Source organism: Drosophila ananassae, assembly GCF_017639315.1.
Source record: "Drosophila ananassae strain 14024-0371.13 chromosome 4 unlocalized genomic scaffold, ASM1763931v2 tig00000066, whole genome shotgun sequence".
Taxonomy (NCBI): domain Eukaryota; kingdom Metazoa; phylum Arthropoda; class Insecta; order Diptera; family Drosophilidae; genus Drosophila; species Drosophila ananassae.
The window spans coordinates 533,277-677,455 of record NW_025319039.1 but is presented as its reverse complement, the minus strand read 5'-3'; the positions used below and the strand labels follow the sequence as shown (position 1 = coordinate 677,455).

Here is a 144,179-nt window from a genome sequence, read left to right as displayed (position 1 = left end):
TTTGTCATCCCAGTGCTCTGACTACTTGGATCCAGCTGAGTTGGTGAGTATAAAAGTATAGCTAACGCAAGCTCTACGTCATGCCGCCGCGAACCGTCATACCGCGATTCATTCGCGGTATCTCTAGATCCCGCTAACAAGCAGCGGGATGACGGTTGTCAGGCTAGCTGTCATCTCAGTAGTCTCCTTCTCCTGTCATCCGAGTAGCTGACACTGGTTCCTTTATGACGGCAGTAGCCCCTTCGGTGTCATTCCAGTGCTTGACACTGGAATGACACCAATAATTGACATTTCACTAGATATTCATTATAAATAATGGAATGCTACAAAGTATAAAAACCATATTAATAGAAGACGATAACGTTAGGCTGGATAGGTACATCAGAAGAATCTTTCCTGATCTAAAGCAATCTGTAATTGAAAAATCTTTAAGGAAAGGATTAATCAAAGTTGATGATTGCAAAGCAAAGTCCAGTGATAGAGTAAATTCTGGGCAAACTATAACGCTGAAGCACTTGAATTATATTGAAAACGCTAATTCTGATCGCAAATATAATGAAAAGTTAGTGAATCTACTAAGAGAGAACATATTATATGAAGACGAATATATACTAGCTATAAACAAACCCGCAGGGGTCATCGTTCAAGGTGGCGTAAAAGTAAAGATTAGCATGAGTGATTTGCTTGACCAAATAAGAGAGGGAGAAACATTTAAAATTGTCCATAGGCTAGATAGAGATACGAGTGGAGTGATAATATTCGCACGCAACGCTAATGTTGCCAGATACCTTATGGAAGAATTTAAAGGACGAAGAGTAAAAAAAACTTATTTAGCATTAACTTCTGGCATACCGAGCAAGGATAGTGGAACAATAGACTATCCATTGGTGAAAAAATATGTTTCAGGTCAAGAAAAAGTGGTCGTTGATGAAAATTCACCTCAGAATGCCACTACGCATTTTTCAATTATAGCAAAATCCAAACACAATGTTGCTTATTTAAAATTACAACCAATTACCGGCAGAACCCATCAGTTACGTGCACATTTAGCTCATATAAATTGCCCTATTCTTGGTGACGGTAAATATGGTGGTAAAAAAGCTTTTATTGATGGGATAGCAAATAAAATTCACCTTCATTCGCATTCTTTATCTCTAAAACTGCCAAACAATAAAGAAATCACTATCACCGCTCCTATCACTAAACACATCGAAAAATCCATTGAAGCGCTATTTTTCGACTGAAACGATTTCACCAATCAACTTTTCTGTCTTTGGCTTTAATTTGAAGCACAGATATTAGGCTAATTAATGCGCAGGCAGTAAGATAAATGCCTGCTGCAAGTTTTGTTTCGGTTTTTTCTATAAGCCACATGCATATGTATGGAGAAAGGCCACCAAAAATTCCTGCAGATATATTATTTGCTAAGCTTACGCCAGTGCATCTTACTTTTGTTGGAAACAGTTCACAAATAACAGAACCATATATTCCAAAAGATGCACCTACTGGTATAGTAATCAATAAGTAAGTTATTATTACGACATAGTGGTTAACGGAAGATAATAATGGTAATACACATGTACCAATCAGAGATAGCATAATCAGTACAGGAATCATTACGCGTTTTCTTCCAACTTTATCAGATAAAATTGCAAAAAGTACCGCAGATGCTGCAAATACAACCTGTATTACTATCCTCATTAAATCTTTAACACTAATGGATAAAATAACTAGCTCTTTTATTGATATATTATAAAACATTATTGCTGCGTAGACAATTGCATTCTGAGCAATTCCCAGATTGATTGAAATAATAAGCGGTCTTTTATAGTTTCTTACTAGTTCTAACAATGGTGAATGTGCTAAATTATTAGCGTACTTATTAGTTTTATATGCTAAGCTTTCTTTTAATATGTACCTAGTTAAAAAACCTATTGTCCCCAAAAAAAAGCAAAAATAAAAAAGCAACTTCCATCCCCATATTTCATAGTTCTCACCTGTAACTCTTTTGCAGATAAATATCATTGTTATGCATAAGAGCGTTCCAAGGGCTCCGCTAAAGGGCTTCATACTTCCTAAGAAACCTAGATTTTTTTTATCTTTTGAATGCTCTATCGTAAATGCTGTATTAATGCTTGTTTCACCTCCTGCAGTTATTCCTTGCACTATTCTACAAAACACAAGCAATACAGGTGAAAGCAACCCTATTTCTTTATACCCAGGTATAATTCCCATAATTGTGGATGATATTGAAATTAATATTACTGAAGTAAGTAAAGTCTTTCTTCTGCCATACTTATCTCCCATATAACCAAAAATTACTGCACCAATTGGTCTAAACGCAAAACCAATTGCAAAAACACCAAGGAATTTGAGTGTACTCAAATAATGATCTTCTGATGGGAAAAAAACGTTGATGATTGTATCTGTTAATACTCCAAAAAGAGTGAGTTCATACCACACAATCATGTTACAGATCATGCCCGATAGTATTGCTTTTTGGATATTATTCATGGTCTTTCAATTTAACATAACCTAATATATCATTAACCGGTGCTCCTTGCTATAAAATTTTTCATTCAATAACCTTCAAGGATAATTCACGTAAATGCTTATCCTCCACCTTGGAAGGAGCACCCATTAGAACATCTTCACCTTGCTGGTTCATAGGAAAACAGATTACTTCACGAATATTTGGCTCATCAGCAAGCAGCATAACTATTCTATCAACTCCTGGTGCTATTCCACCATGAGGAGGAACACCAAATCTGAATGCACGTACAAGTGCACCGAATCTTGTATCAACTTCTCCCCGGCTATAACCTGCAATGGCAAAAGCTTTATACATGATATCCAGTTTGTTATTACGAATCGCCCCACTTGACAGTTCTATTCCATTGCAAACAAGATCATATTGGTAAGCAAGGATATCCAGTGGATTTTTGTCCTCTAAATCTTTCAGACCACCGTGTGGCATGGAGAATGGGTTATGAAAGAAATCGATTTTTTTACTTTTATCGTCATATACAAAATATGGAAAATCAATGATCCAACAAAACTTGAAGATATTATCATCTATAAGACTGAGTTCTGACCCTAAAAGAGTGCGTACTTTTCCTGCAATGTTTGCCGCCTCATTCTCTTTGTCAGAAGCAAAAAATACACTATCTCCTGGCTCTATGTTTGTTGCTTCTCTTATGTGGTTTAGCCTATTTTCATCAAGAAATTTAGCAATTGGGCCTTTCGCAGTTCCATCTTTATCAAACGTTATATATCCGAGACCCTTAGCACCGAATTCTTTTTGCGCATGTTCTATCTTTTTATCAAAGAAGCTGCGTGGTTCCTCTGCTGTTTTAGGTGCAGGGATGGCTCTCACTACCATACCACGCTCAATATTGCTTTTGAAAATATTGAACCCTGAATCACGAAAAATTTCTGTAACATCGCTGATTAATAGTGGATTGCGCAGATCTGGCTTATCAGAACCATATTTAAGCATTGCTTCTTTATATGTAATACGTGGAAAATCTTTATCAACAGACTTACGAGAAAATTTAGCAAACACTCTATATAAGGTAGACTCAATAATCTGAAAGATGTCTTCTTGAGTTACAAAAGACATTTCAAGATCTAGCTGATAAAACTCTCCCGGAGAACGGTCAGCCCTTGCGTCTTCATCACGAAAACACGGTGCAATTTGGAAATATTTATCAAACCCTGAAACCATGAGCAACTGTTTGAAAATCTGCGGAGCTTGTGGCAATGCATAGAACTTGCCAGGATTTAGCCTGCTTGGCACTAGGTAGTCGCGTGCTCCTTCAGGAGAGGAAGCAGTGAGTATTGGAGTTTGAATCTCTAAAAATCCTCGCTCTATCATGAGCTTGCGGAGCTCTGCAATAATTTGTGAGCGCAAAATAATATTGTTGCGGACTTTTTCACGTCTTAAGTCAAGAAATCGATATTTAAATCTCATGTTTTCTGGGTATTCTTGCTCGCCGGTAATGCTTGCCAATATACTTCTTTCTTCTTTTGCTATTTCTTCATCAAAGTGGAACTCAACTTCCGACTCAACGCGCAAATTGTTGACTATCACCTCGATTTCTCCGGTAGAAATAGAGCTGTTTACCGTATCTTCAGTTCTAGCTTCAACTATTCCTGTAACAGTAATTACACTCTCCAATTTTAAATTTGATATCTCATCAAAAAAGTCTTTGTCATTATTAAATACTAGTTGAGTGATTCCATAGAAGTCTCTTAGATCAACAAAGATTAGGTTGCCGTGATCACGCTTACGGTATAACCATCCAGAAAGGGTAACTTCCTTTTCTACGTCGTTCTTCCTCAGTTCATTGCACGTATGAGTTTTATAGCAGTTCATATTTGTTTTACTTCTAAATTCTTTAAGAAGTATAGAAATAAACCTTATTACATACAAGCCCGTTCGTCAGATATTTGCGCAATTTTCGAAATAGAGCAGTACTGCTTTTATATTGTCTTTACCCGCAAAAAAATTGCACAATTTCTATAATTATGGTATAATAGCAAGGGTATTTTTAATGAATTAGATACAGGAAATGCCACTTACACAGATCATATTATATAGCGTAACATTACTTGCTGTAGCTGCAGTATTTCTCTTTTTGAGAAAAATATACAAAAATCGCATTAGAAAAATCATACTTCCTAGAAAAGTTTTTAAAGAAGAGTGGGAAGAAGACAGAAAATTCAATGAATTATATCAAAAAAATAAGCAAAAAGAGTTGATGAAACAACAAGAAACGCTACGCGAGAAACAAAAAGATGTGCAAGTTTATAAAGAAGATCCAGAAATAGTTGACATAGCAAAACCGGTAGGTAAATGGACAAAGATGGTTATGATGGGTAATGGTTTAATGCAGCGTTTTGCACAATTGATACATAGAGAAGGCGGACAGAAAGGATTTTGGGAGCTGTTTGTAAAAGCTCAGGCTTCAACTCAAGGTAAACATAAGGGAAAGGGCAGATAATCCATGCTTGAATGTGAAAATTTATCCTGCACTCGTAATAATAAGGTACTATTTAAGAATCTCAGTTTTAAAGCTGAGCTAAAATCAAAGATTCTAATCACTGGTCCAAATGGTAGTGGTAAAACCAGCTTAATTAGAAGTTTATCTGGACTTTTACCACCGGTATCAGGCAATATAAGGCACTGTGGAAAAGATATATATGATGATCCAAAATCCTATATATCTTCTATGGTCTATATAGGCCATAAGAATGCCTGTAAAGATAGCTTAACTGTTGCTCAAAACGTAGAATTCTGGGCAGGAATACGAAATACTAGAGAATTGATTGTGGCAGCTATTTGTTGCTTGCAGTTGCAACCTGTACTTAATATTAGATATGGCGAACTTTCTGCAGGCTGGAAAAGGAGAGTTGCGCTTGCTCGCCTCTTGATTTCTAATGCAAACGTTTGGCTGATAGATGAACCATTTTGTAATCTTGATAGTGCAACGTGTGAATTAGTGCTGAACTTAATCTCAATACGCTCTGAGCAAAATGGTATAGTAATTATTACAGGGCATAGCTCTACAGAGCAATTGTGTGATTTTACAACGATTGATATACGTAATTTCAATAGACTTCTTGTATAGTTTTTGGCAACAACCGCTAGAAATAAAAAACTTACTTGACAAACTCCGCCAGCCTCCTTATCATGAAACTGAAGCTATTTATTTATCTTCTCTGTACAGATTAAATGACAAAAAAACTCACGTATCTGGCGTCTCATGTTTAATTTTTTGCACTATGTGCACTCTATGTCTTTATCAAATTTCTAGGTTTTTACCTATACAAGCTGAAATACGCTTATAAAGCATTTAAAACATCAAAAAACGCCAACTTAAAAAATGGATAGTGAATAATTAGCTACCCTAGGGTTTCTTTTGCCTTTTTTTCTGTTTAGTAAATTTCTTAAACATTTATGACTAAAGGTTAGTTGCATTAAAAAGCAGCTAAATCGCGGTTATTAAGCGTTTAGAATAAAAAAACGCCATACTTGAAAGTATAATGTAAGTAATTAGCCAACCACGGGGCTTCTTTTGCCTTTTTTTTCATTTGGTAAATTCCTTAATGTTTATGGCTAAACGACAACCGTCATCCCGCTGCTTGTTAGCGGCTAAGGGATACCGCGAAGGGATACTGCGAATGAATCGCGGTATGACGTTAATTATTCTGCGGCGGTATGACGTAGAGCTCGCGTTAGCTATACTTTTATACTCACCAACTCAGCTGGATCCAAGTAGTCAGCTACTTGGATGACACCCTGTTGAGGCTGCGCTTACACATTCCACTTTCTATGCTCACCAAACAAATTTGCTTATTCGCAGCAAAATTTTCTGGATCCAAGTATTCAGCTACTCGGATGATATCTTTGTGTTTGAAGCAAAACCAGCTATAACATTTCTTCGCAAACAAATGTTCGTACAGTTGTGCGCGTGATGCTGGAATCTAGACAACAATTAGATCCTATTGTCAAGCAATAAGCTACATGTGCTATTTATTTAGTAGATTAAATATGAAGTTTAAAACTCTGCTATTGACTTCCTGTAGAACTAGTGAAAACCAAACTTGCTTAAAACCACTTAATTAGTTATAGTTATAAGTTTAGGTACAGTAAAATGACAGCTTTTGTCCCCTTGATTATTTTTTTAATCTTGTATCTTGGAAGTGGTGCTTATTTTTCTTTTATCGGAACTGATAATCCACTTCATCAGGTTTCACCAGTAATCTGCTTATTACCAGCACTATTTTTTGCTGTCTCACGTGGTACAAATAAAATTCAGCATAACATCGATACTGTTATCAAGGGCATGGGTGACAAAAACACCCTTACTATGTGTTTAATTTTTTTATTTTCTGGAGCATTTTCTGCGGTGACTCAATCAATCGGTAGCGCAGACACTGTTGCTAATTTAATTCTTAATTTCCTTCCAGCAAGATTACTGCTGCCTGGAGTATTTTTGGCTTCTGCTTTTATTTCAACTGCAATTGGCACATCTATGGGAGTTGTTGCGCTGATGGTACCTATAGCTGTTAATCTGGCAAAAAGTGGAGCTTTTGGTCTCGAAATAGGAACTGCAACTGTAGTAGGTGGTGCCGTGTTTGGCGATAACCTTTCGATGATATCTGATACCACCATTGCATCTGTTTCTTCACAGGAAGCTTCAGCAAAAGATAAACTTAAAATGAACTCTAAAGTTGCACTTATTGCCAGCATTATAACACTCATCTACCTAGCAGTTGCCTCAAATAGTACAAAAATTATTTCTATATCAAATTTAGATTATTATTCTATAATAAAAATTATTCCTTACATTTCTTTAATAATCATGGGGCTGCTTGAAGTCGCCACTTTAGTAACAATAACTATAAACATAATTATTGCTGGTGTGCTAGGAATAACTTTTTTTGACTATGCTATCATTCAATTTCCTCATGACGTGTATGACGGTTTCAAAAAAGTAAACGAAATAGTGATATTTGCTCTATTTATCGGTGGATTGAGCCATATAATGTACAAGCAAGGTCAAAAAGCGTTGCATAAACTCATCGATGAAAGCAATATCACAAAAACTAAAGCTGAATTTGTGATAGCAGGAATTGCGTCTATGTTTACTACCTTAGTTGCCAATAATACCATTGCTATTTTACTAAGTGGTGGCATTGCAAAAAGGCTTGCACAAAAACACAGTATTGCGCCACATCGCAGCGCATACTTATTAGATGTTTTTGCTTGTGCTACAAAAGGTATCTTACCTTATGGTTCCCAACTATTGCTAGCAGGTAGCATCGCCTCTGTATCACCTATTTCTTTATTAACACAGGTATATTATTGCTTTATTCTAGCGGCAGTTACAATAGGCGAAATAATCATCAACAGCAGAAAAGAGAAACATTGTGCGGCTGCAACTTAGAGTTTCTCTTTTTTTACCCATAAGGAACGGAATTACTTGACACCCTTCGCCAACCCCCTTATTATGATGTGTAGTACAATGATACAAATTAAGAATTCCCCCATCCTGTGCTGGTTCTTCGATCTGAAATCCTACTTCTACCTGATCACAACCAATGTTAATTTGTCCTATTAATGCTTTAATAATGCCGCGCTTAGTTTGCCAATCTAGCTGTTCCAGGTTCGATTTTACACTAGAATAAAAATTCTTTATGCTATTTATAATAAGACTTATTCCTTTTTCTACTGCCTTCTGATCAACTACCTTTTTTTTCTCTTCTTCTATCCCTTGTAAGCGTTCTTTCATTTTTCTCATTGTCTGTTTAAATTCTTCCTCGCTTATATATCCTTTCTCTCCTGCATTTTCTTGACTATAATAATCTTCCATTAATTTTTCGATACCTTCTTTTATTTAATTTTCTCTTCTTGCAAACTTTTTCTCTGATGATTCATCATTTTTATTTTCTAATACTCTACGTTGGTATTCCTTTTTTATCATCTCTGGGTTTTTTAGTACATCTTTCACCTTTTCCCATACTGACCTTACCCAGAAAAAGTGGAGAGAAAGAAAGGAGTTTTTTCGGGTAAAATAAAATTTTGGAGGATTAGAAATGGTAAGAGCATATACGGCAGAATTCAAATTGGAAGCTGTTAAGCTGGCAAATGAACAAAGAAAGGTAGGTCAACCAGTTGCAAAAGTAGCAAGAGATCTAGGAATAAGGGATAGTGTATTAGGAAAATGGATGAAGAAATATAACGAAAAAAAGTCAGCGGCAAATGCATTTCCAGATGTAGCACCTTATGACAAAGAGAGATTTGATTTACAAAGCAAGAGTAACAAGGGAAAGAGACATTTTAAAAAAAGCCCTGGCCAGTCAAAAAGAGTAAAATATTTTTTCATAAAAGAGCATAGTAAACACTATAAAGTGCAGGAATTATGTAGGGTTTTCTGCTAGTGGCTACTATAAGTGGACTACAAGGAAAATAAGCAGTAGAGAATCAGCAAATAAAGAGTTATTAGCAGATATTCAAAAAATATATCAAGCTTCTAAATGTAGATATGGAGCTCCTAAAATTCATGCTGAATTAAAGGCTTTGGGTAAAAGTTGCAACTTAAAAACAGTGCAAAGTATTATGCAGAAAAATGGTATTCAGGCTATATTGAGAAGAAAATTTAAAATTAAGAAACAACAAACGGACAGTAGCTCCCAATATATTAGACCAAAACTTTATTGTCGATCAACCAAATAAAGTATGGGATTACTTATATAAAAACCAAAGAAGGATGGCTATATTTGGCAACAATAATCGATCTATATTCACGCATGGTAGTTAATGAGCAGTTCAATAAATAAACAATTGGTTATGGACTCTTTATTAATGGACGTTAACAAGCGTAAACCTGCCAAAAATCTACTATTACATAGTGATCAAGGTTCACAATATACTTCGCAAGGTTATCAATATCTCTTATCCATAAAAAACATAGATGAGTTATAAAGGTTGTTGTTACGACAATTCTGTTGTGGAAAGCTTCTTCAGTTCTCTAAAAAGGGAGTTACCAATAGACACCTCTCGGCACTCTAAACAGCATATCAAAACTGCTATATTTGAATATATAGAAATTTTTTATAACAAACAACGTCACTATTAACTATTGCATTCCTGAGCATTTTGATTCATCATTCTCTTTGTGAAAAACATTCCAAACTTTCTCTCCACTTTTTCTGGGTAAGGTCACATGTCAATGGCTCCATAAGTTCACATTCTATTCCCAAACTTTTTTTAACTAACTTTAAAATCATAGAAAATACTGTCGAAAAAGGAAGTTTTCTTGTTCGTGTAAAACTCAACACAATGGATTTTCTGAAAAGTTTTCGAGTATATTGCATTTTTAATTTGTAAGATAAGATCTTTTCCTTTTTGCATGCCTCACCTAAAAAAGACACATTTTAAACTTTTTTGTTGCAATAAAATAGAAACAAAAGTGCTGTCCCTTGCACTCTTTGGATAATTTAATGATAAAAAATTTGGAGAGAAATTTTATACACTATCGCTGATATTTTTCCTTAAGTTGACGCCATTGCCTGAACGGATACATGACAAATCTATCGTTTATCAAATCGTCGTGTAAGCCTAAAGCTATAGGCATTAAGCACGATAGAGAAAATCATTTATAATCGCTATAGCAACTAGTGTAGACACTTGACGTTCCTTGTAATTTGATAAATAGAGGTTTTTATATGATTTTACAACAAGGGCTTCTGGATAACATTGAAAGTAAATATTACCGTGCTTATCTTCAATAGCCTCTATTACCCCCTCACTGGAAAATGCTGCAACTTTATATCCAAGTGACTCCAATTTTCTTCTATTTTCTGGTGTATTACTTACTGCTCCTGAATGAGCATCTGGAAAATATGTTGAAAACCAGCCATTTTCATTAGGTATTAGGAATTTGGCTATTACTTCTGCTAAACGACTATTTGGAACGATCTTTATCTGCTGGAGAGGTACATCCTCTTTCTGTGGATTAGGTGCTGATTTTAAATGAGATCTTTGCTTCTCTTCATCACTCACAACACTCACTACTTCAATTCCCTTTGCATTCATTATGCCTTCACATATGCCAAGCAAATGAATTGCAGGGTTATCATCAACTATTTTTACAATTGCTTCAGTAACAAGCTGGCGATAAGGAGTGGGTGCTGAATGTAAATTATCCGGAATAAATATCCTATTTATTTTGTGCTCTTTAATGAATTGTGCAACTTCAACTTTTATTCGGTCTAATGTTAGCTTTTTTGCCAATGTTTTATCTTGTTTTGCGAGATTAAGTGACTCTGTCTGAATTTTTTTAAGGCTAATTATCTTATTATAATCAATCAGTACAGTCTTAACCACAAAGTTATTAAACATCTCATAGATATTTTGAGATAGCCCAAGTTCATGTGCTTCTTCCGTTTTCAACAAACCAACAACTACGTCATTATTTACTGTATTTTCTGCCGTCAAGACAGTTGACGCTGGTTCTTCTTTTCTGGTTACATGTTGAGATGCCGGTTTTTCGCTAACGTCAGCATAAGTAATATTGCTTAATAATAGAACTATAATTAATAAGATATTAAATAGTTTATTATAATATTTATATACTATGACTTGCCTCCCTAATATTTATATTACGATATAGAGTATTTTATAACAAAAAGGCAAGTTTGCCAAGAAAGAGAAGGTGGCCTGAGCAGGAATCGAACCAGCGACACAAGGATTTTCAGTCCTTTGCTCTACCAACTGAGCTATCAGGCCAACTGTATACTTTTATTTTTAGATAAAAAATGTTATTATGTCTATCAAAAGTTTTTAAAGTAGTTTATAAAAATAAAGGATGAACATTAATGACAAAATAGGAATCTTCCCTGGCACATTTGACCCTATAACTTTTGGGCATCTTGACATAATCAAAAGAGCGTGTAAACTAGTCGATAAATTAATAATAGGAGTTGCAGAAAACGTTAATAAGCATACTGCCTTTGACACAAAGCTACGCACAAGCATGGCTGAAAATGAAATCAAAGGACTAGGAATTGATGCAGATGTTATATCTTTTAATGGGTTGCTAGTGAAGTTTGCCAAAGAGCAGAATGCTTCTGTTATTATTAGAGGATTAAGAGCAGTGTCGGATTTTGATTACGAGTTTCAAATGAGCTGGGTAAATTATAAACTTCTTCCTGAAATCGAAACCATATTTCTTCCTGCTTCTGAAGATACTCAATTTATCTCATCAGGTTTTGTAAAGGAAATAGCAAGATTAGGAGAAGATGTTAGCAAATTTGTATCAAAAGGCGTTCAAAACGAATTGATTAACCTGAATAGGATAAAAAATGGAGAATAGTGCTTGTTGTTTTTTATTTCTGAATGGGTATATTCAATATATAAAATGTTATAAGCTAAAGGAGCAGCATGTCAAAAGTGAGGGTTAATAATAGAAAAGTTTGTTGTCATGGTGATGAGAATGATGAGGGTTCTGGCCATCCATTAATATATTTAGATATGGGAGAAGAAGAGGAAATAGCCTGCCCTTATTGTGAAAAGACGTTTGTCCATGACTGTACTGTAGAAGCGGTTGGGGAGCTGACTAGGGATGAGCTCTAATGGCACTTCTGCAGACTTAGCTTATGTAAATAGCAATAAGAGGGGCAGTAAAAATGAAACTGTCCATACGGTCGAGCACTCCCCCATGGCCAGGTATCATATTTCCACTATCTTTAACACCGTAAGCTCTTTTAACAAGCGACTCAGTAAAATCGCCAAGTTGCGCTAGAATAGCAATTGCAAGGCCAATGATTGGAGAATAAAAAATTGAAAATAGACCAAAAAATATTGATCCAAAAATTGTGCACACTACTCCAGCTAAAATCGCACCAAGAAGTCCTGTCCAAGTTTTTCCAGGGCTAAGAATTGGGCAAATTTTAGCCCCACCAAAATTCTTACCAAATAGGTAGGCAGTAATGTCAATTCCCCAAATGGTTAAGACGAACCATACTAATGCGTATTTTCCCTGTGGTAGGTTATATAAATATATTAATGAGGCGCTTGGTAGTGCAATCAATAATAATGCAAAAACGTATAAAATTTTGTTTCCTTGGGTTAGATTATACCATTCAAAAGAAGATAAAACTGCTATCGAAAAAATCAATAGGTAAAACGATAAATCACTGAAATATGTAGCAAAAGAAAATATGAATAATATTACTATTGAGGACAACATTCTAACTATAAAATTATTATCTACCATATTTCTTCTCTCTTTTTGTATAATCTTCTAATGCTTTGCTCAAATCTTGACAAGAAAAATCAGGCCACAAAGTATCACAAAAATACAATTCAGCATAAGCTGCTTGCCATAATAAAAAGTTGCTTAACCTTTTTTCGCCGCCAGTGCGAATTAATAAATCCAATTTTGGCAAATCTTTAGTATACAGAAATTTTTCAAATTCCTCTTCTGATACATAAGCAATATTTTCTTTTATAATATTGCTTATAGCTTGTGTAATTTCTTGCTTTGCTCCGTAACTGACTGCCACAGTGAGTAATAAACCATCGTTCTTATGTGTCATTTCTTCTGCTTTTTTAATTTGATCCAATATTTTACTGGGTAACAGACTTAAATTGCCAATAAAATTCAACTTAATGTTACAGTTGCAAATGAAATTGACTTTATCTTCATTAGTTAAAACGGAGTAAAATAAATCAAATAGACAGTCAGTTTCGTTTTTAGGTCTAAGCCAATTCTCCATAGAGAATGCATACAAAGTTAAGTAGGGTATGGTTAAGTCCGTACAATACTTGGCAATATCGTATGCAACTTCACTGCCCTTTTTATAACCATCAATTTTTACTCTTCCTTGATTGTTTGCCCATCTACCATTACCATCCATAATAATTGCTAAATGTTTCGGTAAAGATTCTTGATTCAACATTTAAATTTAACCTAATTTTGACTTGAGTGAAATTTTTTGGATTTCAATGGACACCTGGAAGGTGTCAGCTACTTGCATGACAGGAAGAGAGTTACTGTAGTGACACCAATAGTTGATACTTGAATGCAAAATTGGTGTCATCCCAGTGCTCCGACACTGGGATCCAGGAAATTTGATTTCAAACAAGTGCATCAGATAGTTGTATAGTAAAGACTGGATTCCAGTGTCAAGCACTGGAATGACATCATTTGCTATGTAAGCTTTCTCCATATCATTTAGTGATTCAGTATATCCTTTTCTTTGATGGACAATTCACCATCAATTTTTTTTATATTATTATCAGTAATATTTTGTATTTCCTTTTTAGCACCATGAAAATCATCTTCTGAGATTTCTTTATTTTCCTTCATTTTTTCTGTTTCTTCCATAATATCTCTACGTATATTTCTAATGGCAATCCGTGCATTTTCAGCAAACTGATGCAATAATTTCACTAATTTTTCACGGGTTTCTTGTGTTAAGTCCGGAAGAGCTATACGTATGGTATTGCCCTCAACAACAGGATTTAAATTCAAGTTGGCATTTAATATAGCATTTTTCACTTCACCGACAACATTAATATCCCAAATTTTAATTGATAGAGTTTTGTTATCTATAACCGAAACACCTGCAACCTGATTTAACTTTTGATGTCCACCATAGATATTTACAACTATACCATCAAGCAACGATGCGCTAGCTCTACCAGTGCGTACGCCTTTAATATCATCATGAAAGGACTGAATAGTTTTTAGCATTCTTTCTTTTGTTTTAGCTTTTATTTCATTTAACATAAATTACCTAATGTTTACAATCTGAAACTATAGTATAAGTACCTTGACCCTTAATAATATTGACTATTTTTTCTCCCTTCAAAGAAAAAACTATAATTGGAATAGAATTCTCACGAGCAAGTGAAATTGCTGATGCATCCATAACTTTTAAATCACGAGTCAATAAATCCGTGTAAGAAAGCCTATCATACATTACAGCATCCTCATTTTTTTTCGGATCAGCGGAGTATACACCATTTACTTGCGTACCCTTTAGAATAACATCACAATTCATTTCAACAGCACGTAAGGCTGCAGCTGTATCTGTAGTAAAAAATGGGTTGCCTGTGCCTGCTGCAAAAATTACCACTCTACCTTTTTCTAAATGACGAATAGCTTTCCTTCTTATGTAAGGTTCACATACAGTGGCCATGGGTATTGCAGATAATACCCTAGAAGCTATTAAATTTTTTTCTAAAAAGTTTTGTAAAATTAAAGCATTGATTATAGTTGCAAGCATTCCAATATAATCACTACTTGCTCTTTCACAGCCACTTAAAGACGCAGATGTGCCACGAAAGATATTACCACCACCAACAACAATACATACCTGAACTCCAAGCCTGTTAATATCAGCTATATCTTTGCACAATTGGCTTATTATTCCCATATCATAGCCAAAAGACTGTGACCCCATTAAAGCTTCACCAGAAATTTTAAATAACACTCTGGAATATTTTATTTCGCTTTTTTCATTTATTGAGGGAAACATTTTTTACCATTTAGTTTGCACCACCCAAAACAAGTAACTTGTAATTAGAGAGTTTAACAGCACTCACCTCGCTTGATTTTATAAAATCAGAAACCTTCATTTTATCATCTTTTATGAACTTTTGTTCCAGTAAAACAACTTCTTCATAGTACTTAGCCATTCGTCCATCTACTATTTTTTTTGCTACTTCTTCAGGTTTATTTAAGCTCCTTACTTGTTCTTCAATTATAGAACGTTCATTTTTCAACTTCATTTGATCTAAATCATCTATAGACAAAGCTTCAGGCTTCATAGCAACTATGTGCATCGCTATTTGTTTTCCAATTTCCTGTAACTTTGCCTTATCACCGGGTGATTGCAATGCAATTAAAGCACCAATCTTACCTAAGCCACACACATCACCATGTACGTAGCCAGCAATAACTCCATCCTTAGCTTCTAAGTAACAAAGCTTGCTTAACTCTAGCTTCTCACCAAGAACTGACGTACCATTCATAATAGCTTCCTGCACTGTGCCAATGCTTTCATACTTGGCATTTTTTAACTCATCAACGCTAGTACAGCGTTCTTGATGAGCAATTGATGCTAAATTTAAAACTAACTCTATAAATTTCTCATTCCTTGCGACAAAATCGGTTTCGCAATTGAGTTCAATCAATACACCACAATTTTCAGTCAAACACATAGCAACGAGCCCATCTGAAGCTACTCTATCAGATTTTTTGTCAGCTTTAGCAAGACCTATTGTACGTAACTTATCAACGGCTTTCTTAATGTCACCATCACATTCTTCTAATGCTTTTTTACAGTCACTTAAGCCAAGCCCTGTTCTATCACGTAATTCTCTTATATCATCTGGATTCATCTTCATTTGTTACTACCTCCCTTTCTTCTTCTTTGTAAACTTTACTACGTCTCCTTTTAGTTTGCACAATACCATCTTCTTTTTCTTGAATAAACTCATCACCCCTTATATCATCAATCTTAACTCCAGATTTTGCTAGACTAGACTCTATTCCAGCTAATATAGAGTCGGTAGCTAATTTACAATAGAGCTCTATTGATTTTCTTGAGTCATCATTTCCAGGTATTAGATAAGTAATACCATCTGGATCAGAATTAGTATCAAGTATTGCAACTATTGGAATTCCTAACTTCTTAGCCTCCTTAACCGCTATATGCTCTTTATTAGTATCAATGATGAATAAGATATCAGGAATTGCTCCCATTTCTCTAATACCGCCAAGCGCCTTATCAAGCTTTTGCTTTTTCTTTTCAATGTTTCCCAATTCTTTCTTTGTTAAAATGCTATCCTCGTCATTTAATATTTTCTCATATTGCATCAAGGTTTTTATCGAAGAAGAAACAGTGCCCCAATTAGTAAGCATACCACCAAGCCAACGATGATTCACATAATATTGACCACAACGAATCGCTTCACTTGCAATAATATCAAAAGCTTGAAACTTTGTACCAACAAATAGAATGCGACCACCTTGAAATGCAACGTCATATAAAACCTTCATGGCCACCTGTAGCAATGGTAGTGTTTTTCGCAAATCAATTATATGTATACGATTTTCTTGATGCACTCCATATATGTATGGAGCAATTTTTGCGTTCCAGCGACTAATTTTGTGACCAAAATGTACACCAGATTCAGCTAAATCACGCACAGTGACTTTAGGCAAATTTGTCATATATCATTCCTCCAAATAGTTTATCTTCCATGGCATAACCCTAATGGGACTACTTGTACAAGCCATGTGTGAAATTAAATTATTTACATAGTAATAGAAAAGACAGCAAAGCGCAAACAAAAAATATTGACAAAGGGCAACATGTTTATTAGCTTTAAAGTTGAAGCCCGAAAATGCTAAAAAGAAATTAGGGGGGTGTAGCTCAGTTGGTTAGAGCGCATGCCTGTCACGCATGAGGTCGTGAGTTCAAGTCTCATCACTCCCGTCATATTAGTTTTAGCATAACTTAGAATTCGCAGTATTATTGCCGGTATTGAGAAACGCCTTCACCAAACTTGACATGGCATGGTATTGTAATTAATACTTAAATAGGTTTGTTTTTATCATTAACAATTAGGATTAAATATGCTCATTTCTGAAGTTTTTGCAGCAGATGCAACTAGCAATACATCAAGTATCGGCGCATCTTTTGCTAGTTTTACTCCATTGATTTTAATATTTGTGGTATTTTATTTTCTCATTATTCGCCCACAACAAAAAAAACTAAAAGAACATAGAAGGATGATAGATCAAATAAAACGTGGTGATACAGTCATTACTTCTGGTGGAATAATAGGTGAAGTTAATAAAGTTGATGAGGCAAATGCACAATTTATAATAGAAATAGCACCAAAAGTTGAGATAAAAGTTCTAAAGTCCGCTATATCTGAGGTTTTAAGCAAAGAAACTCAAAAAGTAGCAGCTAAACCAATTAAAAAGGTAAAATCGAAAGAATGATAAAAAGAATATAAATCAACCAGTAATAAAGGCAAAAATGCTTAACATGTTTAGAAAAAAGTTTGTTTGGTGATCCATTTGTGTGTGGAATATTTGGTGTAGTAAGTAGCGGTGATTCAGTAATACCAACTTTACTAACTGGGTTGCAAAAATTGGAATATAGGGGATATGACTCTTCAGGTATAGCAATCATAAACAACGAAGGTAAGATAGAAGTCAAAAAATCAGAAGGTAAAGTCGAAAGGTTATGTGAAGTTGTTGATGACAGCAAGATGTCTCACAGTACAGTTGGTATAGCACATACTCGCTGGGCTACACATGGAGTTCCAGGCCTTAAAAATGCTCACCCCATTCGTACAAATAACGTTGTTGTTGCTCATAACGGCATAATTGAGAATTACAATCTGCTAAAAAAGGGTCTAGAAGAAAGGGGAATGCCATTCCATACTGACACTGACACAGAGATCATACCAAACATGCTAACCTTATATCTTGATGAAGGATTGTCGCCAATTGATTCTCTATTTAAGTGTTTAAACAACTTACATGGCTCATTTGCCTTGGTCTTATTATTTGCAGAATATCCAGACGCCTTATTTGTTGCGAAGAGAAATTTGCCTTTAGCAATAGGCTATAACTGTAACACAGTGTTTGCTGCATCTGACTCTAATGCTTTAAGTGCATTTGTGGAAAGAATATCGCATTTGGAAGATGATGACATTGCAGTGATAAAATCTAGTGGAGTTAGTATATACAACAATGGTACACAAGTTAAACGCAGTATAGAAAATAGTAGTCCAAGTGATTTTCTAATTAGCAAAAATGGTTACCCTAGCTTCATGTTAAAAGAGATTTTTGAGCAACCTTGTGCATTAAACAAAACAATAAACCAATTTTACAAGCAATATAAAGAGGTCAACAAAAAATTATTCTCTGAACTGAATCACATTACTATAGTTGGATGCGGATCATCTTATTTTGCTGGGCTAATAGCGAAGTATTGGCTGGAAAGTGTCGCTCAAGTTCGAGTATATCTAGAAATCTCGTCAGAATTTAGGTATAGCAACGTCAAGCTAGAAGAAGGCAGCATTGGGTTATTCATCTCTCAATCTGGCGAAACTGCAGATACCATAGAAGCGCTGCGTTATGCGAAATCACAGAAGCAAACAATCATTAGTATAACTAATACATTTAGCAGCAGCATTGAAAAGATCTCAGATATTGTGTTACATACTCTTGCTGGGCCAGAAATTGGTGTTGCTTCAACAAAAACCTTCTCTGCACAACTTGCAACTTTAGCATGCTTTGTCGTGGAGCTTGGAAAAATAAAAGGTGTACTGGGTGGAGAGAGAATAAAACAGCTAAGCAACGCTATCAACTCTATTCCCAAGCATGTTGAGCATGTTTTAAATGTGATGAAAATACAACATATATCAGGCAGTATATTAGAACACAATAACGTTATTTTAATTGGCAGAGGAAGCTCATATGGAGTTGCAATGGAAGGTGCATTGAAGATAAAAGAGCTTTCATACATCAATACCATTGGTATTGCAGCGGGAGAAATGAAGCACGGTTCTATTGCTTTAATAGACTCTACTGTGCTTGTTATAGCAATTATCCCTTATGATAGTTTATTCTTTAAAACGCTATCTAATATACAAGAGATTATTGCAAGAAAAGGCAAAGTAATTGCCTTCAGTGATAAGCAAGGAGCGCCATTCCTAAGGGAAGTTTGCGCAGATGTGGTGCAACTTCCAGACGCTGATAATTTTATCTCTCCAATCATCTACAGTGTTGCTATGCAATTCCTTGCTTACTTTACTGCAGCAAAAAAAGGGTTAGACGTGGATTGTCCGAGAAATTTAGCCAAGTCTGTTACGGTTGAGTAGTCCATTTAAAGTTAAAGCTAAACTTCTAATAAGGTAACCAGACTGCATTCTGTGATTTTTAGCAAAACACGATACACAATCGTCATTCCGCTACTAATTAGCGGAATCTATGCCGAGATACCGCGGCGGTATGACGGTTCGCGGTGGTATGACGGTTAAGTAATTCGTCATCCCGCTGCTTGTTAGCGGGATCTAGAGATACCGCGGCGGTATGACGGTTCGCGGCGGCATAGCTATCTTCAAAAATATGGTTGAATAATTGTTAATAATAGTGTATAATTATTAATATTTTTAAGCACTTTGGCTATGGCTTTATCTAAGTTTCTCGACCCTAAGTTGGATTTGACCTTCAAAAAAATATTTGGCACTGAAAAAAATAAGAATATTCTCATACATTTTTTGAATGATATTTTAGGGTTTACTGAGATAAATACTATACAAGAAGTGGAATTCCTCAGTACTATAATGGATCCTGAAATTGCATCTGATAAACAAAGTATAGTTGATGTTCTTTGCAGGGATTCTAGTGGGGCCAGGTATGTGATTGAAATGGTGCGACCTGAAAGCCTTCGGTCATATTGTTTAAAAGGAGAGGAATTCATTCAGAAAGAAACTGAAAGGATTCTAAAGCTTATTGAACCAGATGTTTTGCCATCTGAGTCTACGCATCAGTGCGAATTGGGTAACCAGTTGGTGCCGAGCGACGCGGACAATGAACCTCCTCTTGATAAAGAAGATGCTCAATCGTGAGAGAAAGCATAAACTACAAGCATCATGTGGTTGGAGGGCTAGGCTTAGTGGTATGGTGAACGTAAGTGAAGCTTCATAAGTATCGTAACGATTAAAGAGCTAAAGATGCTGATAAGCTCCGACCAAAAGGTAATGTGGATGAGTTACATTTTTCATTTCTGGATGTACGCAAATAATAATTCCACCGGTATAGAGAAGCCACCTAACCCACTATTGTATGACAAAAGGAACAGGATAAGCCTGTATTTTCGCCTATATGGCAGGCAACCCGCAAGGAATGCTGATGGATGTGCAGGTAAAGGATAATGGAGAAAGCGAATGCCATTTTGTAACGAAATGGATAGAATTTGTAACATTAATTCGCGTGAAAACGAGCAGACTTCCATTTGGTCCCTCATGACAAGAAACTTTGTTAACCACTTAAGGTAGGAAAGCAGATGATTACAAGTACAACTGTAAGTGCACCTACCAATAACTCCGAAGCATGGAACCAGTTACCCTGGAAGAAATGCCAAAAAGTTGTTATGAGGCTACAGAGGCGTATTGTTAAGGCTGTCCAACAAGGCAGATGGGGTAAGGTGAAAACTTTACAACACCTTCTCACACGCTCTTTTAGCGGCAAAGCTTTGGCGGTTAAGAGAGTAACTGAAAACCAAGGAAAAAACACAGCAGGTGTAGATCGTCAAATATGGTCAACTTGCAACACAAAATTTCAAGGAATAAAGCTATTAAAACAAAGAGGATACAAACCTTCTCCGCTAAAACGGATATACATCAGTAAGTCTAATGGCAAAAGAAGACCTCTTGGAATCCCTACGATAAAAGATAGAGCCATGCAAGCATTATACTTGTTTGCTTTGGAACCGATAGCTGAAACGATCAGTGATCGTCACTCTTATGGTTTTAGACCAAAAAGATCCTGCGCAGACGCTACTGTGGCTTGTCACTTGTTACTGGCAAGCCGTAACCAACTACAATGGATACTCGAAGGTGATATTAAAGGGTGTTTTGATAACATTAACCATGAATGGCTCATGAAGCATATTCCTATGGAGAAGAAAATTCTTCATAGCTGGTTAAAAGCTGGCTTCCTAGAATCAAAAACTCTGTATTCCACAACTGCAGGTACCCCACAAGGTAGTATCATCTCTCCAATACTAGCAAATCTAGCCCTAAATGGACTTGAAAAATCATTGGAAAGTCAATTTGGTAAACTTGGCAGTAAAAGAAGAAGCAAAATCAGAAGTGGAGTAAATGTAATCAGGTACGCAGATGACTTTATCATTTCAGGAATCACACGTGAAGTACTGGAAAATGAAGTAAAACCTCTAGTATCGTCCTTTCTTCAGGAGAGAGGTCTTATCCTTTCCGAAGAGAAAACAAAAATTACATCTATTACAACAGGGTTTGACTTTCTTGGTTGTAATGTACGCAGGTATAATAAGAAGTTAATTATAAAACCTTCAAAAGAAAGTATTAAGAAACTTCTTAATAAAGCACGTACATTGATAAAGGCAAACATAGCGAACACTCAGGCCGTACTAATCAAGTTGCTCAATTCCCTATTAAGGGGATGGGGAAATTACTACAGCCATGTGTGTGCGAAAAGAGCTTTTAACAAAATAGACCATGAAATTATGTGTGCTCTATGGAAATGGGCAAAGAAAAGACATCCTCGTAAAGGATTACGTTGGATAAAGAATCGTTACTTCAAGGTAATGAAACAACGCCAATGGGTCTTTGCTGCACCCATATGCAAGAACAAACCGAAAGAGATAAGGTATTTAAGACTGCTTAGGTTGATTGATATACCTATCAGACGACATGTTAAAATCAGGGCGGATGCAAATCCACTTGACTTAAAATGGAAAAAGTATTTTGATGAAAGAGTGAAACAAACAAAAATGTTAGCAAGCTCTTTCTCAAGAGAAGGTTCTCTACTGTTGGTGTCACCATTAAGAATGATGTTTTCTGAGGAATCATGAAGGACAAGCCGGTTCGAGAAAAGAAGGACTTAGATAAGGGGCTCAAGCGTAGTGTGGGGAAACCTGCATGCTGCGTTTCTAAGGGAGGGAGTAGTAGCAATACTACTTCCTTACCTAACCAGGTCGCTAAAACTAAAGGATTTGAAAAACGTGCCCAATACTATGCTGCTAAAGCTTACTCAAGACAAGCTGATAAAGGTGACCAGTATCATAACCTTAAGGAAATTATCTTTATTGCTATAGCAGATTGTGTACTGTTTCCTAATAAATCTGAGTACAAATCAAAGCATACTATTCGAGATGAAGACACTAATGAGCATGATCTAAAAGATTTCTATTTTATATTTATTGAGTTGCCTAAATTTCCAAAGAATAAGGAAGATCAGTTGGAAAATATAGTTGAAAAATGGGTTTATTTTTTTCGATATGCAGACGAAACTAGTGAAGAAGAGCTGGAAAAAATAATAGGTAGTGATGTAATAATTAAAAAGGCCTATGAAGAGCTAAATAGATTTAACTGGTCAGAAAAAGAATTTATTGCCTATGAACAAGAGATAAAGCGTATTCTTGATGAACAGGCTGTCCTCGCTCAAAAACTTGATGATGCTACTGAAAAAGGTAGAGAAGAAGGTAAAGAAGAAGGCATCCAAATCGGACATGAAAAAGGCAGAGCCGAAGGTATTCAAATTGGCGCGGAGAAGGGTGAAAAACAAGCTAAGATAACAGTTGCAAAGAATCTACTAAAAGCAGGTGTTTCTATTGATATTATAGCTCAAACTACTGGTCTTACAGTTGATGAAGTTAAAGACTTAAGCTGATTCTATCTTTTGACACCTAGATGAACATCTTTGTACTAGATGAAAACCCAGTAATTGCAGCACAAATGTTGTGTGATAAGCATATAGTAAAAATGCCATTAGAAACTGCTCAGTTATTAAGTAATGTTTTTTCAATAGCATTAAAAGCGCCAAATCCTTTTGTCAGTACCACAGATCAGAATATAGCAGTTCCATATAAACTCACTCACAGCAATCATCCTTGTTCTTTGTGGGCTAGGCAATCGAAAGGGAACTTTTGTTGGTTGATAGAGTACGGAAAAGAATTATGTAAAGAGTACACTTGGCGATACAAAAGAAAGCATAAATCAGAAGAAGTAATAGATTGGTGTGATAGTAATAAGGATTTACTCATTTTTCGATCAACTGATATGCAAGCTTTTATACAAGCACTGCCCGATCGGTATAAATGTACTAATCCTGTAAAAGCTTATAGGGAGTATTACCTACAGGAAAAGATGAGATTCGCTAAGTGGGAAAATGGAAGAGAAGCACCAGGTTGGATAGTAGGAAATCCTGCTACACATTTTTTCCACATCTTTTCTTGATAAGGACACAAGGTTTACGATATCCAAGGGCTAGCAGCAGTAATACGCACACGTGCAAGATTATTGGGTATATAATGATAGGGAATAATTTGTATTAAATAAGACTTGACCTGACACTTTAAAAAAGTAAGTTAAAAATAATAAAAATAAAGGAGTGTTAGATATGAGTACAATACAGACAAAAATATTAAAACCAAAGCTAGAGAACTAGCAAAACAACTAGGAAATGTGTCTCAAGCATGCAAAGTGATGGGATACTCAAGAGATACATTTTATCGCTTTAAGGAGTTATATGAAAATGGAGGAGAGGAAGCATTACATGAAATAAGTAAGAAAAAACCGCTATTAGCAAACAGAGTTTCCGACGATATAGAAAGAGCAGTGATTGGTATAGCAACAGAATTTCCAGCATATGGGCAAGAAAGAGCTGCAAATGAACTGAGAAAAAGAGGTATAATAATTTCTCAGGGAGGAGTAAGGTCTGTATGGCTAAGAAATGACCTTGAAACTCTCAAAAAGAGACTTAAAGCACTAGAGACAAAAGTAGCTCAAGACGGAATCATTTTAACTGAAGAACAACTTGCAGCTTTAGAAAAAGTGAAAGAACAAAGGGAAGCTCATGGTGAAATTGAGACGCAACATCCAGGTTATTTGGGTTCTCAAGATACCTATTATGTGGGCAATATCAAAGGTATAGGGCGCATTTATCAGCAAACTTTTGTTGATACTTATTCCAGAGTTGCAATGGTTAAACTTTACACGGACAGAACAGCTATTACAGCTGCAGATCTTCTCAACGATAGAGTTATTCCATTTTTTGATGAGCAGAAAATTCCATTATTACGCATTTTAACTGATAGGGGTACGGAGTACTGTGGCAAGCCCGAAAATCACGCTTATCAGCTTTATTTGGGCATAGAAAACATCGATCATTCTAGAACTAAAGCCAACTCTCCACAGACTAATGGCATATGTGAAAGGTTTCATAGAACCATGCAAGATGAGTGTTACAATATCATCTTTAGAAAGAAAATCTACAGTTCTTTGGAAGATCTACAGATTGATGTTGATCATTGGTTGCGTTCTTATAATGAGACAAGACCTCACTCGGGTAAATATTGCTATGGCAAAACGCCTATGCAAACTTTTCTTGATAGCAAATATATTGCTTTTCAGAAAAATATTAGTAGCATTACACAAGAGCCTGATATTAGTTTTGACTACCTCAATTCTTCTGTCAGTTAATTCTTGTCTGTCAGATCAAATCTTGTCTTTTACAGATGTTTACAACGCAGGAAGTTCATACGGTTGTAAGTCAAGCGGTAGGATGACAAGATTTTGCAAGGGTATTTTTTTTATAGGAGATTAATATGGAAATTTTTCTTGATAGCGTTGATTTAAATGAAATTAAAGGACTAAAGGAGTTCATTGACGGCATAACAACTAATCCTTCTTTAATAGCAAAGTCCGGGCGTAAAGATAAATACGAGGATTTAGTGCGTGAAATATGCTCTATTATAAAAGGGCCTGTTAGTGTTGAAGTTGTTGCAGATAGCCATGAAGAGATGATCACAGAAGGTCTGAATTTAGCAAAAATTGCTGATAATGTTGTGATCAAATTACCTCTTACACATGAAGGATTAATTTCTTGTAAAAAGTTATGGACAGAGCATAAAATACCTGTTAACATCACATTATGTTTTTCTCCTGGACAAGCACTGCTTGCCGCTAAGGTCGGTGCTTGTTTTATTTCCCCCTTTGTTGGTCGCCTTGATGATATAAGCTATGATGGCTTATCGCTAATAGAAGATATATGTACTATATATTCTAATTACGGTTTTGATACTAAAGTTCTTGTTGCATCAGTGAGAAGCCCAGCGCATGTAATAGAAGCTGCAAGGCTTGGTGCTGATTCAATTACTGTGCCAGCAAAAGTACTTAGACAATTAATTAATCACCCACTTACTGACCAAGGGCTAGCAATATTTGAAAAAGACTGGGGTGTAAAATAATAGACGGTTACAAATGAACATAAAAATTGGCGTATCCGTTCAGGCAGTGGCGTCAACTTAAGAGCCTTCATTAGCAAACTCTCCTAAAGACATGATGGCGTTTGCTACCTTATTGCGGCTGCCCTGGTCGAATTTTAACTTTATAGCTAACCCAAGAAAGGTTTCCCTACATCATACCGCCGCGGCGCTAACGAGTAGCGGAATGACGAATTTGTTGTTTTTCAAATTGTAGGTAAACCTAAAGCTATAGAAAAAAAGAAGAACCAGTTTCTTAGTTCTTCATTGACATAATCCACTCCATATGCCATAATAAAATTTTATATCTTGGAGAAGGAAATGACATTAAGGTTAATACTACAAGAAGTCAACAGTAGTCCAGACCTGAGTGCAGAAAATGTAGTTGAGAAAATCAAAGATGAACTACAGCAGAAGCTTCCAGATATCTACAGTGAGTGGGAAAGTAACCAGTTTGATATAAATCACACATTTGAAGTACTTAATTGTGGTTTATTACTTATAGCAGCTAAAAATGGTTGTGGAAAAGTAGTAAAACACCTAATAAAAAGCGGGGCTAATGTTAATGTACAAGATGTATGGAAAAAAACCTCTTTACATTATTCTGCTCAGTATGGGTATACGCAAGTAGTAGAAGTTTTGCTAGAAGAGGGAGCAGACGTTAATGCACAAGATGAAGATAAAGAGATTCCTTTACATGTAGCTGCTGGCAAAAGAGATATAGAAATAGTGCAAATGTTATTGGAGAAAGTGGCAAATGTTAATCTACAGGATAAATCTGGAGGAACTGCTTTGCACTATGCTACATGTAATGCTAACATATGTACTCCTATGAAGGATGATAGTGCAGCAAAGATAGCGGGACTTTTATTACAAAGAGGAGTAGATGTTAATATAAAAGACGAGGATGGAAAAACTCCTTTGCATTATGCTATTGGTTATGAACTTATACAAACAATAGAAATGCTATTAAAAAAAGGTGCAGATGCTAATATAAAAGACAAGGATGGAAGGGCACCTTTATACTATGCTACTCTTAATTATAGTTACCGTAATATAAGGTTAGGAGGAAAACTGCTACTAGATTGTGACACAACTTTACTAGGTAATTTTTATGAACCTTACAAACCTAGTCCAAGGATGGCAAAACTCCTGCTAAATTATGGTGCAAATCCATCATGCATCCATAGACCTAAAGCTATAACAGCAGGAGTTGCTGTGGGTATATTAGCTGCCATTGTTACTCCATTAGCACTCGTTTACGCTACTGCATTACCTGCACTAGCAATAATTGGAATTACTGTAGCATCTGCACTGATAGTTGGTGGAATTTCCTATGGGGCTGCGTATAAGTCATCAGAGCACTCATTAAACAGTAAGCTAAGTGAGGTTAGATGCAGTAATGTTGATGGAAATAAACAAACTGTATAACCATAATTATTAGCTCACCACAGTAACCGCACCATGGCAGTGTTTGTATTTCTTTCCGGAGTTGCAAGGACATTTGTCGTTTCTTGAGACTTTGGGAAGTCTGCTATTTCTAGCAGAATGTAACCTATTGCCTATCTCTTGGTTGTCTGCCAACTTAAAGTGTGCTAAGCGGTGAATGGTGAGTTCCTTCCATTTTTCAAGCATTGACTCAAACATCAAGAAAGCTTCGCGTTTAAATTCATTCAGTGGATCTTTCTGCCCCATAGCACGTAAGCTTATGCTTTGTCTTAGGCTCTCTAGAACTGAAAGGTGTTCCCTCCATAAATGATCAAGTGTCATTATCATCATTTGCTTCACGATCGTATTCCACAAATCTGTAGTGTGCTGACTGTTGAAATATTTTTCTTTCTCAGTAAAAAATTCTTGTATCTTATCATTTATATAATTCAAAGCTTCTTGTTTATTCAAAAACTTTGCCAAGTCTTCTTTATCAAGCGTTATTCCATACCTTGTATGGAATTCTTTGACTATATTTTCAATATAATCCTCATAATAGCCACTTTGGATTATACCTTCTACTACGCTCTCATTTACTTCGCTATACACTTCAAATATATCATTAATTTCGTTGCCTAAGATATTGTTTCTCTGCTTAAAAATAACTTTACGTTGGTTATTGATTACGTCATCAAACTTAAGTAGAGATTTCCGCACGTCATAGTTTCTAGCTTCAACTTTCTTTTGCGCTTTCTCGAGTGCCTTATTGATCCATGGATGATGAATAGCTTCGTTATTCTTTAACCCTACTTTTTGTAAAAAGCTTCTCATTCTATCAGAGCCAAATATTCTCATTAGGTCATCTTCGAGCGATAAAAAGAACTTAGAAAGTCCAGGATCCCCCTGACGACCAGAACGGCCGCGTAATTGATCATCTATTCTCCTGCTTTCATGTCTTTCGGTTCCAACCACACATAAACCACCAGCTTTTATAGCAATTTCCTTATCTTTTTTTACTCTTTCAACTATTTCTTGGTATTTTTTTTCTCTTTCATCAGCATTTTTTATCTTCTTTAGCTCCACCTTTGCAATCATTTCAGCATTTCCACCAAGCTGAATATCAGTTCCACGTCCTGCCATGTTAGTTGCTATGGTGACACTGCCTGGCACTCCAGCTTGTGCTATTATGTACGCCTCTTGTTCATGATAACGAGCGTTTAATACGGAATGCTTAAGAGAATGGCTTTGCAAAAGCGCAGAAAGCTTCTCAGAGTTTTCGATGCTTACCGTGCCGACAAGGACCGGTTGAAGGCGTTTATGGCATTCTTCTATGAACTTTAACACAGCATTAAATTTTTCTTTTCCTGTGCCATAAATTTCATCATCAATATCAACTCTTTTTACAGATACATTGGTTGGAATTTTTACTACATTTAATCTGTATATATCACTAAACTCTTCTGCCTCTGTTGCTGCTGTTCCAGTCATTCCGGAAAGTTTATTGTACATACGAAAGTAATTCTGAAATGTGACCGATGCTAAAGTTTGGTTTTCATGCTGAATTTCAAGATTCTCCTTCGCTTCAAGTGCCTGATGAAGACCATCGGAATATCTCCTGCCCTCCATCATACGCCCAGTAAATTCATCAATAATCACTACCTTGCCATCCTTTACTATATAATCTTTATCAGCAGTAAACAGCTTATGTGCACGTAATGCTTGGTCTATATAATGAGTCATTATCATGCTGTCAGTATCATAGAGCGAGGAATTTTCAGGAATGAGATTGTATGACCTTAGTAGTTCCTCCACTCGTGAAATACCATCTTCAGTCAAGAATACCGTTCTACCTTTTTCATCTACTTCATAATCATAGTCAACTAATTTGGTTACTATTTTATTGATATGCTTATATATCTGATTGTTTTCCTCAATCTGGCCAGAAATAATAAGCGGAGTGCGAGCTTCATCAATGAGTATTGAGTCCACTTCATCAACTATTCCGTAGTGAAAGCCTCTCTGAACCATGTCTTCTTGAGAAAATTTCATATTGTCTCGCAGGTAGTCAAAGGCAAGTTCGTTATTTGTGGAATACACGATATCTGCACTGTAAGCCTCTTTTCTCTCTTCGTCTGTCAAGTTATTCGTGATAAACGCAACAGAAACCCCAAGAGAATTATATAATTTGCTCATCCACTCTGTGTCTCGTTTTGCAAGATAATCGTTAACAGTTACGACGTGCAAATTAACTAGAAGTTTAAGCCATATTTTATATGAATATTATAAACAATTATTTGGGCACTTGCCACCAAGCTCTTTTGAGTCTTTATAATATAAACATTCCCACACTCGCATCTAGCACCCTAACGGAAGACCAAGCTTGAGAAATGAAATAAACAAATTCCCCCTATTGAGCCGGCCACGGCAAAAACAACATTAGACTAAACATCCGCTAGAATCACGCCACTGCGGCTCCCCTTTTTAAGCATCCGTATTGATACCCAAATTTTCCATGCTGATCACAGCAATCCCATTCGGGAAATTCTCTTCGGAATTCAATTCGTAATATACTTCGGGAAGATCCCGAACCAAGAAGGAAAAGAATCAGCTCAAGCCTGGTCAGTCGGAATCTAGCTTAGGTTAAGATATAATGCCTTGTTAGACTTAAGATCGGAATGAAACCTAATAAAGTTTAAATATATATTTTTTTAAAAGTTAAAACCCGTCGTGATTATAATTGGCGCCCAACGTGGGGCACGCGTTAATTAAAAATATCGATTAAAAAAAGATATTCGCGAGTGCCTCAAATAAAAATCATAGACCTGAAAAATAAAGGTTTCTATGTAAAAAAACTTATATCACGTACCGGTAATAACTAGAATAACCTCAACACCCAAAGTGGAATTTTTCAAGAAAAAAGTGACACAAAAGGAGAACAAAAACAAAATATACAAACTAAATAAATTTTGAACCACCAAAAAGTGAAAAATCAAACGAACTCAAAAAAGTGAAAAAAATTAACCCTCAACGCCCTAAGTGGAATTTTTTCAAGAAAAAAGTGACACAAAAGAGAACAAAAACAAAATATACAAATGAATAAATTTTGAACCACCAAAAAAGTAAAGAATCAAACGAACAAAGTGAAAAAATTAACTAAAATAAAATTACAAAAAAAAAAAAAAAAAAAAAAAAAACACACAAACACAACAAACAACCCCGACAAACAAGAAGATAAAAAAGAAAAAGATTAAAAATAAAAAGTAAAAACTTAAACAAACTCGAAAAAAGTGAAAAAAAAATTAAATAAAATAAATTAAAAACCAAAAACCTATATTTAAAAAAAAAAAAAAAAAAAAAAAAAAAAAAAAAAAAACGGCAGAAGACCCCCCACTCAACGGAAAAAGGACTGGGAAGGAAGAAAAAAAAAAAAAAAAGCAATTTCATCAGAGGAACACCAAAAAAAAATCACAAACGTGAGATAGATTATTGTTTAGTTTTATAAAAAAAATAAATAATTAAAAATAAAAAACACATCAATGTAAATCCTATTTTACACACCGACACTATATTGAATTTATATGTAACCTTTTTTTTTTTTCCTCCTCTATTGTGTTTTTATAAATCCCCGTCTCAAAATATGTCTATATATATTTCATATAATATACCAATTATATACTAAATTAAATTCAAGAAAAAAATTGCCTGCTGTTTTGCTAAATAGTGATTAATACTGGAAGAATTAATAAACGCTTTAAGAAACTTTAAAATGACAGACTCAAACGGTCCATCTACTAGCCATAGCGCTAATTTAAGCCGACAAACACCTGAACAAACACTAACATCAGACCTAATTGTCCGATTGATAGCTAACAACCTAACACCACTACATGAGGAAATAAAAACGTTACGTTCTCTCTTGGATTCCAAATCCAATTTAGTGACCGAATTCCAAATCGAACAGATTGACGATACCATTCCATGCGACGAAACACTAGAAATAGTCAAATCCGTTCCCCAATTTTCTGGAAATTTAGACAATTACGTAGCTTGGCGAGAAGCCGCTGAAACAGCAATGGGACTCTATGTCCGCAAAAGTCGTCGGTACTTTGTAGCCCTAACCATTTTAAGAAACAAGATTGTAGGCAAAGCCAATGACGCTTTAACAAACCATGGAACCGTATTGAACTTTGACGCTATTTTGGCCAGACTCGATTTTGTCTTTAGCGACAAGAGGCCAATCCACATAATCGAACAAGAATTAAGCGTGCTGACACAAAACAGATTTTCTGTTATGGACTTTTATAATTTGGTTAACAAAAAGTTAACCCTCTTAATAAATAAAACCATAATGACGTACGGAAAAGAAAATCCAATAACTACAGAAGCAAACCTCAGACATAGACAAAATGCCTTGAGGGTATTCATAACTGGCCTAAACGGCCCAATTTCTGGCATGTTATTTTCCCTAAATCCTCCAGACTTACCAAACGCTCTAGCTAGAGTTCAAGAAATGGAGAGCAATCATATGAGGGCACAGTTCGCTTATCGTTTTAGCGCACCTCAGCGCCGTTATAACGATAACCAACGAAACCAAAACGAACCATATTATAGATCTGATGGTCAGAATCAGGGCAATCAATTGCGCCTGAACAGAACCAACGACAATTACAAAAATTATAACGGACAAAATCCCAATTATCAGCATAACAATAGAAGTTCTCCTCAGAATAATAATAATTCCCAAAATAAAAATAACCCCCAAAATAGTAATAGCTACCAAAACCATAATAGCTATCAACACAATAACACTCGGTATAATCCCTATCCAAGTTATAATACTTGGACTCAAAGGAATAATACATACCAAAACAGAAGCGAACCTATGGAAGTGGACTCCAGCATCCAAATCCAAAATAAAAATAGTAACCAAGTATTCCCAAATGGTGAACAATACCAAACTACAAATAGCCTCCAATATAATTCATTCCAACAACCAGAACAGGCAGTTAAACGCGCACAAATTGAGTCATCTGCTCAACCTAGAAACAAACAAATGCGCATAAATAATATCAAAGAGGAACATTTTTTAGGAGAAGAATAGGTCTGCCACACATATTACGATTTGACAAAAAAATTAATAAAAAACTTAATGTTATGATAGATACAGGAGCCACAGCCTGTTACATAAAAAAAGGTACCTACCAAAACGGGATAGAATTGCCCATTTACAAAAGAGTATCCACGGTTAATGGATACTCAACAATAAAAAAATGCCACTACATAACAATTTTTCAAACAAAACAAATTTTTTACGAAATAGAGGGCCTAAAGGCAGACTTATTAATAGGATACAATTTACTAAAAAAGATAGGAGCAGTCATTGACACGAACAATGACACACTAAAATGTAAGGGAAAAATCGAAAAATTGCACTATGATGAAAAAATAAATTTATTAGAACTAAACAAAGAAACAACCATACTTCCACTAAAAAAATATATATTAGACAAATATTTTAACTACGAAAATTTGTCAAGCAAGAATTCACTTAGCATAAAAAGTTTGGGATATATAAGCCCCAAACACGCCGTCGACGCTCATTCCGACATATACACTTTAGAGTACTCAGGGTCCAAAAACTCTGTCAGCGATATTTCCGAAAATTATAAATGCAACAGTTTGGGGTACATACAACCCGAACACGCCGTCGATGTTCAATCCGACACACACAATTCGAAACACTTAAGTTCTAAGAGCACCATCAGCGATACTTCTGACAATTTCAAATCTAATAGTTTGGGTTATATAAAACCCAAACACGCCGTCGATGTTCATTCCGACACAAGAAATTTGGAATACTCAGGTTCCAAATGCACCAAAAGTCAGATTTCCGACAACTACCCCTCAAGTGGTTCAGGGTACTCAGACACTGAACACGATGCCGATGTAAAATCCGATTCAAACGATATAAAGAATATAGATAACACGGCCGAAAATATTTTTGGCATAAACAATGTAAAAAACAATATAGACGAAACCGATACAGAAAACTACATTGAACTAATAATAAGCACAATAAAAAAAGTACATTCAGAAATAAATACAAATTTACCATTCCGGACGGACGTTCGCTGTGAAATAGACACAATAAACGATAAACCGATTTACTCAAGGCAATACCCATACTCACAAGCAGTAAACGAATTTGTTAATCAAGAAATACAACGAATGATTAATGATGAAATCATTAGACCCAGCAAAAGTCCTTATAACTCACCCGTAATTGTAGTATCAAAAAAAGGTACTAATGAAGATGGCACCCCTAAACATAGATTATGCATCGATTTCAGGAAACTAAACCTTAGCACGATTCCAGATAGATACCCCATGCAAGATCCGACAGTCATTTTATCAAATCTAGGAAAAGCTAAATACTTTAGTACTATAGACTTAGAATCAGGTTTCCACCAAATTTTGATGAAAGAATCAGACGTAGAAAAAACTTCATTTTCAATTAACAACGGAAAGTACGAATTCATTAGAATGCCATTCGGGTTAACAAACGCACCTCGAATCTTCCAGAGGGCAATGGATGATATACTTCGAGAACATGTTGGTAAATTCTGCCATGTCTACATGGATGACATAATTGTTTTCTCTCACTCCCTCGAACAACATTTCAAAGACCTAAATTCAATCATTAATATTTTACATAAAGCCAATATGAAAATATCATTAGAAAAATCTCAATTTTTTAAATTAGAAACTTCATTTTTAGGATATGTAGTAGCGCAAAACGTTATTAAAACCGATCCTCAAAAAATAGACACCATATCGAATTACCCAATTCCCAAAAATATCAGAGAGCTGCGTAGCTTCCTGGGTCTCACTGGGTATTATAGAAAATTTGTAAAAAACTATGCAACCATTGCCAAACCCCTGACTAGATTATTAGAAGGTTCCAATGGAAAAATATCCAAGAGGATGTCAAAAAATGTTTTAATTACTCTTGACGAGACTGCAATACAGGCATTTAATGAACTCAAAGAACACCTAATTTGCCAAATAGAACTGGTCCAACCAGACTATTCAAAACAATTTACATTAACAACTGACGCATCCGACGTAGCCATAGGAGCAGTACTTTCTCAGGACGGATACCCAATCACTTTTATATCAAAAACCCTTAACAAAACTGAAAGAAATTACGCGACTAACAAAAAAGAACTTTTAGCAATAGTATGGGCATTAAAAAACCTAAGAAACTATTTGTACGGAGTATCAGGAATTGAAATACATACAGACCATCAATCACTCTCATACGCAATTTCGGATAAAAACCCAAATGTGGAATTAAAACGATGGTTCAATTACATAGAAAGCTTCAGGCCAAAAATTTTGTATAAACCGGGTACTACCAATGTAGTAGCAGACGCACTGTCCCGAATTGAAATAAATAATATTACAGAAGATGAAGACGTAGAATCCACGGATTACGGAACCCAACACTCAGCCGAAAGTAGCTTTAGTAACATTATAGGCGAAACAAAAAAACCACTTAATCAATTTAAACAACAACTTTTAATAGCAAAGGGAAAATTCACAATTCATGAACAGATAAATGTATTTGAAAATAAACGTCATATTATTGAATATGATCAACCAGAAAACTTAGTTACAGTCCTTAAAGAATATCTACAACCCAATATTAATACAGGGATTCATTGTACTCCTGAAGTGTTGTATGAAATTCAAGTTCAATTAAAAAATAACTTCATTAATAAATTCGTATATACAAAAAGTTTTGTTGTAGACATAACAAATAATGACGATAAAGCAATAATTATAGAGGAAACACACTGTAGAGCGCACCGAGGATTAGATGAAAATTATAAACAAATAACCAGATTATACTATTGGCCGAATCTGTACAAAAAATTAAAAGAATATATAACAAATTGTGAAATTTGTAATACGAACAAATATAATAGAAACCCGACTCAAATACCTATTGGAGAAGCCCCCATTCCAAAAATAGAAGGCCAACACTTACATATTGACATTTTTTACGCGCAAAATCTAACCTTCTTAACTTGCATTGATGCCTATTCCAAATACCTCGTTGTAAAAGAAATTACTAACAAAAAAAATATCGATATAAAAGTCTATGAAATACTTCAAACATTTCCCCAAGTTAAAACGATTATGACAGATAACGAACCTAGCTTTACATCAGCACAATTTAAATCCTTCCTACAGCGTTCTGGTATTTCAATCCATTACGCAGACCCCAGACATAGCCTTTCGAATGGACAAGTTGAAAGAGCCCATTCAACCCTAACTGAGATAGCTCGTTGTATTAAAGATGAGTACCGTCTCCTAGAATATTCCGAAGTTATTATAAGAGCAGCAAAAAGCTACAATATGACAATTCATTCAGTAACAAATCAAAAACCATACGACATTTTATTCAACAAAATAGATCACAGTGACTTACCATTAAAACTACAAACAGCACAAACTAAAATGTTAGATTATCATAATAAAAATAAATTAGATAAAAATTATCATGTAGGAGAAGTAGTATACGAGAAAATACACGGAGAAAGAAACAAATTAGGTCCCAGATTTAAAAAACAAGTCGTTCAGGAAAATTTACCCAATAAAGTAATCATTAATAATAGGAAACGAGTTATTCATAAAGACAACATTAAATAAGCCATATTTTACAGAAAATGGAAATACCATTTATCATCACCATTTTGATAATCACTTGCCACTCCGAAATAATCGACTACACTAACAACGAATACCTACTACTGAAGAATGAAAACGATGTATTGACGTATGACTCATTCGAGGACCTCTTTCATATCACAAACCTAAGTTTTTACAAAGAAATAATTAGAATAGAAGATAAAAATACTAACAACAGCAACTCAGATTCAGACTGGGACATTTCCCAAAATCTAAACATTATTAAAATTCTTATGTCCCAATTAATACCATCAAGAAATAAAAGGGGCATTAACGAATTGGGCACAGCATGGAAATGGCTAGCAGGTACACCAGACCATGACGACTTAATAAGAATAGAAAACAAAATTAACGAACTGACAGAAAACAATAACAAACAATTCACAATAAATTCACGTATATTTCAAGAAGTCCAACTTATGACCAAAATTCTTAACACAATCGTTGTTAACAAAGAAACAAAAGTAAGACAACACCGACTACAATTAATTACACTTGATATCCAAAATTTAATCGATACAATCACCTTAGCAAAAATAGACATTTTTAATACGAAAATACTAAACGAACAAGATATTAAAGAAATATTTAGACACGAAAATAAACCAGTTGTACTATCAGATCTGTTAGACATCTCCACTTTTAAAATAATAAAAAACCAAGACCTACTTATAATATACATAAAATACCCAATTATAAACAATATCTGTAGCTTGTACACATCAAGGGCAATTGCCCAAAATAATGGAAAATTAATAATAGACGATAAGACAGCATACTGTAATGGAAAATTCTATAAAATAACAAACTTTAAAAAAGAAATATTCAATAACTATTGTAAACTCTCAAACGAGAGCTCGTGTTTTATAAATCTCTTAAATGGAAAAAAGGCAAACTGTTCAAAAATACGAGAAAAAAATAAACAATTTGAAAATTTAGATGAAGGCGCTATTCTCCTCACTGGAGAAAATATTGTAAACGAAACAAAACTAAATGGCGCATTTTTGATTTTATTTAATGAAAGCATAATTATCAATAATATAAAATACATCAACGAAAAACAGAAAATGTTGGATTATATATCACAGTATAAATACAATAATTATATAATAACAGATTACATATTTTCCAACGATTCCGAACTAAGTTTAGACAACATAAGCATTATAAACCCGTTTGTAAAAATAGGAAATACAAAAATATCCCTTGAACTCATATTATTAATTGTAATACTTATCCTTTGTGCCATATATAAATCACGTAAAATAATATTCAAAATGCTAAAACAAATTCAATTAAAACGAACCAATATTGAACAAGAAATAGAAATTCCAAAAAACGAAACCACTGCAGAATCCATTGCAGAAGTTGAATCTGAAAGAAATATTGAAATAACATTTGCCGAACTTAATAATAAAATCACCTCCCTCACCGCACAATTGTAATGAATCGGGACGATTCATCTTAGGAGGGGGAGAATTAACTAGAAGTTTAAGCCATATTTTATATGAATATTATAAACAATTATTTGGGCACTTGCCACCAAGCTCTTTTGAGTCTTTATAATATAAACATTCCCACACTCGCATCTAGCACCCTAACGGAAGACCAAGCTTGAGAAATGAAATAAACAAATTCCCCCTATTGAGCCGGCCACGGCAAAAACAACATTAGACTAAACATCCGCTAGAATCACGCCACTGCGGCTCCCCTTTTTAAGCATCCGTATTGATACCCAAATTTTCCATGCTGATCACAGCAATCCCATTCGGGAAATTCTCTTCGGAATTCAATTCGTAATATACTTCGGGAAGATCCCGAACCAAGAAGGAAAAGAATCAGCTCAAGCCTGGTCAGTCGGAATCTAGCTTAGGTTAAGATATAATGCCTTGTTAGACTTAAGATCGGAATGAAACCTAATAAAGTTTAAATATATATTTTTTTAAAAGTTAAAACCCGTCGTGATTATAATTTGCACGCCTTTCCCTTCTAAGGAATTTAGATATGCTGCTAAAGTTGCAACGAGTGTCTTTCCTTCTCCTGTTTTCATTTCTGATATCATGCCATTATGAAGCACCATTCCACCAATTAGCTGAACATCAAAATGCCTCATGTTAAGAAACCTTCGGGAGGCTTCGCGCACAACCGCAAATGCAGGTACGAGAAGATCATTTAACGTTTTCCCATTTTTCAATTCTCGTTTGAATTCTTCAGTTTTACCAGCAAGCTCCTCATCAGATAAGCTCTGCATTTCTGTTTCTAATGCATTTATTTGCTGAACAATTTTCCTAAAGGATTTTATTATCTTCTTATTTGTTGACCCAAATATCTTTCTTATAAAAAAGAATGACAACGTAAAAATGAAAAATATAAGAATGGCTGTCAAAATTAGCGGAGAATCTAGCATAAACTTAAGTAAAGTCTTATTTAATATGAGATTATATTACTAAATGCAGCCTACAGCAATGACATATTAGATTTGGGGAGTCTTTGGAAAGTCTTTTTTAAATCAAGAATTAAGAGTTTGCCAGGCAATTCCTACCCTCGAAGGCCTTTCTATCAACACATAAAGACTCTATTGCATTATTTTAGGTGTTTGGTAATCTTTAATTTTTTATAGAATAAAGTTGTCGGTAGTTTAGTAGAGTATGAATGTAGAAAACAAACAATCTGAAGTACTTAGTAATCTTACATTTAAGAAGAGAGATGGCACATCAACAGGTGATCATGGTCGCAAGTATGAAGTAAAATTATTAATGCTGTATCTACTCCATGGGTTAAGCGGTAAAATTGACTTTCGGTTAGCATCAAACATAAAAGGTTTTGGAACTTTTGATGATATTTTTTTTGAATATAAAGATCAGACAGATAAATCGAGAGTTGTCTTGGTTCAAGCTAAACACCGCGAGAAACCTAATTTATCAGAGAATATTACTTTTGAAGATTTGTTTATCGATGGAGAAGACAGGAAGAAACAAAAAAAGGATTTCAGGTTAAACAAATATTTTGTTGAATCTTATCCTGAGATTAAGCAAAACTCTGAGTGTAAGAACAGTGATATTACGCTTGTCATTCATACCAATGTTAATGTGAACTTAAAAAAAGGTGCGGCAAAGCAAGGTAGCATAGAGACATTAGAGAAGTATTTGGAAGAGTCAAAGTTAATAGATGATAACATTTTAAGTATTTATGAAGGTCAAAAAGGAACATGCTACAAAATAAAAAATCATACTGAACTGAAAAAATACTTCAGTTGTGGTAGTGAGAGGTTGTCCGGAAACTAGTAAATTCAAGCATATTCCCTCTTTAACATAACCCTACTCATAGCTAGGTATATGAAATTCTCAGTGGATGTTGTGAGTAAATCATACTCCTTCGATAGCCTTCTATTCCTATTAACCCAAGCAAAAGTCCTTTCTACAACCCATCTTCTTGGCTGTACTTTAAACCCTTGTTCTCTTGTTGGTAGTAGCTCAGGTGGCGTATCTTTGTGCACCCAAAATCTACATGGAGGCCTTTTAACAATTTCAATATCTATGTCATATTCTTCCTTTATGTGATTCTTTAAATTTCTTCCTTGGTATCCCATGTCAGCCCACATTTTTTTAACTTTAGTATATTTTGTTCTCATATTGTTTAATGTTATTTTAATACCATCTCTATCATTTTCGTTAGCAGCGCCTACGTAACAACCTAGTATAAAACCCTGAGTGTCTGTAATTATATGCCTTTTTCTACCCTTTACTTTTTTACTTCCATCATAGCCTTTGATCCCCCCTTTTCTGTAGTCTTTACAGATTGACTATCTACTATACAGGCACTCGGCTGCTCATTCCTTCCTATTTTTCTTCTACTATATTTTGTAATTTCATAATTCATTTTCTCAAAAATTCCCTGCTTCTTCCATTGCCTGAACTGCTCATACACAGTCTTCCATAGCGGAAAATCATTTGGTAAATACCGCCATTGACACCCTGTACGCAATACATAGAAAATTGCTTCTAATATTTCTCTTTTGCTATACTTTGGCGGCCTTCCTCCTTTCTTGTATGATACTCTGAAGTGTTTTTCTATTCTTGCCCATTCCCTTTCGCTTAGATCTGTTGGATACTTTTTTCTCATCTTTACCCCGTACTAAAATTTCAGATATTATAGCCTTTTACTTGTTTCCGGACAACCTCTGATACCAATTCTCATTACTAGTGAATCAAATAAGCGGCATTGCAGAGTTTTTTAATTGTGGAGTGAGAAAGAGAGGTAATAAATTTGCACAAAGCGCTCTCAAGCAAAGCAATTGTGTCGTAGATTTTGTTACGCAAAATGTTCTGTTTTATATATAACCAAAACCTCTCAACAGGATTGAGGTCAGGTGAGTATGGTGGTAGGTATATAATGTCGATATTTTTAGGTACTTTTAAATTTTTTGACTTATGCCAACTAGCACAATCCATGATAAGAAATGCCTCCCTTGTTCCTAAATATTGTGACATCTGCTCAAGGAATATATTCATACAATCAGTATTGACGTTTGAGCTAGAACTTTCTCCATTTCTGGGATTAACTGCACTATAGAGATAAAAATTTTGCCTACCTAGTTTTACCTTAACCTGTGTCCTAATGCCTTTTTTAAACCACCCGTGTCCAATCTTTGAATGTGTGCCAAACCGCGATTCATCGAAGAAAAATAGCTCTTTTTCAGGATACATGACAATAGTTTCATTAAGATTTTTTTTTAAATTCCTCTTGTTTACTTTTATCTTGTCCGTTATGCACTGGTCTTGGTGTGATATATGAGAATTTCATTCTTTGCATATTACGGTGTACTGTAGATTTGCTGATATTCAAACCAAACTTTTCTTGAATTCTTATTTTCATTTCTTTTATAGTAATATTGGGGTTTTCCTCTATCCACACCTCAACTTGTTCACGTTGACTTTGATTCAATATAGTTTTTCTACGGCGTTGAGGCGGAGCAAATAATTTTTCTTCTCTGCCAAATTTTAGGTCATGCAGTAAGTGCCTTTCTTGAAATGCAGCATATCTTTGCTACGGCTGTTATACTGTGCTTTTTTGCTGCAATTACAGCATTTAGTTTTTTTGCAACATATGCGTTATTTCTTACTTTCTTCAGCATTTCTTTTGCTGATTCCACCACTTTTTCATCCAATAATTTTGATCTTAATGCCATTTAAACCTCGCTACTTTACTTACTTCAGTATGGCTTTTTTTCTATTATTGTCTATCCGTTACTTGTGTAGCGGGAATTGGTATGACGATGAAATAGAAGATTTTTTACTTAGAATAAGGTTTGTAGTTAATCAACCTAATCATTCAAAATTAGATGATATTATTAAGAAAGAAATAGGGAATATATACAAAATATCAGGCAAGAAAGACATTGACATGGTTTTTGACTTTGCATGCGGGAAGGTAGAAAAATGGTGGGAACAACAGGGTAGCGAAGTTTCTTATCTAACAAGAAAAGATGATTATTTTAAGGAAGCCATAGAACATCTTTATAGTCTCAAACCTAGAGAGAATCTATTTGAACGGTGGAACATTCCACCTAAAATAGCTGGTAGAAATTTCATTGAACGAAAATACCTCAATGAAAAAATATTAGATTATCTAAAAACAGAAAATGAGCCAGTCATATTAACTGCTTTGCAGGGTTTGGGCGGAGTGGGTAAAACGCAGTCAGTGCTAGATTTTATTCAAAAACATGGGGAAAAATATAAGGGAATATGTTGGTTGAATGCAAAAGACGAGGATCAGCTAATCAGCGAGTATGTTAAGTTAGGGAGAGCATTAAATATTATTTACGGTGAAGACAAAATTCCCGCTGCACAGCAAGCTTGTTATGTGAGAAACTGGCTAGAAGATTCTAAACGTGAAGGCTGGTTGTTGATTTATGATAATGTATCAAATTATGAAGTCATTTCTAAGCTCAGACCTACAAAAGGCGGCAAAATAATAGTTACGTCTCGTAATACTGAATGGCCACAAGGGAGTATAGGTGTAGACGTTTTTACTCCCCCAGAATCAGAATTATATGTTAAGAAAATTCTAGGCCAGGTTTCAGAAAGCGATAGGCCAAATATAGGTATATTGGCAGAAAAGTTAGGTAGATTACCTTTGGCATTAGCTCAGGCTTGCGCTTACATCAAAGAAAACAAAATGACTATCTCACGTTACTTAGAAATTTATGCAGAAAGGAAGCTTTATTTATTATCTCATAAAACACTACCTAAGGATTCTAACCATGAGCCTGTGTTTATTACTTGGGATATTACAATGGACGCAATTTGTAATGAGTCTAACCTAGCAAGTAGGTTGTTAATAGCTTGTGCATATTTAGGCAATGATATTCCTAAAGATTTGTTAAGAATATTTCCTGAGATTGTAGAGAACAATTCTGAAGAAAAACCTTTTGAAGAAGTATTAGGTATATTATTGAGATATTCGATGCTAGTGTCCAATGAGCAGAGTGGTAGTGTTTCTATTCACTGTTTAGTACAAGATGTAATTAGGCTAAAGTCAGAGGAAAGTGGAGAAACTAAAGAAAACATAGAAACTGTTTTTCAACTATTACAAGAGAGTTTTCCTTATGGTAGTGATAAATTAGAAGATTATGCTAAGAAAAGACAACTATTGCTGCATTTAGAAGCATTTTTATCACATATTGATGATTGGCTAGAGAAAAATCCTTTAGAAAAACAAACAATAGAGAAGTATTATCTTATGGATTTGCTAATATGGATGGATAATGGGTATTATGACTTGGGTAACCCTAGAAGACAAAAAGAGTTGCTTGAACGGGCTTTAGCAATTAAAGAGAAACATTATGAATCTGATCATTGCGAAGTTGCTATTACACTGGTAAACCTCGGTAACGCTTATTATGCCTTAGATTATCCTCAAAAGGCAAAAGAGTTGTTTGAGCAAGCTTTAGCAATTAAAGAGAAACATTATGGACCTGATCATTTTGAAATTGCTACAGTACTAGGAAACCTAGGTACCGCTTATAGGGCACTAGGTAATCCTCAGAAAGCAAAAGAGTTGCTTGAATGGGCTTTACCTATCTTGAAGAAACATTATGGTTCTGATCATTTTGAAGTTGCTAAATTACTGACAAACCTCGGTATAGCTTATGGTGCTTTAGGTGATCCTCAGAGAGCAAGAGAGTTGCTTGAACGCGCCTTAGCAATTCAGGAAAAATACTATGGCTTTGATCATTTTGAATTTGCTATTACACTAGCAAATCTAGGTACCGTTTATGGTGCTTTAGGTGATCCTCAGAAAGCAAAAGAGTTGCTTGAACAGGCTTTAGTAATTGACAAAGAACACTATGGGCCTGATCATTGCAAAGTTGCTATTACACTAACAAACCTCGGTAACATTTATAGAGCTTTAGGTGACTGTCAGAAAGCAAGAGAGTTGCTTGAACGAGCTTTAGTAATTAAAGAGAAACATTATGAATCTGATCATTGCGAAGTTGCTATTACACTGGTAAACCTCGGTAACGCTTATTATGCCTTAGATTATCCTCAAAAGGCAAAAGAGTTGTTTGAACGAGCTTTAGCAATTAAAGAGAAACATTATGGCTTTGGTCATTTTCAAGTTGCTATAATACTAGGAAGTCTAGGTACCGCTTATTACGCTTTAGGTGATCCTCAGAAAGCAAAAGAGTTGTTTGAACAAGCTTTAGCAATTAAAGAGAAACATTATGAATCTGGTCATTTTCAAGTTGCTAAACTACTAACAAACTTAGGTGCTGCCTATAGGGCTTTAGGTAACCTTCAGAAAGCAAAAGAGTTGCTTGAACGGGCTTTAGTAATTGATAAAGAACATTATGGACCTGATCATTGTGAAGTTGCTATTACGCTTACAAACCTAGGTGCCACTTATAGGGCATTAGGTAATCCTCAGAGGGCAAAAGAGTTGCTTGAACAAGCTTTAACGATTCAAGAAAAACATTATGGACCTGATCATTGCGAAGTTGCCAAGATACTGATAAACCTCGGTATTACCTGTTATGCTTTAGGTGACCCTCAAAAAGCACAAGTATCGTTTACACGAGCTTTACCTATCTTTAAGAAACATTATGGCCCTGATCACCCTGAAGTTGCTAAACTACTGGTAAACCTAAGCGACGCCTATGGTGCTCTAGGTAATCACAAGAAACAAAAGGAGTTGTTTGCACGGGCTTCATCTATCTTTACGAAACATTACGGCCCTGATCACCCGGAAGTTGTGAAACTATTGGCAGAATTGGATGACGTTTAGGTTTTTAGCAATACTAGGCTAACAGCAACTCATTTGAGCTACACTTCCAAAACTAACCTATTTGGATCTTCTATATAATTTTTTATTTTAACGAGGAAAGTCACTGCTCCTTTGCCATCAACTATTCTGTGATCATAAGAAAGAGCAATGTACATCATAGGTCTGATCTCTACTGCATTACCAACAGCAACTGGCCTGTTTTGTATTGAATGCATTCCAAGTATTCCAGATTGCGGAGGATTTATTATCGGAGTAGAAAGGAGCGAACCATATACTCCGCCATTTGAAATGGTAAATGTTGCACCTTCCATTTCTGATACTTGTAATTTACCTTCTCGTGCTTTTTTGCCAAGAGCAACTAAAGTCAATTCAATTTCGGCAAATGACATCTGATCGGCACTCCGAATAACCGGCACAACAAGGCCTTTGTCAGTGCCAACAGCAACACCTATGTCATAGTAATGTTTATATATGATTTCATCGCCTGAGATTTCAGCGTTAATTTCAGGAATCTCTTTCAGTGCTTGCACCGCTGCCTTTATAAAAAACGACATAAAACCAAGTTTTATTCCATATTTTTTTTCAAAGGCGTCCTTATATTTCGTTCTTAGATCCATGACATTCTTCATGTCAATTTCATTGAACGTGGTCAGTATTGCAGCAGTATTTTGCGATGCTTTCAAACGAGCGGCAATTACTTGCCTTATTTTGCTCATTTTTACTCGTTCCTCTCTTTGCTCTCCATTTACTACACTTTTTGGCAATTCATATTGTTTTATTGCAGGTTGTTCAGCTTTGTTCATATGGCCTATCACATCTGCTTTTGTTATTCTGCCTCCCATGCCAGTTCCTTTGACGCTTTCTGCACTGATTGCATTTTCTTCCATAATTTTACGAGCTGATGGAGCATCTTTTTTAGCAGCACTTTCGCTTTTATCTTCTTTTTTCGCTTCCTCTTTTACTTCTCCCACGGAAAGCTTCGCTAACAATTGATCAGGACTTATCACATCATCTTCCTTTACAAGAAATTCAGTTATTTGCCCTGAAGCTTCTGCAGTTAATTCGAGTGCTGTTTTGTCAGTTTCAATTTCAAAAATCAGATCATCTACTTTTACTGCTTCTCCAATACCCTTCTTTATTTTTACTATACCTTCTGTAACTGATTCACCACCAAGAGTTTTTGGTGCTCTGATTTCTATAATTTTGCTCATAAAACAACTTCCGTATAAAACTTTCTATAGATTTATACATGAAAAGAGACATGTAATAAACTAATAAATTCATTGAGGCTCTTATCATTTAGAAGTGACAAACGGATAACATATTCCCAAATGTCATTCCAGCACGTGACGCTAGGCCATAAAAATTCCTTGACAAGCCTCGCCAGCTCCCTTATCATGAAAATGAAGCTATTTATTTATCTTCTCTGTACAGATTAAATGACAAAAAAACTCAACGTATCTGGCGTCTCATGTTTAATTTTTTGCACTATGTGCACTCTATGTCTTTATCAAATTTCTAGGTTTTTACCTACACAAGCTGAAATACGCTTATAAAGCATTTAAAACATTAAAAAACGCCAACTTAAAAGATGGATAGTGAATAACTAGCTACCCTAGGGTTTCTTTTGCCTTTTTTTCTGTTTAGTAAATTTCTTAATGTTTATAATTTAGATTAGTTGCAGCTTAAAAGCAGCTGAGTCGTGGTTATTAGACGTTTAGAATAAAAAAACGCCATACTTGAAAGTATAATGTAAGTAACTAGCCAACCACGGGGCTTCTTTTGCCTTTTTTTTCGTTTGGTAAATTTTTTAATATTTATAGCTAAACGACAACCGTCATCCCGCTGCTTGTTAGCGGGATCTAGAGATACCGCGAATGAATCGCGGTATGACGGTTAAATAATTCGTCATCCCGCTACGTGTTAGCGGGATCTAGAGATACCGTGACGGTATGACGGTTCGCGGTGGTATGACGATAAGGTTTATACCTTGTCATGCAAGTACTAGAATCCAGTAAGCTTATTTATGCATATAAAAGGTTATTATTTTGTAAAGTCAAAGTTGCTTTTGGTTTTAAGTTAAAGTACAATAAATGCAAAGGTTTATATAAACTGGATCCAAGTAGTTAGCTACTTGAATGACATCAGACAAACAATCGTACACATGCTAGTCAAAATAGGTACCAGAGGAAGCAAGCTTGCAGTTGTCCAGGCTTTGGAAGCAAAACAAAAGTTGCTGGACTCTTTTCCTAACTTATCTATTGAAATTGTTAAGATAAAAACTTCTGGAGATAAGTATGCAAACGCAAATCTTGCTGAAATAGGAGGCAAAGGATTATTCATTAAAGAAATTGAGGCTGAATTGCTCGAAAATAATATAGACATGGCAGTTCACTCGCTAAAGGATGTGCCTGCATTTTTCTCATGGGGTTTAACAATTCCTTGTGTTTTAGAAAGGCTAAGTCCATGCGATGCGTTTATTTCTCATAAACACAATAGCCTTGAGTCTTTGCCACAACAGGCTACTATTGCCACTTCTGCAATAAGAAGAAAAGTTCAGTTACTAAATTTTAGACCAGATTTAAATATAGTACCGCTACGTGGAAATGTAACAACTAGATTGCAAAATCAAAGTTTTGATGGAATAATTTTAGCTGAAGCAGGACTCATAAGATTAGAAAAACATCACTTAATTACAGAGGTATTGCCACCAAAAGTTATGTTAAGTGCAGTGGGACAGGGAGCGATTTGTATTCAATGTAGAAGGAATGATGTAAAAATTATCGATCTTTTAGAGAAAATTAATAATAATATGTCTTTTATAGGAGTGAAATCAGAGCGCAGTTTTATGAAGACAGTGAATGGTTCATGTTTTACACCACTTGCAGCTTTGGCTGAATATGTAAGCGAAAATATGCTATACCTTCGTTGTATGTTGGCAGATGGAAAAAATATATACTTCACTGAGCGCACTTCATTTATAGAAGATGCGGAGAAAATGGGTATGGATGCAGGGTTAGAGTTGAAATCAAAATGCTTATAAGCTTACCTAAAGTACGTGGAATCTATCGTTATGACATCTTAATGTCTAAAGCAACGTGGTTAAATGTCGGTGGACGAGCTGATATATTATTTAAACCACGTGATATTGAAGATTTAACATGCTTGATTAAAAACACTGAGTTGCCAGTTAGCGTTATTGGTGCAACATCCAACATAATAGTGCGAGATAGTGGCATTCGAGGAATAACAGTAAAATTAGGTAAGGAGTTTGCATATATTAAAAGTAAGGGTAACAACTCTATTGTAGCTGGGGGAGCTGTGCTGCTCAGCAACCTTGCTCACTTTGCGGGAAATCAGCAGATTAGTGGGTTGGAGTTTCTAGTTGGAATTCCAGGAACAGTTGGTGGCGGAATAGAAATGAATGCAGGTGCATATGGTAGTGATATCGCAAGTGTTGTACAATCCATAAAAGCAGTGAATCTAGAGGATGGAAACCTATATGAGTTCTCCAGCGAAGAAATGGGGTATTTTTACCGTGGACATAGCCTAAAAGGAAATTGGATTTTTGTTGAAGCTGAGTTTAAAGGAGTAAACTCAGAGTATGAGCTTATACTGCAAAGGTTAAAGGAAGTTATTGAGAGGAAAAATAAAAGCCAGCCAATAAGAGGAAAAACTGCTGGGTGCATATTCAAAAATCCAAAAAACTACCGAGCATGGGAGTTAATTGATAAATCTGGCTGCCTAGGGTTAAATATTGGTGGAGCTAGAATCTCTAAGAAACATTGTAACTTCTTGCTCAATTACGATAATGCAACTGCATCTGACTTGGAAAACCTTGGCAACAAAGTAAAAGATGCAGTAAAGGATAAATTTAATGTTGAACTTGAGTGGGAAATAAGGGTTTTGGGTAGCTATTAGATAGTTTTTATAGCTTATGTATATTCGTTCAGGAGAACGGCAAATAAGGTAAACAAGTAATCTAAAAAAATAATCATAGAGAAACCGTGAGGTAATGTGGTTAATCTTGTAGAACTTTGCAAGAATCTAGAGAGAAAAATAGCAAAGTTAGAGGTTGTCCGGAAACTAGTAAATTCAAGCATATTCCCTCTTTAACATAACCCTACTCATAGCTAGGTATATGAAATTCTCAGTGGATGTTGTGAGTAAATCATACTCCTTCGATAGCCTTCTATTCCTATTAACCCAAGCAAAAGTCCTTTCTACAACCCATCTTCTTGGCTGTACTTTAAACCCTTGTTCTCTTGTTGGTAGTAGCTCAGGTGGCGTATCTTTGTGCACCCAAAATCTACATGGAGGCCTTTTAACAATTTCAATATCTATGTCATATTCTTCCTTTATGTGATTCTTTAAATTTCTTCCTTGGTATCCCATGTCAGCCCACATTTTTTTAACTTTAGTATATTTTGTTCTCATATTGTTTAATGCTATTTTAATACCATCTCTATCATTTTCGTTAGCAGCGCCTACGTAACAACCTAGTATAAAACCCTGAGTGTCTGTAATTATATGCCTTTTTCTACCCTTTACTTTTTTACTTCCATCATAGCCTTTGATCCCCCCTTTTCTGTAGTCTTTACAGATTGACTATCTACTATACAGGCACTCGGCTGCTCATTCCTTCCTATTTTTCTTCTACTATATTTTGTAATTTCATAATTCATTTTCTCAAAAATTCCCTGCTTCTTCCATTGCCTGAACTGCTCATACACAGTCTTCCATAGCGGAAAATCATTTGGTAAATACCGCCATTGACACCCTGTACGCAATACATAGAAAATTGCTTCTAATATTTCTCTTTTGTTATACTTTGGCGGCCTTCCTCCTTTCTTGTATGATACTCTGAAGTGTTTTTCTATTCTTGCCCATTCCCTTTCGCTTAGATCTGTTGGATACTTTTTTCTCATCTTTACCCCGTACTAAAATTTCAGATATTATAGCCTTTTACTTGTTTCCGGACAACCTCTTAGCTGAACGGACACTATTGTTATACTATATCTTATATACAATTGTGCAATATGGACAATGGCAACAAATTTACTAGCGAAATTCAGTGATTTATGATTGATAATTAAAGTTCTTAATTAGTAACCGTTCACACTTAATTCTTCAATCTCACTAATAGAAAGGCCAGTAAATTTGACAATAGTGTTGACATCAACATTGTTAGCCAGCATTGCTTTTGCGACTTCGATTTTTCCTTCGATTTTTCCTTCAATTTTCCCTTCCTCTTTACCGATTTTGATGCCTCTTTCTTCGCCAATTTGGATGCCTTTTTCAGTAGCAAGGTCAAGTCTGTATTCAAGAATGGCTTCTTCTTTCCGTAGATCCATTATTCTTTCTTCATAAGCTACTAAATCTTTTTCATTCCAGCTAAACCTGTCTAATTCATCGTAGGCTAACTTTATTATTGGTGCTTTTTCTGCTATTTTCCTTAAGTCTTCTTCCGTAGTTTCATCTGCATATTTGAAGAAAAATAACCAACGATCCACTATGCTTTCTAGCTGTTCTTCCTTATTCTTAGGAAATTTAGGTAGTTCAATAAATACAAATTGAAAATCTTTTAAGTCATGCTCATTGGTTTTCTCATCTCTTATAGTGTGGCTGGATATATAATCAAGCTTATCAGGAAATAAATTACAATTAGAGATAGCAATAAAGAAAACCTTCTTTAAATCAATGTACTTACCAGATTTATCAGCTTGCCTTGAGTAAGCCTTAGCAGCATATAATTGAGCTCGTTTTTCGAAGCCTTTATCGCGAGTAAGCTGGTTAGGTAAGGAAGTAGTATTGCTACTACTCCCTCCCTTAGAAACGCAGCATGCAGGTTTCCCCACACTACGCTTGAGCCCCTTATCTAAGTCCTTCTTTTCTCGAACCGGCTTGTCCTTCATGATTCCTCAGAAAACATCATTCTTAATGGTGACACCAACAGTAGAGAACCTTCTCTTGAGAAAGAGCTTGCTAACATTTTTGTTTGTTTCACTCTTTCATCAAAATACTTTTTCCATTTTAAGTCAAGTGGATTTGCATCCGCCCTGATTTTAACATGTCGTCTGATAGGTATATCAATCAACCTAAGCAGTCTTAAATACCTTATCTCTTTCGGTTTGTTCTTGCATATGGGTGCAGCAAAGACCCATTGGCGTTGTTTCATTACCTTGAAGTAACGATTCTTTATCCAACGTAATCCTTTACGAGGATGTCTTTTCTTTGCCCATTTTCATAGAGCACACATAATTTCATGGTCTATTTTGTTAAAAGCTCTTTTCGCACACACATGGCTGTAGTAATTTCCCCATCCCCTTAATAGGGAATTGAGCAACTTGATTAGTACGGCCTGAGTGTTCGCTATGTTTGCCTTTATCAATGTACGTGCTTTATTAAGAAGTTTCTTAATACTTTCTTTTGAAGGTTTTATAATTAACTTCTTATTATACCTGCGTACATTACAACCAAGAAAGTCAAACCCTGTTGTAATAGATGTAATTTTTGTTTTCTCTTCGGAAAGGATAAGACCTCTCTCCTGAAGAAAGGACGATACTAGAGGTTTTACTTCATTTTCCAGTACTTCACGTGTGATTCCTGAAATGATAAAGTCATCTGCGTACCTGATTACATTTACTCCACTTCTGATTTTGCTTCTTCTTTTACTGCCAAGTTTACCAAATTGACTTTCCAATGATTTTTCAAGTCCATTTAGGGCTAGATTTGCTAGTATTGGAGAGATGATACTACCTTGTGGGGTACCTGCAGTTGTGGAATACAGAGTTTTTGATTCTAGGAAGCCAGCTTTTAACCAGCTATGAAGAATTTTCTTCTCCATAGGAATATGCTTCATGAGCCATTCATGGTTAATGTTATCAAAACACCCTTTAATATCACCTTCGAGTATCCATTGTAGTTGGTTACGGCTTGCCAGTAACAAGTGACAAGCCACAGTAGCGTCTGCGCAGGATCTTTTTGGTCTAAAACCATAAGAGTGACGATCACTGATCGTTTCAGCTATCGGTTCCAAAGCAAACAAGTATAATGCTTGCATGGCTCTATCTTTTATCGTAGGGATTCCAAGAGGTCTTCTTTTGCCATTAGACTTACTGATGTATATCCGTTTTAGCGGAGAAGGTTTGTATCCTCTTTGTTTTAATAGCTTTATTCCTTGAAATTTTGTGTTGCAAGTTGACCATATTTGACGATCTACACCTGCTGTGTTTTTTCCTTGGTTTTCAGTTACTCTCTTAACCGCCAAAGCTTTGCCGCTAAAAGAGCGTGTGAGAAGGTGTTGTAAAGTTTTCACCTTACCCCATCTGCCTTGTTGGACAGCCTTAACAATACGCCTCTGTAGCCTCATAACAACTTTTTGGCATTTCTTCCAGGGTAACTGGTTCCATGCTTCGGAGTTATTGGTAGGTGCACTTACAGTTGTACTTGTAATCATCTGCTTTCCTACCTTAAGTGGTTAACAAAGTTTCTTGTCATGAGGGACCAAATGGAAGTCTGCTCGTTTTCACGCGAATTAATGTTACAAATTCTATCCATTTCGTTACAAAATGGCATTCGCTTTCTCCATTATCCTTTACCTGCACATCCATCAGCATTCCTTGCGGGTTGCCTGCCATATAGGCGAAAATACAGGCTTATCCTGTTCCTTTTGTCATACAATAGTGGGTTAGGTGGCTTCTCTATACCGGTGGAATTATTATTTGCGTACATCCAGAAATGAAAAATGTAACTCATCCACATTACCTTTTGGTCGGAGCTTATCAGCATCTTTAGCTCTTTAATCGTTACGATACTTATGAAGCTTCACTTACGTTCACCATACCACTAAGCCTAGCCCTCCAACCACATGATGCTTGTAGTTTATGCTTTCTCTCACGATTGAGCATCTTCTTTATCAAGAGGAGGTTCATTGTCCGCGTCGCTCGGCACCAACTGGTTACCCAATTCGCACTGATGCGTAGACTCAGATGGCAAAACATCTGGTTCAATAAGCTTTAGAATCCTTTCAGTTTCTTTCTGAATGAATTCCTCTCCTTTTAAACAATATGACCGAAGGCTTTCAGGTCGCACCATCTCGACGATCACTTGCACCCCATTTTCATCTCTACAGAGAACGTCAACAATACTTTGCTTTTTAGCGGCAATATCAGGGTCTTGAATAGTACTTAGAAACTCTATATCCTTTATTTGGTTTTTACCAGTGAAGCCAATGATGTCATTGAGGAAGTGAATAAGTATATCCTTATTTTTTTCAGTACCAAATATTTTTTTGAACGCGACATCATTTCGTACGTCAAGGAACTTAGAAAGAGCCATAGCAAGAGTACCTAAAAAGCATTAATAATTATACACAATTCTGAAGGAATATTCAACTTCTTTATTTTTAGTTTATTTTTTAAGTTTTGAATGTGTTGATGAAAAAAATGTCTCCCATAGATGGCTTTAGAATGCTACTACGCACCTTAGACGTCCTTTTGTACATCTTTTATCAACCCTGCTGTAAAGCAGCTTATAAGCCCAGGAGATGGATGTCATGAATTTGGAGCTGTAGGAGACATCAAAGATACGCTTTTTGGTGTATAAAAATACGAATCTACAACGACATCGTTTAAAGAAATTAACAGCTATTAATATCTTCTACTTTTTCATAAAAAAATAAACAAAAAAAAATGAAAAATTGATTTGACTTCACCCGTAAGCTATGTCTTCATGCCAATACTGCTAAGAAAATAACAGTAAACATTTAAAAAAAATTTATTATTAGTGAAGAGTATATTATATGAATAATCAGAATAAAAGTAAAGAAGAAAATAAACGTAAAAAAGAAATAGAGTTCAGAATATTGGCAAGCAAAGGAAATGCTTTACTAGATCATGAAATAATTGAAACGTTTCTAAGTGCAGTGCATGATAGGGCTCAGGCTCGAGCTATTGCTAAAAATCTAGTAACCACTTGTACAGGAATAGGAAGGATTTTAGGTCGCGAAATAGATGAGCTGAAAAGTGTAGAAGGTGTCACAGACTCTACAGTTTCAATGATTTTTTGTGTTAAGGAAACTTTGACTAGAGTATTCAAGGAGGGGCTAAAAAAAGGGCCGATACTAGATAACCTAGATAAGCTTATAGAATACTTAAGGGTGAGCATCGGCTATTCAGACAAGGAGAATATTACAATAATGTATTTGAATCAAGGGTGCCATTTGATAGGGGAAGAAGTATTTGCTGGCAGGCGCCTGTCTATACAAGGGAAATAATAAAAAAAGCATTATTAAAAAATACAACATCAATCGTAATTTGTATTAAATAAGACTTGACCTGACACTTTAAAAAAGTAAGTTAAAAATAATAAAAATAAAGGAGTGTTAGATATGAGTACAATACAGACAAAAATATTAAAACCAAAGCTAGAGAACTAGCAAAACAACTAGGAAATGTGTCTCAAGCATGCAAAGTAATGGGATACTCAAGAGATACATTTTATCGCTTTAAGGAGTTATATGAAAATGGAGGAGAGGAAGCATTACATGAAATAAGTAAGAAAAAACCGCTATTAGCAAACAGAGTTTCCGACGATATAGAAAGAGCAGTGATTGGTATAGCAACAGAATTTCCAGCATATGGGCAAGAAAGAGCTGCAAATGAACTGAGAAAAAGAGGTATAATAATTTCTCAGGGAGGAGTAAGGTCTGTATGGCTAAGAAATGACCTTGAAACTCTCAAAAAGAGACTTAAAGCACTAGAGACAAAAGTAGCTCAAGACGGAATCATTTTAACTGAAGAACAACTTGCAGCTTTAGAAAAAGTGAAAGAACAAAGGGAAGCTCATGGTGAAATTGAGACGCAACATCCAGGTTATTTGGGTTCTCAAGATACCTATTATGTGGGCAATATCAAAGGTATAGGGCGCATTTATCAGCAAACTTTTGTTGATACTTATTCCAGAGTTGCAATGGTTAAACTTTACACGGACAGAACAGCTATTACAGCTGCAGATCTTCTCAACGATAGAGTTATTCCATTTTTTGATGAGCAGAAAATTCCATTATTACGCATTTTAACTGATAGGGGTACGGAGTACTGTGGCAAGCCCGAAAATCACGCTTATCAGCTTTATTTGGGCATAGAAAACATCGATCATTCTAGAACTAAAGCCAACTCTCCACAGACTAATGGCATATGTGAAAGGTTTCATAGAACCATGCAAGATGAGTGTTACAATATCATCTTTAGAAAGAAAATCTACAGTTCTTTGGAAGATCTACAGATTGATGTTGATCATTGGTTGCGTTCTTATAATGAGACAAGACCTCACTCGGGTAAATATTGCTATGGCAAAACGCCTATGCAAACTTTTCTTGATAGCAAATATATTGCTTTTCAGAAAAATATTAGTAGCATTACACAAGAGCCTGATATTAGTTTTGACTACCTCAATTCTTCTGTCAGTTAATTCTTGTCTGTCAGATCAAATCTTGTCTTTTACACTGTTTGCTAATAGCGGTTTTTTCTTACTTATTTCATGTAATGCTTCCTCTCCTCCATTTTCATATAACTCCTTAAAGCGATAAAATGTATCTCTTGAGTATCCCATCACTTTGCATGCTTGAGACACATTTCCTAGTTGTTTTGCTAGTTCTCTAGCTTTGGTTTTAATATTTTTGTCTGTATTGTACTCATATCTAACACTCCTTTATTTTTATTATTTTTAACTTACTTTTTTAAAGTGTCAGGTCAAGTCTTATTTAATACACTTTCTTGATAGCAAATATATTGCTTTTCAGAAAAATATTAGTAGCATTACACAAGAGCCTGATATTAGTTTTGACTACCTCAATTCTTCTGTCAGTTAATTCTTGTCTGTCAGATCAAATCTTGTCTTTTACAAATTTCAAAAATCTCAATTTTTTATTAATTGTGAGATGTGGTACATTCTATCTTCATACAGCTTCCTCTTCATACCTCAACTAATGAAATTAGAAGCATCAACTCCCTTCTGCAAGCAAGCAGCAATAACAGTGTTCATCATTAGAAATGCAATGGTCATTGGGCCAACGCCCCCGGGTACTGGGGTCATAGCTTTGGCTTTCCCTTTTATTCCTTCAAAGTCAACATCACCTACAAGCTTTCCTACGTTAACGCTATTTATGCCAACATCGATCACTATTGCACCTTTCTTTATCCAGTCTGCTTGAACAAAATTTGGCTTTCCGACTGCTGCAACTACTATATCCGCTTTAGAGCAATATTCAGCTAAATCCTTGCTTTGTGAATGCAAGATGGTGACAGTGCAGTTTTTTTGCAATAGCAGGTACAACATTGGCTTGCCCACGATATTTGACCTACCAATTACCACTGCGTTTTTACCGGAAAGGTTCTCTTCAATTGACTTAATTAAATGCAAAGAACCTTTAGGAGTGCAAGGTATAAGGCAGTTTTTTTCACCTTTAACTAATTTGCCAACGTTTTCATCATGAAAGCCATCTACATCTTTTTCAACACTTACTGTGTTAATTACTCTGCTTGCACTAATATGATTTGGTAAAGGCAATTGCACTAAAATGCCATGCACAGATGGATCTTCATTTAATTCATTGATTTTTTCAATTAATTCATCTTCTGAAATATTATCAGGCAAAACAATGGTCTCAGAACTTATGCCTATTGATTCTGCTTTTTTCTGTTTGTTGCGAACATAAACCTGACTTGCTGGATTGCTGCCCACGAGAATTACTTTCAGGCAAGGAAAAATGTTATACTCTCTCTTTAAAATATCAATTTTTTGTGATAGCCTCTCACATAGGTCGTTTGCTATTTTTTTACCATCAATAATAATTGTCACTTCCTTGCCACTCCTTAAAGTCGGGTAATTTGATATCAAATAAATCCAATACTTTGCCAACAGAATGATTAATAATATCATCCAACGATTTCGGTTTAATATAAAAAGCAGGCACTGGTGGAGCAATAATTGCTCCCATCTCCGTTAATTTTAACATATTTTGTAAATGCCCAAGATGCAGTGGTGACTCTCGCACCATAAGAACTAACTTTCTTCTTTCTTTTAGCGTTACATCTGCAGCCCTTGTCAATAGATTGGAAGTAACACCTGATGCGATTTCAGACATTGTCTTCATAGAGCATGGTGCTACAATCATCCCTGAGGTTTTAAATGAGCCGCTTGCTATTTTTTCTCCAATCTTTTCTTCAGAATAGTAAAAATCTGCAAGTGATGTAATATCTTCAAGTTTTTCTTTAATCTCGTGAGCTAAAGTTATTTTCCCAGCACGACTTATCACTAAATGAGTTTCATAATCGACGTCTTTCAACGCTTCTAAAATACGCACACCGTAAATAGAACCAGATGCTCCACTTATTCCAATTACAATTCTGCTATTCACTTAACTCTTCTTCGTAGCTCATTCCCAATGCACGTTTATAGGTATCAAGCAATATTTCTTGTTCCTCTCTGTCATCATCATCCATCTTCCTCAGCCTAATAATTTGTTTCATCACTTTTATATCCCAACCTTCATCTGTGGCTTTTGCATATACATCACGAATGTGATCTTGCACATCCCTCTTTTCTTGTTCAAGTTTTTCGATTCTCTCTATGTAACCCTTCAACTCTTCAGCCGTTATTTTTACTGTATCTTCCATAAAACTCCACTAATTAATTGCTGCCACTAATATTACCAGTTTTTACTTGCACTTCAACAACAGTAATAATATTTTTATCTTTTTTTAAAATCTTAAAGCGAAAACCATACATGGAAAACTCCTCGCCTTCGTCAGGAATGCGCTCTATTTCATTCACAATCATACCTGCTAGAGTTGTAGCTTCTTCATCAGGGAGATTCCAGTATAACTGCCTGTTAATGTCCCTAATAGTAGATTTTCCTTCTATGTGATACATATTATCAGATATTTTCTTTATAAAATTCTCCGTAATCAAATCATGTTCATCCGAAATTTCTCCAACTATTTCTTCCAGTATATCCTCAAGAGTTACAATTCCCTGCAGTGCTCCATACTCATCAATAACAAATGCAAGGTGTTTCCTGTTCTTACGGAAGTTGTGAAGTTGCACGCTGAGCGGTGTACTTTCTGGTATGAACCAAGGCCTTGACATAACTTGGGTAATGTCAACTTCTTCCGCTTTATTATTCTTTTCACGCAAAGCATTTATTAGAGCTTTCACGTGAATTACACCTACAATGTTATCTGGTTCCTTCTGCCATAAAGGTACTCTACTGTGACTGCTGGTTAAAATCTCTCTTATTAACTCTTCTTTATTCCGATCTATATCAAGAGAAAATAGGTTTCTTCTATGGGTCATAATTTGTGATATCTCTGTCTCAGCCAAATCAAGTATGCTGCTTAGCATATCTAAATCCTGTTGCAACATAGTTCCTTCACTGCGGTGAAGAGTAATCATATTACGCATTGCATCCGCTGCAGATATCACTTCCTTATCTTTATGCAGCCCACATAATTTTAGGATGAGGTTAACAATAAATTGAATACCTAGTGTCAATGGAGAAAAAATCTTTACAAAAAACAATACAAAATAAGCAGAAAATGATGCAAATTTTTCAGGATTTTGAATAGCATAAGTTTTTGGTAGAACTTCGCAGAACAATAAAATACAAAATGTCATTATAATTGTTGATAGGAGAATGCCCTCATTTCCAAAAAGATTGATAAATATTGCTGTAAATAAAGCAGAGCAAGTAATATTAATAATTGTATTGCCGAGCAATACCGTTCCTATTGTCAATTCTTTCCTATTTAATAAGCGATCTATTACCCTGGCTTTTTTGTTACCGTCTAGCTTTAGCTTATTAACTCGAGAACGGCTAATTGAGGTTAAGCCTATTTCTGCTCCTGAGAACAAAAACGATAAAACTAACAAAACAAAAATTGCTGATGATACTAAGACCAATAACCAATCCATTAAAGTACGATGTTATTGTGATAAAAAATAAAATTAATTTTACATGTTATGAGAGGCATTTGCAAGCCTGAATTTATATTGCCGAATTTTATATACCTTTAATCTTAAAAAACAAATCATAAAGCATATTACACGCTGCGTTCACATGCTCATCCTCAATGATAAGTGGTGGGGTTACCCTTACTACTTTGTTGTTTAAAACCCTAGTTATTATTAAACCTTTATCAAGAGATCGACTAATAATTTTATCAGCTACAAGAGTTGCTAGTTCTATTCCCATTAGTAACCCTTCTCCACGAACTTCTAAAATCATCTCAGGAAATTCTTTAGCTAAAAGCAACAGCTTTTCTTTTAAATATTTACTAATTCTTTTAACATGATCAAAAAAGCCTTCTTTTAGCATTATATCGAGCACTGCATTACCAACAGTCATGGCAAGTGGATTGCCACCATAGGTTGATCCATGAGTTCCTGGAGTAATTGCTTCTGCTATATAATCTTTCACTAAACATGCAGCTACAGGAAAACCGTTACCCATAGCCTTCGCACAGGTTAGCATATCAGGTTCAATGCCGACATTTTGATAATGAAATAAAGAACCGATGCGTCCATATCCGCACTGCACTTCATCAAAGCACAAAATTATTCCTTGAGCTTTTGTTATTTCCCTTACTTTTTGAAGATATTCTACGTCTAGTGGATATACTCCACCTTCGCTTTGTATGGGCTCTAAAAATACAGCAGCTATTTCATTGTTGATTTTTTCTTCTAATGCTTTAATGTCATTTCTTGGCACTTTATCAAAACCAGAAAGGAGCGGAGCAAAACCTTCGCGTGATTTTTCATTGCCTCCAGCAGAAATTGCAGCAATACTGCGGCCATGAAAGCCTCCTTCAATTGTAATAATACGATTACGTTTTGCTTGCCCTTTTGAATAAAAGTAACGACGAATAAACTTAATTGCAGCTTCTGTTGCTTCAAGCCCACTTGAGCAGAAAAAAACTTTATCTGCAAAAGTCAGGGTTGTTAAACGCTCGGCAAGCCTTTCTTGCTCGGGAATAGTGAAAATGTTAGAGCAGTGCCATAATGAGCTCGATTGCTCTTTCAGCTTATCTGTAATGTATGGATGACAATGCCCTAAAGAAGTTGTAGAAATACCTGCAGCAAAATCTAAATATTTTTTACCATCTTTATCAAAAAGATATGCCCCTTCTCCCCTGACTATAGGAGTGTCAAGTCTATTATACGCATTAACAACATGATCCATTTTATAAGTATTGTGGTATTATCTATACTATACCTGAAATGAATCCATTAACACAAAGCTTTTCCTTTAACCTCTTATGCTACTTCAACTAAAAATTTGGCTAATGCAAACCTTTTTTGTCATTCTATAGCTAAAGTGACTTGGTTTTACCAACACTTATTAGCCATTGTAAAAGTTTTTGTTTCTATTGAATGATAGTTGTAGCCTATGCAAGAAGTTTATTGACTTTGAGCGCACTTTAGCCTATACAATTTTAATATCTTAAACTACTGGACATGCCCGATCTAAAGACAATGATGTTAAATTTTGGACCTCAGCACCCAGCTGCACATGGAGTGTTGCGTCTTGTTTTAGAGATGGATGGTGAAGTGATCGAGAGGGCAGATCCCCATATTGGGCTTTTGCACCGCGGTACTGAAAAATTAATAGAACATAAAACGTATCTTCAAGCTTTGCCTTATTTTGATCGCCTTGATTACGTATCACCAATGTCACAAGAGCATGCATATTCACTTTGTGTGGAGAAATTGTTGCAATGTGAAGTGCCAATTAGGGCAAAGTATTTACGTGTCTTGTTTTGTGAACTGACGAGAATACTAAATCATTTACTGAACGTTTCTTCTCAAGCACTTGATGTTGGAGCAATGACCCCTCTTTTATGGCTCTTTGAAGAAAGAGAAAAAATACTGGAATTTTACGAAAGAGCTTCAGGTGCAAGGTTTCACGCAGCTTACATCAGGCCAGGTGGAATTGCAGCAGATGTTCCAGAAGATTTGATTGAGGATATTGCAAAGTTTATAGAGCAATTTCCAAAATATATAGACGATGTTGATGAACTTTTAACAGAAAATAGGATATGGAAGCAACGCACTGTAGGAATTAGTGAAATATCAATTAAACAGGCACTTGATTGGGGCTTTAGTGGCCCAATGTTGCGCGCTGCTGGGCTTGCTTGGGATTTGCGAAAAAGCCAGCCATATGAGATATATGATCAACTAGATTTTGATATACCGATCGGCCAAAATGGCGACTGTTATGACCGTTATCTAGTTAGAATGGCAGAGATTAGGCAATCTATCAGTTTGGTGAAGCAGTGCATAGAGAAAATGCCTGAAGGGCAAATAAAAACTGAAGATAGAAAAATTTCTCCACCGTCAAGAGCAGAGATGAAAAAATCTATGGAAGCTCTGATTCACCATTTTAAGCTCTATTCAGAAGGATATCACGTACCAGAAGGTGAGGCTTACGCAGTTGTTGAGGCACCAAAAGGTGAGTTTGGAGTGTATATAGTTTCAGATGGTACCAATAGACCTTATAGGTGCCGAATAAGAGCACCTGGCTTTGCGCATTTACATTTGTTTGCAAAGGCAGTATGTTAAGTGTTATAGCCGATTTTGCCTCAAACACAAAGGCAGTGCCTTGACTACTTGGATCCAGAAAAATTGATTGTGTACTATACAACATTTTCGATTAAAAGCGTAACCGTTCACTGTTAGACTGCATTCTGTGATTTTTAGCAAAACATGATCTTTCATTTGAGCTTCCTTCAATTTAAAATAAATACAGAAAATTGCTGCCTATAGCTAAACTGACCTTACCCAGAAAAAGTGGAGAGAAAGAAAGGAGTTTTTTCGGGTAAAATAAAATTTTGGAGGATTAGAAATGGCAAGAGAATATACGGCAGAATTCAAATTGGAAGCTGTTAAGCTGACAAATGAACAAAGAAAGGTAGGTCAACCAGTTGCAAAAGTAGCAAGAGATCTAGGAATAAGGGATAGTGTATTAGGAAAATGGATGAAGAAATATAACGAAAAAAAGTCAGCGGCAAATGCATTTCCAGATGTAGCACCTTATGACAAAGAGAGATTTGATTTACAGAAAGAGTTAGCAAAAGTAACAAGAGAAAGAGACATTTTAAAAAAAGCCCTGGCCAGTCAAAAAGAGTAAAATATTTTTTCATAAAAGAGCATAGTAAACACTATAAAGTGCAGGAATTATGTAGGGTTTTCTGCTAGTGGCTACTATAAGTGGACTACAAGGAAAATAAGCAGTAGAGAATCAGCAAATAAAGAGTTATTAGCAGATATTCAAAAAATATATCAAGCTTCTAAATGTAGATATGGAGCTCCTAAAATTCATGCTGAATTAAAGGCTTTGGGTAAAAGTTGCAACTTAAAAACAGTGCAAAGTATTATGCAGAAAAATGGTATTCAGGCTATATTGAGAAGAAAATTTAAAATTAAGAAACAACAAACGGACAGTAGCTCCCAATATATTAGACCAAAACTTTATTGTCGATCAACCAAATAAAGTATGGGATTACTTATATAAAAACCAAAGAAGGATGGCTATATTTGGCAACAATAATCGATCTATATTCACGCATGGTAGTTAATGAGCAGTTCAATAAATAAACAATTGGTTATGGACTCTTTATTAATGGACGTTAACAAGCGTAAACCTGCCAAAAATCTACTATTACATAGTGATCAAGGTTCACAATATACTTCGCAAGGTTATCAATATCTCTTAGCTGTAAAGAATATAGATGAGTAATAAAGGCTGTTGTTACGACAATTCTGTTGCAGAAAGCTTCTTTAGCTCATTGAAAAGAGAAATACTTATTGATACTTCACAACACTCTGCTCAACAAACTAGAACTGCAATATTTGAATACATAGAAATTTTTTATAACAAACAACGTCACTATTAACTATTGCATTCCAGAACAATTTGATGCATCATTCTTTTTGTAAAAAACATTCCAAACTTTCTCTCCACTTTTTCTGGGTAAGGTCAATAAACTATAACATTTTTACTTAATTTTGTCAACTTCTCTATTCGTTGAAAAAACAATCTTGCATAAAAAAATCAACTCATCTCTTTCAAAGGCTCTATATTGAAGATAGAAAGTCCAGAAGCGATGACGTGTGCTAAGGCCTGCACGAGAAACATTCTTGCAGCGGTGAGGTTTAAGTTGTCTTCCAGTATGAAACGCATGTTTAAATCACTCTTGCCATACCCCCATAAAACGTGAAACGCTTCTGCAACTTCAAGTAAGTAGAAAGTAATTCTGTGTGGCTCACAAAGCCTTGCTGCAATTTCTACCACATCTGGCCACTTTGCTAAGGTTTTTATGAGGAAGAGCTCTCCACCTGTCCTTAAAAGTGAAGGATCTGCTGTTGGGAGCTCTTTTGGAGCATTACGCATTAACGAATGAGCACGAGCATGCGCATATTGCACGTAAAAAATAGGGTTGTCTTTTGACTGTTCTTTAACTTTAGCAAAATCAAAGTCCAAGACCATATCATTCTTGCGTGTTAGCATTATAAAACGAGTTATGTCCCTGCCAACTTCTTCCACTACATCTCTTGCTGTTAGGAAGTTTCCTGATCTTTTGGACATTTTAACTGGTTTGCCATTCTCGAAAAAATTCACGATATTATGCAGTTTTACCTCTATTTTTGCTTGATCATCACTGAGCGCAGAGACGACTGCTTTGAGCCTTTTGACGTAACCACCGTGGTCACTACCAAGCTCTACGATCATATTGTTAAAACCACGTGATATCTTGTCAAAATGGTAAGCAATATCCGAGGCAAAATAAGTCCAGCTACCCCCATCTTTCTTCAATGCACGGTCAACGTCGTCACCAAATTTTGTAGAGCGAAATAACATTTCTTTTCTGGAAGTCCAATTTTCACTTTCTTTGCCTTTTGGTTTCTCCAGGTACCCTTCATACACTAGACCCTTGTCAGACAATATCTTTATACTCTCTTCAATTTTGCCACTTTTTTGTAGCTCATACTCTGAAGTAAAAACATCATGATTTACTCCAAGCAAGTTCATGTCTTCCTTTATGAGTTCTAAGATAAAACTTAAAGTATATTCCCTAATTATTTGATTATCTTGCTTTTTTAGAAATTCCTTGCCATATTTTTTAGCTAGCCCCTCCCCTATTGGTTTTAAATATTCACCTGGGTATAAACCTTTTTCTATACTGATTTTTTCTCCCAGAGCTTCTTTGTACCGCAGATATACTGACTTTATTAGTGTATCTATCTGCGCTCCAGCATCGTTAATATAGTATTCCTTAGTAACTTTATAACCAACTTTTTTCAATAAATTTGCCAGAACGTCACCAAATACTGCCCCTCTTGCATGACCAATATGCAGTGGACCAGTTGGATTTGCAGATACAAATTCAACATTGATGGCCTGATTGTTCCCTATATCTAGGGTGCCAAACTCTGTTTTTAGCTCATTTATTTGTTTTAAAATCCCATGCCATACTTTTATTTTTAAGTGTATGTTGATGAAACCAGGGCCCGCTATTTCCACTTTTGCAACTTCATCAAAAAGTTCAAATTCTTTGGCTAAAACCTCTGCAATTTCAATGGGATTCTTCTTTTCATGCTTTGCGAGCACCATAGCAACGTTTGTGTAAATATCTCCATGTGCTCTATTGCTTGGAGGTTCTACGATAAAGTTTGTTGTATCTGTATTTATAATACCTCTTTGCTTCAACTCGTTTAATTTACTCAAAATTAAGGAAGAAGCCCTTTTGAAAATGTTCATCAACTAGAAAAACTATGAAAACCTCCAACAATATAGCGAATAAGTGGGGCTAGTTGAAGGTTTATCTTATCTCTACTCTTTGTTTGATGTAAGGCGACCTTTTCTGGGTCAAAAGACCCAGAAAAGTTATAGTTTATATTAAGACATTGTCGTAATCATGGTAAGAGAAAGCCATACCTTCGCTGTAACCATCATTACCAGCATCAGGTTCTTTAACACCATCAGGTTCTTTAACATCATCAGGCTCTTTCTCTTTCTTTAGTTCATTCTTAATATTTTCTTTCAGTTCATTCATAGTCTTATCATCAATCTCAAACTTAAGACTTTTCTCCAGTTCATTCTTAATATTTTCTTTTAGTTCATTCTTAGTCTTATCATCAATTTCACACTTAAGACCTTTCTCCAGTTCATTCTTAATATTTTCTTTCAGTTCATTCTTAGTCTTATCACCAATCTCAAACTTAAGACTTTTCTCCAGTTCATTCTTAATATTTTCTTTCAGTTCATTCATAGTCTTATCATCAATCTCAAACTTAAGACCTTTCTCCAGTTCATTCTTAATATTTTCTTTCAGTTCATTCATAGTCTTATCATCAATCTCAAACTTAAAACATTTTTTCAGTTCATTCATAGTCTTATCATCAATCTTACACTTAAGATCTTTACCGCATTTATCATAAATCAACTTACTCTTATTGACTTTACAATCATCCAACTTTGTGAACAAATTAATTTTCAACATATCACTGACATAGCACGTATCAAGTGGCAATATACGTACATGATTTGCATTTTTTTGATTCGGACAAGAAAAAGTATTCGTTGGCATAAAATATCTCCATTAGTAAATAAAATTATTAAAAAATTAACCATAAGATGGAAGTGTGTACTAACAATGTACACACTGTATTACTTTTATATAATATGAACAGTGCCTTCTAACACTGACATATTGTGGGTAGAAAAAAAGGCTTCAGCACTTTTTGCATCTAATATAGAAGAGTTTATTACTTCTACACATTTATCACATTCAGAATTGTTTTCACAACTGCCCACAAGTTTACCATCTATAACCTGAAGGTTGTTTTTAGCATTCTGAATAGTTTTTGCACATTCTTTAAACTTGTAGCCTGTTGGCTCTTTGGTCTCAATATCAAGAATATCATCAGTTATTGGGTTGACCGTTATTGCAAGCTTTGAAAAATCAACGATTGTTTTAGATTCAGGTTCAGGCTTAACTTGTGGACAAGGGGGACAAGCAGGACAAGCAGGAGCAGGGGGACAAACAGTATCAGGACAAGCAGGACAAGGTGGTATATTTAAATCGAATTCGGGAAGCTGTATATTTAATTCGAGTCCATCATGCCGCGAGTCAAAGCGGTTATGGCAACGTGGGTCAAAGTTATGATGGTACCGTGGGTCAGTTATGCAAGCTGTGCGCACAGGAGTACATGAATCCATACGTGGATACGAAGAAAAATTGTAAGTCATAAAAATCCTTTAAAAAGCAACTATTAGATTATTATAGGATAAAAAAGTTAATGATTTAATAATTTTAAGGCTAAAATTAGCATACACACAGTACTTAACTTACAGTACATTTCAAAATACGACTTTAATGTAGCAGATATTAGAGTTAAAAATTTTACTATGGTAGATAATGATAAGATTCCAAGAAGAAGCTGTCAGTAGTCAAATTAGTTGTGTTGCTGAAATAAATTGTAATATATGGTTACTGTGAATAACAATTGCTTATCTTCTCAAGCAAAGCATGAAACACATGGGTTGAATAGCACCCATGTGCTCTTGGAAGCACGTATAGCTAGACGTGCGTTTATGAGTTGTTTAAAAACAATCTTCTAATAAAGAAACCCAAATTCATCACAAGGATTATGACATGTGTCATAATAATTATGATATGAGTTAAAATGATTGTGGCACGAATTAGTGGCACAAGGTGCGTATGCAGGTGCACAAGCTTGTGCACAGTTCGATACTGGTGTTGGTGAAACTGATGCTGGCGAATTAAAAGCCGTACATGGTAGTTTTGGTAAATGACTATAATTATAAACCATAATGATCCTTTAAAAAATACTATGAGATTATTATAAATTAAAATGATTAAAAATTTAATAACTTTAATTATAAATCTAGCATATCAACTAACGGTATGATTTAAATTTTCTTTCAATTCCACTGTATCTTCGCCAGTTTTGCATACAGCCCGTCTTTACTTATTAGAGAGTTGTGAGTTCCTATTGGCAACCGTAGCTCAGTTGGCAGAGCGTCAGTTTGTAGTGCTGAATGTCGCCAGTTCGATCCTGGTTACTCACCCTATTTTTCTGCAAAAATGCCATCTGGGCTGAAAAGCCCAGAAAGCATTCAGTCTTATATAAAATTAGTATCAACAGAAACAAGACTATCCTCATTATCATAATAGTAAGGATTTGTTTTTTCCGTACTATCAAAAACAGTTTTTAATAGTACTTCCTTATCACTGTCCCATGCAACTTTCTTCATAATTTTAGCAAAATCTTCACACTTTTTGTCAACTCCACAGTCCTTTATTTTGCCATTAGCCTTTAGATAAGGCTTTAATGAACTATACAATATCTGAGTGTTATTGCCCTCTTTATCTATCATTTGTCCTAATGTGTTAACAAGTATCAATGGTGCAATTTGTTTTGCTTTCGCAACAATTGTTCGATCGGACTCTCTAATGAGATCAGGACATGATTCTCTCATAAAAAAGCTTTTGTTGTATTCTTTATTATTATGATAACCGGCAGGGTAACAGAAACTCTTAATTTCATCGTCTTGACAGGCTATCTCTTGTGGATTATCCATACATTTTTTACATGACATATTACTAAAATAGTGTGCTGAATCAAAAAGCTCTGTAAAGGCAAATTTAAAATTTACTACACCGTAATAACCCTCTATTCCCTTTTCTATATATGTCGCAATTTTAGGATTACTATACATCTCAGGATACAATTCCTTTAGTAAATCAGATGTATTAAAACCTTGATGACCTATTTTATTATAAGCTGTATACCAAGAAGCATGCGCTCCACAATTTTCAGCTTGGGAACAATCTAAGGTTATTTCTTGAGATGTAATGACACTTGCTTTTCCAGTTTCATCTTCTTTCTCATCAGTATCAGGTTTGTTTGTACCAGTTTCATCTCCTTTTTCACCAGTATCAGGTTTGCCTGTACCAGTTTCATCTCCTTTTTTACCAGTATCAGGTTTGCCTGTACCAATTCCTTTCTCTTTTTTGCATTCTTCAGCTTCTTTTTTATACCACTCAACCTCTGCCTTTGCCATTCCAATTTTACACTTTACAACTTCTTCTTTGGCTTTCTCAACTTTCTTTTCACACTGTACAAATGCTTCTTTTATCCCTTCAGCCTCCTCTTTTGCTTTTCCAGCGTCTGCTTTTGCCTGTTTAGCTTCTGCTTTCACTTTTTCAATCTCATCTTGAGCTTGTTTTATTGCTAAATCGGCTTTTGCTTTAGCATCATCTTTTGCACGTTCTATTGCCTGTTTAGCATCATCTTTTATCCTCTCAGCATCTTTTTCACATTTCGCAAACTGCTCTTTTGCTTCTTTAGCTTCACCATGTGCTTGTTTTACTGCTTCCGCAGCTTTTGCTTTAGCATCATCTTTTGCACGTTCTATTGCCTGTTTAGCATCATCTTTTATCCTCTCAGCATTTTCTTCGCATTTTGTAAACTGCTCTTTTGCTTCTTCAGCTTCACCCTGTGCTTGTTTTGCTACTTCCTCAGCTGCTTTTTTAGCTTTAGCATCCTCTTCTGCACGTTCTATTGCCTGTTTAGCATCATCTTTTATCCTCTCAGCATTTTCTTCGCATTTTGTAAACTGCTCTTTTGCTTCTTCAGCTTCACCCTGTGCTTGTTTTGCTACTTCCTCAGCTGCTTTTTTAGCTTTAGCATCCTCTTCTGCACGTTCTCTTGCCTGTTTAGCATCATCTTTTGCACGTCCTATTTCCTCTTCAGCATCATCTTTTGCACGTTTTATTGCCCTTGCAGCATCATCTTCTGCACGTTTTACTGCCTTTTTAGCATCATCTTCTGCCTTCTGAGCCCTGTTTTTGCACTCTTCAAGTGTTTCTCTGGTAAATTCATCATCCTTTTTCTCTTTTTCGATCTGATCTCTTGGATCCGTAACCTGATCCTCAGTTGTGACCTCATCATCAGTTACTACCTTATCATCAGTTACTACCTGATCTTCAGTTGTGATTTTATCCTTGATCGTCTCATCTACACCCTCATCACTATAAGAAAATTTGTTAGTATATGAATAGCGATTATTGATTTTATCACTATAGTTATGTTTTAACATAGAGACCTCCTATACAGTTAAAATTGGAATTACATTAAGATAGAACAAGCTATGAATATAACGTGAATGAAAGAAACCACAGGTCACGAAATTTCCGGATAACTATGGAACCATTATAAAATAATAAAATTAAAAATTTAATAATTTTAATTATAAATCTAGCATATCAACTAACGGTATGATTTAAATTTTCTTTCAATTCTACTGTATCTTCGCCAGTTTTGCATATAGCCCGTCTTTACTTATTAGAGAGTCATGAGTTCCTACTTCTTCTACTTTCCCATGATTAATTACTATAATCTTGTCAGTCTTGAGTGCGGTTGATAGCCTGTGTGTAATTACGATTGTTGTTCTGTTTTGCATTAACTCGCTCAATGCTTTTTGCACGAGGTTCTCACTTTTATAATCAAGGGCAGAGGTTGCTTCATCCAGTATTAAAACCTGAGGGTTTTTGAGTATGGCTCTTGCTATTATAATACGTTGTTTTTGTCCTTCAGAAAGTTTTAATCCTCTTTTTCCTACAAATGTATCAAATTTATCAGGCAGCTTATCAATAAATTCCATCGCATAAGCACCGATAGCTGCTTGCCTTACTTCCTCATATTCAGCACCCGGTTTGCCATATAGTATATTTTCTATTATTGAGCAAGAGAATATCATGTGATCTTGTGGCACTAAGCCAAACAACGATCTGAGGTCATTTAACGCAATTGACTTAATATTGTGCCCATCGATAGTAATGCTACCTTTGTTTGGATCATGAAAACGGAGCAGAAGCTTTAAAATGGTGCTTTTACCACTGCCAGATGGTCCAACAATTGATACTGCTTGACCTGCCTCTATAGAAAATGATACGTTATTTAACGCTGGCTTATCAGACTGAGATTCATAAAAAAATGTTACGCCATTAAACGAAATTCCTTTTTGAACACTACAAATTTTTATAGGATCATCGGGATCTACTATAGAGCTTTTCATATTTTTAAATTCAAATAAACGCTCTACTATTCCAAGACCTCGTTGTAAATCACTGATATTATCGCTCAAATTATTTATAGCTCCTGCTGCGAGCGCTGAATAAACCACAAATGAGGAGAGTTCTCCTATAGTTATATTATTGCTTAAGACTTCTTTAATACCAAAAAAGAGCAAAACAACTAGTGAACCTATCACACACGTGATAACTAGAGTTACTAAAATAGCACGCAAGAGTACTAATTTTACGTATGATTTTGATACTGAGTTTAAATACTCCTTAAAACGGGTTTTTTCATTTTCTTCGAGTACAAACGATTTGATAGTCACTATAGATCTAAAATTTTCCTCACTAAATGACGCAAGCTCACTTAATTTATCCTGGGCAAAGCGTGCATGGCTACGCACTTTTTTTCCAAGTGAGGTCACGATAATGAGTAGTATAGGTATTATTGCAGCTGCATACGCAGTTAGTTGTATATTTGTATATAATAACATGGCAACACTACCAATCAATATTACAAAATTTCGTAATATGGTTAGTAAGCTGCTGTTTATTATTGATTGCAGCACAGAGGTATCAGTAATTAACGCTGAGATAACATCTTGTACACCTGTGTTCTCAAAGAAGCTTGGTTGTAAATCGGTAATACTGCTATATAAGTCATATCTGATTCTTGCGATAACTTTCTCGCTGCCAATGCCAATGAAATATAACCGAGTAAATGCAGTGAGAGAAATGGCTAAAACTATAAGTATTGCAACTAATAGTTTGGTAGTAAAATCGTGCTCTGTGCCAGAATCAATTATATTGCTTAAGCCTCTGCCAAAGAGGAGGATCGTTAAGGCTGAAAATAAAACTGCAATAAAAGCTATGACAAAATAGGATAGATTAGGCTTTATATAGTAAAATAACTGCCTAATATTAGATCGCATCGTATTTTGAAGTTTCTAAAGTTAAGTATATAGATTTTAGTTTCAGGGGAAAGGTATAGTATGAAGCAATTTAGGTTCTGCAGCTGTTGTGATTTTAGTCCACCAAGAAAGGGTAGTAGCTCGCAGAAACAAAAAACTTGCTTGACAAACTCCGCCAGCCCTCTTATCATAAAATTGAAGCTATTTATTTATCTTCTCTGTACAGATTAAATGACAAAAAAACTCACGTATCTGGCGTCTCATGTTTAATTTTTTGCACTATGTGCACCTTATGTCTTTATCAAACTTCTACCTACATAAGCTGAAACGCGCTTATAAAGCGTTTAAAACATAAAAAAACGCCAACTTAAAAAATGGATAGTGAATAACTAGCTACCCTAGGGTTTCTTTTGCCTTTTTTTCTGTTTAGTAAATTTCTTAATGTTTCTAATTTAGATTAGTTGCGGTTTAAAAGCAACTGAATCGCGATTATTAAGCATTTAGAATAAAAAAACGCCATACTTGAAAGTATAATGTAAGTAATTAGCCAACCACGGGGCTTCTTTTGCCTTTTTTTTCGTTTGGTAAATTTCTTAATGTTTATAGCTAAACGACAACCGTCATCCCGCTGCTTGTTAGCGGAATCTCTTGTTAGCGCCGCGGCGGTATGACGGTTCGTGGCAGCGTGACGATAAGCTCGTCATCCCGCTACGTGTTAGCGGGATCTCTTGTTAGCGCCGCGGCGGTATGACGGTTCGTGGCGGCGTGACGATAAGCTCGTCATCCCGCTGCTTGTTAGCGGGATCTCTTGTTAGCGCCGCGGCGGTATGACGGTTCGTGGCAGCGTGACGATAAGCTCGTCATCCCGCTACGTGTTAGCGGGATCTATGTTGAGAGATACCGCGAATGAATCGCGGTATGACGGTGTAGATGATGGTTAAGTAATTCGTCATCCCGCTGCTTGTTAGCGGGATCTAGAGATACCGCGGCGGTATGACGGTTCGTGGCGGCGTGACGATAAGCTCGTCATCCCGCTGCTTGTTAGCGGAATCTCTTGTTAGTGGCTAAGAGATACCGCGGCGGTATAGCTATACTTAAAAATATGGTTGAATAGTTGTTAATAATAGTGTATAATTATTAATCTTTTCTCAGTATTTTTACTATGGCTCTTTCTAAATTTCTCGATCCGAAATTGGACCTAACATTTAAAAAAATATTTGGTACTGAGAGAAATAAGAATATTCTTATTCATTTTTTGAACGATATTTTAGGGTTTACTGAGATAAATACTATACAAGAAGTGGAATTCCTCAGTACTATAATGGATCCTGAAATTGCATCTGATAAACAAAGTATAGTTGATGTTCTTTGCAGGGATTCTAGTGGGGCCAGGTATGTGATTGAAATGGTGCGACCTGAAAGCCTTCGGTCATATTGTTTAAAAGGAGAGGAATTCATTCAGAAAGAAACTGAAAGGATTCTAAAGCTTATTGAACCAGATGTTTTGCCATCTGAGTCTACGCATCAGTGCGAATTGGGTAACCAGTTGGTGCCGAGCGACGCGGACAATGAACCTCCTCTTGATAAAGAAGATGCTCAATCGTGAGAGAAAGCATAAACTACAAGCATCATGTGGTTGGAGGGCTAGGCTTAGTGGTATGGTGAACGTAAGTGAAGCTTCATAAGTATCGTAACGATTAAAGAGCTAAAGATGCTGATAAGCTCCGACCAAAAGGTAATGTGGATGAGTTACATTTTTCATTTCTGGATGTACGCAAATAATAATTCCACCGGTATAGAGAAGCCACCTAACCCACTATTGTATGACAAAAGGAACAGGATAAGCCTGTATTTTCGCCTATATGGCAGGCAACCCGCAAGGAATGCTGATGGATGTGCAGGTAAAGGATAATGGAGAAAGCGAATGCCATTTTGTAACGAAATGGATAGAATTTGTAACATTAATTCGCGTGAAAACGAGCAGACTTCCATTTGGTCCCTCATGACAAGAAACTTTGTTAACCACTTAAGGTAGGAAAGCAGATGATTACAAGTACAACTGTAAGTGCACCTACCAATAACTCCGAAGCATGGAACCAGTTACCCTGGAAGAAATGCCAAAAAGTTGTTATGAGGCTACAGAGGCGTATTGTTAAGGCTGTCCAACAAGGCAGATGGGGTAAGGTGAAAACTTTACAACACCTTCTCACACGCTCTTTTAGCGGCAAAGCTTTGGCGGTTAAGAGAGTAACTGAAAACCAAGGAAAAAACACAGCAGGTGTAGATCGTCAAATATGGTCAACTTGCAACACAAAATTTCAAGGAATAAAGCTATTAAAACAAAGAGGATACAAACCTTCTCCGCTAAAACGGATATACATCAGTAAGTCTAATGGCAAAAGAAGACCTCTTGGAATCCCTACGATAAAAGATAGAGCCATGCAAGCATTATACTTGTTTGCTTTGGAACCGATAGCTGAAACGATCAGTGATCGTCACTCTTATGGTTTTAGACCAAAAAGATCCTGCGCAGACGCTACTGTGGCTTGTCACTTGTTACTGGCAAGCCGTAACCAACTACAATGGATACTCGAAGGTGATATTAAAGGGTGTTTTGATAACATTAACCATGAATGGCTCATGAAGCATATTCCTATGGAGAAGAAAATTCTTCATAGCTGGTTAAAAGCTGGCTTCCTAGAATCAAAAACTCTGTATTCCACAACTGCAGGTACCCCACAAGGTAGTATCATCTCTCCAATACTAGCAAATCTAGCCCTAAATGGACTTGAAAAATCATTGGAAAGTCAATTTGGTAAACTTGGCAGTAAAAGAAGAAGCAAAATCAGAAGTGGAGTAAATGTAATCAGGTACGCAGATGACTTTATCATTTCAGGAATCACACGTGAAGTACTGGAAAATGAAGTAAAACCTCTAGTATCGTCCTTTCTTCAGGAGAGAGGTCTTATCCTTTCCGAAGAGAAAACAAAAATTACATCTATTACAACAGGGTTTGACTTTCTTGGTTGTAATGTACGCAGGTATAATAAGAAGTTAATTATAAAACCTTCAAAAGAAAGTATTAAGAAACTTCTTAATAAAGCACGTACATTGATAAAGGCAAACATAGCGAACACTCAGGCCGTACTAATCAAGTTGCTCAATTCCCTATTAAGGGGATGGGGAAATTACTACAGCCATGTGTGTGCGAAAAGAGCTTTTAACAAAATAGACCATGAAATTATGTGTGCTCTATGGAAATGGGCAAAGAAAAGACATCCTCGTAAAGGATTACGTTGGATAAAGAATCGTTACTTCAAGGTAATGAAACAACGCCAATGGGTCTTTGCTGCACCCATATGCAAGAACAAACCGAAAGAGATAAGGTATTTAAGACTGCTTAGGTTGATTGATATACCTATCAGACGACATGTTAAAATCAGGGCGGATGCAAATCCACTTGACTTAAAATGGAAAAAGTATTTTGATGAAAGAGTGAAACAAACAAAAATGTTAGCAAGCTCTTTCTCAAGAGAAGGTTCTCTACTGTTGGTGTCACCATTAAGAATGATGTTTTCTGAGGAATCATGAAGGACAAGCCGGTTCGAGAAAAGAAGGACTTAGATAAGGGGCTCAAGCGTAGTGTGGGGAAACCTGCATGCTGCGTTTCTAAGGGAGGGAGTAGTAGCAATACTACTTCCTTACCTAACCAGCTCACTCGTGATAAAGGCTTTGAAAAACGCGCACAACTTTATGCTGCTAAGGCTTACTCAAGACAAGCTGATAAATCTGGTAAATACGTTGATTTAAAGAAGATTTTCTTTATCGCGATTTCAAATTGTACCTTATTCCCTGATAAGCTTGACTATATATCTAGCCATACCATAAGAGATGAAAAAACCAATGAGCATGACTTAAAAGATTTTCAATTTATCTTCATAGAGCTGCCAAAATTTCCTAAGAGTAGAGCAGAACAACTAGAAAGTGTAGTAGACCGTTGGCTATTTTTTTTCAAATATGCAGATGAAACAACGGACGAAGATCTCAGAAAAATTGCGGAAAAATCACCAATAATAAAGCTAGCATATGATGAATTAGATAAGTTTCACTGGAATGAAAAAGATCTAGTAGCTTATGAAGAAAGAATAATGGATCTGCGCAAAGAAGAAGCCATTCTTGAATACAGACTTGATCTTGCTAAAGAGGAAGGTAGAAAAGAGAGGGAAATTGAAGTCGCAAAGAATCTACTTAAAGCAGGTGTTTCTTTTAATATTATAGCTCAAACTACTGGTCTTTCTATGAGTGAGATCAAAGAATTGCAGAATTAAGTGTGAATGGTTACGAAAAATATAAGTTTTTGCGATAAACGACATAGTGATGTATTTGTTGTTCAGCATGTCAGTGGAATATTTTCTGAAAAATTTCCACATAACTCTTTCAGATTTCATAATATCTCTTGCCACTCATCTGAACAGATACCCATTTTGGAGGGATACCAATAATAGTTGTGAGCGGTACAAGTTTAGTCCATATACCTTCCAAGCATAACACGCTCACGAAACTTTAATGCGATAGCTTGGTTTCTACTGAAAGACAGCATTATGCCAAGTGCGATGCTCGAAGATAAAAGAGAAGAACCACCATAGCTAAGTAACGGCAGGGTTATGCCGGTGGTTGGAAAAACACTCAATGTTACCCCTATGTTTATTATGAATTGTGTGATGAATTGAATTGAGATACCGAGAATCACCAACAGATTAAATAATTCATTTTCCCTATATGCAATGTAAAGCAAACGGGCGGAAATGATACCAAATAACATCAATGTGGCTAAGCACGTAATCAAACCAAATTCTTCTGCTAAAACAGAAAACACAAAATCTGTATGACAATCAGGAAGAGAGGCTTTTACGCTACCTTCACCAGGTCCAACTCCAGTTAATTGACCTCTTTTGAATGCTTCTAATGATTTTGTGACTTGAAAGTTATCGCGCTGCGTAAAAAAGACAAAATTGTAAATCCTTTGCTTTATATGTGGGAGGCATAAGTAAGCTATTGTAGTTCCAGTTGCGGCCATTCCTATTATGCATAGAAAGTATAAAAATGGTATACATGCAATAAACATTTGACCAATAAAAGAATATGTTAAAAGCATGGACATACTGAAATCAGGTTGCAAAAGTAACAACACAAAAACTAACAGAAATATTATGATTGATATGTGCATTTTAAACCTCATTTCGCTGGCCAAGATACTAGCTATAACAACAGAAAAAAATGGCCTTACGAACTCAGATGGTTGAACAGAAATTTTGACAATATGTAACCATCGTTTCGCACCTTTTACCTCTATACCAAGTATTATCGCAATTGCTATTAGAATAGTAAATAAAATGAAACCTGCGAACGAGAGGTTAAGTATAGTTCTTGTGTTGAGAAAAGAAAATGTCACCAAGGTAATTAGTGACAGGACTATATAAATTGTGTGACGCCGTATAAAATAATCTTGTGGTAAAGAAAGACGCTGCGCAATTACAGGGCTTGCTGAATAAACAAGAATGAAGCTTGTAAGCAACCAAACAAAAGTCTAATTTCATTTATTCATAAAGTTAAGAAAGTAAAGGTGATAAGGAAAGAAGTTAAACCATGGGGATTTTGTAGTATAATTTTAATGAGCGAAAATTTTCTTATAAAATATCTTTTTATAAATCCATTAAGCTGCACTTCTAAGCAATTCCATCACTATAGAGATGAATACCATATAGTGCTATCAGGAGTTGGGTATGTTAGTTTAGAAGACAAAGAATATGCTATAGCAAAAGACCATATGATAGAAATCCCAAGGGAAGTTTCCCATAGGATTGAAAATAGAAGCATAAGCTCTCCACTTGAAATAGTTGAATTTCAGATAGGAGAGCATTTATCTGATAATGATATAGTGAGGTTGGATGATGTATATGGAAGATTTTGAAATTCTAATGTTAAAGATACTCTATAAGCCTGCTAAATTTAAGGAAGCAAAAATCTCTAGTTTTCAAATAAAGAAAAGTCTACAATTATACGAAGTTTCAAAAATATAATGTTTAACCTCAAAATATTTTGTAATGTCCATTGCCTTTGAAATTACTATGGCTGCTTGCTATTTGCGAGCGAAAAATGCCAGATTTTGCTCTATAATGACTTTGTTCTCTATTATCGGCATTGCCCTTGGAGTTGCAACACTAATAGTGGTGATGTCTGTGATGAACGGATTCAGAGCAAAGTTGCTTGACTCAATACTTGGCATTGATGGCCATATTAATGTTTATTTTGATAGGAACATAAATTCAGATTACTACGCAGTTTCAAAATCTATTGAGAGAATTCCTGGTATATTAAAAGCTACTCCTATGACCAATGATCAAGTTATTATTGTAGCAAACGGTAAAATTGCAGGTAGCGTAGTGCGAGGTGTATCAACTAAAGACTTGCTTGATAGTACTGCCGTTACAAATAATGTAATTATAGGTGATGTAAAAAAATTTGATGAAGGAATAATAATAGGAGCACGCTTAGCAGAAGCTTTGAACGTTGACTATGGCGACGAAATTACGTTTATATCATCTGAAGAATTTGATGCATTACTTGGTGAAATGCCGCGAATGAAAAAATATAAAGTTATAGCAATATTTGATATGGGTATGTTTGAGTATGATAATACCTTGATATATATGCCTCTAAAATCAGCACAAGCCTTTTTTAATTATAAAAATAGCATAAAAAATATAGAAGTACTTGTAGACGACGTTACTAGAGCTGATAAGCTGGCAGATGCTATAGAAAAAGAAATAGGAATGGAAGCTGAAAGTTGGCAATCACAGCAAAGCCATTATTTTAGTGCTTTAAAAACTGAAAGAAATGTGATGTTTTTAATTCTCACTTTGATTATAGTTGTAGCAGCGTTTAATATTATCTCAAATTTAATGATGATAGTGCAAGAAAAGAAATCCGCGATTGCAATTATGCGTACATTTGGTGCAACAAGTGGAAGCATTATGCGTATATTTTGCGCTTGTGGTCTATTAATCGGTTTTACGGGAACTTGTCTTGGCTGTATTATAGGTGTCGTTTTTTCTCTCAATATCGAAAGCATTAGAGTGTTTTTAGAAAACATTACTAACGTCAAGCTGTTTGATCCTATGATATACTTTTTTTCAAGTTTGCCAGTGATATTAGTACCCCAAGACGTAGTAAATATTTCTGCACTTGCGTTACTCTTATCATTTTTAGCGACAATTGCTCCTGCGTTGCAGGCAGCTGCACAAGATCCTGCGGAGATACTACGTTATGAATGATACTCAGCAAAAGTACATAGGTTGGTTCTTAATTGTATTGTTATTTACCGGTTACATCACAATAAATAACATAATCTTTTTAAAAATAAATCAGCAAGAGAGTGAAAACAATGTGAAAGCTTTAACGGAAAACATGGATGAATTTAGAATGTTGCTTGAAGTTAATCAATCTAGAATAGAAAAAAAGATATTTGACCTCAAGAGAAGTCAGCATACTCAATGTGAGCAAGGTGATAATAACTCAAGATGTAAGAACCTTGCAAAATTGCTATTACTTGTGGTTAAAATGAAGAATTCGTTATTGCGAGAAGCAAAATTTTATAACCATATAAATTCAATAAAGCCTTTGATATCAGAGCTTGACGATCCAGAGATAGAAAATGCAGTAGATGAATTAGAAAATTTGAAAGAGATAAATACCTTACACGAATTGAAGTTATCTTTTGAAAAAACTATTGATACTATCGATTACAACAAAAGTACATTGTCTAAAAAGATCATTTCAAACTGGATAAAGGTAGACGACCGAAATGATCCATTAAGAGTAAAATTCGCAGAAATTGAGGAGTCAATAAATGATAATGATTGGCAAAATATAACTGTTACAGTAAGCAATTTAACGCATTCAGAATTCAAGCCATGGCTGAATAAATTGAATGGTTTTATTGTAGCTTCTAAGAATATTTCAACAATATATCATCACTTATTACAATATATCTCATGATTTATTTTATAATTTTCGCTTTTTCGTTTTTATTTGGTATATGGGTCAAGGTAAGTGGTGAAGTAATAAAATTGGAATTAGGCAATTACACTATAAGTATTGATCTATATTTCATTATTTTTACTTGTGTAGTTTTATTATTTTTATTAATTACACTTGTACGCTTTTTTTCCTCCATTTCATCAACATTTGCCAACATAAGAAATAGAAGAAGGGATAGGGAAGAATTGCTTCTCTTTGAAGCTTTCTTTAGCATAGACTTAGACAATATAGAGAATGCCCAAAAGCTAGTTAAAAGTCTGAGTGAGGAGAGCGATAGGTTGTCTTTAATAAAGCTCTTTAACTCAGGTAAGACGGGAAATTACAGCTTTTTCAGTAACGGTTTAACAAATATTGCAAATAAAAATCGTAACTTAGCTCTACTTCTAGCCAATAAGCTGATTGTCCACCTCAAACAAGAAAAAGTAGTCTTTCAAAAATTTATAGAATATTGCTCTAGTTCAATTAACGATAAAATGCTATCTATTCCCTTTCAAATAGAGCATTGCATATTGAAAGAAGATTGGATTAATGCAATTTTGAGGTTGAAGGAAGCAGTTAAGTCCAATATTTTTCTCCCCTTTGATCATAAAGAAATGTTTGCAGTGTTTTATTGCGCTTTAGCAAAGCAATATGAAAGTAAAGGAAATTTTAAGGAGGCTATAAAGTCTTTATTTAGAGCACAACAGTAGAACTTATGCAAGTTTACTGTTGCTGAAGAGGTAATTAATATTGCTTTAAAGTTTTTATTTGTGCGTAAAGGATAAGTTGCTACAATAAAAAAATAAGATAAAAGTAGCAATGGACATGTGTTCAGAAAGGTTTAAGTTATGCAGGAAGATAACAAAAAAGAAACAATAAAAGAAGAAAAAGGCATATTAGGATGGATAGAATATAGATTGCCTATATTTTCTTTTCTAAGACACACTGCTTCTTACCAAGTGCCAAAAAACTTAAATTATGCTTGGAACTTTGGCTCTTTGGCTGGTATAGCGCTGATTTTACAAATAATAACAGGTATATTTCTTGCTATGCACTACACTCCGCATGTTGATTATGCGTTTAATAGTGTAGAGCGCATAATGCGAGATGTGAATTACGGGTGGTTAATACGCTACACTCACGCTGTTGGAGCATCGCTCTTCTTTATGGTAGTCTATGTTCATATAATGCGTGGATTATATTACGGATCTTATAAAAGACCGAGAGAGATGGTGTGGTTTATTGGAATATTTATATTTTTTGCAATGATGGCAACTGCCTTTATGGGATATGTATTGCCTTGGGGACAAATGAGTTTCTGGGGTGCAACAGTTATAACCAACTTATTTTCTGCTATACCTTTAATTGGCAATAAAATAGTTATATGGTTATGGGGTGGTTTTTCAGTGGATAACCCAACCCTTAACCGTTTTTTCGCTCTGCATTATCTTCTGCCTTTTGTTATTATTGCTTTAGCTATGCTTCATGTGATAGCTCTGCATAGGTTTGGCTCTGGTAACCCAAGTGGAGTGGAGGTAAAATCAGATAAGGATACCATCCCTCTCTATCCTTATTATATAGTCAAGGATTGCATAACTTTTGGTCTGTTTTTTGTAGTTTTGTTCGCATTTGTTTTCTATGCTCCCAATTATCTTGGGCATCCAGACAATTATATAGAAGCTGATTCTATGGTCACTCCGGTACATATAGTGCCAGAGTGGTATTTTTTACCTTTTTATGCAATGCTACGTTCAATTCCAGATAAACTTACTGGTGTGCTTACCATGTTTGCGTCTATTTTAGTGTGGTTTTTGTTACCTTGGCTTGATAAATCAAAAGTTAAAAGTGGTGCTTATCGCCCGGTGTTTAAGAAATTTTTTTGGGTTTTTGCAATAAATTTTGTACTTCTTGCCTGGCTTGGAGGACAAGAGGTAAAAGAGCCTTACATCACTATGAGTAGGCTATCTACTCTTTATTACTTTGCATACTTTGTGATAGTTTTACCACTGCTTAGTAAGTATGAAAAGCCAAAAGAACCACCAAAAACCTTAAGTGATTCTGTGCCGGAGATGAGGTGATGTCAATTCAAAGCAGATCTCTTACAAAATTCTCTGTCATCCCAGAGCTCTCTTCTGTCATCCCAGAGCCCTCTTTTGTCATCCCAGTGCTTGACACTGGGATCCAGAAAAAAAATAAATGGATTCCAGCATCATGTACACAATTGTATGAACGTTGTATACAACACACAGTGTCATTCCACTATCTTCCGTTGTCATCCCAGTGCTTGACACTGGGATCCAGGTATAAAAATACTTACAAATCATGCAATGGACAACAGATTCTAGGAGTGCATGATAACCATAATGTCAGTGATGAAATAAGCTGGATTCCAGTGTCAGCTACTTGCATGACATCAATTCGAAATTTACTAAAACAGTGGTTATGCATGGGATCTAATGTATTTGCAATCTTCTGCATGTTATTTCTATCTAGTCTTATATCTGCAGAAGAATTTAAATCATTACCAAATAAGAAAATAGACTGGAAATTTGATGGAATTGTCGGATCTTTCGATAGAGAGTCAATTCAGCGTGGCTATAAAGTGTATAAAGAAGTCTGTGCTGCTTGTCATTCAATGAATAGGGTAGCATTTCGTAATTTGCAAGATGTCGGTTTTTCTGAAGAAGATGTAAAACAAATAGCAGCTTCTTATCAAGTTAAAGATGGTCCGAATGATTTGGGTGAAATGTTTGACAGACCTGGAGTACCTTCGGATTATTTTATTGCGCCTTTTGATACAAAAGAAGCAGCTGCAGCAAGCAACAATGGTGCAGTCCCACCAGACTTATCATTAATTATTAAAGCAAGGCATGATGGTGCAAATTATGTCTATTCATTGTTAACAGGCTATCAAAACGGCGAACACGATGAAAATGATTTATATTTTAATTCGTATTTTCCAACAGGCAGATTAGCTATGGCGCCACCACTTTCTGAAGGAATGGTGGAATATGATGGTGCAAGGCAAGCCACAGTTGAAAATATGGCGTATGATGTGATAAATTTTTTACAATGGGCAGCAGAGCCAGAATTAGAGCGCCGGCATAAACTTGGATTAAAAGTAGTGGCGTATTTTATAATTTTAACAGTGTTTTTTGTATTAACTAACAACAAAGTTTGGAGCAAGCTCTATAAAAAGAAGTGATAGTCAATTTTGCCTCAAGCACAATGGTTGTCATCCAAGTAGCTAACACTGGTTCCTTTATGACGGTGTCATCCGAGTAGCTGACACTGGGATGGCTTTGTCGCATCGTACCTTATACGGTAATAATTTACGATAAATTCATGTAGCCATTTCGAATTTAGCCATACCAATGTCAGTAAATTTATTAAGCAAATAGCACTTAATGAGCAGTTCTTTTTCACGATTTATAGCTCTTTTCATAGAAGTCCGGATGTGATAAGGATAAGGAGGTTGAATGCCAGCAGCATATAGTTATGATTTAAGAAAAAAAGCAATGGAGGCGCTAGACGAAGGAGAAAGCAGAGAAGCAGTGGCAGCAAGATTTAAGATTGGACGAACTACTTTATGGGAGTGGCAGCACTGTAGGCTTGACCATAAATTATGTTAAGATAGAAAATGACTATTTTAGATAGAGCTTGATGTAATGCAGTGCGATACAAAATAACGGTAGAATATAATGGTAGTAGTTTCTCTGGTTGGCAAAAACAGCAACACTCTGCTAACTCAATCCAGGAGAAGATAGAAAATGCTATATTTAATTTTAGTGGTGAGAAAATTGCCTTGTACTGTGGTGGAAGGACCGATGCTGGGGTTCATGCTTTAGGACAAGTTGCTCATTTTGATATGGAAAAGGAATGTGAGCTTTATAGAATAAGAAACGCAATAAATTATCATTTAAAATCAATTCCTATAGTTGTGCTTAATGCAGAAGTTGTAGATGATGCGTTTCACGCACGGTTTTCAGCAAAAAAAAGATATTACGAATACAGAATAGTTAATCGCTATGCTCCTGCCGCTCTGGAGACGGGTTATGTATGGCAAGTGTTTAGCCCACTTGATGTAAATATTATGCGTGAAGCTGCTAAACATCTACTTGGAAAACATGACCTTTCAAGTTTTCGTTCAAAAGATTGTCACGCCGCAAATCCGATAAGAACAATTGATGATATCGATATAGTACAAAACGGGAATCATATACACATCAAAATATCTGCTATTTCCTTTTTACATAACCAAGTGAGGATTATTGCGGGTACTTTAGTTGAATTTGGAAAAAATAGAACCAATCCGCAAGAAATGCTACATATATTAAGCCAATGCAAAAGAAGTGCTGCTGGGGTTACCGCGCCGCCTTTTGGCTTGTATTTGGTAAAGATAGATTACTAATTTAATAAAAAGTAACGTTCTTAGTGAAATAAGTGTCATACCGCCGCAGTATCTCCAGATCTCGCTAACAAGCAGCGAGATGACGAGTTTAAGTTCTCATTGGCATCACTACATATAATACACTTGAATCATCTTCATCAGTGATAATTGTAGCACTATTACCATCGGCTAAGCTAAACTTACATTTATTTTTTATGCAAGATAGAACATCAAGCAAATAACGCGAGTTGAACCCTATTTCTATAGGGGCTTCATTGTAGTCCACTTCTATGGATTCAGTTGCATCACTGCACTCTTGGGAGTTTGAATGCAGAGTTAGCAGCTTTTCTTGTAGTGAGAATTTAATAGATTTTACTTTATCAGATACAACAACGGAAACTCGATCTATAACATCTGAAAGTTTTTTACTTTCAATAATCATATGCTTATCTTGAGATGCTGGAATAACTGCTTTATAATTTGGAAAAGTCCCATCTATTAATTTTGATATTAGAATATATTCACCGCATGTAAGCTTGATTTTTCTGTCTGAGAGTTTTACTTTAATTTCATTACAATCGTCCAATATTTTTAACAGCTCCATAACAGTTTTACGTGGAATGATCACACCAAATTCGCCATTGATGTTCCCAGGCTTTGGCCTCTTTATACATGATAAACGATGGCCATCAGTTGCAACGCAGTACAGAAACTGCTCATCTGTATGTAGATATATTCCATTTAAATTATACCTTGTATCATCTAGTGATACAGCAAATTTTGTTTTAGTTAATAAGTCTATCAGGTCCGTATTTAGTAGAATAAAATCATGTTTATAATTGTCTTCTTCAAGAGCAGGAAAGCTGCTTGAAACTACATTCGGTAAAGAAAAGTTTGCATTTCCGCAAGACATCAATAATTTTCCTTGGTTGTTTACTTCAAAATTGACATCCAAATCAGCGGGTAACTTCTTCACTATGTCATGTAAAGTATGCGCTGAAATTTTTACTTCTCCTTCTGTTAATACGGTTGCAGCAAGTGAGGCAAACATTGAAATGTCAAGATCAGTTGCCATTAATTTTATGCTGCCGTGTTGTGCTTTGATATTTATACACGCCAAAACATCTATTGAATTACGCCTTTCAACCACTCCACTTACTCTGGATAATGTATTTAAAAGACTTGTGCGGCTCACGCTAAAACGCATCTGCTCGCACACAGAATTTTGCTTTTTGATTTCTGTATCTACACCTGCAACCTCTGACATTGCTAACTCTCAAAAATATATTTTAAATGATATCCACATCCCATATAAAGTAAAGTGCTATTTATATTTCCATTGAAAGAGTAGTCTAGTTTATACTATAGCTGGGTATTCTGTTACAATAATTTACTTTGTATGGCATAAATCATGCATTTTTTGATACGCTTTTTGAAAACCAAGTAGGGAATAAGTATCATCAATGGTCACTGTTTTTGTTTTTCCATTAACTACTATTGATAATCCCTGCTTCATTTTTAGAATGAGATCTTGATCTATTTTTGTATGCTCTGCCCACGCAAAACTTCCCTGTATTATGGGCAGTGTATATTTAATTTTTTTGTCGATATTGAGAGCTACAGGCTCCTTATCATACTGAAAACCAGAGGTAACGCTTACCTCATCTGCTTTTTTATCAACATAACTAACCATTACATACGGCTTGCGATTGGTTGTATAATATTCGCTTTTTTTTTTAGGATAGGATACAATATAACATACTTTCTCTCCATCTTCCAATGCAGTATACACGAGCCAATCTTTATATTTTTCCTTCAATTGTACATCACTAACCGATGCAAAAGCGCCTATCGAAAAAAATATTAGAAATATAAAAAAACTACGCATGCAAACAAAATTTCAAACTTTCAGATTGTATATATTGTTTTACCTTAGCCATCGCCTGCTCAGCCAACTGCCTTATTCTTTCTCTTGAAACACAATATTTTTTACTAAGTTCATCCAGAGTTTGAATGTTTTCAGACAAATATCTACTGATAAAAATGTCTCTTGCCCTTTCGTTGAGGCTCGCTAGTGCATTGTTTAAAATTGCTTCTTTTAATTCTTTTTCTTCATGATTCTGATAGGTTACTTCTTGACTAACCAAGTTACATGGGATCATATCTTGTAGCTCCCTTTTAGAGTCATCACCTATTTTTATGCAATCGTTTAGCGACTGATCCTTACAAGCCATACGGTAATTCATCTGCAGAACGTCTCCTTCGGATACAGAAAGCTCATTAGATATTGCTTTTATTTCTTCATTATTTAAGGTTTCCCTGTTTGTATACTGTAAAATTCTTTTTTTTATTTTACGTAAACTAAAAAACAATCTTCTTTGTGCTTGCGTTGTGCCTATTTTCACAAACGACCAAGATTTCAATATAAAGTCTTTTATTGAAGCTTCAATCCACCACACCGCATAAGTTGAAAAACGAAACCCTAAATCAGGATTAAACTTTTTCACTGCATGCATTAAACCCATATTTCCTTCCATGACCAGGTCCATCAACAATAGTCCATAATTTTTGAATTTCATTGCAATTTTCACTACCAAATTCAAATGGCTGGTAATCAATTTATGAGCAGAAGAAACATCCTTATATTGGTTCCAATTTTTTGCTAATCGTACCTCTTCCTCTTGAGACAGCATAGGAAATTTTTGCACCCTAGCAATATATTGCATGAGATTGGTTCTGCTATCGACACATAAGTTTGCCATTGAGGTCAACATAACAACTTAAATTAAAACTTCATGCATATAATATATTGATTTTCCAGCAAAAATTCAAGCTTTGATTTGAAAAAAGTACAAATTTTCCATCTAATTTCTTGGAGACAGTAGGCCGCAGTGTTAGCTAATTGGATAACATTATGTAACTTTAGATGATATTCTACCAGTACAATGGTAAACGTTATAGCTTAAACACATAGCAAATAGTGTTATTCCAGTGCCTTGACACTGGAATCCACATTTCTTTTTTCTAGATCCCAGTGTCATGCTACTTGAATGACAAGAAAAAACCCACTGGGATAACAAGACTGAGATAGACTAAAAATTAAACGCTACTCCAGCTTCTGCACCAACAGTGCTGTAAAGAACTTTGAGTTCCCCCTTGTCTTTGCTTGCTGCAGCAGTATCTTTATCAAAATGAGCACCAAAAGAACCGAAATAACGAGCTCCAGCATAAAGTTTGACTTCTGGAGTTACATCATAACTAACACCAGCTTTTACTTGACCAGCAAAACCAAATTTACTTTTTTGATCATTCACAGCGTCTTTCAAAGGAGTGCTAATATACGCTGCACCAACACCAACACCAACATATGGAGTGATAGGCATATCTTCAATTGCTATATCGTAATAAACGTTAACTAGCCCTGAAATTGCTGTTAAACTGTCTGCAACAGTATCTGGGTTAAATGCTGCACCTGTAACATCATTTTTGTTTAGCTGTGAATAAAGCCCTTCAACATCAACCCTGATGTCGTCCATTTTGTAACCAAATGCACCACCACCAGCTATAAAAGATGCTTTTAATGGATTATGAATGTCTGTGGCCTTTTTATATTCAATACCTTCAATTTTTGTGAAAAGAGGTAAAATTTCACCGTTGTATTGCAAACGAACGTAGTAGCTAGTTTCTTCATCACTTATTGGACCAACAGGATCTGAAAAAGCAGAGTTTGATAAACTTAGCAACGTTGCTAAAGCGGCTGCTGAAAAAAACTTTTTATAATGCATAATTGTCCTCGTAAAAAAAATTAAAATTCCACTTTAGCAGTCTAAGTAACAACTAAAGTTAAGTCAAGTGCTAACTTAATAACACAAAATATTCTACATTTTAACTAATTTTTAGGAGAAGACAAAGATTTTATTAATGAATAAATACGACTTTTGATTTTTTGGTATAGCTAACACAGGTAAGATTTACTATCGAAAGACCTCGTCATCTCGCTGCTTGTTAGCGGATGAGAAATCCACAACTGTACGAACATTGCAATTTGGGCCTACCAGGAGGGCAATGCCTCTTATCCAAGTACCATCTTCTTGTCATCCCAGTCTGGGATCCAGGAATTTTATTAAGTTGGTAAGCATAAAAGTAGCCGTTTTATGTTAAAACACAATGTTCTTGATGAGATTACGGCAAGGCTGGATTCCAGACTGGAATGACATCGTTTACTATGTGCCATATTGCAATGTTTGTACAGTTGTGGAATGAATCACGGTATGACGTAGGGCTATGCTAGTATAGGTACATTATATGAAGAAGTACTAGCGTTGGGAATATTAGAAAAAAAATACTTACACTAAAAGAAACTTCAGTAGTAAATTCAAAAAGGAAGTTTAAACCCAGATGGTAAACCCATCATACCTGCAAGATCAGAAGTTGCATTCGCCATATCTTCTTCTGCTTTTTTAACGGCATCATTAAACGCTGCTGTTACTAAATCCTCTACTATATCTTTTTCCTCATTTCTCATAAGTTCTAAGTCTATGTTCACCTTTTTAGCTTTATAGCTACCTATTTTTATGACTTCCACTAATACAGAAACTTTGCCACCACCAGAAATACCTTGAAACTCTTTTCCAACATATTTTTCTTGAGCTTCTGCAAGCTTTTTTTGCATCTCTTGCGCTTGTTTCATTATTTGACTAAAATCCACAACTTACTCCTTATTTTCTATATTAACTACTTTTGCACCTTTAAACGTGTCAAGGATATCCTTAACTGCAGGTGCATAATTTAAATTACTCACTTCCCTGTTTATATAACCTGTATCAACTGCAATAACCCACTCTTGCTGAGTCACCTGGTTTAAGTAATTTTTTAAATCATTGCAAAAATTACTATCCAACTTAGATACAGCTTTTAATTTTAAATATCCAGGTTTACAATCTATTAATTGTAGATTATTACACAGTTGTTTGTAAAGATAAATTTGGTTACTTCGCCTTAATAGTTGCAAAATCTTATCAAAATCGTAATTTTGTTGTTTATTTTCCACATGGATCCCAGTGTCACGCACTGGGATGACAGAGTGGGGTTGTTGTTTACTTTCCACATATTTTTTTGGATCCGAGTAGTCAGCTACTTGGATGACAGAGGGGGAAGGTGCAACAGGTCTGCCCTGTCTATTTCCTTGCTCTACATTCTGCGAAAGAACTTTTTTGATCACCTGTTCCGGAGAAGGCAGATCAGAAAGATAACAGAGGCTAATTAACATCATTTCAGCAGCAACATCGTTGCATGTTGAAGTTTTTATATCTTGAATACCTTTAAGCAACATCTTCCACAATCTCGAAAAAAATATTAAAGATCTCTTTATACTTAAATCTTTTATCCTATTCTTTTCATGCTCTGTAACTGCATTATCAATCTCTTTTGTAATCAAAAAACGGCATACTAACTGAATTGTTTGCAATAGACCTTCAAAAATACTAAGTGGGTTTGCTGTTTTTACCGCCTTGTCAAACACTGATAGAGCTTTCTGTAAATCACCTTCTAATATTGCCCCTAATAGATCGAATATAATATCTTTATCCACTAGGCCAAGTATGTCTGTCACATTTTTAGTGGATATTGCACCATCTTTGCTATATAGCACTGCTTGATTCATCAAAAACAAGGCGTTACGCATTGAATTTCCAGAGTGTCGTGCAATTAATTCTAATGCTCCCTTTTCAATGGAATTGTTTAGGAATGGACTATCGATACATAGTTTATAAGTTATCCCATATTGTCATCTTTATATTTTCTATACCTACTAGCTTTAGAATCCACAATTTGTATGCACACACACACACCTATCGATAAGTTCCACAAATGTAAATTTTCTTAGTACCAATTAGACAGCGAAACTGACAAGAACATATTACTCTACAGTCCACTGCTCATTCGTCTTGCCGGTTGGGGATCATTGTTTGGTCCTTCGCATCCGGATTTGTTTTGTAGTTTTCTGTGCATTGGTTCTCATTTGTAATTGTTTCTCGGCATGGAGCAATTAAAAGCATTGACAAAAGGGCGCGCCAGACTCAAGGCCAATATCACACGGAGCTTGGCTTGGGCTGAGGACGCGCAACATTCGAACGCCACACGGGCAGAGGTGTCTTCGCGGCTGGAGCATCTCAACACAACATGGAAAGACTTCAATAGATTTGGTGATGAAATAGCTATGCTCGACGAAGTAGATGGCTATGTGGATCCGGAGCATGACAACATATTCTACGAGGAAAAATATCTAAGGGCGCATGCATTACTTTCGGCGATGGTAGGTACAAGACCTAGTCCATCAATTGGGAACAGTGAAAACGGCAGCGGCGTGCTGCAAAACAACGACGCAATAATAAGTTTGCTACAACAACAACAACAACTCTTCGAGCAGTTGGCGGCAAATCGAGCCACTGCAAACATGTCGAGACCTGAAGGAGGAGACGCCTACGCGGCGAATTCAGGTAGTGCTCAAATGGTAGGGGCATCAGCTCAAAGCGAATTGCCTAAAATTCAAATTAAACGGTTCGCTGGCAATTATTCAGAGTGGCCAGCTTTCAAAGACATATATGAGAGCACAATTCACAACAAGGCGAATTTGACAAATACGCACAAATTTCATCATTTGAAATCTCTTCTGATCGACGAAGCTGCAAATCTGGTACGACATTTGGCTATTACGGATTCAGCTTACAACACTGCGTGGGAGCGACTTAATGAAAGATATAATCGTCCACGGCATATCGTGAATTCACTATTGGAGCAGTTTATGAAGCTGCCAACAACAACAAGGTCGGATACAGCAACATTACGGAAGGTGTCAGACGGCGCCAATGAAATAGTGCGTGGTTTGGATGCCATAGAGGAAACAGGACGAGATTGTTGGATCATCTACTTGACGCTGGAGAAGCTGGATGCAGATACTCGACGCAGGTGGATCGAGCGCAGTGTGGAGACAGACTCACCCACACTGGAGGAATTCTTCAAATTTTTGGATGCACGTTGCGAGGAACTAGAGCTCAGCAAGCGTGAAACAATCGGAGGGAAGACTACAGCCTCAATCGGTGACAAGACAAGGAAGGTCACACATTCGCTGGTTGTACTTGAAGGAAACAAGTGCAGCAAATGTCATTCTACAGAGCATCGTCTGTATGGATGCCAACAATTCTTGGACATGTCAGCAGGACAGAGGTTTTCGTTTGCCAAGGAAAACGCTCTATGTTACAATTGTCTGAATTCTGGTCATGGGGTCAGAAAATGCAAATCTACGTTCAAGTGCAGACAATGTAAAGGTCAGCATCACTCACTGTTGCACCTGCAACGCACGCAACAGGCTATTGGAACAATCTCTCAAACTGGTGAGGATCAGGAGGATCCTAGCGCACACATCTCAACGGTGACTACGAGTCACATCGCAAAAGCAGAAGGTTCTGCAGCTATGGTATGTGCACAAGGCACTGCAAATTCACAACAATCAACTGGATGGAACAGGAGCACCTTGCCGACGGCCATGGTCAACGTTCGCAACGCAAAGGGAGATTTGGTTGCATGCCGACTCCTATTGGACACGGGTTCAGAACTGTCGTACATATCTGAGCGCTGTATACAAACACTTGGTTTGGCTCGTACGCCATCACGCATACTGGTTACGGGAATTTCATCAACCAAAGCAGACACTACAAGGGGATGCAGCACTATAAGCATCCAATCCCGTATTTCGCAAGATCAGCTGGTAGTCCAGGCTCACGTGCTTGGAAAGATTACGTCATCATTGGAAAGGCAGACCATCGACGCGTCTGTACTTCGAGTTTTCAACGATCTGCAATTGGCAGATTCGCAATTTAGCACGAATGCCCCAATTGACATTCTTTTGGGCAGCGAACACGTTTGGAGTGTTATAACTGGAAGAAAAATCTACGACGACAAAGGAAAGCTCATTGCTATATCATCAATTTTCGGATGGGTAATTACATCACTGCTTTCATCACGCGCATGCAGCGCTACGGCACTCACAACGACAATAGACATCGATGCTTATCTCAGAAGGTTCTGGGAGCTGGAGAGCATACAACGCAAGGCAGAAGTTCAACCTGAAGACGAGGAGGTGGAGAAACACTTTCTTGCAACACACACTCGAGACGAACAAGGCAAGTACATAGTGGAACTTCCGTTTAAAGTATCCGAAACACAATTCGCAGATACACTTCAAGGAGCGCTGCAGAGGTTCAAATCAGTTGAACGACGTTTAGCACAGAATCAACAATTACGTAACGACTACGTAAAGTTCATGAGGGAATACCAGGAGCTAGGACATATGCGAGAAATCTCACCGACCGAAATTCCCAAGGGTAGGAATTTCTACTTGCCACATCATCCCGTATTGGGTCGGAAAGTTCGAGTGGTTTTCGACGGATCACATCAAGACGCCAAAGGCATGGCGTTAAACGACACGCTCTCGATCGGACCGAGTATTCAGCGAGACCTATTTGCTGTGTGCTTGCGATTCCGTATGTACAAATACGTCTTTTCAGCGGACATAGTCAAGATGTTCCGTCAAATATGGGTGAGCGAAAAACATAGAGACTATCAAAGAATCGTATGGAGAGAGGATCCGTCAGATCCTATCAATCACTTCCAACTATGCACGGTGACGTATGGAACATCATGCGCACCATTTCTAGCAGTCAGAGTGCTAGAGCAACTAGCTGCTGACCATAAGCACGAGTTTCCGAACGCAGCAAAAATCGTGTTGGAGGACTTCTATGTCGACGACGTTCTCACTGGAGCAAATAGTGAGGATGAGCTGCTACGCAACAGGGACGAACTGGTCCAACTGATGTCCTGTGCTAACCTAGAGCTCGGGAAATGGGTATCGAATACCAAACGCATCAAATCGGAGGATAACACGGATTCCTCACAATCACCAGTCAAAGTGCTAGGGCTGCATTGGCACCCTGGAGAGGACACATTGGCGTACAATGTAAACCTATCGAAAGACCCTCGCTGCACCAAGAGGCAAGTGTTGTCGGATGTCTCACGTATATTCGACCCTCTCGGTCTATTAGCACCAATCGTAGTTCAATTCAAAATACTATTTCAAAAACTCTGGCTGTTGAATTTGAATTGGGACGACGAACTACCGAGCAAACTAGCAAACAACTGGCTCAAATGGCGAGCTGATCTGGACAACCTTCACAAGCTCCAGATACCGCGCTTAGTTAAAAGCGACAAACAGAGAATCGAATTGCACGGATTTTCAGATGCATCCACCAAGGCGTACTCAGCGGTGGTATACAGCCGAGTGGTTAACGACGATGGAACCATTTCGGTCGCCATACTTGCTGCAAAAACCAGAGTGGCACCTTTGAAGCAGCAGTCTTTGCCGCGCCTGGAACTATGTGGCGCACTTCTATTGAGTCAACTTCTGCAATCCATAAAAGCTGGACTAATGAACAACGACGTAACGATCTACGCATGGAGTGATTCGACGATAGTCCTGTCATGGTTATCGTATTTACCAGCCCAACTCAAGACGTTTGTTGGGAACCGCACTTCAGAAATCCTCGAAACCATCCCGAAGCATGCATGGCGGCATGTAGACTCAAAATCGAACCCAGCGGATTGCGCATCCCGTGGCTTGGGAGTATCCGAGCTCATTGACTTCCAATTATGGTGGAAGGGTCCTTCATGGCTGAGGGACCAGGAACAATTCTTGGAAAGGTTGAACAATACTCATAACTGTACTTCTCTTTCAGACAAACGCATACAAGACGAAGTCAAAACTACCTGCCTAGCTGCGCAGACGAAAGTCACGACGGACAACCCATGGGATAAGCTTCTCAATCGCAACTCATCTTGGCTGAAGCTTATACACACACTTGCTTACGTTTTGCGCTTCATTCATCGCATGAAGCACCCATCTTCGAAACAAACATCAAACTCTCTAACGTTCGATGAGATCAAGGCAGCAAGGATTCGGTGGCTGCAACACGCTCAAGCTGGTTTTCAACAGGAGATCCAGTTACTACGCGCAAACAAGGCTCTAGGGAACCAATCTCAATTGGTCAAGATCTCACCAATCATCGACAAGGACAACCTGCTAAGAGTAGGTGGACGAATCCAACATTCGCAGTTGTCAGCAGAGGCGAAGCATCAGCAGCGTCCTAAGTGGACCACGACAACCCCTAACATTTCGATCGGCAGCGTTGCGCTCGTCAAGGAGTCCAACACACCACCAGCATTATGACATCTAGCGAAGGTGATCGACACTTTCCAAGGAAAGGACAATAAGGTTCGAGCAGTCCGGATCATCCGGCTCAAAACCCGGCCAATAACGAAAATTGCGAAACTACTCAGTTCAGAAACCGTGTTTCAGGGTGGCCCGGGATGTTTAGGAATGGACTATCGATACATAGTTTATAAGTTATCCCATATTGTCATCTTTATATTTTCTATACCTACTAGCTTTAGAATCCACAATTTGTATGCACACACACACACCTATCGTTAAGTTCCACAAATGTAAATTTTCTTAGTACCAATTAGACAGCGAAACTGACAAGAACATATTACTCTACAGTCCACTGCTCATTCGTCTTGCCGGTTGGGGATCAGGAATAACTCTCTTTTTGTGCAACATCATTTAAACGTTCCACTATTTTAGCTACAGGAATGTTGTGTAAATCAAATCTTTGACAACGTGCAATAATAGTTATTGGTATCTTTTTTATTTCCGTAGTTGCTAAAATGAACTTTACACTAGATGGTGGCTCTTCTAGGGTTTTAAGTAATGCGTTAAATGCACTGCTAGATAGCATGTGTACTTCATCTATAATGTAGACTTTGAATTTAGAGCTTATAGGTGAATAGCAAATATCTCCCAGGATTACTTTAATATCGTCAATGCTAGTGTGACTTGCTGCATCGATTTCAATTACATCTGGATGGCTTGAATTTTTTATTGCTAGACAATTTTCACATGATCCGCAAGGTTCAAAAATTGGCCCCAGGGAACAATTCAAACATAAAGCTATTATCCTTGCAGTGGTGGTTTTACCAACTCCACTACTACCAGAGAGCAGTATAGATTGTGGGATTTTGTTTAAAATAAAAGCATTTTCTAATACACGCACTAATATATCTTGACCTACTAGATCTTTGAAGCTACTAGGACGATGTTTTAATGCTATATTCATAGCCTCGGATAAAACAAATAATGAAATAGGTATGCAACCCAAAAAGGTTCTGATATGGCTGCTTCATTTCTGATCTGACCAAATTACAGAGTTTTTGCCTGCATACCTTATAAAATATTATACTTTTTTTTTTATTTAGCAAGGTATATCCTATATTAACCTTAATAATTTATATGTTAGATCTCTTGCAACATTACTTTGGAGTAAACAACTGTTACCCAAAATACTCTTCTTCTGTCATCCCAGTGCTTGACTACTTGGATCCAGAAAACTTAATTTTAAATGAATACATCAGGCTGTTGTATAATAAGAGCTGGATTCCAGTGTCAGCTACTTGCATGACACCACCTGCTACGCAAACTTCTGTGGACTACAAAGAAAGTTCGTACAGTTGTAGGTCAAGCCATAGGGTAACAAAAAAAGGATATTGGGATAATAAAAGAGGAACATTATGATTTTATATCATTTTCCTCTTTGTCCATTTTCACGAAAAGTTAGAGCTCTTCTCAAAGAAAAAAAGTTGGGCTGCGATTTAGTGTATGAAAATCCATGGGAAAAGCGGAATGAATTTATGGAGATCAATCCAACCGGGCAAGTACCAGTATTAATAGATAATAACTTTGTAATAGCGGATAGTAATGCCATTTGTGAATATATAGAAGAGACTTACAATAGCAATGTCAAATTATTTGGTTCATCCACTATTATTAAGTCTAAAATACGCGCTCTAATCAATTGGTTCGATAACAAATTTTACAATGAAGTTACTAAGTATATTATGAATGAAAAAGTAATTACTAACCGCAGCCCTGACTCTAGATTTCTTCATGCAGCTCAGCATAACCTGCCTTGCCATATGGAATACATCGAACACTTAATTAACAAGAACGTTTGGCTTGCAACTGATAAGTTCACTTTAGCTGATATTACTTTAGCATCGCATATTTCCGTAATGGATTATGTAAGTAGTTTTCCATGGGAAAAAAGTAAAATTTTAAAAGAATGGTACTCCATTGTTAAATCAAAGCCTTGTTTTCGTGAGATATTATTAGAGAGAGTTTCCGGTTTAATCCCTCCTAAACATTACGCTGACCTTGATTTTTAACTTATGTTAGCTTTAAAGCTACAGTCATTCCTTCATCAGTTGGAATCAATATAGAGAAATATTTTTTTTCATCTGATAATCTATTATTAAACTCCCTCATAGCATGCCATGATTTTTCTGATACTTCTTTTGGAGGCGATTCTAAAAATACTGTGTTAAACAATAGAGTGTTATCTGCAACGATTAGCCCATCTTGTTTAATGTATGACTCTGCCCAATCTAAATATTTAGGATAACCACCTTTATCAGCATCGATAAATATCATGTCAAATGGTGCTTTTGCTGATAATTCATTAAGTTTTTCCAATGCATTGCCTTCTATTAGAGTAATTTTATCACTCAGATTAAAAGCACTAAAATTTTTTTTTGCTATTCTTGAGTATTGAGGGTTATTTTCTATTGTATATATGTGACCATCTTCCAGTAGAGCTTTTGCCATGCAAATCGACGAATAACCGTATAACGTGCCAATCTCAACAATACTTTTGATTTTATGGATTTTTATAAATAAACTTAATAGCTTTCCTTCTTCAGGGCTAATCTGAATATGTTGCTTTTTTTCAAGAATACAATATTCTTCTATTGTTTTATATTCTTTTGCAAATAGATTTCTTATGTATGACAATTTTATACTAAAATTATTACGCATATATTATAAATTAGGGAGGCTTAATTCATACACAATTTATAAATATAATAATATAGTTTGAAATAATAAAAATATTTATTTTAAGTTATTATTTCATAGTATAAAATTTTAAGTGACAAGGATTATTATATATTGTACTATAGTTAACTAGTATAATAAGCAGTCGATTATTGTGCTGGAATTAAAGAGATTGTTTATGCGCATTTCTCTTTATTAAAATATAATTTTTATAATCAATTAGAGGGGGTTATATGTCTTATACTATTGCTAGCGAAGTTGAAACGTTAAACAAAAAATCTAACAAGAATGAAGGGGTTATGTTATTAAATAATCCAGCTTATCGTGAAAAGTATAAAGAACGTTTTGATGAAGCTCAGAGAAAAGTTATGGATATGGTTCAGTTTTATGATGGAACAATAGTATTAATAGAGAATAAAATTGCTATGTATTACTACGCTTGGCACAGTAAAAAAAGAGAATTTGAGCGTAAAAAACAACAAACAGTCGTAAAAAACAATGACTCAGCATAGAGTCTTTTATATGGTAAGCTACAGTGGTATTACTTCACTATAGCTTTTCCATATAATTTATCTATTACATCAGTGAGGTATTTCAGCTCTTTATACCCTTCATGTTTAACTTTATTATGCTCTATATATGACTTACCATCGTTAAGCTTGATGAAAAATATTGGGGTAGCTGTGATACCAAGTTTATTAATTGCCAGTGATTTATCATTTATGATTTTATCCATAATTTTCTTATCATTAATGCATTGGTTAAATGCATCTTGCTTTAAGTTGCTTAGTGCAGCAATTCTTTGTAGTAAAGTCAAATCACTTAAATTGTAGTAATTCCACGAATCTATTGAGTTAAAAACAGCTTTGTTAAAATTAAAGTAGTCTTCTTGTTTTTCGTAGCAATGACTTAGCATTGCAGCCTTTAGCCCTCTGTAATCCAAAGGAAAATGACGAAATATATATAACATCTTACCTGTGTCTATATATTTCTCTTTTATTTTAGGAAAAACATTCTTATGAAAAAGAGAGCAGTGATAGCAAGTTAATGAAGCATATTCTATCATTAGAATTGGTGCTTTTGGATTTCCTAATAATTTATCATCGGGTAATAGTGATAGTAACTCCTTTGATGTTATTTCATTAGTTTCTTTTTGAATATGTTGGTTAACAACTGCATAAGAATTAACACTTATAAAAATTGATAAAAGCAATAGTCTAAAAATCATTACGATATAAATACTTAACTTACTAAAAAAATTATATATTTATATAAATAATGTCAAGGTAACTTTTGTTTAGCAAGGCTTTCAGCCCTGTCTTTAAATGCAGCAATTATTTTACTTTGTGTATATTTATATACTGAGTTTAATAGGGTTGAAAATGAGTTGGACTTAAACTTAAACTCTATATAAAACTTTACCATAGTTTTATTTTCATCTATGGGAATGAATTGCCATTTATTGCATAGATGTTTAAATATTCCATTTGATGATACAGCTTTTATCCAACCTTCATTTGTTCTACTTGGAGAAAGAAAGGTTACCTCTGATGTATATCTTCCTTTAATTCCATGAAAAGCTGCTAGAAGGTCCACAACCATTTGATTGTCAATTTTTTCTTTTATATAAACGGCTTTGCACCAAGGAACAAAATCAGGATACCTTTCAACATCAATTACAATTTGGAATACTTCATTAGGCGAACATAGGAAGGTACCTTGTTCTCTGTATTGATGAAGCATAAATTTAGTACCAATCAAAAAAGGATCCGTATCTACCGTCAGCCTTAGTAGATTCCTGAGACCTGAAGTTAAGGTGGGCATCGCATATTAGTTTCAACGAAACCAGCAGAGGCAATTCCCTTCTCTAGAAATTATCGCTCGGGAAATTTAACTTAACTCATAACGCATAGCACAGACCCCTACTTGAATTATAGATGATTTACACAGAGCATGTCTATAGGTATATTAAAGTCAGCGATTGTTATTTAATCTTTATTAAACTTTGCATTTTAAGTATATCTTATGAATATTACTAAAGTTTTAACTATTATTGTTTTTATTGTAATGTCTTCAAGTGCTTACACTAATTGTACAGATCACAAAATTTTTGTGCATACTATGAAACAACAAGTAGACAGCATATCTACAAAAGGAAATAGAAAAAACCTAGGGCATGTACACGAAAAGCTTCAGGAGGTCATTCAGAATAATGTTAACCTCAAAGAAATATCTCGATTTGTCATGGGAAAATATGGGGTTTTGACTACCCAGAAGGAAAGGGAAGATTTCTTAAGAGAGTATGAAGTGTATCTTACACGTTTGTGCGTTAAAATTTTATCTAAATACATGAGTAATAGTGAAATGATCATAATGAGTACAAAAGCAGTTGACGATGAAACTTGCTTAATTGGCACAAGGTTCTCTTACGGTGATGAAGAATTTACAAATATTGATTTTAAAGTTACTAAAAATCACAGTTCTTTCTTGATAAGTGATGTTGTAATGAGTGGAATAAGTATTGCTATTAATCAACGTTCTCAATTTAGTGAGAAGATTGACACGCATGGCATAGCAAGTGTGATAGGTGAATTAAAATGTAACAATAATCTATGATATATATGCCTCATTGGCCTAAGCCACTTGGTAGCAGGCCGAATGATTTTTCTCTTGATCGCATAAAAAGCTTTCTTAGTAAACTAGATAATCCCGAGAAAAAAGTGCCTCCCGTAATTCATATAGCTGGAACTAATGGGAAAGGCTCAACACTAGCATTTATAAGATATATAATGCAAGCAGCAGGGTATAAGGTACACGCATACACTTCTCCACATTTGGTGAATTTTAATGAAAGAATAGTTATTGCAGGCAGTTATATCGACGATAATGAATTATATAGCTTGTTAGAAGAATGCCGTGCCGTAATTGCAGAACAAGCTATCACTCTGTTTGAAGCTGCAACTATTGCAGCTTTTTTAGCTTTTTCTCGTCATAAAGCCGATATAACTTTAATTGAAGTGGGTATGGGTGGAAGACTTGATACAACAAATGTTATAGATAGTCCGATTTTAACAATAATTACTTCCATTGCACTTGATCATACGGAATATCTTGGCCCTACTATAGAAATTATAGCAGGTGAAAAGGCTGGAATAATGAAACCTAATGTTCCTTGCGTGATAGCACCACAAGAAAAATCTATAATGAACACGCTAGAATACCACGCAATAAATAAGAAATCTCCCTTATATAGAGGAGGTTTTGAATGGAATTGCGAAAAACAAGATAACAGGATGGTCTTTCAATCAGCTATTCAATCAATAGAATTTTCTTTGCCGTCTTTAAAGGGTGATCACCAAATAATCAATGCAGGAAACGCCATTGCAGCATGTAGCATTTTGAGTGGAAAATATGGATTTGACATTGGAGAAGAGGATATCACTTCAGGTTTACAGTGCACTTATTGGCCTGCACGACTGGAGCGTATAAAAGAGGGCAATTTAATTTCTTTATTACCAAAAGATTGGCAATTATTTTTGGATGGTGCGCACAATAATGAGAACCGTTTAGTTAAACTTATGGTCACCATAAACGATGGAAAGAGAAGGAACAAAATATGAAATTTCCTGCTGCTGCTGTGATCGGTAGTGATCCTGCAACGATTATTGCTGCAGTAACTCCAGTGCCAGAAACATTGTCAGAATACCAATTTGCTGGACTGCTGCGAAAGAAGCCGCTTGAGCTGGTAAATTGTAAGACTATTCCACTTCAAGTACCAGCTCACGCGGAAATCGTTCTGGAAGGCTATGTGAGTTTGGATAGATATCAAGACGAAGGGCCATACGGAGATCACACCGGCTACTATAATTCTGTTGAGCAATTTCCTGAATTTAATATTACTGCAATTACTATGCGTAAAAACCCGATATATCTTAGCACTTTCACTGGCAAGCCACCTGATGAACCATCGATTCTTGGTGAAGCACTCAATGAAATTTTTGTGCCCATTCTTATCAATCAATTTCCAGAGATAGTGGACTTTTATCTGCCACCGGAAGGTTGCTCATATAGAATAGCGGTAGTGTCGATAAAAAAATCCTATCCAGGGCAGGCAAAAAGAATTGTTATGGGCATACTTTCCTTTCTAAAGCAATTTTTATACACGAAGTTTATTATCGTTGTTGATGATGATATAAATATACGTGATTGGAAGGAAGTGATGTGGGCAATGTCAACAAGGATGGACCCTGTGCGTGATACAATCATGATAGAAAATGCACCTATTGATTATTTAGACTTTGCTTCCCCTGAAAGTGGACTTGGAGGTAAGATGGGATTTGATGCGACAAATAAAATCCCGCCTGAAACCAAACGAGAGTGGGGAAAGAAAATTGAGATGAGTGAGGAAATAGTAAGGAAAGTCGCGGAGAAGTGGGAGGAATATATGGACTAGACTTCTTGCATAAAAGCAGAAAAAAGTTTGGCGTTTTTTATAATGCCGCATTAACTGATAATTGTGCGTCACAGTGCCCTTTTTTTGTCATCCTATAGCTATACCGCCGCGGTATCTCTTAGCCGCTAACAAGTAGTGGGATGACGAGCTTATCGTCATCCTGCCGCGAACCGTCATACCGCCGCGGTATCTCATCAGCTAACAAGCAGCGGGATACTTAGGGATGACGGTTGTTGTTTAGCTGTAAATATTAAGAAATTTACCAAATGAAAAAAAAGGCAAAAGAAGCCCTGGGGTTATTATCCGCTTTAAAATATTGGCGTTTTTTATGTTTTAAACTTGAAACTAAGATATGTAAACGCTATTAGCTTCCTTAAAATTTACATTAATGCCTATTTTGCCTAAACTGAAGCGTCTTTTCCAATTTTTTCTAGCATCAACTCAGCAGCTTTTTGTTCAGCAATCTTTTTACTAGAAGCGCATGCAGAAACTTTACCATAATCTTCTATGCAAACTGATATAGTAAATTCAGGATTGTGCGCTGGTCCAGTTTGTTTTACAAGCTCATACTCTGGTAAAGGCAATTTGTTTTTCTGAGTCCACTCTTGCAGTGAGGTTTTAGGATCTTGAGGGGGGTCAAGCATGCCTTTAGCTAGCTTTTCCCAATATTGGATAATAAATTTTTCAACATTTTCAAGCCCGCCATCAATATAAATTGCACCTATTAGTGCTTCAAGCGAGTTTTCTAAATTTTTTAAGTTACATCTCCCTCCATTGCAGCGTTCACTATTATTCATGATGATAAAGCTGCCTAATTTTATTTCTTTAGCAACATTAGCAATGGTGTTGCCACAAACTAAATCCGTCTTTCTTTTTGCCAATGCTCCTTCTTTTTCTTCAGGAAATAGTTTAAACAGTGTGGCAGATACAACCATATTCAAAACACTATCGCCCAAAAACTCTAGTCTTTCGTAGCTTACAATCTGGTTTTTGCTATTCCTTTTATTTACGCTTGGGTGAGTTAGTGCCTCTTCTAATATTGCATAATTTGTAAATTTATAATCAATGATCTTAGATATTGCATCATTCAAACTCTTCATACCAATTATTTAAAAGAAAAGCACTTTCTACCACCTTTATACCAGAGAATTAGTTTTATTTTATTAAAATAATACCACCAACTTCCAAAATTAATGTATACAACCCACCACCTCACTAATGTTACTAAATCCATCTCTCCTTATTAGTTCTGCAAGTTCTAGATTAATTTTGTTTACAACTTGAGGTCCGTGGTATATGAGAGCAGTGTACAACTGCACCAAAGAAGCTCCTGCCTTTATTTTTTTATATGCATCAGCACCACTTGAGATTCCTCCGCACCCTATCAATAATATTTTGCCCTTAGTAAATTTGTACATATCGCCCAATAACTCGGTTGAAAGTTTAAACAGCGGTTTGCCACTCAACCCACCACTCTCATTATGGTGAGAATGCAGATTATCTCTACTTACCGTAGTGTTGCTTACTGTTAATCCGTCAATCTTATATTCCAACGCAAGCTCAGCGATATTTTCTTTCGTTTGCTGATCTACATCTGGTGAGATTTTTAATATTATTGGTATGGATTTAGAATTATCAATTGATTTTCGGGTTAGAGTTACGGATTTCAACAATTCCGATAATTCTTGCTTATTGTGCAGATTGCGTAAATTAGGCGTGTTTGGGGATGAGATGTTCAGCACTATATAATTGCTCTTTCCATATACTATCTTTATTAAGTCAACATAATCGCTGATTTGGTCCTTTGATGTACTGTTTTTTCCTATGTTGATGCCAAAAATGCAGTCATCAAGCTTGGTTTCACCTATTTGTTTAAGAAAATAGTCTATTCCTTTATTGTTAAATCCCAATCTGTTAATTACCCCTTGATCTTTAATTAACCGAAAAATTCTTGGCTTTTTGTTTCCATATTGTGGATTACGAGTTACAGTACCAGTTTCAATAAACCCAAAACCAAATGAGAGCATAGGCCTTATAACTTCTGCATTCTTGTCAAAACCTGCAGCCAGACCTATGGGGCTTCTGAGCTTATTACCAAAAAAATTCACACTCAAAGATTCTGGTAGCTCTATAGGATTCTTATAAGGCATTTTCTTTAATGCCATAATTGCCAAAGAGTGAGCAACTTCGGGCGGTAGTAAAAATAGTAAATTACGTTTGTAAAACACTTTGCTTATTTTTAGTTTATTTTTTACCATGAAACGCTATAAGAGTATAACCATAACTTGAAAAGAAATTGATTTTACTATGGACAAGCTTTCTCTATAGGTTACACACTTAAAGCTACTGTTAACTTTTACTAGATATAGAGAATGAAAGAGGCCGGGACCGGAATTGAACCGGTATAAAAGGATTTGCAGTCCTCCGCATAAGCCATTCTGCCACCCAGCCGTTTTTTATGTGTAGATATCCATTATATCTTTTAGCATAGATAAAGCCTCCTCCCTTTTGCGTTGAAAAGTGTTACGTCCAATGATTGAACCATTACCGCCACCCTGCTTAATTTCTTTCGCTTCATTGTATATGTTATCTACTTCCTTCGATTCACCACCAGAAAAAACTACTATTCTTTTCCCTGCAAAACAAGACCTTTTAACATATTCAATTCTTTTAGATAATGATTCAATATTTTCTGTTTCTATTTTCTCCCTTTCCAAATATTTAGTTGGAAGTTTTACTTTTATTATATTAGCGCCAAGCAAAGCTGCTATGTGTGCAGCATAGGCAATAACATCAACTGCTGTTTCACCTTCTTTGGAAATTCCTTCACCGCGTGGATAAGACCATAGCACTACTGCAAGCCCATAAGATTTGGCTTCAGCTATGATTCCACGGGCTTCCTCCATCATATCGAAACACTTAGCAGAACCAGGATATATAGTAAATCCGACAGCTAAGCAGCCCAAACGCAGCGCATCTTTCACAGAAGAGGTTATTGCCTGATCAGAAGTCAGATTCTTCGAATGTAAAGAGTTGGAACTATTAAGTTTCAAAATAAGTGGGAGCATTCCAGCATAAGTTGCAGCACCAGCTTCAATCATACCAAGTGGAGCAGCATATGCACTTACTCCCGAATCAACCGCAAGCTGAAAATGATAATGTGGGTCATAAGCATCAGGGTTAACTTCAAAACTTTTAATTGGACCATGCTCAAATCCTTGATCTACTGGCAGAATCACTAACTTGCCAGTGCCGCCAAGCTTTCCATGCATGAGAATACGAGTAAGATTTGCTTTTACCCCGGGGTTTTCACTTTCGTAGTGGTTTAAGATTTGTCTTATTTCTTTACTCATTAACGCTATGAAGTTCATTTAAAGTATAGCAAAAACCACAGTTGAAGCAAAGATCTTTTTATGGTTCTTGTCCTGCAGGTGTACCTAAAGATGTAACGTTAGGATTGGTGGTGTGCTGTTGTGGCTTTTTTTGGATTAAATCTCTAAAATACATTTTGACAATAGGAAGAACAAGTGGCATAAGCACTAGCTTGTAGTCATACCATGCAAATTTTTCTTTATAGCTAAATTCTGCATCTTCTTCATATAAGCGCTGAATGCAATGTTCACTATATAGTTCAGATGCCTTTGTAAAAGTTCTAAGTAAAGCAATAAGTAATAAATCCAATGCTAAATTAATCATCAGCATTGTTCCATATTGAGCAGGCCAGCCATTTTGTGCTACCTCTGACACTAGACCACATATAGCAAATGTTGCTGCGATACATATCACATAATTATCAGCAGCAATAAGTAGATTGTATCTTCGATTTAATCTATCCAGATTTTCCTCTTGTGAACCTTTTTGTTTACTTGCTGCATAAATAATACCACAAAAGGATATAATAAATAACAACGGCCAAATCCCTATGCTAAATGCATAAAATTGATAAGCGATGCTTTGCACCGTGCCACTATTAGCAAGTTGCGATAAGCAATACTCAACTTTCAGCGATGGAGTAAACACCGCATTTGCTAATATAAAAAATAAAAGTGCTCTATTTATAGCTTTGCTTCTACGTGATAATATTCCATAAATTTTTGTTTGCCTCCTCCGTTCTTCTTCACTTGATAGCCTTTCATATTGACTAGGAGTTTTTCCTTCTTTTAAAGCGTTGAGATGCTTCTCTAGCTCTTTTTTATCTGCACTAAGTTTTTGAAACTTTTCTGTAGCTATCTTTTTCTTCTCTTCATCTTTTTCTTTGTCAGGGTGGCACTTTAATGAAAGCTTTCTAAAGCTCCGTTCAACTAACTTGAGTATATCGTCAAACTCCTGGCTTATTACTTCTTCTGCTTTTATTTCTAGTCTTGAAAATAAATTCTGTAAATCGCGATTACTGTAATACTGATTTCTAGTTAAACTTGCCACTATAGCCTCATTATTCTTAAAATAAGTATACTATCAGTGTAATAAAAAAACAAGAATTTCAAACTATATCAAAAGCAATTTTATTTTCTACTTTATTCATATAGATTCTTAATTTCTTTCCTTTTATTAATTTACGATTCAGTATTTCTTCCGCTAAGTAACTTTTTATCTCTTTTTCAATAAGTCTCTCTATCGGACGTGCTCCCATTTCCTTACTATAACCTGTTTGTGCAAGATAAGATTTCACTTCATCTTCTACCAAGCAGTTTATGCCTTTTTGCGTCAGCTGCTTTTTCAGTTCCTGAATAAATTTATCTACAATATGCAGAATTATATCCGCATTTAAGTCAGAAAAAGAAATAATCGCATCAAGACGATTACGAAATTCAGGGCTAAAAACCTGTTCTATCGCTTTTTTACTATCACCAGTGTTAAATTTTTTATGCCCAAAGCCAACAAAACTTTTGCTGCGTTCAGCTGCTCCTGCATTAGTTGTCATAATTAAGATTATATTGGAAAAGTTAACTTTACGTCCGTAAGTGTCTGTAACGCAACCATAATCCATAATTTGTAGCAATATATTATAGATATCGCTATGAGCCTTTTCAATTTCATCAAGCAGCACAACACTATATTGATTATTAGATACAGACTCTGTGAGTAATCCACCCTGATCATAACCTACATATCCAGGAGGAGAACCAATCATCCTTGATATCGTATGAGACTCAATATATTCGGACATATCAAAGCGTATAAGATTCATGCCCATGCTTTCTGCTAATTGTTTTGCTAGCTCGGTTTTACCAACACCGGTTGGCCCTGCAAAAAGATAATTTGCTAAAGGCTTATTGTAATTTCTCAACCCAGATTTAGCAATTTTAATAGAATTAACAAGAGATTCTATTGCCTGCTCTTGGCCAAAAATCACCTTCTCTAGATTAGCTTTTAAAGACTTTACTTTCTGCAAATCATCAGATTCAGATCCGCAAGGCACATTTGTAATTCTAGTAATGGTATTCTTAATATCTCTACGATTTACAATTTTACCCCTGTTTCTTAGCAATTTACAATATGCCCCTGCCTCATCAATAACATCAACCGCTTTATCAGGTAATATTCGCCCAGTAATATACTTATGCGAAAGTTCAGCCGCAGACCTAATGGCATTCTTTGTATAATATACTCCATGATACCCTTCATAGTAGTGCTTTATACCATCTAGTATCTTTATCGTTTCATTAACAGAAGATTCTTTAACATTAATTTTTTGAAACCTTCTCGCTAGTGCTTTATCTTTTTCAAAACTAGTGCTGTATTCTCTATATGTAGTTGCACCTATACAACGCAGTGTACCTCTTGCAAGTGCAGGTTTGAGCAGATTACCGGCATCAAGAAAGCTACCACTTGTAGAACCTGCTCCAATGATAGTGTGTATTTCGTCAATAAAAAGGATAGCACCTGGTTTTGCCTCAATCGCTTTTATTATGGATTTTATTCTCTCTTCAAAATCACCTCTGTAGCGTGTCCCTGCAAGGAGTGATCCTAAATCCAAAGCATAAATTATACTGGACCTGAGCACACTCGGAACACTGCCTTCAATGATTTTGAGTACCAAACCCTCAACTATTGTGGTTTTGCCAACACCTGGATCTCCAACATATAAAGGGTTGTTTTTTCTACGCCTCAATAATATTTCTATAGTGCGATTTAATTCATAATCACGACCAATAACATAATCTATTTTTTTGCTTCTTGCATAGTCATTTAAATTTTTACAATAACTTTGTAGAATTTCCTCATCTTTTAGTAGCTCACCTTTATTTACTGTAGTAGGAGCATCATTATTTTTATCAAGTTTTACTTTATGATTAGTGGTGTATTCATCTATATCGTTAGAGTATTTCATGTTAGATATGTGGTAAATCAAATTGGAATCTTTCGCACTTTGTTTCTGCAATAGATCTTCAACGTATAAATCTTGCCCAGACAAAATTTCTACTAGAACACTTGCTCCATTTATTTCTTTTTTCCCCAAGCTATGAGCCCGTATTATTGCTCTGTGTATTATGCATTGAAACATTGAGCTAGGTTTAACTCCACTGATAATCAATTCAGAACTGCTTTGTAAAAACCCTTTTATATTATTATTATAATCATTAGCCTTAATATTGCATCTTGATAGAATGTTATCCATACTGATGATTTCATCGGCTCTGATATTACATCTTGATAAAACGTAATTTACATCCACGTCTTTAGTTAACGCCAGCAATAAATGTTCTACTTTCGCATATTTAAGATTAAAATTAGAAGCAATGAATAGTGCTCTATTCAAACTTGCCTCTAAGTTTTTGGAAATCATCTCCTATTCTCTTTAAAAGTGGGAACTCATATATAATGAATAGCACACAATTATTAAAAAATTTGAAATCCAGCAGTTCGCTGTAGCCAATTTGAATCCCACTCTGGATCTACGTCATAGCACCGCAATATCTCAGCATAGATTCCGCTAATGAGTAGCGGAATGACGAGTTTTACGCTTATCAAATTGTAGGTAAATCCTATTTAATACGCTTTTTCTAGTACTCTGCTTTTCTTCTTAAATGCATTGATCTTTTTTCTACCGTATTTAGTCTTTAACGTACTTGGCCTTTTAAAGACCTTTTTGCTGTTACGTTTTTTAAATTGCACACTACAATCAAAATTTAGCTCTCCTTCTTTGTCTGCCAGTACAGGCAGTCTTCTCTTATCTTGAGGTGTAACAAAAGATAGCGCATACCCTTCAGCTCCAGCGCGTGCAGTTCTACCTATACGATGAATATAGTCAGCTTGCGATTGTGGTGCATCATAATTGATAACATGTTGAATGTGGGGAATATCAAGGCCGCGAGAAGCAACATCTGTTGCAACCATGATTTGATTACGGCCACGACGAAAAGAATTAATGACCCTTTCGCGCTTGTGCTGCCTTAAATCACCATGAATTGCTAAAGCGCTATAGTCATCTTTGTGCAATCTGTGAGCTAGCTGATCCGCTCCTCGCTTTGTTTTGACAAAGATAATGATTGATCCTTCGCGCTGACATAGTTGTGTAACAAGCTTTTCATATTTTTCTGATTCTGATGCATAAACAATTTCTTGCTTAATTTTTACAGAAGTTGTAACCTCACAATCAACAGAAATACGTTCTGGTCGATTAAGGTACTTCTCAGCAAGTTTTACTATATCTCCAGGAAGAGTTGCAGAAAACATAAGAGTTTGCCTTATTTTAGGCAAATGCTTCATAATTTCTTCAATCTGAACTCCAAAGCCCATATCAAACATACGATCCGTTTCATCAAGCACAAGAACGCTAACATTGCGAGTAATCAAAGTTTTACGCTCAATATGGTCTATAATACGACCAGGAGTACCTATTACAATTTGTGGTTTTTTCTGAAGCTGATTTAGCTGCCTAAAAATAGGCTCACCACCAATCAACAAAGCGACCCTTAGTGCAGAATTTTGAGATAAGAGTTTTCTTATCTCATTTGTTACCTGATGCGCAAGCTCTCTGGTTGGCACGATGACTAAAGCTGAACCAGTGTTAGGCTCATTCAGCAACTTAGCAACCAACGGAATAGCAAATGCTAAAGTTTTTCCAGTCCCCGTTTGAGCAGATCCGAGAATATCTTTACCTTGTAGCGCTAAGGGAATCGCTTGTATTTGAATCGGAGTTGGGACGAAAAGATTATTTTTATCTAGAGCTTGTCTAAGCGAAGCTGGGAGACCCATCTCATGAAAATTATTCACAATACGTTAATCCTGTTAAAAGACTTCATAATAGATTAATCTTCCAATCTTAAATTTATTGCAGATTTTTTATCTTCTCCGTTTCTACCGCGCTCCTCTTTAACCTCATAACTCACCCTTTCTCCTTTTATTCCCTTCTCTTTATTCTCTCCTTTAAGTGCCTCAGGTCTTATTCCCGAACGTTCCAATGTGCTAATATGTACAAAAACGTCACCCCCTTTACCTTCTGGCTTGATGAAACCATAGCCTTTTTCGGCATTAAACCATTTTACATTACCAAATTCCATTTAAACAACTCCTAAATTATTAACTAACATTACTAATGTGATGAAAAACTTTGAAATTACGATTGAGAATGCTTTAAGCTTAGCTATTGAAACTAAACCTTTATACTCCATAGTCTATTCTTAACATTACATGACAATAATACACAATTGTTGTACTTGATGCAAATAAATTTTTTAATCGTTAAGCGAACCTGCAACCGTCATTTCGCTAACTTTAATCGTTGGTGAATTAAATTGCCCACAAAAAGTTAGATCATCTGCAACGACTAAATTGCTAAACATATCCTTCAAATTGCTAGCAATGGTAATCTCATGTATTGGATACGTTATTTTTCCATTTTCTATAAAAAATCCGGAAGCGCCTTGGCTGTAATCGCCATTGATTAAATTGACACCAAAACCAAATAAATCAGTTACATATATTCCCTCTTTCACTTCCTGAATTAATTCTTCAAACGATACATCACCATTCTCAATGTAGAGGTTACTAGCTGCAGGAATAACTGCAGCATTACTTGCACGAGTTGCACTTCCGGTTGTTTCTGAGTCTAATTTTCTAGCCGAGTATAAGTCTAAAATCCAATTTTGTAATATTCCGTTTTTTACAAATATATTTTTCTTGCTAGTTATCCCTTCTCCATCAAATGGTCTCGATGCTATGCCTCTTGGCAACAATGGATCATCGATAATATTAATTCTATCGTTGAAAATCTGAGCGTTTAAACTACCCCTCAAGAAAGAACTGTTGCTTATAATACTGCTCCCATTTATAGCAGAAGCAAAACTTTTTACTAGCCCTTTTGCTGCTCTTTTTTCAAAAATAACTGGAAATTTACCAGTTTTCATTGTACGTGAATTCAATTGATCAACTGCTCTTTTTGCTGCTTCTTTTCCCATTAACTCTGGCAACTTTAAATCACTAAAATTACATGCTATATTATAATCGTAACCAACCTTCATTTCACTTTCTCTTCCAGCAACAACAGAGACCTGATTAGCAAAGGTTGATTTACTAAACGAGCCAATAAAACCAGAAACAGTCGATAATACTGTATTCACTAAAGCGTATGAAGAAGAGGCTCCTTCAGAATTAGTGATACTCTTATGTGCAAGGGCTGAATTTTCTGCAGCTTCAGCAATTTCTTTTAGGTTATCAACGGTTACAACATTATTATCTGAGATACTTAAATCTGCAGAAGAGATATAATTACTACCATTTACAGCAAAATTAATGCAAGGATCTTCTGGTGCATTCTTTGCCATTTCTACCACTTGGCTTACTGTATCACTCAGATTATTCAAATCGTTTGTAGAAATATACGCAGCTTTGTTTTTACCTTAAGCATTAGGTGGAGAAGGGAAGAACTCTGGAAGATTCCTTAGATATAAAATCTGTAGAAAAGAAAAGAGTTCCCTTCTCAAAAGTAGAGGCTGGACGGTATCGTAGAAAGGCCTAAATGGTTCTAATTCTGTATTCACAAGGTAAGCCTTACTTTTCATTTTTAATAGTAGTATATGGAGTTATATATGATCAACAACTTTTTAGGTATAGATGTTTCAAAAGAACGCTTTGATGTTTCTCTCTCATTCATAAGTAAAAAAGGAAAGCGTGAAACTAGGAAAAGGAAATTTAAAAATGATGATACTGGGTTTCAAGGTCTACTGAACTTTCTACAAAAACATAACGTAGAAGAAGTAAAAGCTTGCATGGAATCCACTGGTTGTTATAGCGAAGCTTTGGCTGAGTTCCTCCACAACGCTGGATATTTCGTTAGTGTTGTAAACCCAGCTTGCATAAGATTTTATGCAAAAAGTAAGCTTACACGACAAAAGAATGACCAGACTGATGCAGAGATTATTGCAGATTATTGTCAAAGACAGGAACCTTCTCGTTGGACACCACCTTCTCCTGAAAAGAAAAAATTAAAACATCTTTATCGTTGCTCAAATGCGTTAAAGGATGAGTTAACATTAGCAAATAATCATTTAGAAAAGAAAGAGAGACTGCCTAAAGAAGTTGCAAATGCTTGGGAAGACCTTGCAATGAACATAGAGCAAAAAATAGAAACAATAAAAAACTCCATACGCGAACTATTAAAACAACACAAAGAATTGTTGGAAGATTTTCAACTCCTATTAACTATTCCAGGAATAGGAGAGGAAACAGCAATAGCTATTTTAGCTGAAATTCCTGGTATAAAAGCCTTTATAAATGCTAGGCAATTGGCAGCATATGCTGGAACTATACCACAAAATATAACATCAGGCTCATCCGTACATGCCAAGCCCAGATTAAGTAAAACCGGTTCACGAACATTACGTAAAGCAATGTACTTTCCTGCTATAGCAGCTAAAAAGCATAATCCTATCATTATGGCTTCTTGCGAAAGATTAAAAGAGAAAGGCAAGCATGCTATGGCCATAGTTGGTGCTGCAATGCGTAAGTTACTTCATATAGTTTTTGGTGTTTTAAGTTCAAAAAAGGCCTTTGATCCAGATCATATCAAGAACTATAGGGCTAAAAGGTTAACTGAAGGTTTAGTACTTTAAAATCAAAAAATGCTTCTAATTCATCTTATGTAAAATGGCATCTTACACAAATTTATTGAATGTTGTTGGTTAGTGGATATGTTGATAAGTAAATTTCTGCTGTTTTATATGTAACTAATTTACTTATCAACATATCCACTAACTATAATCTGTATACTGCTACACAGTTGGAAGTATTTTTTGATTTTATTATGCAATTTGGAGAATTTTTATGACTTTTTTGTTGACTAACAAGACGGTATCTTTTCTCTCTGTAATTCATTTAATTCTTTAGACAATTGGTTCGCCGTTTCAGCCAATGTATTGTTTTCCTTTTTTGTTTCCATTAACTGTTCTGCCAACTGCTTTTTATGATCATCGTTTAAACCTTCCACTATTTTCTTCAGGTCATTCTCCAAATTTGCATTCTTTTCCTTTAGTACAGTTAAATTAGCTTCACTTTGCTTCAATTTTCTCTGTAATTCTTTATTTGCCTCATTTGTTTCACCTTCCTTATCTTTCAACTGATCATTTAAGTTCTTTATTACATCATTTTTATCCTGTAGTTCTTCCTCTTGTTCCTTTATTCTTTGACCTCTTTCAAATATCGCTCGCTGTTGTTCATTGACTTTATCTCTCAAGGAGTCACGTTCTAATCTTAGATCCTCAAGCTGCTTTGCCTGCGCTGCAAAATGTTGAGCAAATGTTTCTTTTCCTTCCTTTAATTCCTCAATTTCGTTTATAATTTCATCTACTTCATCTTTTAATCCTTCTTGCTCATACTCTTCTTCATCACCAGACATATCATCCTCAAATATTTCATCTTCATCACTAAATTCACTGCTGGTGGATATAGAACTTCTACGTGAAGAAGGTGTGCTAGGAGAGGAATACCCACTGCTGCTTGGTGTAGGTGACTGTGGTGATATATGTAGATCTTTTGTAAATATTTCCTCTGCTGGTACTTGCTGATCGTCTACACTCTTGGATATGCCAGTAAAAGCTTGATACAGAGTTTTTCCGTTGATAAAAACTTCTTTATTTTGTCCAACTAACTTTAATACTTCTTCTGAACTCGTTATTCCTCCAAATTTTGGCTCACCAATAACACTCTGTATACCACCAGAATCCAATTTTACGGTCATGCTACAGTCTATGCTGTTACCTTCAGAATCCTTAGCCTGCCAATTAATGGTCATTTCACATGAGCTTGAACCAGTAAAATCATAGTGCCTTTCGCTGCCTTTTTTGGTTGCAGTTATTTGACTATCTTTCCCTAAAGATATGTTATAAACCTTACCTTCACTGCTAGCTCTTAAAATATTGCTAATTTCTATTGGTTTTTCTTCATTTTCAAATCTAATTTTGAAGTCATCATCTTTTGTTGAATACGCTAAGAAATTTTGATTTGGTAAAGATGCTTCAAATTCTCTATGTGTTTCATTTATTGATTGCTCAAATTTTTGGAACTCCTTTTCCCACTTTAAATTTATCTGTCCTGTAATGTCCTCATCTTTGCGTAAAGGGCCAATAAAATACCAGATTAAATTTTTTTCCTCCAATTGTTTTATAGTCTCTTGAAAGCTGCTACAAGATTCAATCACATCTAAAATATCCTTTTTCTGCTGTTCATCTACATCTAAACTTTGACTTTCAGCTATAAATACATTTTCGTTTTCCTGTGGCATAATTTTACATTTTAAAAAATATACTATAATATTAACAGATTTCTTTAAAAAGTCAACTAATTGTTGGATAAATAAACTTGAGCATTTGGCCAAAATGTTATATAGTAGTCACTTCAAGAAGTACAGTATGGACAATACCATTATAAGAAAATACGATATTAGAGGTATAATAGGCAAAGACTTGCAGATTAATGATGGGTACGAGATAGGTAGAAAGTTTGGCCAAACCGTAGCTAGTGTTTGTGTCGGCTACGATAGCAGAATAGATTCACCAGGTATAGAAAGAGAATTAATTAGGGGCTTAACTTTATCCGGTGCAAATGTTATACGCGTTGGACTATGCTCTTCACCTATGCTTTACGCTGCAACACAAATCACACAGGCGGATCTTGGTATCATAATAACTGCCTCTCATAACCCCAGCGAATATAATGGCTTTAAATTTTTTAGTAATAAAAAAGTCTTCTCAGATCAAGAAATGAAGGAAATTATAAGCAGTCCAATTAAAAACAGCACAAGAATTGGAAGCTTAATTAACATAAATATATATAGTGAGTACATTAGCATATTGAAAAGTGCAGTGAAGAATAATACTACACAGAAATTAAAAATAGCCTGGGATTGTGGAAATAGTCCAGCAAGTGGAATTATAAGGTATATTGAAAAGATCTTGCCTGGTCATACGCACATCGTAACCAATAACTCTATAGATGGGGCATTTCCACTGCATGATCCAGATCCCATAGAGGAAAAAAATCTTGCTCAATTAATTGACATTGTGAAGGAATATGGATGTGATCTTGGCATTGCGCTAGATGGCGATAGCGATAGGGTGCGCTTAATTGATAATAAAGGCAACGTTGTTTCCAATGACCATTTATTTATAATTTTTGCACGTGAAGTGTTGGAGGAATATCCAGAAAGCAAAGTTATTGCTAACGTAAAAATGAGTATGAAAGTGCATGATTTTGTTAGCAAGTTAGGAGGGCAAGTTATCACCTGTGCTACTGGACATTCACTAGTTAAGAAGAAGATGGTAGAGGAAGAGGCAAAGTTTGCTGGTGAATTAAGCGGGCACTTCTTCTTTTCTGAGCTAAGTTTTGATGATGGGCTATATTCTGCTGTTAAAGCAGTTGACATTTTGCTTAAGAAAAACCAAAGCCTATCTCAGGTGATTGAGGATTTACCGAAGTTATATATCACTCATGAAGTGAAGATTGTAGTGAAAGATGAGAAAAAGTTTCAAATAATTGAGTCAATAAAGAAAACACTGGAGCAGCAAAATATTGTATTTTCAGATCTTGATGGTGTTAAGGTAACCGATAATAAAGGTTGGTGGCTTCTTAGGGTATCAAATACGCAAAACTGCATTACAGCAAGATGCGAAGGAGAGACTTTAGAGGGTTTTGAACTTACTAAAAAGGTTTTGTTCCATTACATTGATGAAGCAAGGTCTTTAAATTGTAGCTACTCACAGAAATAAATTTGATTTATAAAATTGACATGAAAGTATAAAGATAAATAGGCTAAATGTACGTATCCGTTCAGGAGAGTGGTTTAAGAAACAATAGATAGGAGATTTTGGAAAGGATTGAGACCCCTTTGTTTCCAAGTTAAGTATAATGAAATTATCCGCTCAAGGAATGTATTTCCCCGCTTTGATTGTGTAAAATATGAGTTTTTGCGATAAACGACATAATGCCGAATTTGCCGTTCAGCGTGGTTATTTGTCAGCGGAATATTTTCTGGGTCATCTAAAAATTTCCACATCATTCTTTCAGATCTCAGAACATTTTTTGCAACTCGAGAGGCTCCAATTGCTTCAGGTAAACGAGATATCTCCTTCAAGTAATACTTTGTACGTTTTCTTAATTTTCTGGCACGTCTGACAAACCTCAAAACATCTATCTCACTTTTTAGTAAAGCTTTTTTTAGTGCAAATAATTCAGTGGCCACGTTTCTCAAGTAACAACCCAGAACTTTAACTTCAATATTCCAACTATGTGCTAATCTTTCAAAATCTCTTGATAAATGTGCCCAACAGATTTGCCTGTTTTTATCGGCAAAATAATTGTATGCTGCATACCTGTCAGTTATTACCAAGCTATTGCGATTGCAGAATTTACTATTTTGTAAAACTTTCATTCCTCTTGACTCTGTAAATTTTACAAAACTTGCCGTATTGCTTGCAAACATCCAACACCAAGCGAGTTTACCTTTGTTATAATGGCTCGTTTCATCAATATGTAGAACTTTACTCCTACTTATCTCTTGTTCGATCTGCTCATACATTTTTTTGCATTTTGAAGCAACTCTATGTTCACTATTTGATATGCTACCGACGCTTATGTTCAAATTGAAGATATCATTTACGACACTCGCTATTTCGCGTTTTGAATTTTTGTAGAATCCGCTGAACGCTGCAATTATTGACTTAACCCTTGGACCAAATGTATCTGGCGTAACACCTTCCGGTAACTTGCTACTTCTTCTCTTTCCGCATCTCCGACAACGGCCATGTTCTAACTGATATTCCACTACATAAGGCTTGATTTCTGGAAGATCAACTTTCTGATGAATATATGGTTTTTCACATATTGCAATTTCTCCTCCGCATTCGCAAGTATTAGGCAACTCTATCTTTACTACTTTATCTGCATCCATGTTGGCGCGAAAACTTCCTTTATGACCAACCTGACCGCCAATATTCCTTTCGCTTTTCGGCTTATTCTTTTTTATTTTATACAACTCTTTGGAACTTGGTATTGATGAATTTTTTGAGCTTAAACCGAGTCTTTCTCTTAACTCAGCATTTTCTATCTTTAAAGCCTTATTTTCTGCTTTTAAACTTTCATTCTCTTTTTCCAATCTTTCTATTTTTGCTTCTAACCTTTCTATTTTTTGCTGTAAATTTTTGCAAAGTTCTAAAAGGTTTACCATATTATTTCACTTTTGCTCTATGATTATCTTTTTAGATCACCTTGTCTACCTTATTCTGCCACTCCGCTGAACGGATACAAATGTACTTATCATCTGGTCAGGCTGCAGCATTATTTCGTGTAACCGTTTGCGGGTCCACTTAATTCTGCAATTCTTTGATCTCACTCATGGAGAGGCCAGTAAACTTAACAATAGTGGTGACATCAACATTATTAGCTAGCATTGTTTTTGCAACTTCAATTTTTCCTTCCTTTTTAGCATCATCAAGTTTTTGTTCAAGAACAGCCCGTTCATCACGAATACGTTTTATTTCCTGTTCGTAGGCAATAAATTCTTTCTCTGACCAGTTGAATCTATTTAGTTCTTCATATGCCTTTTTAATTATTACATCACTACCTATTATCTTTTCCAATTCTTCTTCGCTAGTTTCATCTGCATATTTAAAATAATAGATCCATTTTTCAACTATACTCTCCAATTGGTCTTCTTTAGTTTTAGGAAATTTTGGTAACTCAATAAATGTAAAATAAAAATCTTTTAAATCATGTTCATAGCTATCTTTGTCTAACATTACATGATCTGACTTATACTCAGATTTATTAGGAAAGAGAATACAATCAGCAATAGCTATAAAAATGATTTCTTTAAGACCCTGATATTGATCACCTTTATCAGCTTGCCTTGAATAAGCTTTAGCAGCGTAATATTGAGCGCGTTTTTCAAAGCCTTTAGTTTTGGCAACTTGGTTAGGTAAGGAAGTAGTATTGCTACTACTCCCTCCCTTAGAAACGCAGCATGCAGGTTTCCCCACACTACGCTTGAGCCCCTTATCTAAGTCCTTCTTTTCTCGAACCGGCTTGTCCTTCATGATTCCTCAGAAAACATCATTCTTAATGGTGACACCAACAGTAGAGAACCTTCTCTTGAGAAAGAGCTTGCTAACATTTTTGTTTGTTTCACTCTTTCATCAAAATACTTTTTCCATTTTAAGTCAAGTGGATTTGCATCCGCCCTGATTTTAACATGTCGTCTGATAGGTATATCAATCAACCTAAGCAGTCTTAAATACCTTATCTCTTTCGGTTTGTTCTTGCATATGGGTGCAGCAAAGACCCATTGGCGTTGTTTCATTACCTTGAAGTAACGATTCTTTATCCAACGTAATCCTTTACGAGGATGTCTTGTATCTTGAAAAAAGCATCTAGTGTTTTTAAGCTTAAGCATTAGGTGGAGAAGGGAAGAACTCTGGAAGATTCCTTAGATATAAAATCTGTAGAAAAGAAAAGAGTTCCCTTCTCAAAAGTAGAGGCTGGACGGTATCGTAGAAAGGCCTAAATGGTTCTAATTCTGTATTCACAAGGTAAGCCTTACTTTTCATTTTTAATAGTAGTATATGGAGTTATATATGATCAACAACTTTTTAGGTATAGATGTTTCAAAAAAACGCTTTGATGTTTCTCTCTCATTCATAAGTAAAAAAGGAAAGCGTGAAACTAGGAAAAGGAAATTTAAAAATGATGATACTGGGTTTCAAGGTCTACTGAACTTTCTACAAAAACATAACGTAGAAGAAGTAAAAGCTTGCATGGAATCCACTGGTTGTTATAGCGAAGCTTTGGCTGAGTTCCTCCACAACGCTGGATATTTCGTTAGTGTTGTAAACCCAGCTTGCATAAGATTTTATGCAAAAAGTAAGCTTACACGACAAAAGAATGACCAGACTGATGCAGAGATTATTGCAGATTATTGTCAAAGACAGGAACCTTCTCGTTGGACACCACCTTCTCCTGAAAAGAAAAAATTAAAACATCTTTATCGTTGCTCAAATGCGTTAAAGGATGAGTTAACATTAGCAAATAATCATTTAGAAAAGAAAGAGAGACTGCCTAAAGAAGTTGCAAATGCTTGGGAAGACCTTGCAATGAACATAGAGCAAAAAATAGAAACAATAAAAAACTCCATACGCGAACTATTAAAACAACACAAAGAATTGTTGGAAGATTTTCAACTCCTATTAACTATTCCAGGAATAGGAGAGGAAACAGCAATAGCTATTTTAGCTGAAATTCCTGGTATAAAAGCCTTTATAAATGCTAGGCAATTGGCAGCATATGCTGGAACTATACCACAAAATATAACATCAGGCTCATCCGTACATGCCAAGCCCAGATTAAGTAAAACCGGTTCACGAACATTACGTAAAGCAATGTACTTTCCTGCTATAGCAGCTAAAAAGCATAATCCTATCATTATGGCTTCTTGCGAAAGATTAAAAGAGAAAGGCAAGCATGCTATGGCCATAGTTGGTGCTGCAATGCGTAAGTTACTTCATATAGTTTTTGGTGTTTTAAGTTCAAAAAAGGCCTTTGATCCAGATCATATCAAGAACTATAGGGCTAAAAGGTTAACTGAAGGTTTAGTACTTTAAAATCAAAAAATGCTTCTAATTCATCTTATGTAAAATGGCATCTTACACAAATTTATTGAATGTTGTTGGTTAGTGGATATGTTGATAAGTAAATTTCTGCTGTTTTATATGTAACTAATTTACTTATCAACATATCCACTAACTATAATCTGTATACTGCTACACAGTTGGAAGTATTTTTTGATTTTATTATGCAATTTGGAGAATTTTTATGACTTTTTTGTTGACTAACAAGACGGTATCTTTTCTTTGCCCATTTCCATAGAGCACACATAATTTCATGGTCTATTTTGTTAAAAGCTCTTTTCGCACACACATGGCTGTAGTAATTTCCCCATCCCCTTAATAGGGAATTGAGCAACTTGATTAGTACGGCCTGAGTGTTCGCTATGTTTGCCTTTATCAATGTACGTGCTTTATTAAGAAGTTTCTTAATACTTTCTTTTGAAGGTTTTATAATTAACTTCTTATTATACCTGCGTACATTACAACCAAGAAAGTCAAACCCTGTTGTAATAGATGTAATTTTTGTTTTCTCTTCGGAAAGGATAAGACCTCTCTCCTGAAGAAAGGACGATACTAGAGGTTTTACTTCATTTTCCAGTACTTCACGTGTGATTCCTGAAATGATAAAGTCATCTGCGTACCTGATTACATTTACTCCACTTCTGATTTTGCTTCTTCTTTTACTGCCAAGTTTACCAAATTGACTTTCCAATGATTTTTCAAGTCCATTTAGGGCTAGATTTGCTAGTATTGGAGAGATGATACTACCTTGTGGGGTACCTGCAGTTGTGGAATACAGAGTTTTTGATTCTAGGAAGCCAGCTTTTAACCAGCTATGAAGAATTTTCTTCTCCATAGGAATATGCTTCATGAGCCATTCATGGTTAATGTTATCAAAACACCCTTTAATATCACCTTCGAGTATCCATTGTAGTTGGTTACGGCTTGCCAGTAACAAGTGACAAGCCACAGTAGCGTCTGCGCAGGATCTTTTTGGTCTAAAACCATAAGAGTGACGATCACTGATCGTTTCAGCTATCGGTTCCAAAGCAAACAAGTATAATGCTTGCATGGCTCTATCTTTTATCGTAGGGATTCCAAGAGGTCTTCTTTTGCCATTAGACTTACTGATGTATATCCGTTTTAGCGGAGAAGGTTTGTATCCTCTTTGTTTTAATAGCTTTATTCCTTGAAATTTTGTGTTGCAAGTTGACCATATTTGACGATCTACACCTGCTGTGTTTTTTCCTTGGTTTTCAGTTACTCTCTTAACCGCCAAAGCTTTGCCGCTAAAAGAGCGTGTGAGAAGGTGTTGTAAAGTTTTCACCTTACCCCATCTGCCTTGTTGGACAGCCTTAACAATACGCCTCTGTAGCCTCATAACAACTTTTTGGCATTTCTTCCAGGGTAACTGGTTCCATGCTTCGGAGTTATTGGTAGGTGCACTTACAGTTGTACTTGTAATCATCTGCTTTCCTACCTTAAGTGGTTAACAAAGTTTCTTGTCATGAGGGACCAAATGGAAGTCTGCTCGTTTTCACGCGAATTAATGTTACAAATTCTATCCATTTCGTTACAAAATGGCATTCGCTTTCTCCATTATCCTTTACCTGCACATCCATCAGCATTCCTTGCGGGTTGCCTGCCATATAGGCGAAAATACAGGCTTATCCTGTTCCTTTTGTCATACAATAGTGGGTTAGGTGGCTTCTCTATACCGGTGGAATTATTATTTGCGTACATCCAGAAATGAAAAATGTAACTCATCCACATTACCTTTTGGTCGGAGCTTATCAGCATCTTTAGCTCTTTAATCGTTACGATACTTATGAAGCTTCACTTACGTTCACCATACCACTAAGCCTAGCCCTCCAACCACATGATGCTTGTAGTTTATGCTTTCTCTCACGATTGAGCATCTTCTTTATCAAGAGGAGGTTCATTGTCCGCGTCGCTCGGCACCAACTGGTTACCCAATTCGCACTGATGCGTAGACTCAGATGGCAAAACATCTGGTTCAATAAGCTTTAGAATCCTTTCAGTTTCTTTCTGAATGAATTCCTCTCCTTTTAAACAATATGACCGAAGGCTTTCAGGTCGCACCATTTCGACTATCACTTGCAGCCCATTTTTATCTCTACAAAGAACATCAACAATGCTTTGTTTTTTAGAAGCAATATCAGGATCTTGAATAGTACTTAAAAACTCTATATCCTGTATTGCATTTGTTCCAGCAAAGCCGAGAATATCATTAAGAAAGTGAATAAGGATATCTTTATTTTTTTCAGTACCAAAGATGCGCTTGAACGATATATCATTCTTGGGATCGAGAAACTTCGAAAGAGCCATAGGAAATCCACTTAAAAAGCATTAATAATTATACACAATTGTGAAGAAATATTCAACTAAAATTCAAACATAGAAAGAAGCATCCCTTTTGTATATCTTTATTTGGTAGTATTAACCTGTATAATATTTATGGCAAATATCTCGATAAGGTACAAAATAGCACAAAAAGTAAGGAGCTGGAGGTTAAAGCGAGGTTATACTCAAAAAGATTTAGCGGGAAAAATTGGCGTAACGTATCAAGTAGTACTACAATATGAAAAAGGAACACGTAAAATTTCGATTGAGAAATTGTATGCTATAGCAGAAGTGTTATCGGTTGGCATCATAGATCTTATTCCTGTATCAAGTGAAAAAATTTGCCTTAAAAACGAAGAAGAGGAAATATTAAATCTAGTAAGAAAATATAAAACGATTAATGATCAAGAGTTGCGCAAGGTGTTTTACTTGCTAACAAAATTTACCCGAGTTGGTGAGAAAAGTAGTAAAAAAGCAGAGAAGGTAAAAATTGCAAAGGGTATGGTTAAAGCAGGAATTTCTGTTGATATTGTTTCACAAGCAATTGGCCTCTCTGCTAATGAGTGTGTTGAAGAAAAAACAGGTTCTATCTACTACCAAATAGGAAAAAAGATAAAAGAATGGAGGCTAGTGAGAGAGTATACTCAAAAGGATTTGGCTGAGAAAATGGATACAACACGTGATGAAATAAGCAACTATGAGCAAGGACGTGTGGCCATTCCACTGGAAAAATTATATGCAATAGCAGAAACATTATCAATTAGCATTACAGATCTGCTCATAGAGGAAGATGAGATAGTAGAAAGTGAGCTACCTGATTTAATAAAAGAATACAAAAAAATTGAGAGTCAAGAATTACGCTATGCGCTAATAAAATCTCTGTTTGAAAGCATACAAATTTGCGAAGAAAAAGTGAAAAGAGCAGAAAAGATGAAAATTGCAAAGGATTTAGTGAAAGGAGGAATTTCTACCGATATTATTTTGCAAATAACAGGCCTCTCTTTAGGCGAAATTCAACAGATTTAAAATAAAAAATCAGTATATATTAATATCTTTACTCTTAGATGAAAAAATAAGTAAAAAAGATTGAGAAATTGATTTGACTTCACTCGAAAGCTATGGCTTTATGCCAATGCTGATAAAAAACAGCAGTAAATATCTAAAAAAAGTTTGTTGTTAGTGAAAGGTAAATTATATGAATAAAAGTAAAGAAGAAATCGAATTCAGAATATTAGAAAGCAAAGGCAAAGCACTACTTGATCGTGAAATAATGGAAACGTTTCTAAGTGCAGTACATGAAAGCCCACAGGCTCAAGAAATTGCTAAAAATTTGGTGAATACTTATACAGGAGTAGGAAGGATTTTAGGTAGAGAAATGGATGACCTGAAAGTTATAGAAGGAGTAACTGATTCTGCAGTAGCAATGATTATGTGTGTTAAGGAAACACTAGAAAGGGTACTGAAAGAAAAGCTTAAGAGTGAGCCAATCATGGACTTACAAGGGATAGTAGAGTACTTAAACGTAAGTATAGGCCACTCAGAAAGGGAATGTGTAAAAATACTGTACTTGAATAAAAGGCGTCAACTAATTGGAGAAGAATCCTATATTGGTGAAATGGAAAAAGCACCAGTATACATAAAGGAAATTACAAGAAAGGCATTAATGAAAAATGCAACATCAATAATAATGTCACATAACCATCCTGGAGGGAGCTTAGAGCCATCAGAAGAAGATCAAGCAGTAACGAAGAGCTTAGCAGCAGCATGTAGTACTGTAAGCGTAAAATTGTTTGACCATATTATCATCACAAGTGGAGGCTATTTCAGCTTTCGAGAAAATGGATTGTTATAGTAGAAAGTATTTGCAAATCTACTCATTATAATTTATAATGAGTAGTAAGATGTATAAAGTTTATTGTACGCTTAAAAAGTATTTTTAATATGAGGTTTATATGACTAGTAAAGATCGGAATAAAAAGACTAATGTTAATCACAAGAAAATATTTGGTGCTCTTGAAGGCGTTGATATAAAGCAGTCTAAATTTGTGAGTAAAATTAATAACCAGAAGGAGATAAACCGGGAGGCCTCCCCTAGCAGAAACATTCGCGAAAACAAAATCAACTACGGGAAAAGCCTTGACTATGTTTATGGCACAAAACCTTTAAATGATCAAGCAGAAGATTTAAATCCATTTGCTTCAAATTTGCAAAAAATAAAACCAAGTGCAAGCGAAAGTGAAAAGTTGAGCTGGTTTAAGAGTGCTGTAGTAGAGACAAAAAACGTAAATGCATTGCATAAAGTTATAGAGCAAGTATTAGCCTCTGGAGCAAGAGTAAATGCATGTAATGATGGGGAGTGGAGCTTCGCAGAATACATGATATTGGGCACACACTTTCACAGATTAGAAAAAAGTGATCGAAAAAAGATAATGCGTAAGCTAATGCTAAGTGGTGCAGAGTTTCATGATACTCTACTACAGAATAAACTGATAGGTGAAATCTATAATGAGCTACAACCAGAAGTTCAGCCACAGATAGATGAGAGACTAGAAGAACTAGAGAAAGCTGGCGAAAGTGCTGTGCAAGAAGGAGAATTAATAGATGTTGAGATAGATAATACAACATCGTACATAGAGTTTTCTGGGAATAGCAAGGTAGAGGTAGCCAAAATACTGAGAGAGTTAGGGAGTAACATTTTAAAAATGGGTAATAATGCAGTTGAGATCAGAAGGGAGGAAGGAGGTGCAAGAAATTACGTTGATGTATCAGATGGTAGCTCCGTTGTGTTAGAATTTCCTACAAGCCTTGGTAAGCTAAATATTGTATTGTACCAGGACGTAAAAAACTGCAGTCAGGTACAAGTAAAAGTAGCGGATAAGGAAATGTGGGCTGAATTACAAAAAAGAGGAGAAGAAATTGGAAAAAATTGCCTTTTTGGGGGAGTGAAACTTAAGAAAGTGGTAGAAAGAGGTAATTTCACTAGGTGCGGCATATGGAGTGAAAAGCAGAAGGAAGTAAGTGAAAAATTGTTTTCATGGGCAGACAAAGTACGTGAAAATAGTAAAGAAACTTGTAGGGCACTTTAATTCATCAATTTAAAGGTTCCAGAGTCTGGCTATTATATCTGGAGCCTTTGAGCTATAGTATAAAATATTATATGTATGGTTCTTTTTGTGGAAAAAAGTCTAGATTATAAAGTGGGAAAAAAATTAAAAAGTTGGAGGTTAGAGAGAGGGTATACTCAGAAAGATTTAGCAGAGAAACTTGGTGTAAAGTACTGGGTAATACTTCAATATGAAAAAGGGAATCGTAGAATTTCAATTGAAAGGTTATATGCTATAACTGAGGCACTATCAATCAGTATTACGGATCTAATTCCTATATCAAAAAGCTGTCTTGAAGATGAGGGAGAAGAAATCTTAAATCTAGTAAGAGAATATAAAAAGATTAATGACCAGGAGTTACGTAAGATGTTTTGTTTACTAACCAATTTTGTCCAAGTTAGTGAAAAAAGTAGTAAAAAAGCAGAGAAAATAAAGATTGCAAAAGGTTTGGTTAAAGCAGGAGTTTCTGTTGATATTGTTGCAAAAACAATTGGCCTCTCTGCTGATGAATGCGTTGAAGAAAAAGGAGGTTCTATTTACTGCCAAATAGGAAAGAAGATAAAAGAATGGAGGCTAGTGAGAGAGTATACTCAAAAAGATTTAGTAGAAAAAATGAGTACAACACGTGACGAAATAAGCAACTATGAGCAAGGAAGGACTGCTGTTCCACTTGATAAATTATATGAAATGGCAGAAGCATTATCGATTAATATTACGGATCTACTAATAGAGGAAGGGAGTAAAGTGAAAAATGAGCTACCTGATTTGATTAAAGAATACAAAGAAATTGAGAGCCAAGAACTACGGCATGCACTAATAAAGTCTTTGTTTGAAGGGATACGGATTTGTGAGGAGAAAGTGAGAGAGATAGAAAGGATTAAAGTTGCAAAGGATTTAGTAAAAGGGGGAATTTCTATTGATATTATTTTGCAAATAATCGGTTTATCCGTTGATCAAATTGCATGAAAATTTATTTCTAAGTAAGGTATATATGTTTGTTTCTGTAAGCGATATTAGTTCTATAAGCTACAAAATAGGACAAAAAATAGAAGATAGCAGGTTAATGCGAGGGCATACTCAAGTAGAATTGGCAAGTGAAATAGGTTTAACATACCAAGAAGTAAACAGCTATGAAAATGGGTATATTCCTATTCCAATTGAAGTACTATATGTAATAGCAAGAGTATTGTCAGTTAATGCTATAGATTTATTACCCGAACCAGTAATAGTAAGGGAAGACAGCTATGAAGACGAGGAAATACTCTATCTAACGAAAATATATGAGAATCAAAAGTTAGGCAAAATAGTACCTTCATTAGTCAGGTTTGTTCATATTAGCGAAAAAATTAATCAAGAAGAGGCAAGGTTGGAAATAGCAAAAAATCTAGTGAAAGAAGGAGTTTCAGTTGACATAATTTCCCAGGCAACCGGCTTATCTATTTACGAGTATGATAATACAGAGAGAGAAATCTGCACTGATTCTATATATTACAGAATAGGGCAAAGAATAAGAGAATGGAGGTTAATAAGAAGGTATACTCAAAAAGATTTAGCGGATAAAGTTGGCGTAACACTCAAGGAAATACATGAATATGAAAGAGGTTATACTACCATACTATTTGATAAATTATATGAAATAGCAGGAGCATTATCAGTAAATATTAAAGTCTTGCTACCTGAAACGAGAGAAAGTAAAAAGCTATTGAGTTTAATAAACGAGTACAGAGAACCGGAATCATTAGATGCGTTAGTCAAATCTCTATCTGAAGATATGAAAAGCGGCAAGGAAAAAGTTAAAAAAGCAGAGAAAATCAGGGTTGCGAAAAATCTAGCAAAGGCAGGTGTTGCAATTGATATTATTGTGCGAGCAAGTGGCCTAACTGCTGATGAGTGTGAAAATTGAATTGTGTTAAAGACGGTACTGAGAAACATTATATTAAGATATAAGTAAAGATGGTTACGTATTTAATACATCTATTCTGAAAATTTGTTTAGCTGACTCAACTGAAGCATTTTCGTAAAGTTTTGCTGCTAATTTGCTTGTTTGATAACTTTCTTTAACGTCTTCACAGCTAACACTGAAAACACATATTGCTAATGCTAGCAGAGAAGCTAGTTGGTAAAATTGCCACAGCCGTCAGTACTCCCGATTACTTTTCCTGATAATGTGATAGTATTCGCAAGTATTATCATATATTACAAAAAAATCAGTTAGCATTTCTGTTTATTAAAATTATACAATAAAGCTGCACTTTATATAATACTTCTCAAATCATTTCTACTAAATATTTATGAATATGGTTAAACAGTAGATAGAGGAAAACTTGTCTAGTATTGATCTTTTTTATAGTAAAGTTATCTCATAAAATATTAAATTGGGAGTTTTATGGATCACAGATTAAGAGCTTATTTGCTTGGAGTTACCTGGTTTATACTCAGTTTACTTAGTAGTGTAGCTAATGATACTATATCAAAATATCTAAGTTTACATCTCCAAAGTTTTGAAGTAATCTTTTTCCGCTTTTTATTTAGCACTATTACCCTTGTACCTTTTATGCTTTACTATGGAAGAGAAGCTTTTAAAACAAGTCAAATATCTATTCAGATAACTAGAGGAGTATTGTTATTTGTTGGAATAACCTTGTGGACCTATGGGTTAGCTATTTTTCCCATAGTAACTGCAACAATTATAAGTTTTTCTATACCATTATTTGTTATACTTCTTGCAATCCCTTTACTAAATGAAAATATAATTTGGCAAAGATGGTCAGTAACTGTTATTGGCTTTGTTGGTATTGCTATTACTACCAAAGCTTATAGTGAAGACTTTAATCCTAAAATTCTTATTTTTATTGTATCTACATTAATCTTTGCTATATTAGACATACTTAATAAGAAACTCGCAATAAAAGAGTCCGTAATAAGTATGTTATTTTATTCAGCTCTAACAACAACTATTTTTTCCACTGTGCCTTTGCTGTTTTATTGGCATTTGCCTTCCTTGTTAGAATTAGTATTACTACTGATTTTGGGAATTAATTCAAATCTAATTCTGTTCTTCACATTAAAAGCTTTTACTCTTGCAGATGCTACTGCACTTGCACCATATAGATACATAGAGCTAATAATTTCTGCAATAGTAACATATGTTATGTTTAATGAGTTGCCTGATAAAAGTGCTTTGTATGGTATTTTAATATTAATACCATCGACTTTGTTTATAGTTTATTCAGAAAGTAAAGTAATTAAGAAAAATAATGTATGCAACGCTAGAGTAAAAATTTATGACTCTAATTGTTAATGATGTTCTTTTTAAATGTTTAAGCAGTTGAGCTACATTAGGATATTTTTAAGGTGATGACAAGATGTATATAACCATTATAGGAATAGGGTATGTAGGTTTAGTATCTTGTGCAATGTTATCAGAGCAGGGTCATAACGTTGATTGCATTGACATAAATACTAAGAAGATTGAGTTATTGAAATTAGGAAAAATTCCTATATATGAGCCTGGATTAGCAGACTATTTAGAGAATAATATAAAGTTACAAAGGATAAGATTCTTCGATTCGTATTCTCAAATAAATCCCAACACAGAAGTAGTGTTTGTAACTGTAGATACTCCATCAGACTCCCTAGGAAATGCAAATTTACAGAATGTATATAATGCAGTAAGTGAAGTTTCTGAGAGAGTTAATCAAGATTGCTTAATAGTGATAAAGTCAACTGTTCCTCCTGGTACTGCAGAAAATATATATAATTATTTATCTAATAAGGGCTATAACTTTGATTTGGGGGTTAATCCAGAGTTTCTCAAGCAAGGCTCTGCAGTATCAGATTTTTTATACCCAGATAGGATAATAATAGGAGTAAAAACTAAGCTAGCTAGAGCAAAACTAGAAGTTATATATAGATCATTTATAGATAAGAATATTCCGTTAATAGTCACTGATACAGTTACTGCTGAAATGATTAAATATGCTTCTAATGCTTTTCTAGCAACAAAGGTTGCTTTTATCAATGAGATGGCAGGTTTATGTGAGCTATTAGGAGCAGACATTGACCTTTTAGCTAACAGTATGGGAATGGACCATAGAATAGGTAAGGAATTTCTCAAAGCTGGTCCAGGATTTGGAGGATCATGTTTTCCTAAAGATTTGTCAGCTTTAATAAGGCTTGCTGAAGATCACAATGTCAAGCTACAAATTTTAAATTCAGTTAAGGAATCTAACTATAATCATATAACAAACATTGCTAAAAAGGTAGAATATGTATTAAATGGAGTCCAAAATAAAAAAATAGCAATATGGGGGCTAACTTTTAAGTCTGGTACTGATGATGTAAGAAATAGCCCAGCTATAGATATTGCACAATTGTTAGTGAATAACAAGGCTAAAATTACTGCATATGACCCAATGGGGATGGATAATGCTAGGCAAGTTCTAAAGGATATAGAATACGCGGACAATGCTATAGGGGCTGCAAGGGACGCGGAAGCCTTGTTATTGTTAACGGAGTGGAAAGAATTTAAAAATCAAGATTTTGCAAGTTTAAAGAGTATTATGGCTGCACCTAATGTTTTTGATTTCCGTAATTTATTAGATAGCGAGCTATTACTAAGATATGGTTACCATGTTTATTCCTTGGGTAAAAAATCTATCTACAAAGTTTAACTGTTGAGAAATTTTTTTTACACCGCTTTACTTAGTTTTTTTAGATCTTTGCTTGATAGTATGGAAAAGCAAACGAGTGCAACAACAGAGCAAATGGAAAAAAATGAAAACATAATACTGTTACCACAGTGCTTAACAAGTACTCCTAAGAGCACGCATGAAAATATTGAACTTGCAATATACCCAAATAATCCTGTTAAGCTTACAATTGCACATACATTATTTTGTGGAGCAATTTCTACAGCTATAACACCTGTCAGTACTTGCACTCCAAATATAAAGAATCCTGATAAGATTGCACAAAGGTTCATAAGAATTATGTTTTGACCAAAGTTCATTGCAATAAAAGTGAGTGCTATACCCAACATATAAAGTGATGCCAGCAAGCTTCTATTTTGAAAGAAGTACATATCACTAATTCTTCCTGTTATTAAAGTTCCAAGGATTCCACCTAAATCATATACGCCTGTTATTAGTGAGGATTGTACAAGAGAAATTTGTAATTTATTCTTTAAAATTATAGGAAACCAAAAGAAGATTCCCATTTTCCCACAATATAAGCACAAAAAGTAGCACAACATAGAAACCATATGGAACTTGTTACCTTGATACCTATTTGAGATTTCTGCACCTTATAATAGGTAGTAAAGTTGGCACTTTCTTTGTAATATGCCTTTAATATTATATAAATTCCAAAAAGTAAGCATAAGAAACCAGAGTACAAAAATGCACTTTTTGCATTATATATTTTAATTATACTTGGTAATACAATTAAAGTAATACAAGAACCAAGTTGCTGAGATGCGCTCATAACTCCCCATGATGATGCAATTGAAGAGATGCTAGAGTTTGTAACCATAAACTTGGTAATAGCTGGCCAACCTAACCCTTGTGTCCAAGCTAATAATATTAATGTTAACAGTAATAAAGTTAGATTATTATATGATAAAGTTATACCAATGGTTAATAATCCAGTTGCAATATTGCATAGCCCAAACATAAATAATGGATTATTTTTGGAGTCCATGATTATTCCATTAACAAATTTTGATACTCCATAAAAAAAAGAAAAGCAGGCAAAAAAATAGCTTAATTTTACATGGTCAGTATCTATTAACAGTGGTAGAGCAATTGGTATACTTTGTCTTGATAAATAAAGCAGCATATATCCACAGAAGAATAGTAAATATTGAAAGAAGACAAAGTTCACACCTATTCCCAAATAGCTCTATGCAGATGCTAGCATAATACTATATTGGTATAATATTGTTTGACAAGAAGTTTGCAAACAATTACTTAGTATCTTAGTAAAATTACTTAGTATCTTTCTTATAGCAGATACAGTAGTATTAATATCTTCATAGCTTATATCTCTATGTGTTATAGCTCTGATTTTACCTTTGATGTTAGCCATTCTAATTCCATAATTTGTCATTAGTACGTTTATTAATTCTTGAGTAGATATACAATTAGTACGTAATGAAAAATACGCTATATTAGTTTTATACAGGTCGATATCAATTATAACTTGATCTATGGAGTCTAGGCCTTCTATAAGGTGCTGCATTTTTTTATGATCTTCTTCTAAAGAATTTACATTATTACGTAGAGCATATAAACATGCAGCTGAAATAATGCCAGCTTGGTGCATACCTCCGCCAATTTGAAACTTATAGTACCAAGCTTTTTCAATAAAATCTTCACTTCCAAGCAATATTGCACCCATTGGAGCACCTAATCCTTTACTAAAATCAATGAATACCGAATCAAAATAACTTGCATACTCCTTTGGAGATATTTTAGTATGAGCACAAGCGTTGAACAGTCTTGCTCCATCTAAATGAGTGAATACGTCATTCTCTTTGCAGAGACTTGAGATCTCTTGAATATATTCTAAAGGCCACACAGCTCCACCACCAAAATTTGTCGTTTGTTCGATAGAAACAAGCCCAACTCTCGGAATATTTCTTAAACTAGGACGAGTAATAAACTCAACAATTTGTTCTCCAGTAAATATTCCTCTTGTACCTTTGATGGGCAAAGGAGTAGCATGTGCCTGGGCTGCGATCAAGCCAGATTGTACTATGAGTGGATGTGAAGTTTCATCAAGCAGCAAGTAATCACCAGGTCTTTGAATGTGTACTTTATAAGCAATTACATTGGACATCGTTCCTGAAATCAAAAAGATTCCTGCAGGTTTACCTAATATTTTACATGCGGTTGCCACTAATTCGTTCACAGTTGGATCTTCACATGCAGCTTCGTTTCCAACTTTTGCTTTAGCCATCGCTTCCCTCATTTTAGCTGAAGGGTCAGTGTTTGAATCGCTAAAGAAATCTATTTTTACTCTCATATTAAATTTAACACAACCTCCTTTATAATTTCAGCAGCTTTCATGATGTCTGTTTCCTTTGTGCCAAGATGGGTAACTGCTCTTATATGAGACTCGAGCCAAGGAAAAAGCAATAAACCATAAGCTTGGCACTTACTCAAGAAAACCTCATTAGTTACATTTAGTGCTTTTATACTAAAGCTTACTATATTAGTTTCTGGATAAGGTAGTACCAGTTTTATGTGTGGAATTTCCTTAATCTTGTCTGCAAACAGTTTGGCGAGTTTATTGTCTTCTTTAAGCCTAGAAATATTGTTCTGTAGTACATACTTTGCTGCATTAGCACAATACCCTATCTGATGATAACCACTACCTAGCCAAACCTGTAGCTTTTTAGCCCTTTCAATTATCTCTCTTTTACCCATAAGCATTGAACCAAAAGGAGCTCCAAGTCCTTTGGTAAAAGAAAAGCTCATTGTATCCACATATTTAGCATAATCTGCTAAAGCAATATTTGTTTCGACATGAGCATTAAATATTCTTGCACCGTCTAAATGAAGATTTACATTGTGAGCTTTTAAAAAGTGATATAACTCGACTTGTTTTTCAAAAGGATAAATTTTACCATTAAACCCGTTTATACTATTTTCTATAGAAACAAGACTCACCTGAGCAAAAATTTTGTACCTTGGCTTAGAATTAATAGCATATTCTACTTCAGCAACATCTAAGATTCCGCTATTATTTCTAATACAATTAAATACGATATTATTTACTTTTGCATTGCCTGCGCTATCGAAAAAATTAACGTGATAATTATAATGAGTTATTAGTTCATCACCAGGACTTGTTTGACTGGCAATGGCTAATCTATTTGCAAGCATACCGCTGGTTGCAAATAATGCTTCTTCTACTTTGAATAATTGTTTGCAATATTCTGATAAGTCATTACAGCTTTTGTCTTCACCATAAGCAAAATCTCCAACAGTTGCATTACTTATTGCATGTATAACGTTGGAGCTCTGCAGAGTTGTAGTGTCACTTCTCAGATCAATAATTTTTTCCATCTTATTTTTTGCCATTCAAACAACCAATTTGAGCATTCCAAAGTTCCTTGTAAAGACCTTGCTTAGAAACTAATTCAGCGTGTTTACCATCTTGGACAATTTTTCCTTTGTTAAATACTAGAATTCGGTCCATATGTAAAAGTGTAGAAATACGGTGTGCTATAGTAATGGTGGTTTTATTTTCCATCAACTTAAATAAACTCATTTGAATTGTTTTCTCTGTTATAGAATCTAACTGACTAGTTGGCTCATCGAAAAATAATATCGGAGCGTTTTTTAGAAATGCTCTCGCTATGATTATTCTTTGTCTTTCCCCTCCAGATAGCTTTATGCCTTTTTCTCCGACTACAGTTTCATATTGATCGGGTAGAGTCATAATGAAATCGTGAATACCAGCCAGCTTTGCAGCTCTTATTATTTCTTCGATAGTAGATTGAAGTTTACCATATATAATATTTGCTAAAATAGTATCATGAAACAACAATGGTTCTTGAGGTATTACAGATATTTGTTGCCTCAAAGAACTCTGTGTAACTTCCGATACTACTTGATTATCAATCTGTATATTACCTTTTTTAACATCAAATAGCCTTATGATTAAGTTTATAAAAGTAGATTTACCACCTCCAGAATAACCAACTAGACCTACCTTTTCGCAAGGATTAATGGTAACTGAAAAATCTTGAAATAATGACTTCTGACCCTCATAAGAAAAAGAAACATTATTAAACGTTATTCTTCCACTTAATAAATTTAATTTTTTAGCATTTTCCTTATCTTGAATTTCTGGTACGGTAGTCAAGATTGGCAATGCATCTGAAACTTTGCCGAAATGAGTAGAAAATTGGGTAAGATTCCTAGTTAGATGGTTAAGAAACTCTATAATCGATATATTAATTCCAAGTACAAGAGCAATATCTCCTATTGCAATCTTGTTCAATTGATAATCATGAATTAAAAAATACAAGTTTACTGCTTGGAGTATATCAAATGAATAGCCATATATAAACCAAAGCCAAAAGTATGCCCATTGTAATTTTCTTTCTGCAATAGTTTTTTTCTTGCATACTTGAAAAAATTTATGCCTCTCATGCGCTTGCCGAGAAAATAACCTTACTGATATAACATTTAAAATACTGTCGGCTATACCCGCTATTACTTGTGAACTTTGTTTAGAATGATCATCGGCTAATCCGGTAAGCACCCGAAAACTGAAAACCGAAATCAAAATAAAAATGTTCACCCAAATGAATGTAGCTATTGCAAACTTTATATTTACTAGTGATAAAGTATAAATAGCCAAGATTAATGCTATACTATAACTAAAGAAACAGTCTATAAGCAGTCTTATTAGCTCTATCACACTATCCATTAAGTTACTGACCTTATATACTAAACTTCCGGATAGGTTGTTTTGATAATAGGAATGGTCTTGCTGAAGCAGCCTGTAAAAAGACATATCAGCTATTTTTTGACGCATTGAGGTAAACATTCGAATGTCAACAAAATAGCCATAGAATCTAAAAGCAGTAGTAATAAGTAATGCCATACAAACATAAGCGCTTACAGGTAATAAAAGATTTTCAATTACATTACCTTCTTGATATTTTACAGCTGTATCTAAGATATTTTTTACTAAATACTTTCTAAAAGATAAATCAACAGCCACTACTAGGGCAACCAGGAACATTACAAGCACATTAAGCTTAAACTTGGATAAGATATTCAAAATGAACACCAATATATACTTGAAACTACCAACTCTACTTTTGTTCATTTATAATGCTAGCTCCACCACATTGACTTTTTTATTGAGAAATACAAGCAGTGAAAACCATAAATTTTTGTATATTTTTCCTGAAATGTCTCCAGCATCATGTAGTGCTGACGCTTGATTCAGAATAAGTAGCTTATATAAATCTCGCTTAGCTTCAGCAGTGTTGACCTCAGAAATATTTGTAGTTGTGTCTGTAATAAAGGCTAACCAGCTCTTAATAAGTTCTTCCATATTTTTTGTTTTTATACTTTCCTGGCGACGAAATAATGATAAGTATTCTCTCAGTATAAATTCTGTTAATGCACCACAGTTTAATATACCAAAAACTGAAGGCTGAGGTTTTGGCACACAAGGAAGACTTTTATCTTTTACAACCCATCTCGTAACATAAGCAAACCTATCTTTAGCATCTATATTCTTATCACTACCATGCCATAACCGTGAATCAAAAACTATCGCATCTCCTGCTGAAATAGGTAGTGACTTAATTTTATAATTTTCCCGGTTATCCGAGTATTGATCCAAAAAGTATGGATGCCAAAAATCAACTAGAGGCTGTATTTTCCAGTTGTGACTATCTTCTATAACTTGTAGTGCACCTGAAGTTTTATTGACATTATTCAAAGCTAGCCAAACAGAAAAATGATAAGGGTCATTAAAGCTATAAGAGATGTCCTGATGGAAGGGAACTGCATCTATTAAATCAGCAGTTTTACATATAACATTTGATTTTTTCTGCAGTATCTGGCATTGAAGTGACTTTTCAAGATAATTTTTAATAATTTTATCTAATACTTGAGATACAATTCTAGTTACCTGAGATGATGTATCCCATCTTCCAGTGCAGTTTAAATAGTCAGAAGTTGAAACACCTAATTCTTGAGATAACTTTGATATCTTGCTTATTATATCATTTAAAGACTGAGTTATTAACTCTAAAGGAACTAGATTTTTGATAATAAAAAAACCATTTTTTTGCAATGCTTTCATATATTAACACCTAATGTCAATAACTGATAAATAATCTGTTAAAGGTACAATACTAAAAATTTTAAGCCCTTTTACTTGTTTTAGTATTCTTTTCCAATCGCTCAATGTCCTTAGTTTACCCCCTGTTTCAACCATTACATTAATATCTACAGAACCTCCCACTGGGGAGTAGTAATCTAGGATAGTTTCTATCACTAAAACGCGTGGTATTCCTTTATTTTTTACCAATTTTAAATAAGACAATACCTTATTATCATCATAATGCTGCAGAAAGCGGCAAAAGACACCTAATTCATAATTTGTAGCTGATAATTCTTCTTGAGTTATGAGTTTAATTTTTAAATCTTCTACTGCCTGCCTAGGCACTTTATGTTCGTTGTAATAATATAAGCCTATAGAACCTTTATTGTGTATATCAGAATAAGCAAGAAATAAAGAGTGTACGCCAAATAGCAATATATTTTTAGCACCATCTATATTAACCCTAGAATTAAACTCTTTAGTGTCAAACCTGGAATATCCTAGCAATGCTTGGTAAAACGCTATTTTCCTGTCTTCTGATGTTTCTTTCTCCTTAAAAGATTCAAATGAAGATATTGACTCCTGCCTTAATATATCGGCAATTTTTAACCAATTCTTTTCAGCGGCAACCCTTGCCCACATTGCTGCTGCTTTAGGCAAAAATGGTATTTCCTTAAAACACTTACCTTTTGATGATAGTTGCCATAAGTCCTTGTTCTTATCGTAATCAATAAACCCTATTTCCCACAACGCCCTTAACAGCCTTTCTAGATTTGGAACGATAATATTTAACTTTTGAGATAAAACTGGCATAGTTGCAGGTAAGATATTTAACAAATCAAGTTCAATAGCAACATTTGCGAGGTAAGTTTTCCAAAAGGCTGAAAGTTCTGCAGAAATCTTATGCACTTGAGATTCTTTATCTAAATCAAAAATACTAAACTTTACGTTTCCGGTAATATCGATCTGTCCTAATACACCTTCAAAAGTTTCAACTTTTGCCATGCCATTATAGAATGCTTCTACCATTTTAAATCTTTGCCGGTAAACAGGATTGCCATTAATATCTATATGAAACCAGCCATGCTTATCTTCTGCAATAGCAAATCCTTTATGAAAAACATTAAGCTTTTTATACCATTTATTATGTACTAACTTTCCATGATTATTAATATGTGTAGCTTTACCATCTTTATGGACTACAGCGATACCATCCTTAAAATCCCCAACATAATTGTATTTGGTCAGAAATGAAACTGCTTCTCAGTGGACTGTATATGAATTTTGTGGTGTTTATTGATTGACGGTTAAGAAATAACTGAATAAGTAAATGCGACGCAGCGCAATTATGCCTTAGGTATACATACATAGATTTACATGTGTGAGAAAGGGAAATTATTAAGTATATAAGAAAATGGCGGCACGTCGATCAGCGTTGCCATGGTTATTTGTATATAGAACTTCTTACAATATGATTAAGGGGAATTAAGATTCATGTTGCCTAAATCTCAGCAACATGAATAGATACAAAGTTGCCCAAATGCATTCCGTTCCTCAACATCCCGGCCCGCCCTGAAACATCGTTTCTGAATTTGGTAAAACTGCGATCTTGGTTATAGGGCGAGTTGATTCTCCTGAAGCAGTTTTCAATTTGACAGCACGAACTCTACCATCTGTTCCTGTGTGAGTTGAGATGACCCTTGCAAGTGGCCAGGCTGCTGGAGGAGTATTCGAATCCTTGATGAGAACAACTGATCCCAATTCCACATTGGGTTGCGGGGTTCCCCACTTGGGGCGATGCTGTAGCGTAGTTAGGTATTCCTGGTGCCAGCGCTTCCAGAATCCTTGGTATAGTGCTTGAACTCCCTGCCAGTAGTCCAGTCGATTTTCCTGTATGTGGCTCATGTCGCCTTCGGGAATTGTTGTGAATGATCTGCCTATCAACAGGTGTGCTGGAGACAGATATGTGACGTCGGTGTCCGGTGTATAGTACAGTGGTCTTGAGTTTACCACTGCACTTATTTGTGCTAATAGGGTGTGCATCTGTTCAAACGTTAGGATAGTGTTGCCAATGACGCGGCGCAGGTGAAGCTTGACTGATCTTACGGAAGACTCCCACTTTCCTCCCCAGTGAGGTGCGTACGGTGGAATGAAGACCCATTTAATGCCTTCATCTGCCAATGTCTGCGAGACTCGATCCTTATGCTGTGAAGATGCCAGGAGTTGTTGCATCTCGTCCAATGCTCGCCTTGCTCCGACAAAATTCCTGCCATTATCACTGTAGATTTGTGCACATTTTCCTCGGAGCGACATGAATCTTCTCAGAGCTGCCAGAAATGTCTCCGTGCTGAGATCAGTGGCTAGTTCCGGGTGTAGTGCCGAGGTGACGAGGCACACGAAGAGGCATATGTATCCTTTTGACTTCTTAGCGTTGCGACCCTTTCGATCCTTGAGAGTAATTGGTCCAGCGTAATCACATCCAGAATTGACAAAGGGAAGTGATTGTGTGATTCTGATACTTGGCAAGTCGGACATGAGTTGATGCGTAGTATGGTGTCTTTGACGAAAGCATCTGATACAGTTGTGGGTGACCTTTCTTATCAGGTTGCGTGCTCCAATTATCCAATATCGTTGGCGAACTATTACAAACAGTGCAGATGTGCCTGGGTGTAAGTTTACCCAGTGCTCGTGTTCCAGGATTAGCTTCGTAATCTGGTGTGTCTTAGGAAGTAATATCGGGTGTTTGACTTCTTCTGGTAATTGAGATTGCCTCAAACGGCCTCCAACTCGTAGCAGACCATCCTGTCCAATGTATGGGGTTAGCTTGAATAACTGCGACCTGTTTCGCAGTGGTTGATCCTTTTCTAGAAGCCTTCTGTCATCTCCAAAGCACGCCTGTGCGTTCCGCAGGCATACTACTTGTGCTGCCTTGATTTCTTCAAAAGACAGTATCGTGGATTCGACTCGTTTTCGCGGCTCTTTCAGTCTTTGAATAAAACGTAAAACATAGCCCACGGTATGTACCAGCTTTCGCCAGGATGAGGCGCGGTGGACTAGTTCGTCAAATTCTGATAATGAATTGTCCATCTCCTTCAGAGTGAGCATGGCTGTTGTCTTCAATTCGTCCTGTGCATGTGTTTCTGAAATATTCAAAGAGAGTTCTGAGTTTTGCATTTTGACTGTATACTCATCTTCATCGTGTAGCCAAGTGGGTCCGTTCCACCAGAGGTGAAATTCCATGAGCTGTGTAGCCATCATTCCCCTCGATGCACAATCTGCGGGGTTTTCCTTTGAGCTTACGTGATGCCAGGCGTGTCGTGGCAACGTTTCAAGAATTTCCGATGTGCGATTTGCGACAAATGTTTTCATCTTCGATGGTGGGTATGATAACCAGGCTAATACAATTGTTGAATCACACCATGCGTAAACTTGTATATCCTTGTGTCGTAAACCATCCTTGAGTGATCGTACCAGGCGACTTAGCAGCAATGCTCCACAAAGCTCCAGCCGTGGTAGTGATTGTTGTTTCAGTGGTGCTACCCTAGTTTTGGCAGCCATCAATGAAACCGAATATGTTCCGTCTTCATGTCGAAACCTACAGTAAACAGCAGCAGCATATGCCTTGGTTGATGCGTCGGAAAAGGCGTGTAGTTCAATCGAGTCCTCCCTGTTGGGAACAAATCGTGGTACTCTCAGCCTTTTTAGCGTGTCGAGATCTGCTCTGCACTTGAGCCATGGTTCGGCAATGTTTGGTGGAAGCTTCGTGTCCCAGCCCAGGCCCAATAGCCATAACTGTTGAAACATGATTTTAAATTGAACCACAATCGGCGATAATAAGCCAAGAGGGTCAAAGATACGCGCAACATCTGATAGGATTTGCCTTTTAGTACAATTCGGATTTGATGTCAAGCATGTCTTGTACATCAGCTGATCGTCGATTGAATTCCAGTAAATTCCAAGTACCTTTACTGCTTCTTCTTCTCGTTCGGTGCTGGATTCGCGTCTGCAGATGCGTGATGAATTGGACACCCACTTGTCGAGTTCCAATTTGGCGTGTGACATGAGTTCTAATAACTCATTCCTAATAGCTATTAGCTCATTCTCGTTGTTCGATCCAGTAAGTACATCGTCTACGTAGAAATCCTCCAAAAGGATTTTCGATGCAGTAGGATATTGCTCCTTGTGGTCATATGCCAGTTGTTCTAACACTCGTACAGCCAGGTATGGTGCACAAGCGGTTCCATAAGTTACAGTGTCTAATTGATAGTGCTTAAGAGGCGCTGATGGATGCTCTCGCCAAACAATGCGTTGATAGTTTTGATGATCGGGGCTTACCCAAATTTGGCGAAACATTTTAACGATATCTGCGGAGAATACGTATCTATACATTCTGAAGCGTAGGCATACGGAAAAGAGATTGCGTTGAATACTAGGCCCAATGTGTAATACGTCATTTAGTGCAACTCCGTTAGCGTCCTTAAATGACCCGTCGAATACGATCCTAAGTTTTCGCCCAACTATAGGATGATGCGGCAAATAAAAGAAATTGCCTGAATCGAAGCTTGGTGTTCTGATTTCGTGCATATGGCCAAGACTGATGTATTCCTGCATAAACTTGATGTACTTTTCTCGTAAATCCTGATTGCGCTGTAGTCGTCTTTCTACAGCCATGAAGCGGGATCGCGCTCCCTGGAACGTGTCTGCAAATTTCGGGTTTGCTATTTTGAAAGGTAGCTCAACTATATACCTTCCAGCGTCATCCCTTTTGTGAGTTTCTAGGAAATGTTTTTCCACCTTGTCTTCGTCGGGATCCTTGTGTGCGTAGCAGCTTACTTCTTCTATCTCCCAAAATCGTTGTAGGGTAGTGTCAATGTTGCATGTGGAGAATAGAGTTGTAGTTGTTGGAGACTGATTAACTCCAACCGATGTGATGACCCATCCAAATATTGAAGAAATGGCAATAAGATTGCCCATGTTGTCGTGCATCTTTTGGCCGGTTAAGGTGGCCCAAACGTAGTCGCTCCCCAATAAAATGTCTATCGGGGCCACTGATGCGAAGTTGGTATCCGCCATCAGGAATCCATTGAACACATTGAGCGATGATGGATCTACATTGTGTCTCTGCAGCGAAGATGTGATCTTACTTAGAACGTGTGCGGTAATCTTCAGAGTATTGTCCGAAACTCTAGATTTGAGATGCAGCTGAGTGACCCCTCTGGTTGCCTCAGCCTTGATGGCAGAAATTCCTGACACTAGGATTCGTGATGATGAACGTGCTAGCCCAAGTGCGTTGATGCAACGTTCCGAAATGTATGACAATTCAGATCCACTGTCGAATAGTAGCCGGCAGCTTGTATATATCCCATTTGCGTTTTGGACATATACCAATGCAGTCGGCAGCGTGCTTTGGCGACGCCCATAATTGTTTGGAATTGCTACAGAGCCTTGCGCGTCTGCAGCCGATTGTGAGCCGTATGCTCGGGCGATGTGACTCACTGTCACCGATGTAGTGTGAGGAGCATCCTGATTATGCTGGTCCTCCCTTCCTGTTGACACGGTCTGTGCCGTATCCTGCGAACTGATCGTGGTTGCTGCAAAGCCTTGCGCATTTGCAGCCGGTTGTACATGCAATAAGGTATGATGCCGAGCGTGGCATATCCTACAGTTGAATTTGGATTCACACTGCCTGGTAAAGTGTCCAGGCTTCAAACAGTTGAAACATACCGATTTCTCTTTTGCCGTTGCTCTTCGTTGTTCACAACTTAGCGCCAGAAAATCCGCAGATCCAATCAGATCGGGTCCGTTCATGTTGCCCTTGACGCCATTGCTTCTCTCGACAGCCATCATAATATGCATAGGTTTTCTCGCCTTTTCAACTTGCTTGATCTTGCCATCCCCGATGCTTTGTCGTTGACTGAGTTCAAACTCCTCACAGCGTGTATCCAGGAACTTGAACAAATCCTTGGTTGTTGGTGAGTTTAAATCGCGGCTGTCCTCGATCCATTTGCGACGTGTTTCTGCATCCATTTTTTGCAAAATTAGAAAAATGATCCAGCAATCACGTGTGTTTTCTCCAATTGCGTCCAATGCACGAACTATTTCGTTTGCTCCATCAGTCACTTTCCTTAGCACTGATACATCAATCTTTGTTGTTTCTGGTAGCCTTGTGAACTGTTCCAATAATGAAAACACAATATGGCGTGGTCTGTCGTACCTCTCGTTCAAACGCGACACAGCTGTTTCATATGCGCTGTCAGTAATTGGCAAATGCGCAATTAGATTCGCTGCTTCATCGGTCAATAGTGATTTCAAATAGTGAAACTTCTGTGTATCTGATAGTTGTCGCTTCTTATGGATAGTGCTTTTATAGATATCCCAAAATGCCGGCCATTCCTTGTAGTCTCCCGAAAAACGTTTGATTTGAATTTTCGGTAGTTCATTATGCGTTGCTACCGCGTTCATTGCGTCATCTTGTGAAATAGGTGTACTTGCTGCTTCAGAAACAGCCATTCGTTCTAGCATCTGTTGTTGTTGTTGTAGTAACCGGAAAAGTGCATCTCCATTACCCGGCATTGACTCATTGCTTTGAGTGCTTGTTTGTGGCTCCAGTGAGCGCTTTCCTGAGACAAGTAACTCCCTTGCCCTCAGGTACCTTCCTTCGTACTCCTCGTAGTCGTCGGCTGGATCTACGTACCCATCGACCGCATCGTGAAGCGATATCTTGTCGCCAATCTTCTCGAATTCGCTCCATGCCAAATCCAGTCGATCCAACAAGACATCGATTCCATCCTTCGTTTGTGTTGCAGGTAAACGCTCAGCTAAGGACACGATCCTCGTGATCGTACCCTTCAGTCTGCGGCGGCCTACAACCAGCAACTTGTATTCCTCCATTTAAGGCAATACTCCGTGTAGTGGTGAATTATTTCTCCAGTCAATCCGGCTCGAAGGACCAAAAGCTTTACTATGGTCAGAAATGAAACTGCTTCTCAGTGGACTGTATATGAATTTTGTGGTGTTTATTGATTGACGGTTAAGAAATAACTGAATAAGTAAATGCGACGCAGCGCAATTATGCCTTAGGTATACATACATAGATTTACATGTGTGAGAAAGGGAAATTATTAAGTATATAAGAAAATGGCGGCACGTCGATCAGCGTTGCCATGGTTATTTGTATATAGAACTTCTTACAATATGATTAAGGGGAATTAAGATTCATGTTGCCTAAATCTCAGCAACATGAATAGATACAAAGTTGCCCAAATGCATTCCGTTCCTCAACAGTATTCTTGCTCATAAACTCTATTGCCGTTCAAATCAATATGAAAAAACTTATCATGCTTTCTAATCACACAAATATCTTCTTGGTAATTTCCAATCCATTGATACGAATGTTTGTATACTCTACATCCAGATGGATCAATATGGTAATACCCTGTGTCATCTTCTACGGCTGCTCTATTGCAGTAAAATCCAAAAGTTTTTAAAAATCTGTCGCGATAAATTGCTTCTCCCATTGCATCGATGTGATAAGCGCCTGTCTCATCATAAACTGGTGCAAGGCCAGGCTCGTGAAATTTATCAACTCTAATAAATCTATTTTTGTACAAAGGATTTTCTGACAATTGGTGAAACCTTTCACAGGGGGAAACCCTAATAGATTTAAGGTACTCACTATCTTTCATTAATTGACTAATGGTTTTCTCATGTTGCATGTTTTGCATAATTCATAGTTTAAATAATTCTTTTGTAAGTTTAGGTACTCGCTACTTTGCCATATTTCCTCCAGTTTAACTTCATTAACATTGCCAAAATCTCCTAATGTTTTGCGTAGTTCATCTGGAGCACAGCAGGGACTAAACTTGCCTTCATTGTTTATCCATGCTTCTTTACCTAAAAATGGGCACTGACCACCTGGAGCCAAATCCTTGATACCCTCTTGAGAAAGGATCGTAAAATTTTCTAATTTTATCTTTTTACCATTTGGCAATAGCATATTATCCCTAAGTTCATATAACCTTCCCACCTCCGTATTCCATCTACTAATTGCTAATTCATCTCTCCTCATAGATAGATCCTTAATTTCCTTAAAATGTGCCCAAAGATGATGTCCTTTAACTCTATCTATGCCATTTTTTATAGCCATCTCAACTATGTCGTAAAGTTCATGTAAATTACTTTCTAAAAATGTTAATTGTAAAGTAACGGTACACCTTTCACCTGTATCGCTAAAGTATTTATCTCTAACTTCAAGGAAAGTTTTTAAATTTTCTGTCACTACTTCCCATTTTGAACCTTTCATGATTCTTTCATGAGTTTCTTTAGTTGCCCCATTCCAGGAAATCTTAACATCAGATAAAATTGGTACCAATAGTTCAGCCCATTTTCTAGCTCCTTTAATAGGAAAAGAACCATTGGTCGTGAGGTTAAGCTTCAGGCCGAACTCATGGCACAAATTGATTATTTCATCAAAGCTTTTATACATTAAAGGCTCACCCATAGTAGAAGGAATGATTTCCCTTAAAGGTGTTCCATCTGCTTCCTTAATTACCTTCCTGATAGTTTCTATTGACATTATCTTGGGTTTTATCCCTTTAGCTTTCTTCTCCTCTTTAACTTTACTATATGGTGAAAAGCATTCACACATTACACAAGCAAAGTTGCAGTAATCTGGATTAGTATCAAAAGTAATTCTCCAAGGACCAGGTTTTGTAGCCACTGATTTGCCTTTATTTTCAATAACATTACGGTAAATTTTGTTAAGTTTCTCAGTATGCTCACTTATAGAAGGTACATTACCATTTTTAGTATAAAGATAGCCTCTTTGGGTCAGTTCACTGTATAATTCCTGGTCTGTAGATAGGACTTGCATTTTTTCTGACAAACTATTTGTATCTCTATGCTTAAATAATAGTCCGTTTATTCCATCTCTTACATATTCTGCCATGCCACCATAATCAGCCGTTATTACTGGTACACTCAGTTGCTGTGCTTCATGTATTACTAATGGTGAATTTTCACCCCAAATTGAAGGAACAACTATCGCATCAACTTTATTAAATACATCAGTAACTATATTTTTATTGTTATAACTTCCCATCCATTCTATCCTTTCTTTAACAGCATGTGGAAACTGATCGGCAATCGCTTTTAAAGTTTTAGTTTCTTCCCTTGCCGCTCCCCAAATTCTAAGTTTTGCTTTAGATGATAAGCGAGAAAAAGCCTTCAATAATAGGTCAACACCTTTCTCGGGAGTATGAGTACCTATATAACCGAAAATAAACCCTTTTTCTTGCACCCTATTTCTATTCTTAAGACGATTTAGATCAAAACCATAATCAAGATAAGAAATTTTGTTTATCGGAACATTAAAGTCTTGAGTAAATTTATCCATTAAGAATTTTGACGGAGCAATGAAGTAATCTATATAGTCCACTACTTTCTTTGTTTGCTTCATTCTAGTTGCAACCCATTGTTCCCAATAATTTAAGTCTGAATTCAAGAATTCTTCATCTCCTGTAAAATGCCCCTTGTAACATTGGGTTGCACATTTTTGATCCTTCTGTCCATCACAAAGCCGTAACAAATCTTCAGAATTACGTTGAATAAATCTTCCTCTTGGACACATTAACCAAAAATCATGTAGCGTAAAAATTGTAGGTATATTTTCTTTAAAAGCAACTTCTGGTAAAGTAATTGATAGATGATTAA

General features: G+C 35.8%; 5 protein-coding genes, 1 long non-coding RNA gene and 3 other non-coding genes across 9 annotated transcripts; 4 read left to right on the top strand and 5 right to left on the bottom strand.

Annotated features, from left to right (window-relative positions):
- Positions 1 to 11,226: 11,226 nt before the first annotated feature.
- Trnaf-gaa lies at positions 11,227 to 11,299 on the bottom strand. The gene has a single exon. It is a non-coding gene; the product is annotated as a tRNA-Phe (tRNA).
- A 5,649-nt stretch (positions 11,300 to 16,948) lies between these two features.
- Positions 16,949 to 17,022, top strand: Trnad-guc. The gene has a single exon. It is a non-coding gene; the product is annotated as a tRNA-Asp (tRNA).
- Positions 17,023 to 44,008: 26,986 nt separating this feature from the next.
- Positions 44,009 to 45,273, bottom strand: LOC123257798 (dihydrolipoyllysine-residue succinyltransferase component of 2-oxoglutarate dehydrogenase complex-like). Its single transcript, XM_044717782.1, has one exon. It carries the CDS (start codon positions 45,252 to 45,254, stop codon positions 44,082 to 44,084), a length of 1,173 nt encoding a protein of 390 aa, XP_044573717.1. The 5' UTR covers positions 45,255 to 45,273; the 3' UTR covers positions 44,009 to 44,081.
- An 885-nt stretch (positions 45,274 to 46,158) lies between these two features.
- LOC123257800 lies at positions 46,159 to 47,348 on the top strand. Its single transcript, XR_006507897.1, has 2 exons — positions 46,159 to 46,816; positions 46,869 to 47,348. It is a non-coding gene; the product is annotated as an uncharacterized LOC123257800 (long non-coding RNA).
- Positions 47,349 to 59,570: 12,222 nt separating this feature from the next.
- LOC123257817 (NADH-quinone oxidoreductase subunit D-like) lies at positions 59,571 to 79,706 on the top strand. Its single transcript, XM_044717800.1, has 2 exons — positions 59,571 to 60,656; positions 79,697 to 79,706. The coding sequence occupies exons 1-2, from the start codon at positions 59,581 to 59,583 to the stop codon at positions 79,704 to 79,706; spliced, it is 1,086 nt and encodes a 361-aa protein (XP_044573735.1). The 5' UTR covers positions 59,571 to 59,580.
- Positions 79,707 to 82,701: 2,995 nt separating this feature from the next.
- On the bottom strand, positions 82,702 to 86,467 carry LOC123257799 (beta sliding clamp-like). Its single transcript, XM_044717783.1, has 2 exons — positions 84,524 to 86,467; positions 82,702 to 84,440 (listed from the first exon to the last, which is right to left on the bottom strand). Exon 2 carries the CDS (start codon positions 83,857 to 83,859, stop codon positions 82,702 to 82,704), a length of 1,158 nt encoding a protein of 385 aa, XP_044573718.1. The 5' UTR covers positions 83,860 to 84,440; positions 84,524 to 86,467.
- A 2,162-nt stretch (positions 86,468 to 88,629) lies between these two features.
- Positions 88,630 to 92,871, top strand: LOC123257816. Its single transcript, XM_044717799.1, has 3 exons — positions 88,630 to 88,905; positions 89,392 to 91,663; positions 91,778 to 92,871. Exons 1-3 carry the CDS (start codon positions 88,630 to 88,632, stop codon positions 92,869 to 92,871), a joined length of 3,642 nt encoding a protein of 1,213 aa, XP_044573734.1.
- Positions 92,872 to 102,424: 9,553 nt separating this feature from the next.
- Trnac-gca lies at positions 102,425 to 102,496 on the bottom strand. Its single transcript has one exon. It is a non-coding gene; the product is annotated as a tRNA-Cys (tRNA).
- A 33,526-nt stretch (positions 102,497 to 136,022) lies between these two features.
- LOC123257815 lies at positions 136,023 to 141,359 on the bottom strand. Its single transcript, XM_044717798.1, has one exon. It carries the CDS (start codon positions 141,357 to 141,359, stop codon positions 136,023 to 136,025), a length of 5,337 nt encoding a protein of 1,778 aa, XP_044573733.1.
- Positions 141,360 to 144,179: the final 2,820 nt, after the last annotated feature.

Excerpts from the sequence above, each read along its gene's own strand:
- LOC123257798 (XM_044717782.1), bottom strand. The coding sequence starts at position 45,254 with ATGAGCAAAATTATAGAAATCAGAGCACCAAAAACTCTTGGTGGTGAA.
- LOC123257817 (XM_044717800.1), top strand. The coding sequence starts at position 59,581 with ATGATGTTAAATTTTGGACCTCAGCACCCAGCTGCACATGGAGTGTTG.
- LOC123257799 (XM_044717783.1), bottom strand. The coding sequence starts at position 83,859 with ATGTCAGAGGTTGCAGGTGTAGATACAGAAATCAAAAAGCAAAATTCT.
- LOC123257816 (XM_044717799.1), top strand. The coding sequence starts at position 88,630 with ATGGAGCAATTAAAAGCATTGACAAAAGGGCGCGCCAGACTCAAGGCC. Across the intron at positions 88,906-89,391 it reads ATGCATTACTTTCGGCGATG|TTTATGAAGCTGCCAACAAC; the intron begins GTAGGTACAAGA and ends CTATTGGAGCAG. Across the intron at positions 91,664-91,777 it reads AGTGTTGTCGGATGTCTCAC|CAAACAACTGGCTCAAATGG; the intron begins GTATATTCGACC and ends CGAGCAAACTAG.
- LOC123257815 (XM_044717798.1), bottom strand. The coding sequence starts at position 141,359 with ATGGAGGAATACAAGTTGCTGGTTGTAGGCCGCCGCAGACTGAAGGGT.